This window comes from Somniosus microcephalus, unplaced genomic scaffold (genome assembly GCF_052327205.1).
Source record: "Somniosus microcephalus isolate GS21.2 unplaced genomic scaffold, FLI_Smic_1.0 unresolved_chr1, whole genome shotgun sequence".
Classification (NCBI taxonomy): domain Eukaryota; kingdom Metazoa; phylum Chordata; class Chondrichthyes; order Squaliformes; family Somniosidae; genus Somniosus; species Somniosus microcephalus.
This window is the reverse complement of record NW_028225179.1, coordinates 170276483-170420661: the sequence shown is the minus strand read 5'-3', so window position 1 is coordinate 170420661 and position 144179 is coordinate 170276483. Positions and strand designations below refer to the sequence as shown.

At 52.0% G+C, this 144179-nt stretch overlaps 1 protein-coding gene across 1 annotated transcript; it reads right to left on the bottom strand.

Moving 5' to 3' along the window:
• Positions 1–30283: 30283 nt before the first annotated feature.
• LOC147096555 (NACHT, LRR and PYD domains-containing protein 3-like) lies at positions 30284–128399 on the bottom strand. The gene is made up of 13 exons (XM_085975360.1): positions 128308–128399; positions 122923–123089; positions 79204–79375; positions 79037–79102; positions 42446–44183; positions 36211–36297; positions 35899–36069; positions 35587–35757; positions 35275–35445; positions 34963–35133; positions 34651–34821; positions 34342–34509; positions 30284–34169 (listed from the first exon to the last, which is right to left on the bottom strand). Exons 1-13 carry the CDS (start codon positions 128369–128371, stop codon positions 34082–34084), a joined length of 3405 nt encoding a protein of 1134 aa, XP_085831486.1. The 5' UTR covers positions 128372–128399; the 3' UTR covers positions 30284–34081.
• Positions 128400–144179: the final 15780 nt, after the last annotated feature.

The window sequence follows — 144179 nt, the reverse complement described above, 5'->3', positions numbered from 1 at the left end:
AGGAACAGATATGTAGGCAAATCTCAGAAAAGTGCGAAAATAATAGGGTAATAATAGTGGGGGATTTCAACTTCCCCAATATAAATTGGGATAGTCAGAGTGTGAAAGGCTTAGAGGGTGCAGAATTCTTAAAGTGCATCCAGGAGAGCTTTTTGAGCCAACATGTAGAAAGTCCTACAAGAGAGGGGGCGGTACTGGACCTAATTCTGGGGAATGTAGCCGGGCAAGTGGTGGAAGTGTCAGTAGGAGAGCATTTTGGCGACAGTGACCACAATTCGGTGAGATTTAAGGTGGTCATGGAAAAAGACAAAGACGGCCCGGAAATAAGGGTTCTAAATTGGGGGAAGGCCGATTTTAATATGATAAGGCAGGATCTGGCCAAATTGGACTGGGAGCAGCTACTTATAGGAAAATCCGCATCAAAACAGTGGGAGACTTTCAGAAGGGAAATAGAGAGAGTACAACGCCAACATGTTCCTGTAAAGGTCAAGGGTGGGACCAACAAGCAAAGGGAACCTTGGATGACAAGGGATATACAAAAATGCATTAGAAATAAAAGGGGGGCTTTTGGCAGTTACAAAAGAGTAAAGACGGAAGAAGCCCTAGAGGAGTATAAAAAATGCAGGGGCATACTTAAAAAAGAAATTAGGAGGGCGAGGAGGGGCCATGAAATAGCACTGGCGAGCAAAATAAAGGAAAATCCTAAGATGTTTTATAAGTATATTAAGGGCAAGAGGATAACCAGGGAAAGGGTAGGGCCCATTAGGGACCAAAGTGGCAATCTGTGTGTAGAGCCAGATGATGTAGGCGGGGTTTTAAATGAATTTTTTGCATCTGTGTTCACTATGGAGAAAGACGATGCAGACATAGAAATCGGGGAAGGGGGCTGTGACATACTTGAACATATTAGCATCGAGAGGGAGGAGGTGCTAGCGGTTTTAGCAGGCCAAAAAGTGGATAAATCCCCAGGCCCGGACGAGATGTATCCCAGGCTGCTGTGGGAGGCAAAGGAGGAGATTGCAGGGGCTCTGACACAAATTTTCAGAACCTCTCTGGCCACAGGGGATGTACCAGAGGACTGGAGAACAGCTAACGTAGTACCATTATTCAAGAAGGGTAGCAGGGATAAACCAGGGAATTACAGGCCAGTGAGCCTAACATCTGTGGTAGGGAAATTATTGGAAAAAATTCTGAGGGACAAAATTAGTCTCCACTTGGAGAGGCAAGGATTAATCGGGGATAGTCAGCATGGCTTTGTCAAGGGTAAATCATGTCTGACAAATCTGATTGAATTTTTCGAGGGGGTGATTAGGGGGGTGGATGAGGGAAATGCTGTGGATGTGGTTTACATGGACTTCAGTAAAGCTTTTGACAAAGTCCCGCATAGGAGACTGGTCAAGAAGGTAAGAGCCCATGGGATCCAGGGTGCCTTGGCGCGTTGGATCCTAAACTGGCTGAGTGGCAGGAGGCAGAGGGTGATGGTCGAAGGTTGCTTTTGTGACTGGAAGCCTGTGTCCAGTGGGGTACCTCAGGGATCGGTGCTGGGTCCCTTGTTGTTTGTGATCTACATAAATGATTTGGATGAGAATGTAAAAGGTATGATCAGTAAGTTCGCAGATGACATGAAAATTGGTGGGGTGGTAACTTGTGAGGAGGAAAGCCTCAGGCTACAGGACGATATAAACGGGTTGGTCAGATGGGCGGAAAAGTGGCAAATGGAATTTAACCCTGAAAAGTGCGAGGTGATGCATTTTGGACGGACAAATAAGGCAAGGGAATACACAATGAGTGGTAGGACCCTAGGAAGTACAGAGGGTCAGAGGGACCTTGGTGTACATGTACATAGATCCCTGAAGGCAGCGGAACAGGTAGATAAGGTGGTTAAAAAGGCATATGGGATACTTGCCTTCATTAGCCGAGGCATAGAATATAAGAGCAGGGAGGTTATGATGGAGCTGTACAAAACGCTGGTGAGGCCACAGCTGGAGTACTGTGTGCAGTTCTGGTCGCCTCACTACAGGAAGGATGTGATTGCTTTGGAGAGGGTGCAGAGAAGATTCACCAGGATGTTACCTGGGATGGAGCGCCTCAGCTATGAAGAGAGGCTGGACAGGCTGGGGTTGTTTTCCTTGGAGCAAAGAAGGCTGAGGGGGGACCTGATTGAGGTGTACAAAATGATGAGGGGCATAGATAGGGTAGATAAAGAGGAACTTTTCCCCTTAGTAGGGGGGTCAATAACAAGGGGGGCATAGATTCAGGGTAAGGGGCAGGAGATTTAGAGGGGTTTTGAGGAGGAACTTTTTCACCCAGAGGGTGGTTGAAATGTGAAACTCAATGCCTGAAAGGGTGGTAGAGGCAGGAACCCTCACAACATTCAAGAAGCATTTGGGTGAGCACTTGAAATGCCATTGCATACAAGGCTATGGACCAAATGCTGGAAAATGGGATTAGACTGGACAGGGATGGATGGGCGGCGCAGACACGATGGGCCGAAGGGCCTCTTTCTGTGCTGTAAAACTCTATGACTATGACTCTATGACTGGTCAGGTCGGGGGAGGGGCGGGGACAGTCTCGGCCATCAGGACTGGTCGGGTCGGGGAGGGGGCGGGGGACAGTCTCGGTCATCAGGACTGGTCGGGTCGGGGGAGGGGCGGGGACAGTCTCGGCCATCAGGACTGGTCGGGTCGGGACGGAGGAGGGGCGGGGGACAGTCTCGGCCATCAGGACTGGTCGGGTCGGGGGAGGGGCGGGGACAGTCTCGGCAATCAGGACTGGTCGGGTCGGGGCAGGGACAGTCTCGGACTTCAGGACTGGTCGGGTCGGGGAGGAGTGGGGACAGTGTCGGCCATCAGGACTGGTTGGGTTGGGGCAGGGGAGGGGCGGGGGACAGTCTCAGACTTCAGGACTGGTCAGGTCGGGGGAAGGGCGGGGACAGTCTCGGCCATCAGGACAGGTCAGGTCAGGGGAGGGGCGGGGACAATCTCGGCCATCAGGACTGGTCGGGTCGGGGGAGGGGCGGGGACAGTCTCAGACTTCAGGACTGGTCAGGTCGGGGGGAAGGGCGGGGACATTCTCAGCCATCAGGACTGGTCGGGTCGGGGGAGGGGCGGGGACAATCTCGGCCATCAGGACTGGTCGGGTCGGGGGAGGGGCGGGGACAGTCTCAGACTTCAGGACTGGTCAGGTCGGGGGAGGGGCGGGGACAGTGTCGGCCATCAGGACTGGTCGAGTCGGGTCGGGGGAGGGGCGGGGGACAGTCTCGGCCATCAGGACTGGTCAGGTCGGGGGAGGGGCGGGGACAGTCTCGGCCATCAGGACTGGTCGGGTCAGGGGAGGGGCGGGGACAGTCTCGGCCATCAGGACTGGTCGGGTCGTGGGAGGGGCAGGAACAGTCTCGGCCATCAGGACTGGTCGGGTCGGGGAGGGGCAGGGACAGTCTCGGCCATCAGGACTGGTCGGGTCGGGTCGGGGGAGGGGCGGGGACAGTCTTGGCAATCAGGACTGGTCGGGTCGGGTCGGGGCGGGGACAGTCTCGGCCATCAGGACTGGTCGGGTCGGAGACAGTCTCGGCCATCAGGACTGGTCGGGTCGGGTCGGGGGAGGGGTGGGGACAGTCTCGGCCATCAGGACAAGCCGGGTCGGGGGAGGGGCGTGGCCAGTCTCGGTCATCAGGACTGGTCGGGTCGGGGGAGGGGCGGGGACATTCTCGGCCATCAGGACTGGTCGGGTCGGGTCGGGGGAGGAGCGGGGACAGTCTCAGCCATCACGACTAGTCGGGTCGGGGGAGGGGCGGGGCAGTCTCGGCCATCAGGACTGGTCGGGTCGGGGGAGGGGCGGGGACATTCTCGGCCATCAGGGCTGGTCAGGTCGGGGGAGGGGCGGGACAGTCTCGGCCATCAGGACTGGTCGGGTCGGGGGAGGAGCGGGGACAGTCTCGGCCATCAGGACTGGTCGGGTCGGGGGAGGGGCGGGGACAGTCTCGGCCATCAGGACAGGTCGGGTCGGGGGAGGAGCGGGGACAGCCTCGGCCATCAGGACTGGTCGGGTCGGGGGAGGGGCGGGGACTGTCTCGGCCATCAGGACTGGTTGGATCGGGGGGGCGGGGACAGTTTCGGCCATCAGGACTGGTCGGGTCGGGGAGGGGCGGGGACAGTCTCGGCCATCAGGACTGGTCGGGTCGGGGGAGGGGCGGGGACATTCTCGGCCATCAGGACTGGTCGGGTCGGGGGAGGGGCGGGGGACAGTCTCGGCCATCAGGACTGGTCGGGTCGGGGAGGGTCGGGGACAGTCTCGGCCATCAGGACTGGTCGGGTCGGGGGAGGGGCGGGGACAGTCTCGGCCATCAGGACAGGTCGGGTCGGGGGAGGGGCATGGACAGTCTCGGCCATCAGGGCTGGTCAGGTCGGGGGAGGGGCGGGGACAGTCTCGGCCATCAGGACTTGTCGGGTCGGGGGAGGGGCGGGGACATTCTCGGCCATCAAGACTGGTCGGGTCGGGGGAGGGGCGGGGACAGTCTCGGTCATCAGGACTGGTCGGGTCGGGGCCAGTCTCGGTCATCAGGACTGGTCGGGTCGGGGGAGGGGCGGGGACATTCTCGGCCATCAGGACTGGTCGGGTCGGGTCGGGGACAGTCTCAGCCATCACGACTAGTCGGGTCGGGGGAGGGGCGGGGACAGTCTCGGCCATCAGGACTGGTCAGGTCGGGGGAGGGGCGGGGACATTCTCGGCCATCAGGAACGGTCAGGTCGGGGGGGGGCGGGACAGTCTCGGCCATCAGGACTGGTCGGGGCGGGGACATTCTCGGCCATCAGGACTGGTTAGGTCGGGGGAGGGGCGGGGACATTCTCGGCCATCAGGACTGGTCGGGTCGCGGGAGGGGCGGGGACAGTCTCGGCCATCAGGACTGGTCGGGTCGGGGAGGGGCGGGGACAGTCTCGGCCATCAGGACTGGTCGGGTCGGGGGAGGGGCGGGGACAGTCTCGGCCACCAGGACTGGTCGGGTCGGGGGAGGGGCATGGACAGTCTCGGCCATCAGGACTGGTCAGGTCGGGGGAGGGGCGGGGACAGTCTCGGCCATCAGGACTGGTCAGGTCGGGGGAGGGGCGGGGACATTCTCGGCCATCAGGAATGGTCAGGTCGGGGGGGGGCGGGACAGTCTCGGCCATCAGGACTGGTCGGGTCGGGGGAGGGGCGGGGCAGTCTCGGCCATCAGGACTGGTCGTGTCGGGTGAGGGGCGGGGACAGTCTCGGCCATCAGGACTGGTCGGGTCGGGGGAGGGGCGGGGCAGTCTCGGCCATCAGGACTGGTCGGGTCGGGGCAGTCTCGGCCATCAGGACTGGTCGGGTCGGGGGAGGGGCGGGGACATTCTCGGCCATCAGGACTGGTCGGGTCGGGGGAGGGGCGGGGCAGTCTCGGCCATCAGGACTGGTCAGGTCGGGGGAGGGGCTGGACAGTCTCGGCCATCAGGACTGGTTGGGTCGGGTCGGGGGAGGAGCGGGGACAGTCTCGGCTATCAGGACTGGTCGGGTCGGGGGAGGGGCGGGGACAGTCTCGGCCATCAGGACTGGTCGGGTCGGGGGAGGGGCGGGGACAGTCTCGGTCATCAGGACTGGTCAGGTCGGGGGAGGGGCGGGGACAGTCTCGGCCATCAGGACTGATCGGGTCGGGGGAGGGGCGGGGACTGTCTCGGCCATCAGGACTGGTCGGATCGGGGGGGGCGGGGACAGTTTCGGCCATCAGGACTGGTCGGGTCGGGGGAGGGGCGGGGACATTCTCGGCCATCAGGACTGGTCGGGTCGGGGGAGGGGTGGGGACAGTCTCGGCCATCAGGACTGGTCGGGTCGGGGGAGGGGCGGGGACATTCTCGGCCATCAGGACTGGTCGGGTCGGGGGAGGGGCGGGGACAGTCTCGGCCATCAGGACTGGTCGGGTCGGGGGAGGGGCGGGGACAGTCTCGGCCATCAGGACAGGTCGGGTCGGGGGAGGGGCGTGGACAGTCTCGGCCATCAGGACTGGTCAGGTCGGGGGAGGGGCCTGGACAGTCTCGGCCATCAGGACTGGTCAGGTCGGGGGAGGGGCGGGGACAGTCTCGGCCATCAGGACTTGTCGGGTCGGGGGAGGGGCGGGGACATTTTCGGCCATCAAGACTGGTCGGGTCGGGGGAGGGGCGGGGACAGTCTCGGCCATCAGGACTGGTCGGGTCGGGGCCAGTCTCGGTCATCAAGACTGGTCGGGTCGGGGGAGGGGCGGGGACATTCTCGGCCATCAGGACTGGTCGGGTCGGGTCGGGGGAGGGGTGGGGACAGTCTCCGCCATCACGACTAGTCGGGTCGGGGGAGGGGCGGGGACAGTCTCGGCCATCAGGACTGGTCAGGTCGGGGACATTCTCGGCCATCAGGACTGGTCGGGTCGTGTCGGGTGAGGGGCGGGGACAGTCTCGGCCATCAGGACTGGTCGGGTCGGGGACAGTCTCGGCCATCAGGACTGGTCGGGTCGGGGGGGGGCGGGGACAGTCTCGGCCATCAGGACTGGTCGGGTCGGGGGAGGGGCGGGGACAGTCTCGGCCATCAGGACTGGTCGGGTCGTGTCGGGGGAGGGGCGGGGACAGTCTCGGCCATCAGGACTGGTCGGGTCGGGGCGGGGACAGTCTCGGCCATCAGGACTGGTCGGGTCGGGTCGGGGGAGGGGTGGGGACAGTCTCGGCCATCAGGACAAGCCGGGTCGGGGGAGGGGCGGGGCCAGTCTCGGTCATCAGGACTGGTCGGGTCGGGGGAGGGGCGGGGACATTCTCGGCCATCAGGACTGGTCGGGTCGGGTCGGGGGAGGAGCGGGGACAGTCTCAGCCATCACGACTAGTTGGGTCGGGGGAGGGGCGGGGCAGTCTCGGCCATCAGGATTGGTCGGGTCGGGGGAGGGGCGGGGACATTCTCGGCCATCAGGGCTCGTCAGGTCGGGGGAGGGGCGGGGACAGTCTCGGCCATCAGGACTGATCGGGTCGGGGGAGGGGCGGGGCAGTCTCGGCCATCAGGACTGGTCGGGTCGGGGGAGGGGCGGGGACAGTCTCGGCCATCAGGACTGATCGGGTCGGGGGAGGAGCGGGGACAGTCTCGGCCATCAGGACTGATCGGGTCGGGGGAGGGGCGGGGCAGTCTCGGCCATCAGGACTGGTCGGGTCGGGGGAGGGGCGGGGACAGTCTCGGCCATCAGGACTGATCGGGTCGGGGGAGGGGCGGGGACAGTCTCGGTCATCAGGACTGGTCAGGTCAGGGGAGGGGCGGGGACAGTCTCGGCCATCAGGACTGATCGGGTCGGGGGAGGGGCGGGGACTGTCTCGGCCATCAGGACTGGTTGGATCGGGGGGGGCGGGGACAGTTTCGGCCATCAGGACTGGTCGGGTCGGGGAGGGGCGGGGACAGTCTCGGCCATCAGGACTGGTCGGGTCGGGGGAGGGGCGGGGACATTCTCGGCCATCAGGACTGGTTGGGTCGGGGGAGGGGCGGGGACAGTCTCGGCCATCAGGACTGGTCGGGTCGGGGGAGGGGCGGGGACAGTCTCGGCCATCAGGACTGGTCGGGTCGGGGGAGGGGCGGGGACAGTCTCGGCCATCAGGACAGGTCGGGTCGGGGGAGGGGCATGGACAGTCTCGGCCATCAGGACTGGTCAGGTCGGGGGTGGGGCGGGGACAGTCTCGGCCATCAGGACTGGTCAGGTCGGGGGAGGGGCGGGGACAGTCTCGGCCATCAGGACAGGTCGGGTCGGGGAGGGGCGGGGACAGTCTCGGCCATCAGGACTTGTCGGGTCGGGGGAGGGGCGGGGACATTCTCGGCCATCAAGACTGGTCGGGTCGGGGGAGGGGCGGGGACATTCTCGGCCATCAGGAACGGTCAGGTCGGGGGGGGGCGGGACAGTCTCGGCCATCAGGACTGGTCGGGTCGGGGGAGGAGCGGGGACAGTCTCGGCCATCAGGACTTGTCGGGTCGGGGGAGGGGCGGGGACATTCTCGGCCATCAAGACTGGTCGGGTCGGGGGAGGGGCGGGGACAGTCTCGGCCATCAGGACTGGTCGGGTCGGGGGAGGGGCGGTGCCAGTCTCGGTCATCAGGACTGGTCGGGTCGGGGGAGGGGCGGGGACAGTCTCGGCCATCAGGACTGGTCGGGTCGTGGGAGGGGCGGTGCCAGTCTCGGTCATCAGGACTGGTCGGGTCGGGGGAGGGGCGGGGACATTCTCGGCCATCAAGACTGGTCGGGTCGGGGGAGGGGCGGGGACAGTCTCGGCCATCAGGACTGGTCGGGTCGGGGGAGGGGCGGTGCCAGTCTCGGTCATCAGGACTGGTCGGGTCGGGGGAGGGGCGGGGACATTCTCGGCCATCAGGAACGGTCAGGTCGGGGGGGGCGGGACAGTCTCGGCCATCAGGACTGGTCGAGTCAGGGGAGGGGCGGGGCAGTCTCGGCCATCAGGACTGGTCGGTTCGGGGGAGGGGCGGGGACAGTCTCGGCCATCAGGACTGGTCGGGTCGGGGGAGGGGCGGGGCAGTCTCGGCCATCAGGACTGGTCGGGTCGTGTCGGGTGAGGGGCGGGGACAGTCTCGGCCCTCAGGACTGGTCGGGTCGGGGGAGCGGCGGGGACATTCTCGGCCATCAGGAACGGTCAGGTCGGGGGGGGCGGGACAGTCTCGGCCATCAGGACTGGTCTGGTCGGGGGAGGGGCGGGGACAGTCTCGCCCATCAGGACAGGTCAGGTCGGGGGAGGGGCGGGGACAGTCTCGGCCATCAGGACTGGTCGGGTTGGGGAGGGGCGGGGACAGTCTCGGCCATCAGGACTGGTCGGGTCGGGGGAGGGGCGGGGACAGTCTCGGCCATCAGGACTGGTCAGGTCGGGGGAGGGGCGGGGACAGTCTCGGCCATCAGGACTGGTCGGGTCGGGGGAGGGGCGGGGACAGTCTCGGCCATCAGGACTGGTCAGGTCGGGGGAGGGGCGGGGACAGTCTCGGCCATCAGGACTGGTCGGGTCGGGGGAGGGGCGGGGCAGTCTCGGCCATCAGGACTGGTCGGGTCGGGGGAGGGGTGGGGACAGTCTCGGCCATCAGGACTGGTCGGGTCGGGGGAGGGGCGGTGCCAGTCTCGGTCATCAGGACTTGTCGGGTCGGGGGAGGGGCGGGGACATTCTCGGCCATCAAGACTGGTCGGGTCGGGGGAGGGGCGGGGACAGTCTCGGCCATCAGGACTGGTCGGGTCGGGGGAGCGGCGGTGCCAGTCTCGGTCATCAGGACTGGTAGGGTCGGGGGAGGGGCGGGGACAGTCTCAGCCATCACGACTAGTCGGGTCGGGGGAGGTGCGGGGCAGTCTCGGCCATCAGGACTGGTCGGGTCGGGGGAGGGGCGGGGACAGTCTCGGCCATCTGGACTGGTCAGGTCGGGGGAGGGGCGGGGACATTCTCGGCCATCAGGAACGGTCAGGTCGGGGGGGGCGGGACAGTCTCGGCCATCAGGACTGGTCGGGTCGGGGGAGGGGCGGGGCAGTCTCGGCCATCAGGACTGGTCGGGTCGTGTCGGGTGAGGGGCGGGGACAGTCTCGGCCATCAGGACTGGTCGGGTCGGGGGAGGGGCGGGGACAGTCTCGGCCATCAGGACAGGTCAGGTCAGGTCGGGGGAGGGGCGGGGCAGTCTCGGCCATGAGGACTGGTCGTGTCGGGGGAGGGGCGGGGACAGTCTCGGCCATCAGGACTGGTCGGGTCGGGTCGGGGGAGGGGCGGGGACGGTCTCGGCCATCAGGACTGGTCGGGTTGGGGGAGGGGCGGGGACAGTTTCGGCCATCAGGACTGGTCCGGTCGGGGGAGGGGCGGGGACATTCTCGGCCATCAAGACTGGTCGGGTCGGGGGAGGGGCGGGGCAGTCTCGGCCATCAGGACTGTTCGGGTCGGGGGAGGGGCGGGGACATTCTCGGCCATCAGGGCTGGTCAGGTCGGGGGAGGGGCGGGACAGTCTCGGCCATCAGGACTGGTCGGGTCGGGGGAGGAGCGGGGACAGTCTCGGCCATCAGGACTGGTCGGGTCGGGTGAGGGGCGGGGACAGTCTCGGCCATCAGGACTGATCGGGTCGGGGGAGGAGCGGGGACAGTCTCAGCCATCACGACTAGTCGGGTCGGGGGAGGGGCGGGGCAGTCTCGGCCATCAGGACTGTTCGGGTCGGGGGAGGGGCGGGGACATTCTCGGCCATCAGGACTGGTCGGGTCGGGTGAGGGGCGGGGACAGTCTCAGCCATCACGACTAGTCGGGTCGGGGGAGGGGCGGGACAGTCTCGGCCATCAGGACTGGTCGGGTCGGGGGAGGAGCGGGGACAGTCTCGGCCATCAGGACTGTTCAGGTCGGGGGAGGGGCGGGGACAGTCTCGGCCATCAGGACTGGTCGGGTCGGGTGAGGGGCGGGGACAGTCTCGGCCATCAGGACTGATCGGGTCGGGGGAGGGGCGGGGACAGTCTCGGCCATCAGGACTGGTCGGGTCGGGGGAGGGGCGGGGACTGTCTCGGCCATCAGGACTGGTCGGATCGGGGGGGGCGGGGACAGTTTCGGCCATCAGAACTGGTCGAGTCGGGCAGGGGCGGGGACAGTCTCGGCCATCAGAACTGGTCGGGTCGGGCAGGGGCGGGGACAGTCTCGGCCATCAGGACTGGTCGGGTCGGGGACATTCTCGGCCATCAGGACTGGTCGGGTCGGGGAGGGGCGGGGACAGTCTCGGCCATCAGGACTGGTCGGGTCGGGGGAGGGGCGGGGACAGTCTCGGCCATCAGGACTGGTCGGGTCGGGGACAGTCTCGGCCATCAGGACAGGTCGGGTCGGGGGAGGGGCGTGGACAGTCTCGGCCATCAGGACTGGTCGGGTCGGGGGAGGGGCGGGGACAGTCTCGGCCATCAGGACTGGTCGGGTCGGGGGAGGGGCGGGGCCAGTCTCGGTGATCAAGACTGGTCGGGTCGGGGGAGGGACAGTCTCCGCCATCACGACTAGTCGGGTCGGGGGAGGGGCGGGGACAGTCTCGGCCATCAGAAACGGTCAGGTCGGGGGGGGCGGGACAGTCTCGGCCATCAGGACTGGTCGGGTCGGGGGAGGGGTGGTGCAGTCTCGGCCATCAGGACTGGTCGGGTCGGGTGAGGGGCGGGGACAGTCTCGGCCATCAGAAACGGTCAGGTCGGGGGGGGCGGGACAGTCTCGGCCATCAGGACTGGTCGGGTCGGGGGAGGGGTGGTGCAATCTCGGCCATCAGGACTGGTCGGGTCGGGGGATGGGCGGGGACAGTCTCGGCCATCAGGACTGGTCGGGTCAGGGGAGGGGCGGGGACAGTCTCGGCCATCAGGACTGGTCGGGTCGGGGGAGGGGCGGGGACAGTCTCGGCCATCAGGACTGGTCGGGTCGGGGACAGTCTCGGCCATCAGGACTGATCGGGTCGGGGGAGGGGCGGGGACAGTCTCGGCCATCAGGACTGGTCGTGTCGTGTCGGGGGAGGGGCGGGGACAGTCTCGGCCATCAGGACTGATCGGGTCGGGGGAGGGGCGGGGCCAGTCTCGGCCATCAGGACTGGTCGTGTCGTGTCGGGGGAGGGGCGGGGACAGTCTCGGCCATCAGGACAGGTCGGGTCGGGGGAGGCGCGGGGACTGTCTCGGCCATCAGGACTGGTCGGATCGGGGGAGGGGCGGGGACAGTCTCGGCCATCAGGACTGGTCAGGTCGGGGGAGGGGCATGGACAGTCTCGGCCATCAGGACTGGTCGGGTCGGGGAGGGGCGGGGACATTCTCGGCCATCAGGACCGGTCGGGTCGGGGAGGGGCGGGGACATTCTCGGCCATCAGGACTGGTCGGGTCGGGTCGGGGACAGTCTCAGCCATCACGACTAGTCGGGTCGGGGGAGGGGCGGGGACATTCTCGGCCATCAGGACTGGTCGGGTCGGGGGAGGGGTGGGGACAGTCTCGGCCATCAGGACTGGTCGGGTCGGGGGAGGTGCGGGGACATTCTCGGCCATCAGGACTGGTCGGGTCGGGGGAGGGGCGGTGACAGTCTCGGCCATCAGGACTGGTCGGGTCGGGGACAGTCTCGGCCATCAGGACAGGTCGGGTCGGGGGAGGGGCGTGCACAGTCTCGGCCATCAGGACTGGTCAGGTCGGGGGAGGGGCATGGACAGTCTCGGCCATCAGGACTGGTCAGGTCGGTGGAGGGGCGGGGACAGTCTCGGCCATCAGGACTTGTCGGGTCAGGGGAGGGGCGGGGACATTTTCGGCCATCAAGACTGGTCGGGTCGGGGGAGGGGCGGGGACAGTCTCGGCCATCAGGACTGGTCGGGTCGGGTCGGGGGAGGGGTGGGGACAGTCTCCGCCATCACGACTAGTCGGGTCGGGGGAGGGGCGGGGACAGTCTCGGCCATCAGGACTGGTCAGGTCGGGGACATTCTCGGCCATCAGGACTGGTCGGGTCGTGTCGGGTGAGGGGCGGGGACAGTCTCGGCCATCAGGACTGGTCGGGTCGGGGGAGGGTCGGGGACAGTCTCGGCCATCAGGACTGGTCGGGTCGGGGGGGGGCGGGGACAGTCTCGGCCATCAGGACTGGTCGGGTCGGGGGAGGGGCGGGGACAGTCTCGGCCATCAGGACTGGTCGGGTCGTGTCGGGGGAGGGGCGGGGACAGTCTCGGCCATCAGGACTGGTCGGGTCGGGGCGGGGACAGTCTCGGCCATCAGGACTGGTCGGGTCGGGTCGGGGGAGGGGTGGGGACAGTCTCGGCCATCAGGACAAGCCGGGTCGGGGGAGGGGCGGGGCCAGTCTCGGTCATCAGGACTGGTCGGGTCGGGGGAGGGGCGGGGACATTCTCGGCCATCAGGACTGGTCGGGTCGGGTCGGGGGAGGAGCGGGGACAGTCTCAGCCATCACGACTAGTCGGGTCGGGGGAGGGGCGGGGCAGTCTCGGCCATCAGGACTGGTCGGGTCGGGGGAGGGGCGGGGACATTCTCGGCCATCAGGGCTCGTCAGGTCGGGGGAGGGGCGGGGACAGTCTCGGCCATCAGGACTGATCGGGTCGGGGGAGGGGCGGGGCAGTCTCGGCCATCAGGACTGGTCGGGTCGGGGGAGGGGCGGGGACAGTCTCGGCCATCAGGACTGATCGGGTCGGGGGAGGAGCGGGGACAGTCTCGGTCATCAGGACTGGTCAGGTCAGGGGAGGGGCGGGGACAGTCTCGGCCATCAGGACTGATCGGGTCGGGGGAGGGGCGGGGACTGTCTCGGCCATCAGGACTGGTTGGATCGGGGGGGGCGGGGACAGTTTCGGCCATCAGGACTGGTCGGGTCGGGGAGGGGCGGGGACAGTCTCGGCCATCAGGACTGGTCGGGTCGGGGGAGGGGCGGGGACATTCTCGGCCATCAGGACTGGTTGGGTCGGGGGAGGGGCGGGGACAGTCTCGGCCATCAGGACTGGTCGGGTCGGGGGAGGGGCGGGGACAGTCTCGGCCATCAGGACTGGTCGGGTCGGGGGAGGGGCGGGGACAGTCTCGGCCATCAGGACAGGTCGGGGGAGGGGCATGGACAGTCTCGGCCATCAGGACTGGTCAGGTCGGGGGAGGGGCGGGGACAGTCTCGGCCATCAGGACTGGTCAGGTCGGGGGAGGGGCGGGGACAGTCTTGGCCATCAGGACAGGTCGGGTCGGGGAGGGGCGGGGACAGTCTCGGCCATCAGGACTTGTCGGGTCGGGGGAGGGGCGGGGACATTCTCGGCCATCAAGACTGGTCGGGTCGGGGGAGGGGCGGGGACATTCTCGGCCATCAGGAACGGTCAGGTCGGGGGGGGCGGGACAGTCTCGGCCATCAGGACTGGTCGGGTCGGGGGAGGAGCGGGGACAGTCTCGGCCATCAGGACTTGTCGGGTCGGGGGAGGGGCGGGGACATTCTCGGCCATCAAGACTAGTCGGGTCGGGGGAGGGGCGGGGACAGTCTCGGCCATCAGGACTGGTCGGGTCGGGGGAGGGGCGGTGCCAGTCTCGGTCATCAGGACTGGTCGGGTCGGGGGAGGGGCGGGGACAGTCTCGGCCATCAGGACTGGTCGGGTCGGGGGAGGGGCGGTGCCAGTCTCGGTCATCAGGACTGGTCGGGTCGGGGGAGGGGCGGGGACATTCTCGGCCATCAAGACTGGTCGGGTCGGGGGAGGGGCGGGGACAGTCTCGGCCATCAGGACTGGTCGGGTCAGGGGAGGGGCGGGGCAGTCTCGGCCATCAGGACTGGTCGGTTCGGGGGAGGGGTGGGGACAGTCTCGGCCATCAGGACTGGTCGGGTCGGGGGAGGGGCGGGGCAGTCTCGGCCATCAGGACTGGTCGGGTCGTGTCGGGTGAGGGGCGGGGACAGTCTCGGCCCTCAGGACTGGTCGGGTCGGGGGAGCGGCGGGGACATTCTCGGCCATCAGGAACGGTCAGGTCGGGGGGGGCGGGACAGTCTCGGCCATCAGGACTGGTCGGGTCGGGGGAGGGGCGGGGACAGTCTCGCCCATCAGGACTGGTCGGGTCGGGGAGGGTCGGGGACAGTCTCGGCCATCAGGACTGGTCGGGTCGGGGAGGGGCGGGGACAGTCTCGGCCATCAGGACAGGTCAGGTCGGGGGAGGGGCGGGGACAGTCTCGGCCATCAGGACTGGTCGGGTCGGGGAGGGGCGGGGACAGTCTCGGCCATCAGGACTGGTCGGGTCGGGGGAGGGGCGGGGACAGTCTCGGCCATCAGGACTGGTCAGGTCGGGGGAGGGGCGGGGACAGTCTCGGCCATCAGGACTGGTCGGGTCGGGGGAGGGGCGGGGACAGTCTCGGCCATCAGGACTGGTCAGGTCGGGGGAGGGGCGGGGACAGTCTTGGCCATCAGGACTGGTCGGGTCGGGGGAGGGTCGGGGACAGTCTCGGCCATCAGGACTGGTCGGGTCGGGGAGGGGCGGGGACAGTCTCGGCCATCAGGACTGGTCGGGTCGGGGGAGGGCCGGGGCAGTCTCGGCCATCAGGACTGGTCAGGTCGGGGGAGGGGCGGGGACAGTCTCGGCCATCAGGACTGGTCGGGTCGGGGGAGGGGCGGGGCAGTCTCGGCCATCAGGACTGGTCGGGTCGGGGGAGGGGCGGGGACAGTCTCGGCCATCAGGACTGGTCGGGTCGGGGGAGGGGCGGTGCCAGTCTCGGTCATCAGGACTTGTCGGGTCGGGGGAGGGGCAGGGACATTCTCGGCCATCAAGACTGGTCGGGTCGGGGGAGGGGCGGGGACAGTCTCGGCCATCAGGACTGGTCGGGTCGGGGGAGCGGCGGTGCCAGTCTCGGTCATCAGGACTGGTCGGGTCGGGGGAGGGGCGGGGACAGTCTCAGCCATAACGATATGTCGGGTCGGGGGAGGTGCGGGGCAGTCTCGGCCATCAGGACTGGTCGGGTCGGGGGAGGGGCGGGGACAGTCTCGGCCATCTGGACTGGTCGGGTCGGGGGAGGGGCGGGGACATTCTCGGCCATCAAGTCTGGTCGGGTCGGGGGAGGGGCGGGGACAGTCTCGGCCATCAGGACAGGTCGGGTCGGGGGAGGGGCGGGGACATTCTCTGCCATCAGGAACGGTCAGGTCGGGGGGGGCGGGACAGTCTCGGCCATCAGGACTGGTCGGGTCGGGGGAGGGGCGGGGCAGTCTCGGCCATCAGGACTGGTCGGGTCGTGTCGGGTGAGGGGCGGGGACAGTCTCGGCCATCAGGACTGGTCGGGTCGGGGGAGGGGCGGGGACAGTCTCGGCCATCAGGACAGGTCAGGTCAGGTCGGGGGAGGGGCGGGGCAGTCTCGGCCATCAGGACTGGTCGGGTCGGGGGAGGGGCGGGGACTGTCTTGGCCATCAGGACAGGTCGGGTCGGGGACAGTCTCGGCCATGAGGACTGGTCATGTCGGGGGAGGGGCGGGGACAGTCTCGGCCATCAGGACTGGTCGGGTCGGATCGGGGGAGGGGCGGGGACGGTCTCGGCCATCAGGACTGGTCGGGTTGGGGGAGGGGCGGGGACAGTTTCGGCCATCAGGACTGGTCCGGTCGGGGGAGTGGCGGGGACATTCTCGGCCATCAAGTCTGGTCGGGTCGGGGGAGGGGCGGGGACAGTCTCGGCCATCAGGACTGGTCGGGTCGGGTCGGGTCGGGGGAGGAGCGGGGACAGTCTCAGCCATCACGACCAGTCGGGTCGGGGGAGGGGCGGGGCAGTCTCGGCCATCAGGACTGTTCGGGTCGGGGGAGGGGCGGGGACATTCTCGGCCATCAGGGCTGGTCAGGTCGGGGGAGGGGCGGGACAGTCTCGGCCATCAGGACTGGTCGGTTCGGGGGAGGAGCGGGGACAGTCTCGGCCATCAGGACTGGTCGGGTCGGGTGAGGGGCGGGGACAGTCTCGGCCATCAGGACTGATCGGGTCGGGGGAGGGGCGGGGACAGTCTCGGCCATCAGGACAGTTCGGGTCGGGGGAGGAGCGGGGACAGTCTCAGCCATCACGACTAGTCGGGTCGGGGGAGGGGCGGGGCAGTCTCGGCCATCAGGACTGTTCGGGTCGGGGGAGGGGCGGGGACATTCTCGGCCATCAGGACTGGTCGGGTCGGGTGAGGGGCGGGGACAGTCTCAGCCATCACGACTAGTCGGGTCGGGGGAGGGGCGGGGCAGTCTCGGCCATCAGGAATGTTCAGGTCGGGGGAGGGGCGGGACAGTCTCGGCCATCAGGACTGGTCGGGTCGGGGGAGGAGCGGGGACAGTCTCGGCCATCAGGACTGTTCAGGTCGGGGGAGGGGCGGGACAGTCTCGGCCATCAGGACTGGTCGGGTCGGGTGAGGGGCGGGGACAGTCTCGGCCATCAGGACTGATCGGGTCGGGGGAGGGGCGGGGACAGTCTCGGCCATCAGGACTGGTCGGGTCGGGGGAGGGGCGGGGACTGTCTCGGCCATCAGGACTGGTCGGGTCGGGCAGGGGCGGGGACAGTCTCGGCCATCAGGACTGGTCGGGTCGGGGACATTCTCGGCCATCAGGACTGGTCGGGTCGGGGAGGGGCGGGGACAGTCTCGGCCATCAGGACTGGTCGGGTCGGGGGAGGGGCGGGGACAGTTTCGGCCATCAGAACTGGTCGGGTCGGGCAGGGGCGGGGACAGTCTCGGCCATCAGGACTGGTCGGGTCGGGGACATTCTCGGCCATCAGGACTGGTCGGGTCGGGGAGGGGCGGGGACAGTCTCGGCCATCAGGACTGGTCGGGTCGGGGGAGGGGCGGGGACAGTCTCGGCCATCAGGACTGGTCGGGTCGGGGACAGTCTCGGCCATCAGGACAGGTCGGGTCGGGGGAGGGGCGTGGACAGTCTCAGCCATCAGGACTGGTCGGGTCGGGGGAGGGGCGGGGCCAGTCTCGGTGATCAGGACTGGTCGGGTCGGGGGAGGGACAGTCTCCGCCATCACGACTAGTCGGGTCGGGGGAGGGGCGGGGACAGTCTCGGCCATCAGGAACGGTCAGGTCGGGGGGGGGCGGGACAGTCTCGGCCATCAGGACTGGTCGGGTCGGGGGAGGGGTGGTGCAGTCTCGGCCATCAGGACTGGTCGGGTCGGGTGAGGGGCGGGGACAGTCTCGGCCATCAGGACTGGTCGGGTCAGGGGAGGGGCGGGGACAGTCTCGGCCATCAGGACTGGTCGGGTCGGGGGAGGGGCGGGGACAGTCTCGGCCATCAGGACTGGTCGGGTCGGGGGAGGGGCGGGGACAGTCTCGGCCATCAGGACTGGTCGGGTCGGGGGAGGGGCGGGGACAGTCTCGGCCATCAGGACTGATCGGGTCGGGGGAGGGGCGGGGACAGTCTCGGCCATCAGGACTGGTCGTGTCGTGTCGGGGGAGGGGCGGGGACAGTCTCGGCCATCAGGACTGATCGGGTCGGGGGAGGGGCGGGGACAGTCTCGGCCATCAGGACTGGTCGTGTCGTGTCGGGGGAGGGGCGGGGACAGTCTCGGCCATCAGGACAGGTCGGGTCGGGGGAGGCGTGGGGACTGTCTCGGCCATCAGGACTGGTCGGATCGGGGGAGGGGCGGGGCAGTCTCGGCCATCAGGACTGGTCAGGTCGGGGGAGGGGCATGGACAGTCTCGGCCATCAGGACTGGTCGGGTCGGGGAGGGGCGGGGACATTCTCGGCCATCAGGACCGGTCGGGTCGGGGAGGGGCGGGGACATTCTCAGCCATCAGGACTGGTCGGGTCGGGTCGGGGACAGTCTCAGCCATCACGACTAGTCGGGTCGGGGGAGGGGCGGGGACAGTCTCGGCCATCAGGACTGGTCAGGTCGGGGGAGGGGCGGGGCAGTCTCGGCCATCAGGACTGGTCGGGTCGGGGGAGGGGCGGGGCAGTCTCGGCCATCAGGACTGGTCGGGTCGTGTCGGGTGAGGGGCGGGGACAGTCTCGGCCATCAGGACTGGTCGGGTCGGGGGAGGGGCGGGGACAGTCTCGGCCATCAGGACAGGTCAGGTCAGGTCGGGGGAGGGGCGGGGCAGTCTCGGCCATCAGGACTGGTCGGGTCGGGGGAGGGGCGGGGCAGTCTCGGCCATCAGGACTGGTCGGGTCGTGTCGGGTGAGGGGCGGGGACAGTCTCGGCCATCAGGACTGGTCGGGTCGGGGACAGTCTCGGCCATCAGGACTGGTCGGGTCGGGGGAGGGGCGGGGACAATCTCGGCCATCAGGACTGGTCGGGTCGGGTCGGGTCGGGGACAGTCTCGGCCATCAGGACAGGTCGGGTCGGGGGAGGGGCGGGGACAGTCTCGGCCATCAGGACTGCTCGGGTCCGGGGAGGGGCGGGGACAGTCTCGGCCATCAGGACTGGTCGGGTCGGGGGAGGGGTGGGGACAGTCTCGGACATCAGGACTGGTCGGGTCGGGTCGGGGGAGGGGTGGGGACAGTCTCGGACATCAGGACTGGTTGGGTCGGGGGAGGGGCGGGGACAGTCTCGGACATCAGGACTGGTTGGGTCGGGGGAGGGGCCGGGACAGTCTCGGCCATCAGGACTGGTCGGGTCGGGACTGGTTGGGTCGGGTTGGGGGAGGGGTGGGGACAGTCTCGGACATCAGGACTGGTTGGGTCGGGTCGGGGGAGGGTCGGGGACAGTCTCGGCCATCAGGACTGGTTGGGTCAGGTCTGGTCGGGTCGGGGACAGTCTCGGACATCAGGACTGGTTGGGTCGGGCCGGGGCGGGGCGGGGACAGTCTCGGCCATCAGGACTGGTTGGGTCAGGTCTGGTCGGGTCGGGGACAGTCTCGCCATCAGGACTGGTTGGGTCGGGTCGGGGGAGGGTCGGGGACAGTCTCGGCCATCAGGACTGGTCGGGTCGTGGACAGTCTCGCCATCAGGACTGGTTGGGTTGGGTCGGGTCGGGTTGGGCCGGGGGAGGGGCGGGGACAGTCTCGGACATCAGGACTGGTCGGGTCAGGTCGGGTCGGGTTGGGCCGGGGGAGGGGCCGGGACAGTCTCGGCCATCAGGACTGGTCGGGACGGGTCATGTTGGGCCGGGACGGCCGCGAGCAGGGCCGGAGCTGGAGGAGCGGAGTGGGGACAGTCTCTAATAATAATTTTGAATACCATGCTCTCAAATTCTCCCAACAGTTTGGGGATAGTTTAGTCAGTGTCTGGTGAAATGAGATTAACCTCGCCTCGGGACTAATAGGTACTTTGACGCCATTGGTTCAATGACAGTCACCTTATGCTGATTTCTGATTGGTTGTGGCCGGGCAGTTATTTTCAATCCGCTTCAGCAAATGAGGCTCCTGTTGCATCACATTACTGTTGGGAGATTTCACTTTTATCATGGGGAGATTTTTGCTGTGAGTTTGGTCCCAGTGTTGTTGCAATTCAATCGAAATTAAATTCTTTTTTAATAGATTAAGTAAATATACTTGGTTCCCAAGAATGATTCGTTTTTCTCCCATGTAATTGAAGGTTACTTGAAATAACTTATAATTCAACAGAAACGATTTTTTTGTTTTAATTAATTCATAAATTAATTGCAGAAACAACATATAAGCACAAAGGAACATGTTTCCCTTTTTCCTACCCAGTTTTGCCTTGTAGGAATGTTCGGATTCCTAACTAAAGGACTGAGGTCGAGTCAGTCTATCAAAGAAACGATGTTTAATACTATTCAACAGTGTTTAATATGCAAGTGCAGGAGAACTTAGGTTACAGGTCTGTACAGTTCGATGGCTCCACGAGGACTGATTGGGGCAGCTTCCAAGGTCACGTTTTCCCGCCGGAGGATCACGTGATCAACGTGATGACGTCATCGCATTTGGTCTCGCTCTTAAAGGGACCGCGCTATGTACATGCAACAATATAAACAAAGATACAAATTCAGCCTGTAGCTAACAAATTGTTAAAGGGAATTATGTACAGTTGATCAAAGTCCCTTAGTGGCTCTGCCACATGCACCCCCCCAGAATTATCTTTAACAGAAAAAGTCAATCGACTAGGAGGTCTGACAAGCCTGTCGGAGCGACTTCTATATTCCTGGAGTGGAAGCTGTTGGACGGTGGGCGGGCTGGCGGGTGGAAGCATTTAGTTTATCGCGGCTGCTGCAGGCGGTCGACCACGTCGTGGCGGCTGTGCGGTCTCGACAGGACGGCCGAGGTCCGGGTGTGCCGGCTTGAGACGGTCAATGGAAACGTGGTCAGGTTTACCACCGATGTCAACGGAGAAACTTTTGTCACCTGCCTCCAGTACAAACGAAAAGGGCCTGTATAAGGGGCCTTGAGCGGATCCCGATGGGCATCATGTCGGATGAACACAAATTCGGCGTTCTTTAGCTCTGCTGGGACGTGTGAGGTTGGGAGGCCATGATGCGATGTTGGGATTGGCGCAAAAGACTTGGCTGTTTCGCGGTGGCTGCTGAGTTGGTCGGATGCAGACCATGGCGCTGTTGGAATCGGAAGGAAGTCTCCTGGTACGCGGAGTGGCTGACTGTACACGAGCTCAGCAGAAGACGATTGAAGATCTTCTTTGGGTGCCGTGCGAAGACCCAACATGACCCACGGAAGCTTATCTACCCATCCGGCGCCTTGGAGGCTGGCCCTCAGCGATGCTTTTAGCGACCTGTGAAAACGTTCGCACAAGCCGTTCACCTGTGGATGGTAGGCCATGGTGCGGTGTAGCTTGGTGCCGAGACCCTGGGCCACAGCGTTCCAAAGCTCCACAGAACTGTCTGAAGAAATGTCCGCCGGAATGCCCAAACGGGCGACGTTAGCAGAAGTGGTAGATGACAAAGGAACCGCCTCTGGCCATCTAGTAGTGCGGCCTACTATGGTGAGGAGGTGTGTGAACCCGTGATGGTGGAAGCGGCCCAACGAGGTCCACGTTTACATGGTCAAACCGACACTCTGGTACTGTAAAAGTGGCCAATGGAGCCTTGACATGAGGCTGTACCTTAGATTTTTGGCAGACAATGCAGGTGTTAGCCCAGTCGCAGATATCCTTATGCATACATTTCCAGACAAATTTAGACATTAATTTTTGGGAGGCCTTCATTCCAGGATGTGAAAGCCCGTGTATGGCATCAAAAACTTTGCCGTGCCAGGCAACCGGAACGATTGGGGGAGGGTCTCCCATGGAGACGTCACAGAGTAGTGTGGTGCCTGCTGCATGGAATTCAACATCAGCCGGTTGGAGGCTGGAGATGTCGCTGCGGTATGCCTGTGTTTCAGGATCGGATACTTGGTCGGCAGCCATGAGGGCATAGTCGATGCCCAGCTGGAGTGCTTGGACGGTCGCGCGAGAGAGGCAATCTGCTACCAAGTTGCCCTTGCCAGCTATGTGTTGGATATCTGTCGTGAATTCTGATATGAATGTTAACTGACGTTGTTGTCGAGCTGACCATGGTTCGGCAGTCTTGGCCATGGCGAAGGTTAGTGGTTTGTGGTCCACAAACGCAGTAAAGGGACGTCCCTCTAACAAGAAGCGGAAATGGCGGATAGCCAGAAAGAGTGCCAGCAACTCCCGGTCAAAAGTGCTGTATTTTCGTTCGTTGCACCGTAGTTGATGGCTGAAAAAAGCCAGTGGTTGCCACGTCCCATTGACCCACTGTTCCTGTACGGCGCCGATGGCGTAGTCGGAAGCGTCGGTGGTAAGTGCGATGGTGGCACCTCGCAGTGGGTGCACCAGCATGGTCGCGTTGGCCAAAGCGGTTTTCGTGTTGCAGAAGGCGTTGTCCATTTCGACTGTCCAGGTTACCGAATCCTTGCCAGACTTGCCTTTGAGGGCCTCGTAGAGGAGCTGCATTAGCCGTGCTGCCTTAGGTACAAAGCGGTGGTAAAAATTTACCATGCTGAGGAATTCCTGCAGGGCCTTGATGGTCTGCGGCCGCGGGAACATCGTGACTGCCTCTACCTTCGTCTGCAACAGAATTGCACCTTCCGAAGTAATGCGGTGGCCCAAGAAATCAATCTGCTGCAGGCCGAACTGCCACTTGGCTGGGTTGATGATCAGGCCGTGTTGGCTGAGGTGTCGAAAGAGGGTGCGTAAATGGCAGATGTGCTCCTCTTTGTTAGGGCTGGCGATAAGGATATCGTCGAGGTAGATGAATATAAATTTAAGGTCCCGCAGTACCGAGTCCATCAGGTACTGGAAAGCCTGTGCAGCATTCTTCAGCCCAAATGGCATCCGTAGAAACTTGAACAGGCCAAAGGGGGTAATGACTGCAGTTTTCTGGACGTCTTGCGGGTGTACGGGGACCTGGTGGTAACCATGGACGAGGTCGACCTTGGAGAATATAGAATTTCCCGCCAAGTGGGCAGAGAAATCTTGAACATGAGGGATCGGGTACCGATCGGGAGTAGTGGCATCATTAAGGCATCGGTAGTCGCCGCATGGCCGCCATCCGCCGCTGGGTTTCGGGACAATGTGGAGAGGTGAAGACCAGGGACTATTCGACTGGCGAATAATCCCTAGCCGCTCCATCGTGGTGAACTCCGCCTTCGCAGCCGCGAGCTTGCCAGGTTCCAGACGCCAAGCCCGTGCGTAGACCGGGAAGCCAGTCGTAGTGATGTGGTGTTCGACACCATGTTTAGTGGCCGAGGAGAAGGTGGGCCTGGTCAGGTCCGGGAATTCGCCTAGCAGGCGAGTGAAATCGTCCGGAGAGGGCAATGTGCAGGACATGGCGGTACTGCGGAAGCAAGGGATGGAGTGGAAAGTGGCCGCATTAATTAACCGTCAGTTCCTTACATCTACCAAGAGGCTGTTGGCACATAAGAAATCCGCACCTTGGCTGTGATGAATTCCCAATGAAACCGTTGCCCGCCGAAGCACACCTGGACCCGCCATTTGCCAAAGATACGAATAGCCCCGCCATTAGCTGCTTCGAGGGAGAGGCCGTGCCTCCCAGCCTGTATATCCAGTGGTGACGCAGGAAGGAAGCTACACTGCGCCCCGGTGTCGCATAAAAACCGCCGACCAGAGAGGTAATCCGTGATAGAGGAGCTTCCCTGAAATTCCCAATCGCCATCGCGGCCGCAGGACATCCCTCAGATTCGGTCCTCCTTTGCCAGGGGTGAAGGAGCCCCACCGCTACCGGCCCTGGGCGGGGTGAAGAAGCCCCACCGCTACCGGCCCCAGGCGGGGTGAAGAAGTCCCACCGCTACCGGCCCCGGGCGGGGTGAAGAAGTCCCACCGCTACCGGCCCCGGGCGGGGTGAAGAAGTCCCACCGCTACCGGCCCCAGGCGGGGTGAAGAAGTCCCACCGCTACTGGCCCCGGGCGGGGTGAAGAAGTCCCACCGCTACCGGCCCCGGGCGGGGTGAAGGAGCCCCACCGCTACCGGCCCCGGGCGGGGTGAAGGAGCCCCACCGCTACCGGCCCCGGGCGGGGTGAAGAAGCCCCACCGCTACCGGCCCTGGGCGGGGTGAAGAAGCCCCACCGCTACCGGCCCCAGGCGGGGTGAAGAAGTCCCACCGCTACCGGCCCTGGACGGGGTGAATAAGTCCCACCGCTACCGGCCCCGGGCGGGGTGAAGAAGTCCCACCGCTACCGGCCCCGGGCGGGGTGAAGAAGTCCCACCGCTGCCGCCCCGGGCGGGGTGAAGTAGTCCCACCGCTACCGGCCCCGGGCGGGGTGAAGAAGCCCCACCGCTACCGGCCCCGGGCGGGGTGAAGGAGCCCCACCGCTACCGGCCCCGGGCGGGGTGAAGGAGCCCCACCGCTACCGGCCCCGGGCGGGGTGAAGGAGCCCCACCGCTACCGGCCCCGGGCGGGGTGAAGGAACCCCACCGCTACCGGCCCCGGGCGGGGTGAAGGAGCCCCACCGCTACCGGCCCCGGGCGGGGTGAAGGAGCCCCACCGCTACCGGCCCCGGGCGGGGTGAAGGAGCCCCACCGCTACCGGCCCCGGGCGGGGTGAAGGCGACCCACCGCTACCGGCCCCGGGCGGGGTGAAGAAGTCCCACCGCTACCGGCCCTGGGCGGGGTGAAGAAGTCCCACCGCTACCGGCCCCGGGCGGGGTGAAGAAGTCCCACCGCTACCGGCCCCGGGCAGGGTGAAGAAGTCCCACCGCTACCGGCCCCGGGCGGGGTGAAGAAGTCCCACCGCTACCGGCCCCGGGCGGGTTGAAGAAGCCCCACCGCTACCGGCCCCGGGCGGGGTGAAGAAGCCCCACCGCTACCGGCCCCGGGCGGGGTGAAGAAGCCCCACCGCTACCGGCCCCGGGCGGGTTGAAGAAGCCCCACCGCTACCGGCCCCGGGCGGGGTGAAGAAGCCCCACCGCTACCGGCCCCGGGCGGGGTGAAGAAGCCCCACCGCTACCGGCCCCGGGCGGGGTGAAGAAGTCCCACCGCTACCGGCCCCGGGTGGGGTGAAGTCCCACCGCTACCGGCCCCGGGTGGGGTGAAGTCCCACTGCTACCGGCCCCTTGCGGGGTGAAGAAGTCCCATGGCTATTAGCCCCTGGCGGGGTGAAGAAGGGTTTGCTGCCCACGTCATCGTCAGGAGCCTGCACATCAGCTGTGATAAAAGTGCAACCTGACGGAGGGCGCAAGTTTAAAGCAGAGCTTGAATTCCTCACGGAGAAGGAACAGGGGTCAGATTCCCAGAGAGCATGCTCACCAACAATAACAATAAAACAATCACCAACATACTGTGGTAAACCACTGTTACCGTTCCCAACCGTTCACTATTGTTACACTGTTGTTATCACTGTTTACACTGTTGTTATCACTACACAAGTTTACCTCTTGCCACGCACGCTGTTATACCTAGGCATACCTCAGCTGAATCCGCCCATGGCTCCACCTGCTTGCCCAGGTATAAAGGTGACCGCTTGGCTAGTATTCTTCCTTGTTGGAACCGATCACCCACGAGGGTGGGCTCTGTTATTTAGCCAATAAAAACCTATAGTTACTACCTTAACTCGTCGCTTTTCATGGACTGAATTGATAGGTATTTCAATTTTATTGGCTAAATTTTGAAATGTATGGACCGGAGCAGCCAAACGACCAGCCAAACGGTCAGCTACAACAGCCCCAGCCAAACGGCCAGCTACAACAGCCCCAGCCAAATGGCCAGCTACAACAGCCCCAGCAGCCGACCTGGCTGCGAGCCCTCCGACCGCCGTACCTGGATCTAAACCCACAGGCAGCGAATTCAGCCCTCGACTTCGAACACTGGCTGAGCTGTTTCGAATCCTACCTGGGAGAATCTGGCGTGCCTCCGGAATCCAAACTAAGAGTTCTGACCGCCCAGGTGAGCCCTAAAGTATTTGCACTCATCCGGGACTTTGCTACATGCGAGGACGCCCTCAACCTGCTAAAAGAGCAGTACCGGAGCCCAGTAAATTCAATGTATGCCAGACATCTCCTAAGATCCCGCTCGCAACAGCCAGGAGAGTCTGTAGATGAATTTTTACGGGCGCTACAAACACTCGGCAGGGACTGTGACTTTAAAGCTGTAACGGCTGCAGAACATACTGAAGGAAATAGCCACGATGCCTTCGTGAAAGGCCTTCGGTCCGACTACTCACGGCAAAGACTGCTCGAATCAAAGGACCTCGACTTGAAAACAGCTGCAGCCCTTGCTTGCTCCTTGGAAGTGGCCCATCGGGACCTCGAGGCATACTCCAGGTACAGTGCTGCGTGACCCTGGGACTCGGGCCCGACTCCGGCCGCTATACCCCTCGCACCACCGCCCCTGGGACCTACTACGGCGTCGGTGTCCCGGAATCGATCGGGACCGCCACCCCCGGGACCTGTTGCGGCAGCGGACCTCCGCGATCGGGCCGCCAGCTGCTTCTTCTGTGGCCAGGCGAGGCATCAAAGGGCGCGCTGCCCTGCAAGGAACGCGACCTGCTCTGGCTGCAAAAAGAAAGGCCACTTCGTAAACGCCTGCAGGGGGAAAGCCACAGACGCCAGCAGTGCCTCATGTGAGTTGTGGGGGCGGCCATCTTTGATCAAGGCCACATGTGAGTCGTGAGGTGGCCATCTTTGATCAAGGCCACAGACGCCAGCAGTGCCTCATGTGAGTTGTGGGGGTGGCCATCTTCTCCGCCATTTTGTCCAACTTCGTGGGGATCCGCTTCATGGGCGCCGCCATTTTGTTCACCGCACTCGGCCGCCGTTTTGTCTCCAGGCCCGACCACCGCCTCACCTGCAGACTACAGCAGCTCACTCAGCCATACACTGGCCTCCGTCACGCTTGACCAAGCTCTCCCGCATCATCTGTCCAAGTCCATGATGGACATCGAAGTAAACGGCCGCGCCACGACCTGCCTGTTCGACAGCGGAAGCACGGAGAGTTTTATTCACCCAGACACGGTGAGCTGCTACTCCCTCACTGTCCGGCCAATGCACCATCGGATCTCGATGGCGGCGAAGTCCCATTCAACAGACATCAGCGGCTACTGTGTGGTGACCCTGTCGGTTAGGGGCACGGAATATAAAAACTTTAAACTTCTCGTCCTGCCCCAGCTCTGCGCTGCCGTCCTACTAGGGCTGGATTTCCAATGCCACCTTCAAAGTGTCACTTTGGCTTACGGTGGACCCCTCCCCCCCACTCACAGTCTGCAACCAGCAAAATTTAAACCGCCCGCCGCGTACCACCTGCGGCCTCTCCACCCTCAAAGTCCCGCCCCCCTCCTTGTTCGCTAACCTCACCTGTGACTGTAAACCCGTCGCTACCAAGAGCAGGCGGTACAGCGCCGGGGACAGAGCTTTTATTAGCTCTGAGGTGCAGCGACTCCTGAAGGAGGGCATCATCGAGGGGAGCACCAGCCCCTGGCGTGCTCAGGTCGTAGTCGTTAAGACCGGCGATAAACACCGCCTGGTCATCGACTACAGCCAAACCATAAACCGGTACACCCAGCTGGACGCATACCCCCTCCCCCGCATATCTGATATGGTCAACCAGATTGCACAGTACCGGGTATTCTCCACCATCGACCTCAAGTCGGCCTATCACCAACTCCCTATCCGCCCTGAGGACCGCCAGTATACCGCCTTCGAGGCGAATGGCCGCCTCTACCACTTCCTTAGGGTTCCCTTCGGCGTCACCAACGGGATTTCGGTCTTCCAAAGGGAGATGGACCGGATGGTCGACCAGAACGCGCTGCAGGCCACGTTCCCTTATCTAGGTAACGTCACCATCTGCGGCCATGGCCAGCAGGACCTTGATGCTAATCTGGAGAAATTCCTCCGTACGGCCCAACGGCTGAACCTCACTTACAATAAGGAGAAATGTGTGTTTAACACCTCGCGCCTTGCCATCCTCGGCTGCGTAGTAGAGAACGGAGTCATCGGCCCCGACCCCGAAAGAATGCGCCCCCTCATGGAGCTTCCCCTCCCCCACTGTCCAAAGGCGCTGAAGAGAACCCTGGGGCTCTTCGCTTACTATGCCCAATGGGTGCCCAATTATGCGGACAAAGCCAGACCCCTCATGAAGTCCACCTCCTTCCCCCTGACAGCAGAAGCAGGCGCAGCCTTCTCCCTCATAAAAGGAGACATTGCGAAGGCCACAATGCACGCAGTGGATGAGTCCATCCCTTTCCAAGTGGAAAGCGATGCATCCGACTTCGCCCTAGCTGCAACCCTTAACCAGGCGGGGAGACCTGTGGCCTTCTTCTCAAGGACCCTCCAGGGCCCTGAGATCCGACACTCTTCTGTCGAGAAGGAGTCCCAGGCGATTGTGGAGGCGGTACGACGCTGGAGGCATTACCTGGCAGGCAAATGATTTACCCTCCTCACCGACCAGCGTTCGGTTGCTTTTATGTTTAATAACAAGCTGAAGGGCAAAATCAAGAACGACAAGATCTTGAGGTGGAGAATTGAGCTCTCCACCTACGATTACGATATCTTGTACCGGCCTGGTAAACTCAACGACCCCCCAGATGCTCTATCACGAAGTACATGCACCAACGCGCAAATTGATAGACTGCAGACCCTCCACAACGACCTCTGCCACCCCAGGGTCACCAGACTTTACCACTTCATTAAGGCCCGCAACCTGCCCTACTCCATCGAGGAGGTCAGGACCATGGCCAGGAACTGCCAAACCTGTGCCGAATGCAAACCACATTTCTATAGGCCGGACAGAGCAAGCCTGATCAAGGCCACCCGCCACTTCGAGCGCTTGAGCATCGATTTTAAGGGGCCCCTCCCGTCCTCTGACCGTAATGTGTACTTCCTCAACATTGTTGATGAGTACTCCCGTTTCCCCTTTGCCATCCCCTGCCCAGACATGACCAGTACCACGGTCATCAAATGCATGAACGACCTCTTCGCCTTGTTCGGGTTCCCGAACTATATACATAGCGACCGGGGCGCATCCTTCATGAGCGAGGAACTTCGCCAGTTCCTACTAGCGAGAGGTATTGCTGCAAGCAGGACCACCAGCTACAACCCCCGGGGGAACAGCCAGGTGGAAAGAGAAAACGCGACAGTTGGAAGGCCGTTCTCTTAGCCCTAAAGTCTAAGGGCCTCCCAACCTCTCGCTGGCAGGAAGTCCTCCCGGCAGCGCTCCACTCCATCCGGTCACTGCTTTGCACTGCCATTAACGCCACCCCCCATGAATGAATGTTTGTTTTCCCCAGGAAGTCGACTACGGGAACCTCGCTACCAACATGGCTGACTTTTCCGGGGCCCGTCCTGCTGCGGAAGCACATGAGGACCCATAAAACGGACCCCCTGGCCGAGAGGGTGGACCTCCTGCACGCCAACCCCCAGTACGCCTATGTGGCATACCCAGACGGGCGGGAGGACACTGTCTCCTTGTGAGACCTCGCACCCTCGGGCACCCCTGAGATACCACCGTTACCCCCCACCACTCCCCCAAATCCAGCTCCTATAAACGGCATGCCGGAACCCCAGGAGCCTTCGTCGACCACGCAGACACCAGCATTAACATCGGATACTGCACCACCGCTGCTGCGCCGATCAGAAAGGCTTACGAGGCCTCCTGAGAGACTGACATACACGAACTGGTAGTACACTTCACCCCGCCGGACTCAATTTTAAACAAGGGGTGAATGTGGTAAACCACTGTTACCGTTCACAACCGTTCACTATTGTTGCACTGTTATCACTGTTTACACTGTTATCACTACACAAGGTTACCTCTTGCCACGCACGCCGTTATACCTAGGCATACCTCAGCTGACTCCGCCCATGGCTCCGCCTGCTTGCCCAGGTATAAAGGTGACCACTTGGCTAGTATTCTTCCTTGTTGGAACCGATCACCCACGAGGGTGGGCTCTGTTATTTAGCCAATAAAAACCTATAGTTACTACCTTAACTCGTCGCTTTTCATGGACTGAATTGATAGGTATATCACATACCATTTGCCTTCTTAACCGCCTGCTGCACCTGCATGCTTAACTTCAGCGACTGGTGCACAAGGACACCCAGGTCTCGTTGCACTTCCCCCTTCTCCCAATCTATTGCCGTTCAGATAATAATCTGCCTTCCTGTTTTTGGCACCAAAGTGGATAACCTCGTGAAGGAATAATTACAGTCCTAGCCCTTTTGGGCTATTCCAGATCAGGCGTATTCCCCAGACGTTCACCCTCAACTTAAGTTAGAGATAGCCGAATTCCATAAGATGCTTAAATGGGTCTAAAGATTCAGGCTATCTCTCCCTAAAGGAAAGGAACGACTAAAGATGTTACCGTCCACCAGATAGTACTTTTAATAAGTTGAACTAGACTGTAACCTTCCGGATATTATGAGGGTCCGGAATACCCCCCAGAATTCTGCACCTCGTTACAAGAGTATACAGAATTTGTGTGTTCGCAAGTCTATACAGAATTACTCAGACAATTCTAAAAATATATAGTTTTATTTAAGAGCCGACATTCAGTTAACATCTGTTGAATCAGTCGCAACATTAACAATTCAAAATACAATTAGCTTACATTTCTCAGAGATCCTTATTCTCAAATCTTTACTTTCGTTACATTTATTTCTCACTTATTTCTAAATCCAGAACATCCACCAAAATCAATCACTTTGATTTACCCGAGACTCAAAGTTAAAAACTTAGAGATGCCTCCGTAGAGTTGAGAAACGTTTTGCCCGTTCAGCATGTTCTTATTTTTATACCCTTTTGGCAGTGGTTTCTTCTTTGATGTTCTCTGCTGATGTCAGCTAATTGTCTTTATTGATACCTCTTTTGAATGCTTTCTATTCTTACTATCAATTCAACTATTGCATGAATAGTTATTTCTCTACTTTTAGGTGTTACAAAAACCATCATAAAAACAATGACAGCAATGGTTTCTGTTTAATGCCATTCTTATCGAAGATTCTTCATTCAATTCTTAATATTGGCTTTACTGGTTCTTAGCAGCCATTTTGACTCTCATTCTCCAAGTTCAATACAAACACAATGCAATTGCTTGGTGTCTCTATTGAAGTCATATCTTCAAAGCCTTCTTTTTGGTATTATATTTATAATATGTAAATCAAAACCACTTTAACTGTGTGTTTACTTGTTTTCTAGCTATCTCAATTGGTTGCATATTTAATCTTATGGTTCCTGTTTTCCAAGTTTAACATAAAACTATTTGACCAGCAGATGTTTCTTTTACTTGATGTCATGTTTTCAAAGGCACGTGCCTCTTTCAATGTTTGTGTTTCTGTTTTACGTGTTAGCTCTTCACACTTTAAACTGGGTCTTTTCATTGTGTTCATGGCAAACCGTCGACCTTTCGGAAGCACCAATGGTTTGCTTCAATCTTTCACTGTTTTAGAATATTTAACTAATTCCCATTTCAAAGCTTGTTTACAACTTTGTTATCAACTGATTCTTTCTCAGAAGCCGGTATTTCTGTTTACAGCCTGTGTCTGCTGAGACAGGTGTCTTTTAAACCCAGTATGTTCTGTAATAATATTAGAAATCTGTTCATGGTATCGTGTATTTCTCTGAATCAAGGCTATTCCTTCACACTCGCATTTATCCACATTTTGCTGCATCTGCCCAATCACCCAACCCAGGATAGTGCTTTATGTGGTCCAGCCAGATCTGGCGATGAATGGCTAAACCAGTTGTCCACAATATACGTTCAAGTCTGCGTCCCTTGGACTTAAGTTGGTGGAGATGAGGGCCGAACCAGGGGGAATGATGGGGTGAGAGAGAGCAATGGTTTTAATAGGGACTAGGGCATCAAAGGTGGAGGTGAGGGTGTGGTTGAGCAGATCGGTAGCTGCAGAAATGTTCAGGTGAATGGAGGGCCAAAGGCTAGGCAGTTGGAATTTTGAAAGTGAATTGGGAGAGAATATTTTCCAGGGGCGGAAACAGAAGGAAGGAGGTTTGGGAAGGAGTGTTTGAGTAGAGAGTGATACAAGGAAGTGACCAGAGATGGCCTTATCTGTGATTGACACGATGGGAGTAGCAAGGACACGCGAGATGGCGAGGTCAAGGGGGTGGTTGTGAATATGGGTAGGGTAGTTTATATGGAGGGAGAGATTAAGGGAGGATGAAACGTTGAAGCACCGACTATCCTTGAGGAAACATGTGTGATTGGCAATTGTGGCAAGTTGTGTCAAAGAGATTGAAGGAGCCGCACCGCTACTGGCCCCGGGCGGGGTGAATTCCCACCGCTACCGGCCCCGGGCGGGGTGAAGAAGCCCCACCGCTACCGGCCCCGGGCGGGGTGAAGAAGTCCCACCGCTACCGGCCCCGGGCGGGGTGAAGAAGTCCCACCGCCACCGGCCCCGGGCGGGGTGAAGGAGCCCCACCGCTACCGGCCCCGGGCGGGGTGAAGGAGCAGTGACATCATCAATTGGAAATGGTCACACAATGGGAGCAGTGACGTCATCACTTGGAATGTTCACACAATGAGAGCACTGAGGTCATCACTTGGAATGGTCACACAATGGGAGCAGTGAGGTCATCACTTGGAATGGTCACACAATGGGAGCAGTGAGGTCATCACTTGGAATGGTCACACAATGGGAGCAGTGAGGTCATCACTTGGAATGGTCACACAATGGGAGCAGTGAGGTCATCACTTGGAATGGTCACACAATGGGAGCAGTGACGTCATCACTTGGAATGTTCACACAATGGGAGCAGTGAGGTCATCACTTGGAATGGTCACGCAATGGGAGCAGTGACGTCATCACTTGGAATGGTCACACAATGGGAGCAGTGAGGTCATCACTTGGAATGTTCACACAATGGGAGCAGTGAGGTCATCACTTGGACTGGTCACACAATGGGAGCAGTGAGGTCATCACTTGGAATGGTCACACAATGGGAGCAGTGAGGTCATCACTTGGAATGGTCACACAATGGGAACAGTGATGTCATCACTTGGAATGGTCACACAATGGGAGCAGTGAGGTCATCACTTGGACTGGTCACACAACGGGAGCAGTGACGTCATCACTTGGAATGGTCACACAATGGGAGCAGTGAGGTCATCACTTGGAATGGTCACACAATGGGAGCAGTGAGGTCATCACTTGGAATGTTCACACAATGGGAACAGTGAGGTCATCACTTGGACTGGTCACACAATGGGAGCAGTGAGGTCATCACTTGGAATGGTCACACAATGGGAGCAGTGAGGTCATCACTTGGAATTGTCACACAATGGGAGCAGTGAGGTCATCACTTGGAATGGTCACACAATGGGAGCAGTGAGGTCATCACTTGGAATTGTCACACAATGGGAGCAGTGACATCATCACTTGGAATGGTCACACAATGGGAGCAGTGAGGTCATCACTTGGAATGGTCACACAATGGGAGCAGTGAGGTCATCACTTGGAATGGTCACACAATGGGAGCAGTGAGGTCATCACTTGGACTGTTCACACAATGGGAGCAGTGAGGTCATCACTTGGAATGGTCACACAATGGGAACAGTGATGTCATCACTTGGAATGGTCACACAATGGGAGCAGTGAGGTCATCACTTGGACTGGTCACACAACGGGAGCAGTGACGTCATCACTTGGAATGGTCACACAATGGGAGCAGTGAGGTCATCACTTGGAATGGTCACACAATGGGAGCAGTGAGGTCATCACTTGGAATGTTCACACAATGGGAACAGTGAGGTCATCACTTGGACTGGTCACACAATGGGAGCAGTGAGGTCATCACTTGGACTGGTCACACAATGGGAGCAGTGAGGTCATCACTTGGAATGGTCACACAATGGGAGCAGTGAGGTCATCACTTGGACTGTTCACACAATGGGAGCAGTGAGGTCATCACTTGGAATGGTCACACAATGGGAGCAGTGAGGCCATCACTTGGAATGGTCACACAATGGGAGCAGTGAGGTCATCACTTGGACTGGTCACACAATGGGAGCAGTGAGGTCATCACTTGGAATGGTCACACAATGGGAGCAGTGAGGTCATCACTTGGAATGGTCACACAATGGGAGCAGTGAGGTCATCACTTGGACTGGTCACACAATGGGAGCAGTGAGGTCATCACTTGGAATGGTCACACAATGGGAGCAGTGAGGTCATCACTTGGAATAGTCACACAATGGGAGCAGTGAGGTCATCACTTGGAATGGTCACACAATGGGAGCAGTGAGGTCATCACTTGGAATGGTCACACAATGGGCGCAGTGATGTCATCAATAGGAATGTTCACACCCACACACTCAGTCCGCGTCTTGTTCCCTGCAGTAACTCCAGCTGTTTTTCTCCGGATGAACTGAACCGATTCCCCCCCAGCCTGAAACAGATTAAAGATTAAACAGGAAATAAACAGATTGAACAACAGTGTAAATAACCGCGAGACTGGGGGTAATATTTCAATAATAATTACAGACAAATATTACCCAGAACAGTGACTGAATCCCATTGATATTTTATTTATTACATTAAACATTAACACAAACACTCACATGATCTGCTCCAGACTCCGGCAGGTCAGTATGAGGCGGCGGAGAGCGGGGACAGATTGGTCTGTGAAGGAGTTTGATCCCAGGTCCAGATCCCTCAGTGAGCGGTTTGTACTGAGAGCGGAGGCGAGATCCTCGGTACAAGAATCTGTGAGACCGACAGACCATAGCCTGGGGATCAGAGAGAGAAATAACAGGAATCAGAGTAAATCCCCAGAGTTTATTAATAACACTATTACTGATGCTAATAATAATGTTCAGTGTCAGACATCCAGTTATTATAAGCACAATCTCACACAGTCTGGTACTTACACCAGTTTCTGTATTTTACAGTCCGGGTTCCTCAGAGCCACAGACAGTCGTTTCACTCCTGAATCTCCCAGATTATTATTACTCAGGTTCAGATCCGTCAGTGAGCGGTTTGTACTGAGAGCGGAGGCGAGATCCTCGGCACAAGAATCTGTGAGACCGACTTCATGCAGCCTGGGGATCAGAGAGAGAAATAACAGGAATCAGAGTCAATCCCCAGAGTTTATTAATAACACTATTACTGATGCTAATAATAATGTCCAGTGTCAGACATCCAGTTATTATAAACACAATCTCACACAGTCTGGTACTTACTGCAGTCTCTGTATTTTACAGTCCGGGTTCCTCAGAGCCACAGACAGTAGTTTCACTCCTGAATCTCCCAGATTATTATTACTCAGGTTCAGATCCGTCAGTGAGCGGTTTGTACTGAGAGCGGAGGCGAGATCCTCGGCACAAGAATCTGTGAGACCGACAGACCATAGCCTGGGGATGAGAGAGAGAAATAACAGGAATTAGAGTAAATCCCCAGAGTTTATTAATAACACTATTACTGATACTAATAATAATGTTCAGTGTCAGACATCCAGTTATTATAAACACAATCTCACACAGTCTGGTACTTACATCAGTCTCTGTATTTTACAGTCCGAGTTCCTCAGAGCCGCAGACAGTAGTTTCACTCCTGAATCTCCCAGTTTATTATCACTCAGGATCAGATCCGTCAGTGAGCGGTTTGTACTGAGAGCGGAGACGAGATCCTCGGCACAAGAATCTGTGAGACCGACAGACCATAGACTGGGGATCAGAGAGAGAAATAACAGGAATTAGAGTAAATCCCCAGAGTTTATTAATAACACTATTACTGATACTAATAATAATGTCCAGTGTCAGACATCCAGTTATTATAAACACAATCTCACACAGTCTGGTACTTACCCCAGTGTCTGTATTTTACAGTCCGGGTTCCTCAGAGCCACAGACAGTAGTTTCACTCCTGAATCTCCCAGATTATTATTACCCAGGTTCAGATCCGTCAGTGAGCGGTTTGTACTGAGAGCGGAGGCGAGATCCTCAGTACAAGAATCTGTGAGACCGACAGACTCCAGCCTGGGGATGAGAGAGAGAAATAACAGGAATCAGAGTAAATCCCCAGTGTTTATTAATAACACTATTACTGATACTGATAATAATGTTCAGTGTCAGACATCCAGTTATTATAAACACAATCTCACACAGTCTGGTACTTACTCCAGTCTCTGTATTTTACAGCCCGGGTTCCTCAGAGCCGCAGACACTAGTTTCACTCCTGAATCTCCCAGTTTATTATCACTCAGGATCAGATCCGTCAGTGAGCGGTTTGTACTGAGAGTGGAGGAGAGATCCTCAGCACAAGAATCTGTGAGACCGACATCACTCAGCCTGGGGATCAGAGAGAGAAATAACAGGAATCAGAGTCAATCAACAGTGTTTATTAATAACACTATTACTAATACTAATAATAATGTTCAGTGTCAGACATCCAGTTATTATGAACACAATCTCACACAGTCTGGTACTTACTGCAGTCTCTGTATTATACAGTCCGGGTTCCTCAGAGCCGCAGACACTAGTTTCATTCCTGAATCTCCCAATTGAATGCCATTCAGCCTAAAAACAAACAGAGAGAGAGAAACAAACTGAGTCAAAGCCCGGATCTGATATACTTTTCTCTCTGGGATATTACAGCAATCACTGAAAGTACTTCAGGAAATTAATCACCCGGTTTTCCCCATCGGCGACGGTCGGGCGGGGTCCGGTGGAGGGTCGGGCGGGGGTCAGTGAAGGGTCGGGCGGGGGTCGGTGGAGGGTCGGGCGGGGTCGGGGGTCGGTGGAGGGTCAGGCGGGGGCCTGGGTTGGGGTCGGTGGAGGGTCGGGCGGGGGCCGGGGGGGGGGTCAGGGTCGGTGGAGAGTTGGTGGCGGGTTGGGTGGGGTCGGTGTCGGGTGCGGCCGGGGTCAGCAGAGGGCCGGGCGAGGGTTGGGCGGGGCCGGGGTCGGGAGAGGGTCGGGGGCCGGAGGCGGCGGTCGGGCGGGGCCGGCGGAGGGGCGGCCGGAGGGTCGGCCGGGGGGGCGGAGGGTCGGGCGGGGCCGGGGGGGGGCGGCGGAGGGTTGGGCCGGGTCGGGTGTGTCCCGGGCCGGGGACGGCCGGGCGGGGCTGGGGTTGGGAGAGGGTCGGGCGGGGCCGGGAGAGGGTCGGGCGAGGGTCGGTAGGGTCGGGGTCGGGAGAGGGTCGGGGCGAGGCCGGGGGTCGGGCGGGGCCGGCGGAGGGGCAGCCGGAGGGTCGGCCGGGGGCGGCGGAGGGTCGGGCGGGGGGGGGGCGGCGGAGGGTCGGGCGGGGCGGCGGAGGGTCGGGCCGGGGTCGGGTCGGGTGTGTCCGGGGCCGGGGACGGCGGAGGGTCGGGCGGGGCCGGGGCCGGGAGAGGGTCGGTAGGGTCGGGCGGGGCCGGGGTCGGGAGAGGGTCGGGCGGGGCCGGGAGAGGGTCGGGGCGAGGCCGGGGGCCGGAGGGTCGGGCGGGGCCGGCGGAGGGTCGGGCCGGGGTCGGGTCGGGTGTGTCCGGGGCCGGGGACGGCGGAGGGGCCGGGGACGACGGAGGGTCGGGCGGGGCCGGGGACGGCGGCGGGTCGGGCGGGGCCGGGCACGGCGGAGGGTCGGGCAGGGCCGGGGGCGGCGGAGGGTCGGGTCGGGTGTATCCGGGGTCGGGGATGGCGGGGGGTCTGGTGTGTCCGGGGTCGGGGGTCGCGGCCTCGCTCTGGGGAATTGGGGGAAGCGGGTTTGATGACCACATTTGATGACACACATTGACTTTGCCCATTGTGCTCTGTGTTCTACAGTATTGAGGTTCTACAAACACTGACATCAGCACAGGGGAGCTCGGCTGCACCCAGGCTCTCCCAGAACTCCCTCTATATGATTATGGAGGGAGCCACAGCCCGCAGGGAGGTTCTCTTCACTTCCAAGGGGCGGAAGAGACCAACACAGCCTGGGTGCACATTGCACAGTGGGGCTCAAGCAGGGATGTCGTCGGGAGGACCAGCCTGCAGTGACACAAACCTTTCAATGATCTCAGTAGATCACAAAACGTTACTGCAAAGCCTCACTTAACCTCATCAGGCTGTGCCTCTCATCACATCCCCATCACTCTGCCTTCCCCACCCTACTCCTGAACATCCTTACTCTCACCAACTTACCCTGCACCTCCACCCATCTCTCTCTATATTATCACATCCCCATCACTCTGCCTTCCCCACCCTACTCCTGAACATCCTTACTCTCACCAACTTACCCTGCACCTCCCCCCATCTCTCTCTATATTATCACATCCCCATCACTCTGCCTTCCCCACCCTACTCCTGAACATCCTTACTCTCACCAACTTACCCTGCACCTCCACCCATCTCTCTCTATATTATCACATCCCCATCACTCTGCCTTCCCCACCCTACTCCTGAACATCCTTACTCTCACCAACTTACCCTGCACCTCCACCCATCTCTCTCTATATTATCACATCCCCATCACTCTGCCTTCCCCACCCTACTCCTGAACATCCTTACTCTCACCAACTTACCCTGCACCTCCACCCATCTCTCTCTATATTATCACATCCCCATCACTCTGCCTTCCCCACCCTACTCCTGAACATCCTTACTCTCACCAACTTACCCTGCACCTCCACCCATCTCTCTCTATATTATCACATCCCCATCACTCTGCCTTCCCCACCCTACTCCTGAACATCCTTACTCTCACCAACTTACCCTGCACCTCCACCCATCTCTCTCTATATTATCACACCCCCATCACTCTGCCTTCCCCACCCTACTCCTGAACATCCTTACTCTCACCAACTTACCCTGCACCTCCACCCATCTCTCTCTATATTATCACATCCCCATCACTCTGCCTTCCCCACCCTACTCCTGAACATCCTTACTCTCACCAACTTACCCTGCACCTCCACCCATCTCTCTCTATATTATCACATCCCCATCACTCTGCCTTCCCCACCCTACTCCTGAACATCCTTACTCTCACCAACTTACCCTGCACCTCCACCCATCTCTCTCTATATTATCACATCCCCATCACTCTGCCTTCCCCACCCTACTCCTGAACATTCTTACTCTCACCAACTTACCCTGCACCTCCCCCCATCTCTCTCTATATTATCACATCCCCATCACTCTGCCTTCCCCACCCTACTCCTGAACATCCTTACTCTCACCAACTTACCCTACACCTCCACCCATCTCTCTCTATATTATCACATCCCCATCACTCTGCCTTCCCCACCCTACTCCTGAACTTCCTTACTCTCATCAACTTACCTTGCACCTCCACCCATCTCTCTCTATATTATCACATCCCCATCACTCTGCCTTCCCCACCCTACTCCTGAACTTCCTTACTCTCATCAACTTACCTTGCACCTCCACCCATTCCTCTCTATCTATATTATCACATCCCCATCTCACAAGCCACCCCTCACACTCACCCTCATCCTAGTCCAATCATACCAACTAACAACACACAAGGATAGGCAACTGTGTGTTTTAGCCAATGTTCATGTGAAGTTTCTGTTAATGTGGTGTCAAACATTGAAATCTTTATTTTCAACACTTTCCGTTCTTCGAAAGATTTGTGTACATGTTTGGAAGTGGCTTAGTGAGTTGCAGTGAATGGTGAGACATAACGGTACCCCCGCAATGCTGATGAGTGTGACAGGAATGGTTTGGGCATTGTAGGGATGCTTTGTGTTGTTGGTGTGGGCTGGTGTTAACCTGGCGCATCATGTGTCATCCAGGGCGAGCAGCACCAAGTGAAGAAATTCTGGCCATGGTGAGGCCATCTCTGGTGACCTGGTCAGCAATGTGGCCGGGTGTTGATGCCCTCTGTGCTGTGCAGCATCAGGAGTTGTGGAGAAGGTTGGTGTTGTTGTTGGTGCTGCTGGTGTGCCTGGTGCTGCTGGTGTTGGGGCTGATCATGGTGAGACTCTGAGGCCAAAGGTGAGACAGTATAAACCAGACCCATGCTGGTGTAATAGATGGCAGGTGAACTTGAGATATCAGAAGCTATCTGTTGACGGTGAGAGAGGTTGTTCCAATGAGGTGACACTGGATAGAGAGTTTGCTCCAAACACTTGCAACCTGCATAAAGCTCAATCTGTCTTCCAAATGCAGTAAGCAACAGCTTCTGAGCTTGGAAAGTGAACAGCTGTGAGATGGGAGCTTTTATAGCACATTTCCAGCTGTCAAGTAATGAAATGATTCCATGGCCTTTCAACTCCCGCCCTGGTTACCTGACGTGATCCCCGAGCAGCGTGGACCACAGGAACATCGGGTCTGATGAAAGGGAGGAACTGAAAGAAATCAGTATTTGTAGGGAAATAGTGTTAGGGAAATTGATGGGATTGAAGGCCGATAAATCCCCAGGGCCTGATAATCTACATCCAAGGGTACTTAAGGAAGTGGCCCTAGAAATAGTAGATGCATTGCTGATCATCTGCCAACATTTGATGGAATCTGGAACAGTACCCATGGATTGGAGGGTAGCTAATGTTACCCCACTGTTCAAAAAAGGTGGTAGAGAGAAAACAGGGAATTACAGACCGGTAAGCCTGACATCGGTAGTGAGGAAAATGCTAGAGTCCATTATAAAAGATGTAATAGCAGAGCACTTGGAAAACAGTGACAGGATCGGACAAAGTCAACATAGATTTACAAAAGGTAAATCGTGCTTGAATAATCTACTGGAATTTTTTGAGGATGTAACTAGTAAAATAGATAAGGGAGAACCAGTGGATGTGGTGTATTTGGACTTTCAGAAGGCTTTCGATAAGGTCCCACATAAGAGATTAGTGTGTAAAGTTAAGGCACATGGGATTGGGGGCCAGGTATTGACTTGGATAGAGAACTGGTTGGCAGATAGAAAGCAAAGAGTTGGAATAAACGGGTCTTTTTCTGAGAGGCAGGCAGTGACTAGTGGGGTACCGCAGGGATCGGTCCTTGGACCCCAGCTATTCACAATATATATTAATGATCTAGACAAGGGAACTAGATGTAATATCTCCAAATTTGCAGATGACACAAAGCTGGGTGGGCGTGTGTGTTGTGAGGAGGATGCCGAGAAACTACAGGATGATTTGGACAGGTTGGGTGATTGGGCAGAAGCATGGCAGATGCAATACAATGTGGATAAATGTGAGGTTATCCACTTTGGTGTCAAAAACAGGAAGGCAGATTATTATCTGAATGGCAACAGATTGGGAGAAGGGGAAGTGCAATGAGACCTGGGTGTCCTTGTGCACCAGTCGCTGAAGGTAAGCATGCAGGTGCAGCAGGCGGTTAAGGCGGCAAATGGTATGTTGGCCTTCGTAGCGAGAGGGTTTGAGTACAGGAACAAGGAGGTCTTGCTGCAGTTGTACAGGGCCTTGGTGAGACCACATCTTGAGTATTGTGTTACAGATGTAACAGATGTTTAAGCAAGTGTCGGGGCCGGGAAAGGTGGGGGGAGCGGAGGACAGAACAAAAGGGAAGGTCTGTGATAGGGTGGAAGACAGGAGAGATTAAATGTGGAGGCTGGTGGGGTGAAAGGTGAAGACAAGGGGAACCTATCGTGGTTCTGGGAGGGAGGGGCAGGGGTGAGAGCAGAAGTGCGGGAAACAGAACAGACACGGTCAAGAGCCGTGTCAACCACGGTAGAGGGGAATCCTCGGTTGAGGGAAAAGGAAGACATGTCGGAAGCACTGGATGGAACGTGGCACCATCAGAAAAACTGGGAGAATGGGCCAGCGTCCTTACAGGAAGTGAGGTGGGAGGAAGTGTATTCCAGGTAGCTGTGGGAGTCAGAGGGCTTATAGTGAATGTTTGTCAATAGCAGCAAGAGAGTTTATTCTGTCCCATTACAAGTTTTAAATGTCCCTGTGCTCCTAGTTTATAGGGGAGGGGAATCTCTCACTTTATTCCCATTATTAAACTGGCTCTACATTTATTTCAGGTGTAACTGGCCCGGCAGTTTTTGGGGAATTTTTGAAGTTCCCTCCCCGAGCGGGGCCTCACACAAGGGGTGGATTATGGGGAATTCCCGGGTTCACTGCCCCCGGTTTACCCAGGAGCCGCCCGCTGTGTGCGAGGCCCCACCGCTGGCCGGTGTGTGTCTGTACTCTGGTTAGATTGGAACCTTTTCACCGGCAGGTTTAAGATCCTGAATATCAATCTTTACTCAATGTTCAGGACTGTGAATAATTGTAAACATTTACAGCTGAAAGAATTCCCGATTCCCCAATATTCCCAATCCAGGAAACTACCCCCTCGACAGGACACACCCTGCACGGTATTGGAGTAAATATCGAACTGTTAGTGATTTAAACTCGGGTTTCTCTCCTGTTTCTAGTTGAAATGGTGGATGTGGAAAATATTTTAAATTAATTTTATCTTTACTGCCAGATTATATTTTATGTTTATTTTCCGCTATCCAGTCTTATTAAATGTGACTTATTGTAATTATCAGACTCTCAGTGACCTGTATCTGCTGATCCGATAAAGACTGTAAAATCTCTACTCGTTCACAAGGATCCATTTTAGATTCTCCAGTCCTTAGGGAATTACTGACCGATCCTCTTATTATTGGTCATATTTGTGTTGAATCCGCTTCTCCCTGGTTTAACGGAACTGTTTGTTTCCCTACATTACGGAGCAACAACACAATCCGTGACTGTTCTACAATTCACCCAACAGTTAGAGACAAATAAACAGTTACCTCAACACCCGGCATTTGTGCAGTACGGGTCCCAGCCGCTGGAATCCTTCACACTGAATGGAGCAGCCTTCTAGATTGAGGGCTTTTATTGAATCACAGAGTCCAATGACGTGAGACAGGACCGCACAGTCAATCGGGGTCAATGTCAATCTACTAAATGTAAGTGTTTCCACAGATCCCACTGTGGCCTGAGCCAGTACTTTATTCTGAGACTCAAACAGGTAGTGGAATATATTCAGGAGGTCCCAGTTACCAGTTTCATACACTGTGTCTCCAATCTGTCCTTCAATCTTCTCCTTCACCCAGTCAATCACTCGGCAGGTGGTTTGATGAAGAAATCGGCCCAGAAACTCCTCCAGGGTCCGAGCTGCCTGTGGGGAGGAGAGACCAGCAACAAAACGGAGAAATATCTCAAATCGCCCATCTTTCTTGCTGTGGGCTTCTCGGAGGAGTTTCAGGATGTCCCCGGGATTTGGAGTCAGGAATTGTGCGAGTGCGGCTACAAACTCTTGGATGGTGAGGTGCGGGAATGTGTACACCACGCTCTGGGCAGATTCATCTCTCTCCAAAAGTTCCATCATGAACCCAGACAGGAACTGGGAAGGTTGTAGATTGTACTTGATCAAATCTCCATTTCTAAACACAATCTTCTTCTCGGAGACTCCTGTGAAGGCCATCGCACCAAGCTTCAGTAACACATCACGGGGGCTTTCAATCTCTCGGCCATGGTTTTTCAGAATGTTGTAAATATAGTAGGAATATAGTTGGGTGATGGTCTTGGGAACTTGCTGCCGATTCCTGTCTCTTTGTGTAAAGAAGGGGCCCAGTGACAGACCGAGGATCAAGCAGTAGGAAGGGTTGTAGCACATTGTGTACAGGATCTCGTTCTCCTCCACGTGTTTGAAAACAGCTGCTGCCACCGTCTGATCTTCAAAAAACTTGTTGAAATATTCCTTCCGTTCTTCACCAACAAATCCCAGGATTTCAGCCCAGATACTGATCTCAGCCTTTTCCAATAAATGTAATGCAGTGGGGCGGCTGGTCACTAGCACTGAACATCCTGGGAGCAGCTTGTGCTGTATTAAACTGTACACAATGTCAGACACTTCACACCAGTCTTCAGGATCTGTGCACATGTGCTGAGGTTCAGTATTTCTCCGATTGTCAGCAAAATCGATCCTGTCCTGGAATTCATCCAAACCATCGAATATAAACAGCAATCCCTCTGGGTTCTTCCAGAGCTCCCGAAGAATATTCCCAAAGTAAGGATACTGATCCAGTATCAGATTCCTCAGGTTTATTCTACAGTTAATAGCGTTCAAATCCCGGAATTTAAAACTGAAAACAAATTGAAAGTGTGGGTATATTTTCCCAGTGGCCCAGTCATGAACAATCTTTTGTACCATTGTTGTTTTTCCAATCCCAGGGACTCCGCTCACTGCTCCTGAACGCCCAGATTTGGATTTTCTCCGTGAAAAACTGCTGTGGAACAATTGATCAGTTCGGATTTTTTCCAGCACTCCCCGGAGGTGTTCCTCTCTCCACTCTTCATGGTCTCGGCCTCTTGCCAGCAGTTCATGTTCTACAAGTGTCCGATCTCGAACAGTAGAAATGACCGTTAGCTCAGCGTATCGATCAACCAGCTGGAAAATCTTAACCTTCTCCTTGATTAGGATCGTGTTCACTCTCAGTGTTTCAGTTTGTACCCGGAGTGTTTCCTTGTGTTTCTGTTGAAGATCTTCAATTAGAACAGACAAAGTGGTCTCAATGTTAGTTGTATTGACATAAAGACAACTTCTCAATAACATTTTATTATTCAGTAAAATGTTGCACGGTTTAATTCACAGCTGCAATAGAGGTGGGTGTTAAAGTTAAAACTCAGTTAATGGAAACCTCGTTTGAAAGTTTCAAATCCTCACTTGATTCTAATATTCACTGAACATGCAGGTTTCAATGATATGACTTTTCCCTCTGATGGTTAATACTTTCCGGCCTGCCCTTTACTATTGACATCACCTCGCGGCTGGAGAAGAACTTGGAGTGGGAGGGGGAGGATCCAGTTGTCGTGGTCCACGTAGGACCCAAAGACAGAGGTATAACTAGGAAAGAGGTTCTGCTGAGGGTGTTTGAGGAGTTATGATCCAAATTAAAAAACAGAACCTCAAAAGGTAATGATCTCTGGATTGGTACCTGAGCCCCGCACAAATTGACATAGGGCCAAACAGAATAGAGGTTTAACTGTGTGGCTCAACGAGTGGTGTGGGAGGAAGGGCTTTCAATTTATGGGGCACTGGCACCAGTACTGGGGAAAGAGGGAGCTGTTCCTTTGGGACGGGCTCCACGGGGCTGGGACCAGTGCCCTGGCGAACCGAATAACTGGGGCAGTAAACAGGGCATTAAACTAAATGAAGGGGTGGGGGGTGGGAGGATTCAGGAAAGAGTAAATTTAAAAGCAGTGAGAGAAATGTCAAGGCTCGAGAGCAGAGTTTTGGGTAAAAATAAGCAGAGTGGGTCAGGATGGGAGAGAGAGACTAACAAAGGTAATAAGGCATCAGTGACTGAGGTGACATCAGGGAAAATAGAAATAAGTCAAAGCTAAAGGCACTATATCTCAATGCGCGAAAGCATTCGCAACAAAATAGATGAATACCGCAGACAGAAATTAACAGGTTTGATCGAATAGCGGTAACGGAGACCTGGTTGCAAAGTGGCCAAGGTTGGGAACTAAATATTTCAGGATACTTAGTTAAGCAAAATGGAAAAGGAGGAGGGGTAGCCCTGATAATAAAAGATGGGATAAAGACAGTAGAGACAAAGGATCTTACCTCTGAAAATCAAGACGTAGAGCCAGTTTGGGTGGAGCTAAGAAACAGCAAGGGGCTGAAAACATTGGTGGGAGTTGTGTATAGGCCCCTAAACAGTAGTTGTAACGTAGGGCAGAGTACAAATCAGGAAATTAGTGGCGAATGTAACATGGATAATACAATAATCATGGGGGACTTTAATCTACATATAGACTGAGCAATCCAAATTTGCAGTAATAGTGTGGAGGACAAATTCACGGAATATATGCAAGTTAGGTTTGTAGATCAGTATGTTGATGAACCAACTAGGGAACAGGTTAGTTTAGATCTAGTATTGTGCAATGAGGAAGGGTTAATTAATAACCTTGTAGTAAAGGGGCCTTTAGGGAAGAGTGACCATAATATGATAGAATTTTATGTTGAGTTTAAAAGTGATTTAGTTAAATCGGAAACTAGGGTCTTAAATCTAAACAAAGCAAACTACGTAGTTATGAGGGCCGAGTTGGCTAAGATAGATTGGGAAACTACATTAAAACCGATGATGGTAGACAAGCAATGGCAAGCATTTAAAGAATTAATACATAATTTACAACAAATCTACATTCTTTTAAGGCACAAAAGCCCCACAGGAAAAGTGTTCCAACCGTGGCTAACAAGAGACGTTAAAGATAGTATTAGATCAAAGGAAGATGCTTATATTGTTGCCAAAAAGAGTAGGCCTGAGGTTTGTGAGTATTTTAGAATTCAGCAAAAGAGGACCAGAAACTGATAATGAAAGGGAAAATAGAATGAGAGTAAACTAGCGAGAGACATAAAAACAGACTGCAAAATCTGTTATAGTTATGTAAAAAGGAAAAGATTTGTGAAAGTAAATGTGGGTCCCTTACAGGCTGAGACAAGAGAAATTATAACGGGGAATAAGGAAATGGCAGAGAAATTAAACAAATACTTTGTGTCTGTCTTCACGGAAGAACAATGCAAAAAAATTCCCGGAAATAGTGCAGAACCAAGGGTCCAGCGAGAATGAGGAACTGAAAGAAATTAGTGTTAGTAAAAAGTACTGGAGAAATTAATGGGACTGAAAGCCGACAAATCCCTTGGACCTGATGGCCTACATCATAGGGTTTTGAAAGAGTTGGCTATAGAGATAGTGGATGCCATTTTCCAAAATTCCCTTGAATCCAGAACGGTCCCCGCGGATTGGAAGGTAGCAAATGTAATCGCATTATTTAAGAAAGGAGGGAGAGAGAAAATGGGGAACTTCAGACCAGTTAGCCTGACATCAGTCGTAGGGAAGATGATAGAATCTATTATTAAGGAAGTGAAAACAGGGCACTTAGAAAATAATAATAGGATTGGGCAGATTCAACTTGGATTTATGAAAGGGAAATCGTGTTTGACGAATCTGTTAGAGATTTTTGAGGTTGTAACTAGCAGAATAGATAAGGGGGAACCAGTAGATGTGGTGTATTTGGATTTTCAGAATGCATTCGATAAGGTGCCACACAAGAGGTTATTGAACAAAATTTGGACTCATGGGATTGGGGGGTAATATACTAGCATGGATTGAGGATTGGTTAATGGACAGAAGAGAGTAGGAATAAACGGGTCACTTTCGGGTTGGCAGGCTGTAACTAGTGGGGTCGCACAGATCAGTGCTCGGGCCTCAGCTATTCACAATCTAATCCAATGATTTGGATGAGGGAACCAAATGTAATATATCGAAGTTTGCTGATGATTCAATTCTGGGTGGGAATATAAGTTGTGAGGAGGTTGCAAGAAGGCTTCAAGGGGATGTCGACAGGCTAAGTGCGTGGGCAAGAACATGGCACATGGAATATTACGTGGAGAAATGTGAATTTGTCCACTTTGGTAGGAAAAATAGAAAACAGAATTTTTTTTAAAATGGTGAGAGATTGGGAAATGTTGGTGTTCAGAGGGACCTGGGTGTCCTTGTACACAAATCACTGAAAGTTAACATGCACGTGCAGCAAGCAATTAAGAAAGCAAATGGTATGTTGGCCTCTATTACAAGAGGATTTGAGTATAAGAGTAAAGACATCTTACTGCAATTATATAGGGCCCTGGTGAGACCACACCTGGAGCATTGTGTACAGTTTTGGTCTCCTTACCAAAGGAAAGATATACTTGCCATAGAGAGAATGCAACAAAGGTTCACCAGACTGGTTCCTGGGATGGGGGGACTGTTCTATGAGGAGAGATTGAGTAGACGAGGCCTATATTCTCTAGAGTTCAGAAGAGTGAGAGGTGATCTCATTGAAACATACACAATTCTTACAGGGCTTGACAGGGTAGATGCAGGGAGGATGTTTCCCCTGGCTGGGGAGTCTAGAACCAGGGGTCACAGTCTCAGAATAAGAGGTCGGCCATTCAGGACTGAGATGAGGAGACATTTGTTCACTCAGAGGGTGGTAAATCTTTGGAATTATCTACCCCAGAGGGCTGTGGAGGCTCAGTCGTTGAGTATTTTTAAGACAGAGATCGATAGATTTTTGAATATTAAGGGAATCAAGGAATATGGGGATAATGCAGGAAACTGGAGATGAGATAGAAGAACAACCATGATCTCACTGAATGGCGGAGCTGGCTCGAAGGGCCAAATGGCCTCCTCCAGCTCTTACTTCTTATGCTTTAATGTTCATTACAAATCCACACATGATCCTGGTTTTAAGACAGTAGACTTCTAGTGGATCAATCATTCACAGTCAGTGGTGCTTACAATCTTCAGAAATGGGAAATAGGACATTGGATATCTGTGGAAGAGGGACAGACTGTGAATGGTCAGAAGCCCACTGTTATTTTATCAGACCGTGGGCACGTTATCTATGATATTGTGTACATTGGGTGATGGACAGACTGTGAATGGTCAGAAGCCCACTGTTATTTTATCAGACCGTGGGCACGTTATCTATGATATTGTGTACATTGGGTGATGGACAGACTGTGAATGGTCAGAAGCCCACTATTATTTTATCAGACCGTGGGCACGTTATCTATGATATTGTGTACATTGGGTGCTGGACAGACTGTGAATGGTCAGAAGCCCACTATTATTTTATCAGACCTTGGGCACGTTATCTATGATATTGTGTACATTGGGTGATGGACAGACTGTGAATGGTCAGAAGCCCACTATTATTTTATCAGACCGTGGGCACGTTATCTATGATATTGTGTACATTGGGTGATGGACAGACTGGGAATGGTAAGAAGCCCACTATTATTTTATCAGACCGTGGGCACGTTATCTATGATATTGTGTACATTGGGTGATGGACAGACTGGGAATGGTCAGAAGTCCACTATTATTTTATCAGACCTTGGGCACGTTATCTATGATATTGTGTACATTGGGTGATGGACAGACTGTGAATGGTCAGAAGCCCACTATTATTTTATCAGACCTTGGGCACGTTATCTATGATATTGTGTACATTGGGTGATGGACAGACTGTGAATGGTCAGAAGCCCACTATTATTTTATCAGACCGTGGGCACGTTATCTATGATATTGTGTACATTGGGTGATGGACAGACTGGGAATGGTAAGAAGCCCACTATTATTTTATCAGACCGTGGGCACGTTATCTATGATATTGTGTACATTGGGTGATGGACAGACTGGGAATGGTCAGAAGCCCACTATTATTTTATCAGACCGTGGGCACGTTATCTATGATATTGTGTACATTGGGTGATGGACAGACTGTGAATGGTCAGAAGCCCACTATTATTTTATCAGACCGTGGGTACGTTATCTATGATATTGTGAACATTGGGTGATGGACAGACTGTGAATGGTCAGAAGCCCACTATTATTTTATCAGAGCTTGGGCACGTTATCTATGATATTGTGTACATTGGGCGATGGACAGACTGTGAATGGTCAGAAGCCCACTATTACTTAATCAGACCGTGGGCACGTTATCTGTGATATTGTGTTCATTGGGCGATGGACAGACTGTGAATGGTCAGAAGCCCACTATTATTTTATCAGACCGTGGGCACGTTATCTATGATATTGTGTACATTGGGTGATGGACAGACTGTGAATGGTCAGAAGCCCACTATTATTTTATCAGACCGTGGGCACGTTATCTATGATATTGTGTACATTGGGTGATGGACAGACTGTGAATGGTCAGAAGCCCACTATTATTTTATCAGACCTTGGGCACATTATCTATGATATTGTGTACATTGGGTGATGGACAGACTGTGAATGGTCAGAAGCCCACTATTAAATTATCAGACCTTGGGCACGTGATCTGTGATATTGTGTACATTGGGTGATGGACAGACTGTGAAAGGTGAGAAGCCTACTATTATTTTATCAGACCGTGGGCACGTTATCTATGATATTGTGTACATGGGGTGATCGGCAGACTGTGAATGGTCAGAAGCCCACAATTATTTTATCAGACCGTGGGCACGTTATCTATGATATTGTGTACATTGGGCGATGGACAGACTGTGAATGGTCAGAAGCCCACTATTATTTTATCAGACCGTGGGCACGTTATCTATGATATTGTGTACATTGGGTGATGGACAGACTGTGAATGGTCAGAAGCCCACTATTATTTTATCAGACCGTGGGCACGTTATCTGTGATATTGTGTACATTGGGTGATGGACAGACTGTGAATGGTCAGAAGCCCACTATTATTTTATCAGACCGGGGGCACGTTATCTATGATATTGTGTGCATTGGGCGATGGACAGACTGTGAATGGTCAGAAGCCCACTATTATTTTATCAGACCGTGGGCACGTTATCTATGATATTGTGTTCATTGGGTGATGGACAGACTGTGAATGGTCAGAAGCCCACTATTATTTTATCAGAACGTGGGCACGTTATCTATGATATTGTGTACATTGGGTGATGGACAGACTGTGAATGGTCAGAAGCCCACTATTATTTTATCAGACCTTGGGCACGTTATCTGTGATATTGTGTGCATTGGGTGATGGACAGACTGTGAAAGGTGAGAAGCCTCCTATTATTTTACCAGACCGTGGGCACGTTATCTATGATATTGTGTACATTGGGTGATGGACAGACTGTGAATGGTCAGAAGCCCACTATTATTTTATCAGACCGTGGGCACGTTATCTATGATATTGTGTACATTGGGTGATGGACAGACTGTGAATGGTCAGAAGCCCACAATTATTTTATCAGACCATGGGCACGTTATCTATGATATTGTGTACATTGGGTAATGGACAGACTGTGAATGGTCAGAAGCCCACTATTATTTTATCAGACCTTGGGCACGTTATCTATGATATTGTGTACATTGGGTGATGGACAGACTGTGAATGGTCAGAAGCCCACTATTATTTTATCAGACCGTGGGCACGTTATCTATGATATTGTGTACATTTGGTGATGGACAGACTGTGAATGGTCAGAAGCCCACTATTACTTAATCAGACCGTGGGCACGTTATCTGTGATATTGTGTACATTGGGTGATGGACAGACTGTGAATGGTCAGAAGCCCACTATTATTTTATCAGACCGTGGGCACGTTATCTATGATATTGTGTACATTGGGTGATGGACAGACTGTGAATGGTCAGAAGCCCACTATTATTTTATCAGACCGTGGGCACGTTATCTATGATATTGTGTGCATTGGGTGATGGACAGACTGTGAATGGTCAGAAGCCCACTATTATTTTATCAGACCTTCGGCACGTTATCTATGATATTGTGTGCATTGGGTGATGGACAGACTGTGAATGGTCAGAAGCCCACTATTATTTTATCAGACCGTGGGCACGTTATCTATGATATTGTGTACATTGGGTGATGGACAGACTGTGAATGGTCAGAAGCCCACTATTATTTTATCAGACCGCGGGCACGTTATCTATGATATTGTGTACATTGGGTGATGGACAGACTGTGAATGGTCAGAAGCCCACTATTATTTTATCAGACCGTGGGCACGTTATCTATGATATTGTGTACATTGGGCGATGGACAGACTGTGAATGGTCAGAAGCCCACTATTATTTTATCAGACCGTGGGCACGTTATCGATGATATTGTGTACATTGGGTGATGGACAGACTGTGAATGGTCAGAAGCCCACTATTATTTTATCAGACCGTGGGCACGTTATCTATGATATTGTGTACATTGGGTGATGGACAGACTGTGAATGGTCAGAAGCCCACTATTATTTTATCAGACCTTGGGCACGTTATCTATGATATTGTGTACATTGGGTGATGGACAGACTGTGAATGGTCAGAAGCCCAGTATTAAATTATCAGACCTTGGGCACGTTATCTGTGATATTGTGTACATTGGGTGATGGACAGACTGTGAAAGGTGAGAAGCCTACTATTATTTTATCAGACCGTGGGCACGTTATCTATGATATTGTGTACATGGGGTGATGGACAGACTGTGAATGGTCAGAAGCCCACAATTATTTTATCAGACCGTGGGCACGTTATCTATGATATTGTGTACATTGGGTGATGGACAGACTGTGAATGGTCAGAAGCCCACTATTATTTTATCAGACCTTGGGCACGTTATCTATGATATTGTGTACATTGGGTGATGGACAGACTGTGAATGGTCAGAAGCCCACTATTAAATTATCAGACCTTGGGCACGTTATCTGTGATATTGTGTACATTGGGTGATGGACAGACTGTGAAAGGTGAGAAGCCTACTATTATTTTATCAGACCGTGGGCACGTTATCTATGATATTGTGTACATGGGGTGATGGACAGACTGTGAATGGTCAGAAGCCCACAATTATTTTATCAGACCGTGGGCACGTTATCTATGATATTGTGTACATTGGGTGATGGACAGACTGTGAATGGTCAGAAGCCCACTATTATTTTATCAGACTGTGGGCACGTTATCTGTGATATTGTGTACATTGGGTGATGGACAGACTGTGAATGGTCAGAAGCCCACTATTATTTTATCAGGCCGTGGGCACGTTATCTATAATATTGTGTACATTGGGTGATGGACAGACTGTGAATGGTCAGAAGCCCACTATTATTTTATCAGACTGTGGGCACGTTATCTATGATATTGTGTACATTGGGTGATGGACAGACTGTGAATGGTCAGAAGCCCACTATTATTTTATCAGACCGTGGGCACGTTATCTATGAGATTGTGTACATTGGGTGATGGACAGACTGTGAATGGTCAGAAGCCCACTATTATTTTATCAGACCGTGGGCATGTTATCTATGATATTGTGTACATTGGGTGATGGACAGACTGTGAATGGTCAGAAGCCCACTATTATTTTATCAGACCTTGGGCACGTTATCTATGATATTGTGTACATTGGGCGATGGACAGACTGTGAATGGTCAGAAGCCCACTATTATTTGATCAGACCGTGGGCACGTTATCTATGATATTGTGTACATTGGGTGATGGACAGACTGTGAATGGTCAGAAGCCCACAATTACTTAATCAGACCGTGGGCACGTTATCTATGATATTGTGTACATGGGGTGATGGACAGACTGTGAATGGTCAGAAGCCCACTATTATTTTATCAGACCGTGGGCACGTTATCTATGATATTGTGTACATTGGGTGCTGGACAGACTGTGAATGGTCAGAAGCCCACGATTACTTAATCAGACCGTGGGCACGTTATCTGCAATATTGTGTACATTGGGTGATGGACAGACTGTGAATGGTCAGAAGCCCACTATTATTTTATCAGACCTTGGGCACGTTATCTATGATATTGTGTACATTGGGTGATGGACAGACTGTGAATGGTCAGAAGCCCACTATTGTTTTATCAGACCTTGGGCACGTTATCTATGATATTGTGTACATTGGGTGATGGACAGACTGGGATTGGTCAGAAGCCCACTATTATTTTATCAGACCATGGGCACGTTATCTATGATATTGTGTACATTGGGTGATGGACAGACTGTGAATGGCCAGAAGCCCACTATTATTTTATCAGACCTTGGGCACGTTATCTATGATATTGTGTACATTGGGTGATGGACAGACTGTGAATGGTCAGAAGCCCACTATTATTTTATCAGACCTTGGGCACGTTAACTATGATATTGTGTACATTGGGTGATGGACAGACTGGGAATGGTCAGAAGCCCACTATTATTTTATCAGACCGTGGGCACGTTATCTATGATATTGTGTACATTGGGCGATGGACAGACTGTGAATGGTCAGAAGCCCACTATTATTTTATCAGACCGCGGGCACGTTATCTATGATATTGTGTTCATGGGGTGATGGACAGACTGTGAATGGTCAGAAGCCCACTATTATTTTATCAGACCGTGGGCACGTTATCTGTGATATTGTGTACATTGGGTGATGGACAGACTGTGAATGGTCAGAAGCCCACTATTATTTTATCAGACCATGGGCACGTTATCTATGATATTGTGTACATTGGGCGATGGACTGTGCAGAAGCCCACTATTATTTTATCAGACGGTGGGCACGTTATCTATGATATTGTGTACATTGGGTGATGGACAGACTGTGATTGGTCAGAAGCCCACTATTACTTAATCAGACCGTGGGCACGTTATCTCTGATATTGTGTACATTGGGTGATGGACAGACTGTGAATGGTCAAAAGCCCACTATTATTTTATCAGACCGTGGCACGTTATCTATGATATTGTGTACATTGGGTGGTGGACAGACTGTGAATGGTCAGAAGCCCACTATTATTTTATCAGACCGTGGGCACGTTATCTGTGATATTGCGTACATTGGGTGATGGACAGACTGTGAATGGTCAGAAGCCCACTATTATTTTATCAGACCTTGGGCACGTTATCTATGATATTGTGTACATTGGCTGATGGACAGACTGGGAATGGTCAGAAGCCCACTATTATTTTATCAGACCGTGGGCACGTTATCTATGATATTGTGCACATTGGGTGATGGACAGACTGGGAATGGTCAGAAGCCCACTATTATTTTATCAGACCGTGGGCACGTTATCTATGATATTGTGTACATTGGGTGATGGACAGACTGGGAATGGTCAGAAGCCCACTATTATTTTATCAGACCGTGGGCACGTTATCTATGATATTGTGTACATTGGGTGATGGACAGACTGTGAATGGTCAGAAGCCCACTATTATTTTATCAGACCGTGGGCACGTTATCTATGATATTGTGTACATTGGGTGATGGACAGACTGTGAATGGTCAGAAGCCCACTATTATTTTATCAGACCGTGGGCACGTTATCTGTGATATTGTGTACATTGGGTGATGGACAGACTGTGAATGGTCAGAAGCCCACTATTATTTTATCAGACCTTGGGCACGTTATCTATGATATTGTGTACATTGGGCGATGGACAGACTGTGCAGAAGCCCACTATTATTTTATCAGACCGTGGGCACGTTATCTATGATATTGTGTACATTGGGTGCTGGACAGACTGTGAATGGTCAGAAGCCCACTATTATTTTATCAGACCTTGGGCACGTTATCTATGATATTGTGTACATTGGGTGATGGACAGACTGTGAATGGTCAGAAGCCCACTATTATTTTATCAGACCGTGGGCACGTTATCTATGATATTGTGTACATTGGGTGATGGACAGACTGTGAATGGTCAGAAGCCCACTATTATTTTATCAGACCTTGGGCACGTTATCTATGATACTGTGTACATTGGGTGATGGACAGACTGTGAATGGTCAGAAGCCCACTATTATTTTATCAGACCGTGGGCACGTTATCTATGATATTGTGTACATTGGGTAATGGAGAGACTGGGAATGGTCAGAAGCCCACTATTATTTTATCAGACTGTGGGCACGTTATCTATGATATTGTGTACATTGGGTGATGGACAGACTGTGAATGGTCAGAAGCCCACTATTATTTTATCAGACCTTGGGCACGTTATCTATGATATTGTGTACATTGGGTGATGGACAGACTGTGAATGGTCAGAAGCCCACTATTATTTTATCAGACCTTGGGCACGTTATCTATGATATTGTGTACATTGGGTGATGGACAGACTGGGAATGGTCAGAAGCCCACTATTAAATTATCAGACCTTGGGCACGTTATCTGTGATATTGTGTGCATTGGGTGATGGAGAGACAGGGAATGGTCAGAAGCCCACTATTATTTTATCAGACCGTGGGCACGTTATCTGTGATATTGTGTACATTGGGTGATGGACAGACTGGGAATGGTCAGAAGCCCACTATTATTTTATCAGACCTTGGGCACGTTATCTGTGATATTGTGTACATTGGGTGATGGACAGACTGGGAATGGTCAGAAGCCCATTATTATTTTATCAGACCGTGGGCACGTTATCTGTGATATTGTGTACATTGGGTGATGGACAGATTGTGAATGGTCAGAAGCCCACTATTATTTTATCAGACCTTGGGCACGTTATCTATGATATTGTGTACATTGGGTGATGGACAGACTGTGAATGGTCAGAAGCCCACTATTATTTTATCAGACCGTGGGCACGTTATCTATGATATTGTGTGCATTGGGTGATGGACAGACTGTGAATGGTCAGAAGCCCACTATTATTTTATCAGACCGTGGGCACGTTATCTGTGATATTGTGTACATTGGGTGATGGACAGACTGTGAATGGTCAGAAGCCCACTATTATTTTATCAGACCGTGGGCACGTTATCTGTGATATTGTGTACATTGGGTGATGGACAGACTGTGAATGGTCAGAAGCCCACTATTATTTTATCAGACCGTGGGCACGTTATCTATGATATTGTGTACATTGGGTGATGGACAGACTGTGAATGGTCAGAAGCCCACCATTATTTTATCAGACCGTGGGCACATTATCGATGATATTGTGTACATTGGGTGATGGACAGACTGTGAATGGTCAGAAGCCCACCATTATTTTATCAGACCTTGGGCACGTTATCGATGATATTGTGTACATTGGGTGATGGACAGGCTGTGAATGGTCAGAAGCCCACTATTATTTTATCAGACCGTGGGCACGTTATCTATGATATTGTATACATTGGGTGATGGACAGACTGTGAATGGTCAGAAGCCCACTATTATTTTATCAGACCGTGGGCACATTATCGATGATATTGTGTACATTGGGTGATGGACAGACTGTGAATGGTCAGAAGCCCACCATTATTTTATCAGACCTTGGGCACGTTATCGATGATATTGTGTACATTGGGTGATGGACAGGCTGTGAATGGTCAGAAGCCCACTATTATTTAACAGACCGTGGGCACGTTATCTGTGATATTGTGTACATTGGGTGATGGACAGACTGTGAATGGTCAGAAGCCCACTATTATTTTATCAGACCTTGGGCACGTTATCTGTGATATTGTGTACCTTGGGTGATGGACAGGCTGTGAATGGTCAGAAGCCCACTATTATTTAACAGACCGTGGGCACGTTCTCGATGATATTGTGTACATTGGGTGATGGACAGACTGGGAAGGGAAGTAAGTTCCAATCGGTGGACTATTTGATCCTTAACTGAGATTCCAACCTCATATCCTCTCCATCACCAAGACCGCCTACTTCCACCTCCATAATATTGGCTGTCTCCGCCCTTGCCTCAGCTCATCTGCTGCTGAAACCCTCACCAATGTCTTCATTACCTCCAGAGTGAACAACTCCAACCCTCTCCTGCTCAGCCTCTCTATTCCAAATTGCTCTTGGTCAGCCTCCCACCTTGCACCCTCCGGAAACTTGGTCATTCAAAACTCTGCTGCCCTGAACCTAACTTGCCCCAAGGCCCGTTCACCCCATTCCTCGCTGACCTACATCAGCCCTGCATCCGGCAATGCCTCGTTTAAAAAAATCATTTTTGCATTCCGATCCCTCCATGACCTCACCCTCCCAATGCCTGTAGCTTCCTCGAGCCCTACAACCCGAGATCTCTGCACTCTTCCAATTTTGGCCCCTTCAGCGTCCCAGATTTTCATCATTCCATCATTGCCAGCCTTTTTTCAGATTCCTCGGCCCTAAGTTCTGGCATTCCCTCTTTAATCCTCTCCCATCCTTAACAGAAATCCACTGTCCTTATATCAGGACTCGTACATGTTATCTGTGGTATTTTGGGCCCTGTGAGAGACAGACTGTGAAAGGACAGGAGGTCATTTGCTGTTGCTTCAGGACTCTGGTTATCTGGTGTATTAACTCCACCTCTAGTCACCTGATCACTGGTGAAGGTTACTGTCATTCTGAAGGTACAGAGGGGAATGAGAAAGATTATTCAAGGTATTAGGAGTTTAGATTGAGGGGGTTAGTTGTGCTTTGTTTGGGCAAGAGACTTCTGTGTTGAAACGTTTTAATGGAATTCATGACATTAGTGCAGGAAACAGGCTCACATTTACAAATTAATTAGTAACCGAGAAAATTGAATGTCAGAAGTAGGAAGGGAACCCAAGGTAGCTTTTTTACCCAAAGGGTAATAGAGCGGGGAACAGTTATCAGGGAAGGACACTAAAGGGGCAGTGTTAGTGGAGTACGGAGAGAAGTAAATGCGATTCTCTGGATACACTGAGAGGAGGGCTAGTTGGGTTCACCTCTATAATAGAGAAACGCTCATTTGGGACAAATGACCATTTGCTGTCCCTAATCATTACATAGGATATACAGCACAGAAACAGGCCATTCGACCCAGCCAGTCCATGCCGGCGTTTATGCTCCATTCGAGCCTCCTCTCGTCTTTCCTCATCTAAATCTATCAGCATAACCCTCGATTCCCTTCTCCCTCGTATGCTTGTCTAGCCTCCCCTTAAATGCATCGATACTATTCGCCTCAACCACTCCCTGTGGTAGCGAGTTCCACATTCTCACCACTCTCTGGGTAAAGAAGTTTTTCTGAATTCCCTGTTGGATTTCTCGGTGACTATCTTATATTGAGGCCTCTAGTTAGGCTCTTCCCCACAAGTGGAAACATTCTCTCTGTATCCACTCTATCAAAATGTTTCATAATTTTAAAGAGATATATTAGGTCACCCCTTAGCCTTCTTTTTATCAAGAGAAAATAGACCCAGCCTGTTCATCCTTTCCTGATATGTAAACCCCCGCATTTCTGGTATCATCCTTGTAAATCTTCTCATAGAGTCAGAGAGTTATACAGCACAGAAAGAGGCCCTTCGGCCCATCGTGTCCACGCCGGCCATCAAGCCCTGTCTATTCTAATCCCATTTTCCAGCACTTGGTCCGTAGCCTTGTATACTATGGCGTTTCAAGTGCTCATCTAAATGCTTCTTGAATGTTGTGAGGGTTCCTGCCTCTACCACCCTTTCAGGCAGTGAGTTCCAGATTCCAACCACCCTCTGGGTGAAAAAGTTTTTCCTCAAATCCCCTCTAAACCTCCTGCCCCTTACCTCTCTGCACCTTCTCCAGTGCCTCTGTATCCTTTTCATAATATGGTGACCAGAATTATAAGTGTGGTCTAACCAAGGTTCGATACAGGTTTAGCAGAACTTCCCTACTTTCCAATTCTATGCCTCTAGAAATAAACCCAATGCTTGGTTTGCTTTTTTTATGGCCTTGCTAACCTGTGTCGCAACTTTTAGTGATTTGTGTATTTGTGCTCCGAGATCCCTTTGTTGCTCTACCCCACCTAGACTCGCACCCTCCAAGTGATAAGTGACCTCCCCATTCTTCCTACCAAAATGTAATACCTCACATTTTTATATGTTGAACTTCATCTGCCAATTATATGCCCATTCTGCAAGTTTATTAATGGCCTCCTGTAACTTGTTGCAGTCCTTCTCAGTATTGACTATCCTCCCCCCACAATTTGGTGACATCTGCAAATTTAGAAATTGTGTTTTTCATTCCTAACTCTAAATCGTTAATGTAAATTGTGAACAGCAGTGGTCCCAGCACTGATCCTGTGGAGCACCACTGCCCCTGTGAATAGCTACCCTTTACTCCTACTCTCTGCTTTCTGTCCTGAAGCCAGCCAGCAATCCATTCTGCTACTTGTCCCCTGACTCTGCATTCCCTGACCTTGTTCATCAGTCTATTATGGGGTTCCTTATCGAAGGCCTTTTGAAATCATATCCTGTTATATTGAGTTTCAGAAATTGTGAACCCAGAATTTGCAGTCAGAATGACGGTGAACTGACAGCATTCGCCAAGATTCCGCCTTTGAGCTGACGGCAACTTCGGGATTTTGGCACATGAGCAGGTGCATGCGAAAATCCTGAAGTTGTGGTCTTGTCAATGACAACTCCGGAACTAGCTGCACTGTGCGCCCCCCACCACCTGCCCCCACAGAGCCCGCAATCAGTGTCAATACCAGATCAGGGAAACTGAAGAGAACTTCAGCTCTTCCACAGTATGTACGCTGTCCAATTCCTCACAAAACGTTAGATAGAAAGGAATTGCTGAAACTGGGGAATTAAAGCGTTATTACTAGTAAACAACTGTTAAGGGTCTGGAAACTAATTTTACTTTTGCGCAGTGTGAAATTTCTCCATTTTAATAGAAATATTTGTTTTAAGAAGATTTTCAAAAGAAATATTTTAATGTTTGCTGATCTTTATATCAGGTTTGGTTTTCCCCCTAGCTTTGTTTTGCTCTCTAACATTTTTAAATGTTATAATTTTAAGGGCTTGTTGACTTCCTTGTTCACTGTGAGAATTCTGACTTTAGATTGGCTGCTTAGACAGACTGTTGAGGTCACAGCAGTTCACAAAAGGGAATCCCCATTAACTTCTCACAGACAGCGAACAAGGAAGTGAACAAGCCGTTAAAATTGTAATAATTAAAAATGTTAGAGAGAGCAAAACAAAGCTTGGGGCTCTCAAGGGGGAAAACCAAACCTGATATAAAGATGGGCAAATATTAAAATATTTATTTTGAAAATAACTGGACCAGCCACATAAATTCTGTGGCAACAAGAGCAGGCCAGAGGCTGGGTATTCTGCAGCGAGTGTCTCACCTCCTGACTCCCCAAAGCCTTTCCACCATCTACAAGGCACAAGTCAGGAGTGTGATGGAATACTCTCCACTTGCCTGGATGAGTGCAGCTCCAACAACACTCAAGAAGCTCGACACCATCCAGGACAAAGCAGCCCGCTTGATCGGCACCCCATCCACCACCTTAAACATTCACTCCCTCCACCACCGGCGCACCATGGCTGCAGTGTGTACCATCTACAAGATGCACTGTAGCAACTCGCCAAGGCTTCTTCGGCAGCACCTCCCAAACCCGCGACCTCTTCCACCTAGAAGGACAAGGGCAGCAGGCGCATGGGAACACCACCACCTGCAAGTTCCCCTCCAAGTCACACACCATCCTGACTTAGAAGTATATCGCCGATCCTTCATCATCCTGTTCCTGGGACTAGGGACAGGGTCACTGGCAAGGCTTGACAGCTAAGCAGAGCCAGGCCTGGTTAGTACCTGGAGGGGTGACCATCAGGGAAGACCAGGTGCAGAAGGTCACGGAAGGAGCCCCGAGGAGGGGAGGTTAGTGAGACGGTCACGGGAGGGGCGGCTGGTGAGCAGGCCTGGGCATTGGGCTGAAGATTGTCAGACAGGAGGAATGGTGGAAATGGAATGGCGGCGCGCACAGACGTAGCGGCTTTGCTTCTCCCAGGACGGTGCTATTTACGTTTAATGTTATTTGTACTGGACTCATGGGAGCTTGCAAGATCCCATTTCGTTGTTCATGTACTTGTGCATTGTACAATGACAATAAAGTTGAATTATTATTATTATTATTGCTGGGTCAAATTCCTGGAACTCCCTCCCAAACAGCACCGTGGGAGTGCTTTCACCAAACGGACTGCAGCGGTTCAAGAAGGCGGTTCACCACCATCTTCTCAAGGGCAACTCGGGATGGGCAATAAATGCAGGCCTTGCCAGCAGCGCCCTTATCCCATAAACTAATTTTTAAAAATTTTGATCTGAATTAAAGTTCGGAAAACCCAACGTTCTCGACAGTGATCGCGAGAATCTTGTGTGACAAGAACTTTGGGGCCGGCCTCCTCCTGAGGACCCCACCATCACAGAAGCCAGTCTTCAGCCTATTCAATTCACTCCAGATATCAAGAAAGCGCACTGGATACAGCAAAGGCTATGGGCCCTGACAACATCCCGGCTGTCGTGCAGAAGACCTGTGCTCCAGAACTAGCCACCCCATCAGTCTACTCTCAATCATCAGCAAAGTGATGGAAGGTCTCATCGACAGTGCTATCAACAGCACTTACTCACCAATAACCTGCTCACCAATGCCCAGTTTGGGTTCTGCCAAGACCACTCGGCTCCCAACCTCATAGCAGCCTTGGTCCAAACATGGACAAAGGAGCTGAATACCAGAGGGGAGGTGAGAATGACTGCCCTTGACATCAAGGCAGCATTTGACCGAGTGTGGCATCAAGGAGCCCTAGTAAAACTGAAGTCAATGCATATCAGGGGGGGGCTGAAACTCTCCACTAGCTGTTCCGCGTTTCGGATCTGGAACTGCGGCTGGAGTCACTGTGGAGCATCCGCGGGGATGAGACCTACGTGGATAGCATGTTTAACGAGGTGATCACACCGCAAGTAGAGTGCATAGGCAGAAAGGGAATGGGTGACCGCCAGGCAGAGTAAAAGAACTAGTAAGGTATTGCAGGAGTCCCCTGGGTCCATCTCACTCTCCAGCAGATTTTCCGTTTTGGATACTGCTGGGGGAGATGGTTTCTCAGGGGAATGCAGCAAGAGCCAAGTCCGTGGCAATATGAGTGGCTCAGCTGCACAGGAGGGGAGGAAAAAGAGTGGGAGAGCAATAGTGATAGAGGATTCTATCGTAAGGGGAACAGATAGACGTTTCTGTGGCCGCAGATGTGACTCCAGGATGGTATGTTGCCTCCCTGGTGCCAGGGTCAAGGATGTCACTGAACGGCTGCAGGGTATTCTGAAGGGGGAGGGTGAACAGGTAGAGGTCGTGGTCCAAATCGGTACCAACGACATAGATAGAAAGAGGGACGAGGTCCTGCAAGCAGAATATAGGGAGCTAGGAAATAGATTAAAAAGCAGGACCTCAAAGGTAGTAATCTCAGGGTTACTCTCAGTGCCACGTGCTAGCGAGAGCAGAAACAGGAGAATAGACCAGATGAATGCGTGGCTGGAGAGATGGTGTAGGAGGGAGGGATTTAAATTCCTGAGGCATTGGGACCGATTCTGGGGAAGGTGGGACCTCTACAAGCAGGACGGATTACACCTCAGCAGAACCGGGACCAATATCCTCGCAGGGGGGTTTGCTGGTGCTGTTGGGAAGGATTTAAACTAGTTTGTCAGGGGGCTGGGAACCTAAGTGTGGGCCCAGAACGGAGAGAAACAAAGCTGGAAGTACAAGTTAGAAAAGTAGTCAGCAAAACTAGTAGGGAGCAGGAGCAAAGGTCAAGGGTAAAGAGGGTCAAAGTGCAGAAAAATATTAAACAGGCAAAGTTGAAGGCACTTTATCTAAATGCACGTAGCATTCGCAACAAGGTGGATGAATTAATGGCACTAATAGAAGTAAATGGGTATGATGTAATTGCCATTACAGAGACATGGTTGCAGGGTAACCAAAGCTGGGAACTGAATGTTCCAGGGTACTCAACATTTAGGAAGGACAGACAAAAAGGAAAAGGAGGTGGTGTAGCACTGTTAATAAGGGATGAGATCGGTACGGTGGAGATTAAAGATCTTGGCTCGGCAGATCGTGATGTAGAACTGGATTCAGATTGGGTGGAGCTAAGAAACAGCAAAGGGCGGAAAATATTGGTGGGAGTTGTGTGCAGGCCACCAAACAGTACTGGTAATGTAGGGCACAGTATCAATCAAGGGCAATACTGTAATCATAGGGGACTTTAATCTACATATTGACTGGGCAAATCAAATTACCACTAATGGTGTGGAGGACGAATTCTTGGAATGCATGCGAGATGGTTTCCTGGATCAGTGTGTGGAGGAACCAACCAGGGAACAGGCTATTCTGGATCTGATACTGTGTAATGAGAAAGGGCTGATCAATAATCTTGTGGTAAAGGGGTCTTTAGGGACAAGTGACCTTAATATGGGTAGAACTTAAAAACAAAAAGGTGGCAAGCGCTTTACTGGGAGTGTACTATAGGCCTTCAAACAGTCAGCAGGAGATAGAGGAACAGATATGTAGGCAAATCTCAGAGAAGTGTAGAAATAATAGTGTAATAATAGGGGATTTCAACTTCCCCATTATTAACTGGGATGGTCAGAGTGTGAAAGGCTTAGAGGGTGCAGAATTCTTAAAGTGCATCCAGGAGAGCTTTTTGAGCCAGCATGTAGAAAGTCCTACAAGAGAGGGGGTGGTACTGGACCTAATTCTGGGGAATGTAGCCGAGCAAGTGGTAGAAGTGTCAGTAGGAGAGCATTTTGGTGACAGTGACCATAATTCGGTGAGATTTAAAGGTAGTCGTGAAACAGGACAAAGACAGATGGAAATAAAGGTTCCAAATTGGGGGAAGGCTGATTTTAATATGATAAGGCAGGATCTGGCCAAAGTGGACTGGGATCAGCTACTTATAGGAAAATCCACATCAGAGCAGTGGGAGTTTCTCAGAAAGGAAATAGAGAGAATACAACGCCAACATGTTCCCGTAAAGGTCAAGGGTGGGACCAACAAGCCCAGGGAATCCTGGATGTCAAGGGATATACAAGAATGGATTAGGAAAAAAAGGGAGGCTTTTGGCAGATCCAAAGGACTAAAAACAGTGGAAGCCCTAGAGGAGTATAGAAAGTGCAGCAGGGTATTTAAAAAATTAAGAGAGCGAAGAGGGGGCATGAAAAAACACCGGCAGGCAAAATAAAAGGAAAATACCAAAGGTGTTTTATAAGTATATTAAGGGCAAGAGGAAAGAGTAGGGCCCTTTAGGAACCAAAGTGGCAATCTGTGTGTAGAGCCGAAAGATGTAGGTGAGGTTTTAAATTAATATTTTGCATCTGTGTTCACTATGGAGAAGGACGATGTAGGCATAGAAATCAGGACTGTGATATACTTGAACAAATTAGTATTGAGAGGGAGGAGGTACTAGCGGTTTTAGCGGGCTTAAAAGTGGATAAATCCCCAGGCCAGACGAGATGTATCCCAGGCTGCTGTGTGAGGCAAGGGAGGAGATTGCAGGGACTCTGACAAATTTTCAGAACCTCTCTGGCCACAGGGGAGGTGCCAGAGAACTGGAGGACAGCTAACATAGTACCATTATTCAAGAAGGGTATTAGGGATAAACCAGGGAATTACAGGCCAGTGAGCCTAACATCAGTGGTAGGGAAATTATTGGAAAAAATTCTGAGGGACAGAATTAGTCTCCACTTGGAGAGGCAAGGATTAATCAAGGATAGTCAGCATGGCTTTGTCAGGGGAGATTATGTCTGACCAATTTGATTGAATTTTCCGAGGGGGTGACTAGGTGTGTGGATGAGGGTAGTGCAGTTGATGTAGTCTACATGGACTTCAGTAAGGCTTTTGACAAAGTCCTGCATGGGAGACTGGTCAAGAAGGTAAGAGCCCATGGAATACAGGGCAATTTGGCACATTGGATCCAAAATTGGCTTAGTGGCAGGAGGCAGAGGGTGATGGTTGAAGGTTGTTTTTGTGACTGGAAGCCTGTGTCCAGTGGTGTACTGCAGGGATTGGTGCTGGGTCCTTTGCTGTTTGTAGTGTACATTAATGATTTAGATATGAATGTAGGAGGTATGATCAGTAAGTTCGCAGATGACACGAAAATTGGTGGAGTGGTAAATAGCGAGGAGGGAAGCCTCAGGCTACAGGACGATATAGATGGGTTGGTGAGATGGGCAGAACAATGGCAAATGGAATTTAACCCTGAAAAGTGTGAGGTGATGCATTTTGGGAGGACCAACAAGGCAAGGGAATAAACAATGAATGGTAGGACCCTAGGAAGGACAGAGGATCAGAGGGATCGTGGTGTGCATGTACATAGATCCCTGAAGGCAGCAGGACAGCTAGATAGGGTGGTTAAAAAGGCATATGGGATACTTATATTCTATGCCTCGGCTAATGAAGGCAAGAGCAGGGAGGTTATGATGGAGCTGCTGCTGTACAAAACGCTAGTTAGGCCACAGCTGGAATACTGTGTGCAGTTCTGGTTGCCACACTATAGGAAGGATGTAATTGCATTGGAGAGGGTGCAGAGGAGATTCACCAGGGTGTTACCTGGGCTGGAGCGCTTCAGCTATGAAGAGAGACTGGACAGGCTGGGGTTGTTTTCCTTAGAGCAGAGAAGGCTGAGGGGGGACCTGATTGAGGTGTACAAAATTATGAGGGGCATTGATATGGGGTTACGGGGTTACGGGGATAGGGCTTGGGTGGGATGGCTGTCGGTGTAGGGACCGGGTGCTAGGGTTTGGATGATCAGCCATGATCTCGTTGAATGGCGGAGCAGGCTCGAAGGGCCGAATGGCCTACTCCTGCTCCTAGTTTCTATGATAGGGTAGATAGAAAGGAACTTTTCCCCTTAGTAGAGGGGTCAATAACCAGGGGGCATAGTTTAAAAGGTAAGGGGCAGGAGGTTTAGAGAGAATTTGAGGAAAAACTTTTTCACCCAAAGGGTGGTTGGAATCTGGGACTCACTGCCTGAAAGGGTGGTAGCAGCAGGAACCCTCACAACATTCAAGAAGCACTTAGATGAGGACTTGAAACGCCATAGCTTACAAGGCTACGGACCAAGTGCTGGAAAATGGGATTAGAATAGACGGGGCTTGATGGCCGGCGCGGACACGATGGGCCGAAGGGCCTCTTTCTGTGCTGTATTACTCGATGACTCTAATATGATTGAATTTTACATTAAGTTTGAGAGTGATGTAGTCCAATCTGAAACTAAGGTCTTCAATCTAAACAGAGGAAACTACAAGGGTATGAGGGACAGGTTGGCCATGGTAGATTGGGAGACTACACTAAAAGGTATGAAGGTGGACATACAATGGCTAACATTCAAGGAAATGCTGCATAATTTGCAACAAATATATATTCCTCTAGGGCATAAAAACCCAAAAGGAAAACTGATCCAACCATGGCTAACAAAAGAAATTAAAGCTAGTATTAAATCAAAGGAGGAAGCTTATAAAGTTGCCAGGAAAAGCGGTCAGCCTGAGGATTGGGATCCTTTTAGAAATCAGCAAAGGGGGACCAAGAAATTGATAAAGGGAAAAATGGAATATGAGCACAAACTAGCAAAAAATATAAAAACGGATTGTAAAAGCTTCTATAGGTATATGAAAAGGAAAAGACTGGCGAAGGTAAATGTAGGTCCTTTACATTCAGAGACGGGAGAATTTATAATGGGGAATGAGGAAATGGCAGAGAAATTAAATAAATACTTCGTTTCTGTCTTCACGGAGGAGGACACAAAAAACCTCCCAGAAATACGAGAAAACCAAGGGTGTGGCGAGAATGAGGAACTTAAAAAAATTAGTAAAAAACAGTACTAGCAAAATTAATGGGACTAAAAGTCAATAAATCTCAAGGACCGGATGACCTACATCATAGGGTTTTGAAAGAGGTGACCATTGGGATAGTGGACGCATTGGTTGTCATCTTTGAGGATGTAACTAGTGGAGTAGACAAAGGGGAACCGGTAGATGTGGTGTATTTGGGTTTTCAGAAGGCCTTCGATAAGGTCCCACACAAGAGGTTGGTGAACAAAATTAGGGCACATGGAATTGGGGTACTATACTAGCATGGATTGAGAATTGGTTGACAGGAAACAAAGAGTAGGGATAAACGTGTCTTTTTCAGGATGGCAGGCTGTGACTAGTGGGGTACCGCAAGGATCGGTGCTTGGGCCCCAGCTATACACAATCTAGATCAATGATTTGGATGAGGGGACTAAATGTAACATTTCCAAATTTGCTGATGATACAAAGCTAGGTGACAGTGTCCGTTGTGAAGAGGCTTCAAGGGGATCGCGACAGGCTCAATGAGTGGGCGAGAACATGGCAGATGGGATATATTGTGGATAAATGTGAAGTTATCCACTTTGGTAGAAAAAACAGAAAGGCAGAGTATTTCCTAAATGGTGAAAGATTGGGGAATCAGATGCTCAAAGGGACCTGGGTGTCCTTGTTTATGAGTCACTGAAAGTGAGTGCAGGTGCAGCAAGCCATTAGGAAGGCAAATGGTATGCTGGCCTTCATTACAAGAGAATGTGAGTACAGGAGTAAAGAAGTCTTACTCCAATTATATAGGGCCTTGGTGAGACCACACCTGGAGTACTGTGTATAATGTTGGTCTCCTTACCTAAGGAAGGATATACTTGCCATAGAGGGAGTGCAACGAAGGTTCACGAGATTGATTCCTGGGATGGCGGGACTGTCGTATGAGAAGAGATTGAGTAAACTAGACCTGTATTCTCTTGAATTCAGAAGAATGAGAGGGGATCTCATTGAAGCATACAAAATTATTACAGGGCTTGATAGGGTGGATGCTGGGAGAATGTTTCCCTTGGCTGGGGTGTCTAGAACCAGGGGCCACAGCCTCAGGATAAAGGGTAGGACCTTCAGGACTGATGAGAAGAAATTTCTTCACACAGAGGGTGGTGAATCTTTGGAATTCTCTACCCCAGAGGGCTGTGGAGGCTCAGTCATTGGGTATATTCAAAACAGAAGTCGATAGATTTCTGACTAGTAAGGGCATCAAGGGATATGGCGATAGGGCCGGTGAATGGAGTTGAGGCAGAAGATCAGCCATGATCTCATTAAATGGCGGAACAGGCTTGAAGGGCCGAATGGCCTACTCCTGTTCCTATTTCTTTTGTTCTTATGCCTAGCACAAAGGAAGATGGTTGTGGTGATTGAAGGTCAATCATCACAGCCCCAGGACATAGATACATAGAAGATAGGAGCAGGAGTAGGCCATTCGGCCCTTCGAGCCTGCTCCGACATTCAATGAGATCATGGCTGATCATCCAAATTCAGTACCCGGTCCCTGCCTTCTCCCCATATCCCTTGATCCCTTTAGCCTTAAGAAATATATCCAACTCTTTCTTGAATATACTTAATGAACTGGCCTCCACCGCCCTCTGTGGCAGAGAATTCCACAGGTTCACCACTCTCTGGGTGAAGAAATTCCTCATCTCAGTCCTAAATGGCTTACCCCTTATCCTTAGACTGTGACCCCTGGTTCTGGACTCCCGGCCATCAGAAACATCCTTCCTGTATCTAGTCTGTCCAGGCCTGACAGAATTTTATAAGTTTCGATGAGATCCCCTCTCAATCTTCTAAACTCCAGTGAGTATAAGCCCAATCGACACAATCTCTCCTCATACGTCATTCCTGCCATCCCAGGTATCAGCCTGGTGAATCTTCGCTGCACTCCTTCCATGGCAAGAACGTCCTTCCTCAGGTAAGGCGACCAAAACTGCACACAATACTCAAGGTGTGGTCTCACCAAGGCCCTGTACAACTGCAGCAAGACATCCTTGTTCTTGTACTCGAACCCTCTTGCTACGAAGGCCAACATACCATTTGCCTTCTTAACCGCCTGCTGCACCTGCATGCTTACCTTCAGCGACTGGTGTACAAGAACACCCAGGTCTCTTTGTACTTCCCCTTCTCCCAATCTATTATCATTCAAATAATAATCTGCCTTCCTGTTTTTGCCACCAAAGTGGATAACCTCACATTTATCCACATTATAGTGCATTTGCCATGTTTCTGCCCAATCACCCAACCTGTCCAAATCGTGCTGGAGTTTCACGACATCCTCCTCACAGCATACCCTCCCCCCCAGCTTTGTGTTGTCTGCAAATTTGGAGATATTACATCCAATTCCCTCGTCCAGATCATTAATATATATTGTGACAGCTGGGGTCCTAGGACCGATCCTTGCGGTACCCCACTAATCACTGCCTGCCACTCGGAAAACAACCCGTTTATTCCAACTCTTTGCTTTCTGTCCGCCAACCAGTTCTCTATCCAAGTCAATACCTTGCACCCAATCCCATGTGCCTTAATTTTGCACGCTAATCTCTTATGCAGGACCTTATCGAAAGCCTTCTGAAAGTCCAAATACACCACATCCACTGGTTCTCCCTTATCTATTATACCAGTTGCATCCTCAAAAAATTCCAGTAGATTAGTCAAGCATGATTTACCTTTTGTAAATCCATGTTGACTTTGTCCGATCCAGTCACTGCTTTCCAAGTGCTCTGCTATTACATCTTTTATAATCGACTCTAGCATTTTCCCCACTACCGATGTCAAGCTTACCAGTTTATAATTCCCCGCCTTTTCTCTACCACCTTTTTTGAATAGTGGGGTAACATTAGCTACCCGCCAATGCATGGGTACCGTTCCAGAGTCTATCGAGTTCTGGAAGATGACCAGCAATGCATCTACTATTTCTAGGGCCACTTCCTTAAGTACCCTGGGATGTAGATTATCAGGCCCTGGGGTTTTATTGGCCTTCAGTCCCATCAATTTTCCCAACGCCATTTCCCTACAAATACTGATTTCTTTCAGTTCCACCCTTTCATCAGACCCTATGTTCCCCGACATCTCTGGGAGGTTATTTGTGTCCTCCTTTGTGAAGACAGAACCAAAATATGTATTTAGTTGGTCTGCCATTTCTTTGTTCCCCATTATAAATTCCCCCGATTCTGACTGCAAGGGACCTACGCTTGACTTCACCAATCTTTTTCTCTTCACATATCTATAAAAGCTTTTAAAGTCAGTTTTTATGTTCTCTGCAAGCTTACTCTCATATTCTATTTTCCCTTTCTTAATTAATCCCTTTGTCCTCCTTTGTTGAATCCTAAACTGCTCCCAATCCTCAGGATTATTGCTTTTTCTGGCCAATTTATATGCCCTCTCCTTGGACCTTATGCTATCCCTAATTTCCCTTGTTAGCCACGGTTGGGTCACATTTTTTGTTTTATTTTTATGCCAAACTGGGATGAACAAATTCTGTAGTTCATCCATTCGGTCTTTGAATGTTTGCCATTGCCTATCCACCGTCAAACCTTTGAGTGCCATTCCCCAATCTATCCTACCCAACTCGCTCCTCAGACCATCATAGTTTCCTTTATTTAAATTGAGGACCTTAGTCTCCGAGTCAACTACTTCATTCTCCATCTTAATGAAGAATTCGATCATATTATGATCGCTCCGACCCAAGGGGCCTCTTACAACAAGATTGCTAATTAATCCTTTCTCGTTACATAATACCCAGTCTAAGATGGCCTGATCTCTGGTTGGTTCCTCGACATATTGGTCCAGGAAACCATCCCATAAACACTCCAGGAATTCCTCCTCCACAGTATTGTTACTCATTTGGTTGGCCCAATCTATATGTAGATTAAAGTCACCCATGATGACTGCTGTGCCCTTATTGCACGCTTCTTTAATTTCTCTTTTAATGCCATCCCCAACCTCCGCCTTACTGTTTGGAGGTCTATAAACCACTCCCACGAACGTTTTTTTCCCCTCAGTATTTCTCAATTCTACCCATACAGATTCCACCTCATCAGAGCTAATATCCTTCATTACAATTGTGTTAATCCCTTCTTTAACCAGTAATGCTAGCCCACCTCCCTTTCCTTTTTGCCTATCTTTCCTGAATATCGAATACCCCTGGATGTTGAGTTCCCAGTCCTGGCCTTCCTTGAGCCACGTTTCCGTAATCCCAACCAAATCATATTTGTTTACTTCTATTTGCGCAGCCAATTCATCCACCTTATTACAAATGCTCCTCGCATTAAGACACAAAGCCTTCAGGCTTGTTTTTTTAACGCTCTTAGACCTATTAATTTATTATTTACTGTGGCCATGTTTGATTTAAACCGTTGATTTCTCTGACTGCCACTTGTGTTTTTCTCCTTCCTATCTTTTGCTTTTATCCTTGTTTCCCTTTCCTCTGTCTCCCTGCTCAGGTTCCCAACCCCCTGCCATTTTAGTTTAAACCCTCCCCGACAGCACTAGCAAACACTCCCCCTAGGACATTGGTTCCAGCCCTGCCCAGGTGCAAACCATCCGGTTTGAACTGGTCCCACCTCCCCCAGAACCGGTTCCAATGTCCCAGGAACTTGAATCCCTCCCCCTGGCACCATTCCTCTAGCCACGTATTCATCTGAAGTATCCTTCTATTTCTACTCTGACTAACACGTGGCACTGGTAGCAATCCTGAGATTACTACCTTTGAGGTCCTGTTTTTTAATTTATCTCCTAACTCCCTATACTCCGCTTTTAGGACCTCATCCCGCTTTTTACCTATATCGTTGGTGCCTATATGCACCACGACAACTGGCTGTTCACCCTCCCCTTTCAAGATGTTCTGGAGTCGCTCGGAGACATCCCTGACCCTTGCACCAGGGAGGCAACACACCATCCTGGAGTCTCGTTTGCGGCCACAGAAACGCCTATCTATTCCCCTTACAATTGAATCCCCTATTACTATAGCTCTACCCCTCTTTTTCCTCCCATTCTGGGAGGACATCGCTGCAGGAGTTCCTCAGGGCAGTGTCCTAGGCCCAACCATCTTCAGCGGCTTCATCAATGACCTTCCCTCCAACATAATGTCAGAAATGGGGGTATTCGCTTCTGACTGCACAGTGTTCAGCGCCACTCAACTCCTCAGATAATGAAGCAGTCCATGCCCGCATGCAGCAAGTCCTGGACGACGTTCAGGCTTGGGCTGATAAGTGGCAGGTAACATTTGCACCACACAACTGCGAGGCAATGATTATCTCCAACAAGCGGGAGTCTAACCACCGCCACTTGACATTCAACGGCATGGTAGAGAAAAAGCGGGGAATTATAGACCGGTAAGCCTGACATCGGTAGTGGGGAAAATGCTAGAGTCCATTATAAAAGATGTAATAGCAGAGCACTTGGAAAGCAGTGACAGGATCGGACAAAGTCAACATGGATTTACAAAAGGTAAATCATGCTTGACTAAGCTACTGGAATTTTTTTGAGGATGTAACTGGTAAAATAGATAAGGGAGAATCAGTGGGTGTGGTGTATTTGGACTTTCAGAAGGCTTTCGATAAGGTCCCGCATAAGAGATTTGCGTGCAAAATTAAGGCACATGGGATTGGGTGCAAGGTATTGACTTGGATAGAGAACTGGTTGGCGGACAGAAAGCAAAGAGTTGGAATAAACGGGTTGTTTTCCGAGTGGCAGGCAGTGACTAGTGGGGTACCGCAGGGATCGGTCCTAGGACCCCAGCTGTTCACAATATATATCAATGGTCTGGACGAGGGAATTGGATGTAATACAGGTAGACTATCCTTTATCCGAAAACCATTTAGGACTGAAATGAGGAGGAATTTCTTCACCCAGAGAGTGCTGAACCTGTGGAATTCTCTGCCACAGAGGGCGGTGGAGGCCAATTCATTAAATATATTCAAGAAGGAGTTGGATATATTTCTTAAGGCTAAAGGGATCAAGGGATATGGGGAGAAGGCAGGGACAGGGTACTGAATTTGGATGATCAGCCATGATCTCATTGAATGGTGGAGCAGGCTCGAAGGGCCGAATGGCCTACTCCTGCTCCTATCTTCTATGTTTCTAAGTTTCTATTACCATCACCGAATCCACCACCATCAATCAGGAACTTAACTGGACAAGCCACATAAATACTGGGGCAACAAGAGCAGGTCAGAGGCTAGGTATTCTGCAGTGAGTGTCTCTGCTCCTGACTCCCCAAAGCCTTTCCACCACTTACAAGTCAGGATTGTGATGGAATACTCTGCACTTGACTGGATGAGTACAGCTCCAACAACACTCAAGAAGCTCGATACGACAAGGCAGCCCCCTTGATTGGCACCCCATCCACCACATTAAACATTCACTCCCTCCACCACCGGCGTACCATGGCTGCAGTGTGTACCATCTACAAGATGCACTGCAGCAACTCGCTAAGGCTTCTTCGGCAGCACCTCCCAAACCCGTGACCTCATCCACCTAGAAGGACAAAGGCAGCAGGAGCATGGGAACACCACCACCTCCAAGTTCCCTCCAAGTCACACACCATCCTGACTTGGGAAGTATATCGCCGATCCTTCATCGTCGCTGGGTCAAAATCCTGCTACTCCATTTCTAACAGCACTGTGGGAGTACCTTCACCACACGGACTGCAGCGGTTCAAGAAGGGGGCTCACCGCCACCTTCTCAAGGGTAATTAGGGATGGGCAATACATGCAGGCCTTGCCAGCAACACCCACATTCCATAAACAAATTTTTAAAAAGCAAAGCTATTAAAATATATTTTTAAATGATTTAAACATTCCCTTACATTTAAAATTAGTTTGGGTTATTTTTGGCCCCTTTAAAAATGTTTACATTTATTTTTCAAAATGTTTAATTAAATTGTATTTTAATTAATTCTTGAACATGAGATGGTTTTTTTATTTCAATGTTGTGAAAAATGTTATTTTTTTAAGCGGAATCCTATTGTGGATTTGGCGATTCCGTATATAAATGAATCCCCGTGAGCATCTTAGGAATCCCCTTTGTGACTAGTTGAACTGTCCCACGTGATCCCAGGGGTGCCAGTGAACCGCATGCCCCCTGGGATACTGGGGCCATTACGCAGGCCTACACATGCAGGCCCATGACTGGAAGAGTCTCAAGCTCTGGTAGCACCAGGTAGGTGCCTAGTTTTCTTCTGGTTCTAAGGATTTTGTCTGCGGCAAGCCTCCAACCACAACTTCCAGGCCAATATTTATTTAATCCATTACGCTGTTAAAAGCAGATCCTAGGCCTGCTTTTACCAGCCATAAGAGTTTTGTGGGTATTCGCTGGGCAACTAGCCCAACTCTATGCCAACAAATGTCCATTTCTAACAGATGGGTACGATCTGTCGAGCAAAATATTGCCAGATTGCAAGTTCAGGGTTTTCCTGCATGCAGATAACTGGGCCATTGTCTTTACCTCACATTCCTCCAAGGATTAATGTTCTATTGTGTGAACAGCTGTAAATGTTCGGTGCATAGAATTTCCCAGTGTATCAGGATCCTGCCAGGTGTGTATGGGGTTCCGCAGTGTATCAGGATCCTGCCAGGTGTGTATGGGGTTTCACAGTGTATCAGGATCCTGTCAGGTGTGTATGGGGTTTCACAGTGTATCAGGATCCTGCCAGGTGTGTATGGGGTTTCACAGTGTATCAGGATCCTGCCAGGTGTGTATGGGGTTTCACAGTGTATCAGGATCCTGCCAGGTGTGTCTGGGGTTTCACAGTGTATCAAGATCCTGCCAGGTGTGTATGGGGTTTCACAGTGTATCAGGATCCTGCCAGGTGTGTCTGGGGTTTCACAGTGTATCAGGATCCTGCCAGGTGTGTATGGGGTTTCACAGTGTATCAGGATCCTGCCAGGTGTGTATGGGGTTTCACAGTGTATCAGGATCCTGCCAGGTGTGTATGGGGTTTCACAGTGTATCAGGATTCTGCCAGGTGTGTATGGGGTTTCACAGTGTATCAGGATCCTGCCAGGTGTGTATGGGGTTTCCCAGTGTATCAGGATCCTGCCAGGTGTGTGTGGGGTTTCACAGTGTATCAGGATCCTGCCAGGTGTGTATGGGGTTTCAGTGTATCAGGATCCTGCCAGGTGTGTCTGGGGTTTCACAGTGTATCAGGATCCTGCCAGGTGTGTATGGGGTTTCACAGTGTATCAGGATCCTGCCAGGTGTGTATGGGGTTTCACAGTGTATCAGGATCCTGCCAGGTGTGTATGGGGTTTCACAGTGTATCAGGATCCTGCCAGGTGTGTATGGGGTTTCACAGTGTATCAGGATCCTGCCAGGTGTGTATGGGGTTTCACAGTGTATCAGGATCCTGCCAGGTGTGTATGGGGTTTCACAGTGTATCAGGATCCTGCCAGGTGTGTATGGGGTTTCACAGTGTATCAGGATCCTGCCAGGTGTGTATGGGGTTTCACAGTGTATCAGGATCCTGCCAGGTGTGTATGGGGTTTCACAGTGTATCAGGATCCTGCCAGGTGTGTATGGGGTTTCACAGTGTATCAGGATCCTGCCAGGTGTGTATGGGGTTTCACAGTGTATCAGGATCCTGCCAGGTGTGTATGGGGTTTCACAGTGTATCAGGATCCTGCCAGGTGTGTATGGGGTTTCACAGTGTATCAGGATCCTGCCAGGTGTGTATGGGGTTTCACAGTGTATCAGGATCCTGCCAGGTGTGTATGGGGTTTCACAGTGTATCAGGATCCTGCCAGGTGTGTATGGGGTTTCACAGTGTATCAGGATCCTGCCAGGTGTGTATGGGGTTTCACAGTGTATCAGGATCCTGCCAGGTGTGTATGGGGTTTCACAGTGTATCAGGATCCTGCCAGGTGTGTATGGGGTTTCACAGTGTATCAGGATCCTGCCAGGTGTGTATGGGGTTTCACGGTGTATCAGGATCCTGCCAGGTGTGTATGGGGTTTCACAGTGTATCAGGATCCTGCCAGGTGTGTATGGGGTTTCACAGTGTATCAGGATCCTGCCAGGTGTGTATGGGGTTTCACAGTGTATCAGGATCCTGCCAGGTGTGTATGGGGTTTCACAGTGTATCAGGATCCTGCCAGGTGTGTATGGGGTTTCACAGTGTATCGGGATCCTGCCAGGTGTGTATGGGGTTTCACAGTGTATCAGGATCCTGCCAGGTGTGTGTGGGGTTTCACAGTGTATCAGGATCCTGCCAGGTGTGTATGGGGTTTCAGTGTATCAGGATCCTGCCAGGTGTGTATGGGGTTTCACAGTGTATCAGGATCCTGCCAGGTGTGTATGGGGTTTCACAGTGTATCAGGATCCTGCCAGGTGTGTATGGGGTTTCACAGTGTATCAGGATCCTGCCAGGTGTGTATGGGGTTTCACAGTGTATCGGGATCCTGCCAGGTGTGTATGGGGTTTCACAGTGTATCAGGATCCTGCCAGGTGTGTATGGGGTTTCACAGTGTATCAGGATCCTGCCAGGTGTGTATGGGGTTTCACAGTGTATCGGGATCCTGCCAGGTGTGTATGGGGTTTCACAGTGTATCAGGATCCTGCCAGGTGTGTATGGAGTTTCACAGTGTATCAGGATCCTGCCAGGTGTGTATGGAGTTTCACAGTGTATCAGGATCCTGCCAGGTGTGTATGGGGTTTCACAGTGTATCAGGATCCTGCCAGGTGTGTATGGGGTTTCACAGTGTATCGGGATCCTGCCAGGTGTGTATGGGGTTTCACAGTGTATCAGGATCCTGCCAGGTGTGTATGGGGTTTCACAGTGTATCAGGATCCTGCCAGGTGTGTCTGGGGTTTCACAGTGTATCAGGATCCTGCCAGGTGTGTATGGGGTTTCACAGTGTATCAGGATCCTGCCAGGTGTGTATGGGGTTTCACAGTGTATCAGGATCCTGCCAGGTGTGTATGGGGTTTCACAGTGTATCAGGATCCTGCCAGGTGTGTATGGGGTTTCACAGTGTATCAGGATCCTGCCAGGTGTGTATGGGGTTTCACAGTGTATCAGGATCCTGCCAGGTGTGTCTGGGGTTTCACAGTGTATCAAGATCCTGCCAGGTGTGTATGGGGTTTCACAGTGTATCAGGATCCTGCCAGGTGTGTCTGGGGTTTCACAGTGTATCAGGATCCTGCCAGGTGTGTATGGGGTTTCACAGTGTATCAGGATCCTGCCAGGTGTGTATGGGGTTTCACAGTGTATCAGGATCCTGCCAGGTGTGTATGGGGTTTCACAGTGTATCAGGATTCTGCCAGGTGTGTATGGGGTTTCACAGTGTATCAGGATCCTGCCAGGTGTGTATGGGGTTTCCCAGTGTATCAGGATCCTGCCAGGTGTGTGTGGGGTTTCACAGTGTATCAGGATCCTGCCAGGTGTGTATGGGGTTTCAGTGTATCAGGATCCTGCCAGGTGTGTCTGGGGTTTCACAGTGTATCAGGATCCTGCCAGGTGTGTATGGGGTTTCACAGTGTATCAGGATCCTGCCAGGTGTGTATGGGGTTTCACAGTGTATCAGGATCCTGCCAGGTGTGTATGGGGTTTCACAGTGTATCAGGATCCTGCCAGGTGTGTATGGGGTTTCACAGTGTATCAGGATCCTGCCAGGTGTGTATGGGGTTTCACAGTGTATCAGGATCCTGCCAGGTGTGTATGGGGTTTCACAGTGTATCAGGATCCTGCCAGGTGTGTATGGGGTTTCACAGTGTATCAGGATCCTGCCAGGTGTGTATGGGGTTTCACAGTGTATCAGGATCCTGCCAGGTGTGTATGGGGTTTCACAGTGTATCAGGATCCTGCCAGGTGTGTATGGGGTTTCACAGTGTATCAGGATCCTGCCAGGTGTGTATGGGGTTTCACAGTGTATCAGGATCCTGCCAGGTGTGTATGGGGTTTCACAGTGTATCAGGATCCTGCCAGGTGTGTATGGGGTTTCACAGTGTATCAGGATCCTGCCAGGTGTGTATGGGGTTTCACAGTGTATCAGGATCCTGCCAGGTGTGTATGGGGTTTCACAGTGTATCAGGATCCTGCCAGGTGTGTATGGGGTTTCACAGTGTATCAGGATCCTGCCAGGTGTGTATGGGGTTTCACAGTGTATCAGGATCCTGCCAGGTGTGTATGGGGTTTCACAGTGTATCAGGATCCTGCCAGGTGTGTATGGGGTTTCACAGTGTATCAGGATCCTGCCAGGTGTGTATGGGGTTTCACGGTGTATCAGGATCCTGCCAGGTGTGTATGGGGTTTCACAGTGTATCAGGATCCTGCCAGGTGTGTATGGGGTTTCACAGTGTATCAGGATCCTGCCAGGTGTGTATGGGGTTTCACAGTGTATCAGGATCCTGCCAGGTGTGTATGGGGTTTCACAGTGTATCAGGATCCTGCCAGGTGTGTATGGGGTTTCACAGTGTATCGGGATCCTGCCAGGTGTGTATGGGGTTTCACAGTGTATCAGGATCCTGCCAGGTGTGTGTGGGGTTTCACAGTGTATCAGGATCCTGCCAGGTGTGTATGGGGTTTCAGTGTATCAGGATCCTGCCAGGTGTGTATGGGGTTTCACAGTGTATCAGGATCCTGCCAGGTGTGTATGGGGTTTCACAGTGTATCAGGATCCTGCCAGGTGTGTATGGGGTTTCACAGTGTATCAGGATCCTGCCAGGTGTGTATGGGGTTTCACAGTGTATCGGGATCCTGCCAGGTGTGTATGGGGTTTCACAGTGTATCAGGATCCTGCCAGGTGTGTATGGGGTTTCACAGTGTATCAGGATCCTGCCAGGTGTGTGTGGGGTTTCACAGTGTATCAGGATCCTGCCAGGTGTGTATGGGGTTTCACAGTGTATCAGGATCCTGCCAGGTGTGTATGGGGTTTCACAGTGTATCAGGATCCTGCCAGGTGTGTATGGGGTTTCACAGTGTATCAGGATCCTGCCAGGTGTGTATGGGGTTTCACAGTGTATCAGGATCCTGCCAGGTGTGTATGGGGTTTCACAGTGTATCAGGATCCTGCCAGGTGTAGGCAATGTGCAGTTGGATTAACTGTAGCATACAAAACGTGCAAATTTACCAACAATTCAAAAATTGGCACTTTTTGTAAATTGAATCAAGGCAGAACGTTTGTGGATTAATCACGAAACCAAACAATGTTCAATCCTTAGTCTTTGAACTTCTCATTCACAGTTTCTGACAACATTTAAACAATCGGCTCCAGACAAATATTTGGATTCTCAAGTGAAATAAATGGTTTGAAATCTCCATTTCATCACTTACCTCTCAGGTGACTGGGTACTTCGGATAAACCTCGTGCGATGTTCATGTAATCAAATGGTTCAGAACTTGTTTAAATCAATTAGCGTTCATGAAATCAGATCTGTGTAATATTATAGTAAAATCCTGTTTGAATCTGAATTTGAATTCAGCGTGTGATTTTACCGTACCAAGTTCCTGTATTTCTTTCAGTATTTTGTCCAGCTTTGGTACCCCATGGCGCATTTTCACAAAGGAGTCCCACATCACCCTTCGGGCCCGAGAGCCTTTCTCCATCACCAGATTTAGGAGAAGTTTGGAACTGTCCGCCCGGTTTCCCTTCTCCACGAGCTCAGTGACTTTCTGTAAAGAACAATAATGAATATATTGAGGAGCTGAATGAAATATAAACACTGAGAATGAGAGGAAAGGGTCTGCTCAGTGATGGGATCTCCCAGTTGTTGAGCACAGGAAGCAGTCACTGTGTCGGGTTCTGATCCATTCTGAACATGGGCTGAATATTCTGTAAACATCTTGATTCAGTCTTTAACGGCAAAGAAATTTGTGAATTATAGTTCTCGGAGAGTGAGGAATCACTGAGAATCTGCAGCAGTTTTAATGTGATTATTTGTCTCTGTCCTTCAGGACATCAGATTACTGACTGACAATACGATAGACTCACAGTTTTTCCTGCTGCCACAGTTTGTGATTTCCTGGGAAATAAAAAAGCAGCGAGTCAGAACTCTAGTGGCAGGGAAGGAACGAATCTGAAGTGAGAAACAGCTAGAAAACTGCCTGAGAAATTACACTGACTAATCGAAACAATCACTGTTGATGTGTAGGTCTGGAGAATCGACCAATAAATATAATGATGAAAAATCTAATCGCTTTCCCCCCTGGTAATTGAAATGTCTGACACCTGTTATTTTACACACCCGCTGCCGGTATGAAAACTCGGTAACCGGGAACCGATATCCAGCAATGGGGTTGGTGTAATCAGGACTTTCATCATCAAAACTTACATTGATACAACACCTTTAATACAGAAAAGAAAGCGTCGAAAGGCACTTCACAGAGGTGCAATCAGACAATGGACAGAGATGATGAGATGTCGAGAATGATAGCTTGTTGGTTATGTTACTGGACGAGTAATCCAGAGATAACGGTTCAAATATCATCGTGGACGTTTCATGAATTTGAATTCAAATTCAAATCTGAAACATTTTGAAATAAAAAGCTGGTATTAATAAAGATTGTCATAAAACCCAATGCCCTTTATGCCTGGTCTAAGTGACTCCAGTCCTTCACCAATGTGATGGCCTCTGAAATGGCCTAGTAAACCTCTACAAAGAAAAATACGGAATTGGATTCGGACACGACGAAGGAACACCCAGCACAGTCAACCCTGCAAAGCCATCCAGGCCATTCTGGAGGGGGAGGGTGAACAGCCAGTTGTCGTGGTGCATATAGGTACCATCAATATAGGTAAAAAAAAGGATGAGGTCCTAAAAGCTGAATATAGGGAGTTAGGAGGTTAATTAAAAAATAGGACCTCAAAAGTTAGTTATCTCAGGAATGCTACCAGTGCCACGTGCTAGTCAGAGTAGAAATAAAAGTGTATTTTAGATGAATACATGGCTAGAGCAATGGTGCAAGGGGGAGGGATTCAAATTCCTGGGACATTGGAACCGGTTCTGGGGGAGGTGGGACCAGTACAAACTGGACGGTTTGCACCTCGGTGGGACCGGAACCGATGTCCTGCAGGGAGTGTTTGCTACTGCTGTTGGGGAGGGTTTAAGCTAAAATAACAGGGGATTGGGAACCTGTGCAAGGAGACAGAGGAAAGGGAAGCAAGGATAGAAACAAAAGACAGGAAGGAGAAAAGCAAAAGCGGAAAGCAGAGATATCAAGCGTGTTAATCAAACAGGGCCACAGTAAATAAGAATTCTAAAAGGACTAAGAGTGTTAAAAAATCAAGCCTGAAGGCATGGTGTCTTAATGCAAGGAGCATTCGTAATAGGGTGGATGAATTAGCTGCGCAAATAGATGTAAACAGATATGATATAATTGGGATTATGGAGACATGGCTCCAAGGTGACCAAGACTGGGAATTCAACATCGAGGGGTATTTAATATTCAGGAAGGACAGGAAAAAAGGAAAAGGAGGTGGGGTAGCATTGCTGGTTAAAGAGGGGATTAACACAATAGTAAGGAAGGATATTAGCTCGGATGATGTGGAATCTGTATGGGCAGAGCTGAGAAATACCATGGGACAGAAAACGTCAGTGGGAGTTGTATACAGGCCCCCAAACAGTAATGCTGAGGTTCGGGATGGCATTAAAAAGGAAATTAGAGATGCGTTCAATAAGGGCACAGTAGATATCATGGGTGACTTTCATCTACATATAGATTGGGCTAACCAAACTAGTAACAGTACTGTGGAGGAGGAATTCCTAGTGTGTATAAGGGATGGTTTCCTGGACCAATATGTCAAGGAACCAACTAGAGATCAGACCATCTTAGACTGGGTATTATGTAATGAGAAAGGATTAATTCGCAATTTCGTTGTGCAAGGCCCCTTGGGGAGGAGCGATCATAATATGATAACATTTTTCATTAAAATGGACAGTGACGTAGTTGACTCAGAGACTAGTGTCCTGAATATAAATAAAGGAAACTACGATAGTATGAGGCACGATTTGGCTAGGATGGATTGGGGAACGTTACTTAAAGGGCTGATGGTGCAGAGACAATGGCAAACATTTAAAGATCGCATGCGTGAACTACAGAATTTGTTCATCCTTGTTTGGCATAAAAATAAAACAAATAAGGTGACTCAACCGTGGCAAACAAGGGAAATTAAGGATAGCATAAGATCCAAGGAGAGGACATATAATTTCGCCAGAAAAAGTAGCAAACCTGAGGATTGGGAGCAGTTTAGGATTCAGCAAAGGAGGACAAAGGGATTAATTAAGAGGGGGGAAATTGAATGAGAGTAAGCTTTCAGGGAACATAAAAACTGATTGTAAAAGTTTCTATAAATATGTGAAGAGAAAAAGATTGTCGAAGCCATGCGTAGGTCCCTTGCAGTCAGAATCAGGGGAATGTATAATGGGGAACAAAGAAATGGCTGACCAATTAAATACATACTTTGGTGCTGTTTTCACAAAGCAGGACACAAATAACCTCACAGAGATGTCTCCCAGGGGAACATAGGGTCTAATGAGAGGGAGAAACTGAATGCAATCAGTATTTGTAGGGAAATTGACGGGATTGAAGGCCGATAAATCCCCAGGGCCTGATAATCTACATCCTAGTGTAGTTAAGGAAGTGGCCCTAGAAATAGTAGATTCATTGCTGGTCATCTTCCAAAATTCTATAGACTCTGGAGCAGTACCCATGGATTGGAGGATAGCTAATGCAACCCCACTATTTAAGAAGGGTGGCAGAGAGAAAACGGGGAATTAGAGGCCGGTAAGTCTGACATCGGTTGTGGGGAAAATGCTAGAGTCCATTATAAAAGATGTAATAGCAGCACACTTGGAAAACAGTGGCAGGATCAGACAAAGTCAACATGGATTTACAAAAGGTAAATCATGCTTGGCTAATCTACTGGAATTTTTTGAGGATGTAACTGGTAGAATAGATAAGGGAAACCAGTGGATGTGGTGTATTTGGACTTTCAGAAGGCTTTCGATAAGGTCCTGCATAAGAAACTAGCATGTAAAGTTAAAGCACATGGGATTGGGGGCAAGGTACTTACTTGGACAGAGAACTGGTTGGCAGACAGGAAGCAAAGAGCTGGAATAAACAGATCTTTTTATATATATATGTATGGTATATATATATTATATATGATCTAGACAAGGGAACTAGATGTAATATCTCCAAGTTTGCAGACGACACAAAGCTGGGTGGGCATGTGTGCTGTGAGGAGGATGCAGAGAAACTCCAGGATGATTTGGACAGGTTGGGTGATTATACTGCATTTGCCATGCATCTGCCCAATGTGTATAAATGCTGTTAGCTCCATCGTTATTTCCACCACAAAATCTGGCCTATTACATAAATATAAAACTACCACTATTCATCCCCCAGTCACTCACTCTGTGAAGAAAATGTTGCAGAAACCAAACCATTACAGTGAGCGGACAGAAAATGCCCGACTGAGTAATCTCAATTTCCTCATGTTCCCCCCCTGGGGAGTGACGTCCCACACCAAGAGCACAGGGGCTGGTAATTACAGACTGAGAAATCTCAATTTCCCCATGTTCCCCCTGGGGAGTGACGTCCCACACCAGGAGCACAGGGGCAGGTAATTACAGGCTGAGAAATCTCAATTTCCTCATGCTCCCCCCTGGGGAGTGACGTCCCACACCAAGAGCACAGGGGCAGGTAATTACAGACTGAGAAATCTCAATTTCCTCATGTTCCCCCTGGGGAGTGACGTCCCTCACCAAGAGCACAGGGGCAGGTAATTACAGACTGAGAAATCTCAATTTCCTCATGTTCCCCCCTGGGGAGTGACGTCCCACACCAAGAGCACAGGGGCAGGTAATTACAGACTGAGAAATCTCAAATTCCTCATGTTCCCCCTGAGGAGTGACGTCCCACACCAAGAGCACAGGGGCAGGTAATTACAGACTGAGAAATCTCAATTTCCTCATGTTCCCCCCTGGGGAGTGACGTCCCACACCAAGAGCACAGGGGCAGGTAATTACAGACTGAGAAATCTCAATTTCCTCATGTTCCCCCCTGGGGAGTGACGTCCCACACCAAGAGCACAGGGGCAGGTAATTACAGACTGAGAAATCTCAATTTCCTCATGTTCACCCTGGGGAGTGACGTCCCACACCAAGAGCACAGGGGCAGGTAATTACAGACTGAGAAATCTCAATTTCCTCATGTTCACCCTGGGGAGTGACGTCCCACACCAAGAGCACAGGGGCAGGTAATTACAGACTGAGTAATCTCAATTTCCTCATGTTCCCCCCTGGGGAGTGACGTCCCACACCAAGAGCACAGGGGCAGGTAATTACAGACTGAGAAATCTCAATTTCCTCATGTTCCCCCTGGGGAGTGACGTCCCACACCAAGAGCACAGGGGCAGGTAATTACAGACTGAGTAATCTCAATTTCCTCATGTTCCCCCTGGGGAGTGACGTCCCACACCAAGAGCACAGGGGCAGGTAATTACACACTGAGAAATCTCAATTTCCTCATGTTCCCCCCTGGGGAGTGATGGCCCACACCAAGAGCACAGGGGCAGGTAATTACACACTGAGAAATCTCAATTTCCCCATGTTCCCCCCTGGGGAGTGACGTCCCACACCAAGAGCACAGGGGCAGGTAATTACAGACTGAGTAATCTCAATTTCCTCATGTTCCCCCCTGGGGAGTGACGTCCCACACCGAGAGCACAGGGGCAGGTAATTACAGACTGAGAAATCTCAATTTCCTCATGTTCCCCCTGGGGAGTGACGTCCCACACCGAGAGCACAGGGGCAGGTAATTACAGACTGAGAAATCTCAATTTCCTCATGTTCCCCCTGGGGAGTGACGTCCCACACCAAGATCACAGGGGCAGGTAATTACAGACTGAGAAATCTCAATTTCCTCATGTTCCCCCTGGGGAGTGACGTCCCACACCGAGAGCACAGGGGCAGGTAATTACAGACTGAGAAATCTCAATTTCCTCATGTTACCCCCTGGGGAGTGACGTCCCACACCAAGAGCACAGGGGCAGGTAATTACAGACTGAGTAATCTCAATTTCCTCATGTTCCCCCTGGGGAGTGACGTCCCACACCAAGAGCACGGGGCAGGTAATTACAGACTGAGTAATCTCAATTTCCTCATGTTCCCCCTGGGGAGTGACGTCCCACACCAAGAGCACAGGGGCAGGTAATTACAGACTGAGAAATCTCAATTTCTCATGTTCCCCCCTGGGGAGTGACGTCCCACACCAAGAGCACAGGGCCAGGTAATTACAGACTGAGTAATCTCAATTTCCTCATGTTCCCCCTGGGGAGTGACGTCCCACACCAAGAGCACAGGGGCAGGTAATTACAGACTGAGTAATCTCAATTTCCTCATGTTCCCCCTGGGGAGTGACGTCCCACACCAAGAGTACAGGGGCAGGTAATTACAGACTGAGAAATCTCAATTTCCTCATGTTCCCCCTGGGGAGTGACGTCCCACACCGAGAGCACAGGGGCAGGTAATTACAGACTGAGAAATCTCAATTTCCTCATGTTCCCCCTGGGGAGTGACGTCCCACAGCAAGAGCACAGGGGCAGGTAATTACAGACTGAGAAATCTCAATTTCCTCACGTTCCCCCTCGGGAGTGACGTCCCACACCAAGAGCACAGGGGCAGGTAATTACAGACTGAGAAATCTCAATTTCCTCATGTTCACCCTGGGGAGTGACGTCCCACACCAAGAGCACAGGGGCAGGTAATTACAGACTGAAAAATCTCAATTTCCCCATGTTCCCCCTGGGGAGTGACGTCCCACACCAAGAGCACAGGGGCAGGTAATTACAGACTGAGTAATCTCAATTTCCTCATGTTCCCCCTGGGGAGTGACGTCCCACACCAAGAGCACAGGGGCAGGTAATTACACACTGAGAAATCTCAATTTCCTCATGTTCCCCCCTGGGGAGTGATGGCCCACACCAAGAGCACAGGGGCAGGTAATTACACACTGAGAAATCTCAATTTCCCCATGTTCCCCCCCTGGGGAGTGACGTCCCACACCAAGAGCACAGGGGCAGGTAATTACAGACTGAGTAATCTCAATTTCCTCATGTTCCCCCCTGGGGAGTGACGTCCCACACCGAGAGCACAGGGGCAGGTAATTACAGACTGAGAAATCTCAATTTCCTCATGTTCCCCCTGGGGAGTGACGTCCCACACCGAGAGCACAGGGGCAGGTAATTACAGACTGAGAAATCTCAATTTCCTCATGTTCCCCCTGGGGAGTGACGTCCCACACCAAGATCACAGGGGCAGGTAATTACAGACTGAGAAATCTCAATTTCCTCATGTTCCCCCTGGGGAGTGACGTCCCACACCGAGAGCACAGGGGCAGGTAATTACAGACTGAGAAATCTCAATTTCCTCATGTTACCCCCTGGGGAGTGACGTCCCACACCAAGAGCACAGGGGCAGGTAATTACAGACTGAGTAATCTCAATTTCCTCATGTTCCCCCTGGGGAGTGACGTCCCACACCAAGAGCACGGGGCAGGTAATTACAGACTGAGTAATCTCAATTTCCTCATGTTCCCCCTGGGGAGTGATGTCCCACACGAAGAGCACAGGGGCAGGTAATTACAGACTGAGAAATCTCAATTTCTCATGTTCCCCCCTGGGGAGTGACGTCCCACACCAAGAGCACAGGGCCAGGTAATTACAGACTGAGTAATCTCAATTTCCTCATGTTCCCCCTGGGGAGTGACGTCCCACACCAAGAGCACAGGGGCAGGTAATTACAGACTGAGTAATCTCAATTTCCTCATGTTCCCCCTGGGGAGTGACGTCCCACACCAAGAGCACAGGGGCAGGTAATTACAGACTGAGTAATCTCAATTTCCTCATGTTCCCCCTGGGGAGTGACGTCCCACACCAAGAGCACAGGGGCAGGTAATTACAGACTGAGAAATCTCAATTTCTCATGTTCCCCCCTGGGGAGTGACGTCCCACACCAAGAGCACAGGGCCAGGTAATTACAGACTGAGTAATCTCAATTTCCTCATGTTCCCCCCCTGGGGAGTGACGTCCCACACCAAGAGCACAGGGGCAGGTAATTGCAGACTGAGAAATCTCAATTTCCTCATGTTCCCCCTGGGGAGTGACGTCCCACACCAAGAGCACAGGGGCAGGTAATTACAGACTGAGAAATCTCAATTTCTCATGTTCCCCCCTGGGGAGTGACGTCCCACACCAAGAGCACAGGGCCAGGTAATTACAGACTGAGAAATCTCAATTTCCTCATGTTCCCCCTGGGGAGTGACGTCCCACAGCAAGAGCACAGGGGCAGGAAATTACAGACTGAGAAATCTCAATTTCCTCATGTTCACCCTGGGGAGTGACGTCCCACACCAAGAGCACAGGGGCAGGTAATTACAGACTGAGAAATCTCAATTTCCTCATGTTCACCCTGGGGAGTGACGTCCCACACCAAGAGCACAGGGGCAGGTAATTACAGACTGAGAAATCTCAATTTCCTCATGTTCCCCCTGGGGAGTGACGTCCCACACCAAGAGCACAGGGGCAGGTAATTACAGACTGAGTAATCTCAATTTCCTCATGTTCCCCCTGGGGAGTGACGTCCCACACCGAGAGCACAGGGGCAGGTAATTACAGACTGAGAAATCTCAATTTCCTCATGTTCCCCCTGGGGAGTGACATCCCACACCAAGAGCACAGGGGCAGGTAATTACAGACTGAGTAATCTCAATTTCCTCATGTTCCCCCTGGGGAGTGACGTCCCACACCAAGAGCACAGGGGCAGGTAATTACAGACTGAGAAATCTCAATTTCCTCATGTTCCCCCTGGGAGTGAGGTCCCACACCAAGAGCACAGGGGCAGGTAATTACAGACTGAGAAATCTCAATTTCCCCATGTTCCCCCTGGGGAGTGACGTCCCACACCAAGAGCACAGGGGCTGGTAATTACAGACTGAGAAATCGCAATTCCCTCATGTTCCCCCCCCGGGGAGTGACGTCCCACACCAAGAGCACAGGGGCAGGTAATTACAGACTGAGAAATCTCAATTTCCTCATGTTCCCCCCTGGAGAGTGACGTCCCACACCAAGAGCACAGGGGCAGGTAATTACAGACTGAGTAATCTCAATTTCCTCATGTTCCCCCCTGGGGAGTGATGTCCCACACCAAGAGCACAGGGGCTGGTAATTACAGACTGAGAAATCGCAATTCCCTCATGTCCCCCCCCCGGGGAGTGACGTCCCACACCAAGAGCACAGGGGCAGGTAATTACAGACTGAGAAATCTCAATTTCCTCATGTTCCCCCTGGGGAGTGACGTCCCACACCAAGATCACAGGGGCAGGTAATTACAGACTGAGAAATCTCAATTTCCTCATGTTCCCCCTGGGGAGTGACGTCCCACACCGAGAGCACAGGGGCAGGTAATTACAGACTGAGAAATCTCAATTTCCTCATGTTACCCCCTGGGGAGTGACGTCCCACACCAAGAGCACAGGGGCAGGTAATTACAGACTGAGTAATCTCAATTTCCTCATGTTCCCCCTGGGGAGTGACGTCCCACACCAAGAGCACGGGGCAGGTAATTACAGACTGAGTAATCTCAATTTCCTCATGTTCCCCCTGGGGAGTGACGTCCCACACCAAGAGCACAGGGGCAGGTAATTACAGACTGAGAAATCTCAATTTCTCATGTTCCCCCCTGGGGAGTGACGTCCCACACCAAGAGCACAGGGCCAGGTAATTACAGACTGAGTAATCTCAATTTCCTCATGTTCCCCCTGGGGAGTGACGTCCCACACCAAGAGCACAGGGGCAGGTAATTACAGACTGAGTAATCTCAATTTCCTCATGTTCCCCCTGGGGAGTGACGTCCCACACCAAGAGCACAGGGCCAGGTAATTACAGACTGAGAAATCTCAATTTCCTCATGTTCCCCCTGGGGAGTGACGTCCCACAGCAAGAGCACAGGGGCAGGTAATTACAGACTGAGTAATCTCAATTTCCTCATGTTCCCCCTGGGGAGTGACGTCCCACACCAAGAGTACAGGGGCAGGTAATTACAGACTGAGAAATCTCAATTTCCTCATGTTCCCCCTGGGGAGTGACGTCCCACACCGAGAGCACAGGGGCAGGTAATTACAGACTGAGAAATCTCAATTTCCTCATGTTCCCCCTGGGGAGTGACGTCCCACAGCAAGAGCACAGGGGCAGGTAATTACAGACTGAGAAATCTCAATTTCCTCACGTTCCCCCTCGGGAGTGACGTCCCACACCAAGAGCACAGGGGCAGGTAATTACAGACTGAGAAATCTCAATTTCCTCATGTTCACCCTGGGGAGTGACGTCCCACACCAAGAGCACAGGGGCAGGTAATTACAGACTGAGAAATCTCAATTTCCCCATGTTCCCCCTGGGGAGTGACGTCCCACACCAAGAGCACAGGGGCAGGTAATTACAGACTGAGAAATCTCAATTTCTCATGTTCCCCCCTGGGGAGTGACGTCCCACACCAAGAGCACAGGGCCAGGTAATTACAGACTGAGTAATCTCAATTTCCTCATGTTCCCCCTGGGGAGTGACGTCCCACACCAAGAGCACAGGGGCAGGTAATTACAGACTGAGTAATCTCAATTTCCTCATGTTCCCCCTGGGGAGTGACGTCCCACACCAAGAGCACAGGGGCAGGTAATTACAGACTGAGTAATCTCAATTTCCTCATGTTCCCCCTGGGGAGTGACGTCCCACACCAAGAGCACAGGGGCAGGTAATTACAGACTGAGAAATCTCAATTTCTCATGTTCCCCCCTGGGGAGTGACGTCCCACACCAAGAGCACAGGGCCAGGTAATTACAGACTGAGTAATCTCAATTTCCTCATGTTCCCCCCCTGGGGAGTGACGTCCCACACCAAGAGCACAGGGGCAGGTAATTGCAGACTGAGAAATCTCAATTTCCTCATGTTCCCCCTGGGGAGTGACGTCCCACACCAAGAGCACAGGGGCAGGTAATTACAGACTGAGAAATCTCAATTTCTCATGTTCCCCCCTGGGGAGTGACGTCCCACACCAAGAGCACAGGGCCAGGTAATTACAGACTGAGAAATCTCAATTTCCTCATGTTCCCCCTGGGGAGTGACGTCCCACAGCAAGAGCACAGGGGCAGGTAATTACAGACTGAGTAATCTCAATTTCCTCATGTTCCCCCTGGGGAGTGACGTCCCACACCAAGAGTACAGGGGCAGGTAATTACAGACTGAGAAATCTCAATTTCCTCATGTTCCCCCTGGGGAGTGACGTCCCACACCGAGAGCACAGGGGCAGGTAATTACAGACTGAGAAATCTCAATTTCCTCATGTTCCCCCTGGGGAGTGACGTCCCACAGCAAGAGCACAGGGGCAGGTAATTACAGACTGAGAAATCTCAATTTCCTCACGTTCCCCCTCGGGAGTGACGTCCCACACCAAGAGCACAGGGGCAGGTAATTACAGACTGAGAAATCTCAATTTCCTCATGTTCACCCTGGGGAGTGACGTCCCACACCAAGAGCACAGGGGCAGGTAATTACAGACTGAGAAATCTCAATTTCCTCATGTTCCCCCTGGGGAGTGACGTCCCACACCAAGAGCACAGGGGCAGGTAATTACAGACTGAGTAATCTCAATTTCCTCATGTTCCCCCTGGGGAGTGACGTCCCACACCGAGAGCACAGGGGCAGGTAATTACAGACTGAGAAATCTCAATTTCCTCATGTTCCCCCTGGGGAGTGACATCCCACACCAAGAGCACAGGGGCAGGTAATTACAGACTGAGTAATCTCAATTTCCTCATGTTCCCCCTGGGGAGTGACGTCCCACACCAAGAGCACAGGGGCAGGTAATTACAGACTGAGAAATCTCAATTTCCTCATGTTCCCCCTGGGCGTGAGGTCCCACACCAAGAGCACAGGGGCAGGTAATTACAGACTGAGAAATCTCAATTTCCCCATGTTCCCCCTGGGGAGTGACGTCCCACACCAAGAGCACAGGGGCTGGTAATTACAGACTGAGAAATCGCAATTCCCTCATGTTCCCCCCCCGGGGAGTGACGTCCCACACCAAGAGCACAGGGGCAGGTAATTACAGACTGAGAAATCTCAATTTCCTCATGTTCCCCCCTGGGGAGTGACGTCCCACACCAAGAGCACAGGGGCAGGTAATTACAGACTGAGTAATCTCAATTTCCTCATGTTCCCCCCTGGGGAGTGATGTCCCACACCAAGAGCACAGGGGCAGGTAATTACAGACTGAGAAATCTCAATTTCCCCATGTTCCCCCTGGGGAGTGACGTCCCACACCAAGAGCACAGGGGCTGGTAATTACAGACTGAGTAATCTCAATTTCCTCATGTTCCCCCTGGGGAGTGACGTCCCACACCAGGAGCACAGGGGCAGGTAATTACAGACTGAGAAATCTCAATTTCCTCATGTTCCCCCTGGGGAGTGACGTCCCACACCAAGAGCACAGGGGCAGGTAATTACAGACTGAGAAATCTCAATTTCCTCATGTTCACCCTGGGGAGTGACGTCCCACAGCAAGAGCACAGGGGCAGGTAATTACAGACTGAGTAATCTCAATTTCCTCATGTTCCCCCTGGGGAGTGACATCCCACACCGAGAGCACAGGGGCAGGTAATTACAGGCTGAGTAATCTCAGTTTCCTCATGTTCCCCCTGGGGAGTGATGTCCCACACCAAGAGCACAGGGGCAGGTAATTACAGACTGAGAAATCTCAATTTCCTCATGTTCCCCCTGGGGAGTGATGTCCCACACCAAGAGCACAGGGGCAGGTAATTACAGACTGAGTAATCTCAATTTCCTCATGTTCCCCCTGGGGAGTGACGTCCCACACCAGGAGCACAGGGGCAGGTAATTACAGACTGAGTAATCTCAATTTCCTCATGTTCCCCCTGGGGAGTGACGTCCCACACCAAGAGCACAGGGGCAGGTAATTACAGACTGAGAAATCTCAATTTCCTCATGTTCCCCCTGGGAAGTGACGTCCCACACCAAGAGCACAGGGGCAGGTAATTACAGACTGAGAAATCTCAATTTCCTCATGTTCCCCCTGGGGAGTGACGTCCCACACCAAGAGCACAGGGCAGGTAATTACAGACTGAGAAATCTCAATTTCCTCATGTTCCCCCTGGGGAGTGACGTCCCACACCAAGAGCACAGGGGCAGGTAATTACAGACTGAGAAATCTCAATTTCCTCATGTTCCCCCTGGGGAGTGACGTCCCACACCAGGAGCACAGGGGCAGGTAATTACAGACTGAGTAATCTCAATTTCCTCATGTTCCCCCCTGGGGAGTGACGTCCCACACCAAGAGCACAGGGGCAGGTAATTACAGGCTGAGTAATCGCAATTTCCTCATGTTCCCCCCTGGGGAGTGACGTCCCACACCAAGAGCACAGGGGCAGGTAATTACAGGCTGAGTAATCTCAATTTCCTCATGTTCCCCCCTGGGGAGTGACATCCCACACCGAGAGCACAGGGGCAGGTAATTACAGACTGAGAAATCTCAATTTCCTCATGTTCACCCTGGGGAGTGACGTCCCACACCAAGAGCACAGGGGCAGGTAATTACAGACTGAGAAATCTCAATTTCCCCATGTTCCCCCTGGGGAGTGACGTCCCACACCAAGAGCACAGGGGCAGGTAATTACAGACTGAGAAATCTCAATTTCTCATGTTCCCCCCTGGGGAGTGACGTCCCACACCAAGAGCACAGGGCCAGGTAATTACAGACTGAGTAATCTCAATTTCCTCATGTTCCCCCTGGGGAGTGACGTCCCACACCAAGAGCACAGGGGCAGGTAATTACAGACTGAGTAATCTCAATTTCCTCATGTTCCCCCTGGGGAGTGACGTCCCACACCAAGAGCACAGGGGCAGGTAATTACAGACTGAGTAATCTCAATTTCCTCATGTTCCCCTTGGGGAGTGACGTCCCACACCAAGAGCACAGGGGCAGGTAATTACAGACTGAGAAATCTCAATTTCTCATGTTCCCCCCTGGGGAGTGACGTCCCACACCAAGAGCACAGGGCCAGGTAATTACAGACTGAGTAATCTCAATTTCCTCATGTTCCCCCCCTGGGGAGTGACGTCCCACACCAAGAGCACAGGGGCAGGTAATTGCAGACTGAGAAATCTCAATTTCCTCATGTTCCCCCTGGGGAGTGACGTCCCACACCAAGAGCACAGGGGCAGGTAATTACAGACTGAGAAATCTCAATTTCTCATGTTCCCCCCTGGGGAGTGACGTACCACACCAAGAGCACAGGGCCTGGTAATTACAGACTGAGAAATCTCAATTTCCTCATGTTCCCCCTGGGGAGTGACGTCCCACAGCAAGAGCACAGGGGCAGGTAATTACAGACTGAGAAATCTCAATTTCCTCATGTTCCCCCTGGGGAGTGACGTCCCACACCGAGAGCACAGGGGCAGGTAATTACAGACTGAGAAATCTCAATTTCCTCATGTTCCCCCTGGGGAGTGACGTCCCACAGCAAGAGCACAGGGGCAGGTAATTACAGACTGAGAAATCTCAATTTCCTCACGTTCCCCCTCGGGAGTGACGTCCCACACCAAGAGCACAGGGGCAGGTAATTACAGACTGAGAAATCTCAATTTCCTCATGTTCACCCTGGGGAGTGACGTCCCACACCAAGAGCACAGGGGCAGGTAATTACAGACTGAGAAATCTCAATTTCCTCATGTTCCCCCTGGGGAGTGACGTCCCACACCAAGAGCACAGGGGCAGATAATTACAGACTGAGTAATCTCAATTTCCTCATGTTCCCCCTGGGAGTGACGTCCCACACCGAGAGCACAGGGGCAGGTAATTACAGACTGAGAAATCTCAATTTCCTCATGTTCCCCCTGGGGAGTGACATCCCACACCAAGAGCACAGGGGCAGGTAATTACAGACTGAGTAATCTCAATTTCCTCATGTTCCCCCTGGGGAGTGACGTCCCACACCAAGAGCACAGGGGCAGGTAATTACAGACTGAGAAATCTCAATTTCCTCATGTTCCCCCTGGGAGTGAGGTCCCACACCAAGAGCACAGGGGCAGGTAATTACAGACTGAGAAATCTCAATTTCCCATGTTCCCCCTGGGGAGTGACGTCCCACACCAAGAGCACAGGGGCTGGTAATTACAGACTGAGAAATCGCAATTCCCTCATGTTCCCCCCCCGGGGAGTGACGTCCCACACCAAGAGCACAGGGGCAGGTAATTACAGACTGAGAAATCTCAATTTCCTCATGTTCCCCCCCTGGGGAGTGACGTCCCACACCAAGAGCACAGGGGCAGGTAATTACAGACTGAGTAATCTCAATTTCCTCATGTTCCCCCCTGGGGAGTGATGTCCCACACCAAGAGCACAGGGGCAGGTAATTACAGACTGAGAAATCTCAATTTCCCCATGTTCCCCCTGGGGAGTGACGTCCCACACCAAGAGCACAGGGGCTGGTAATTACAGACTGAGTAATCTCAATTTCCTCATGTTCCCCCTGGGGAGTGACGTCCCACACCAGGAGCACAGGGGCAGGTAATTACAGACTGAGAAATCTCAATTTCCTCATGTTCCCCCTGGGGAGTGACGTCCCACACCAAGAGCACAGGGGCAGGTAATTACAGACTGAGAAATCTCAATTTCCTCATGTTCACCCTGGGGAGTGACGTCCCACAGCAAGAGCACAGGGGCAGGTAATTACAGACTGAGTAATCTCAATTTCCTCATGTTCCCCCCTGGGGAGTGACATCCCACACCGAGAGCACAGGGGCAGGTAATTACAGGCTGAGTAATCTCAATTTCCTCATGTTCCCCCTGGGGAGTGATGTCCCACACCAAGAGCACAGGGGCAGGTAATTACAGACTGAGAAATCTCAATTTCCTCATGTTCCCCCTGGGGAGTGATGTCCCACACCAAGAGCACAGGGGCAGGTAATTACAGACTGAGTAATCTCAATTTCCTCATGTTCCCCCTGGGGAGTGACGTCCCACACAAGAGCACAGGGGCAGGGAATTACAGACTGAGAAATCTCAATTGCCTCATGTTCCCCCTGGGGAATGACGTCCCACACCAGGAGCACAGGGGCAGGTAATTACAGACTGAGTAATCTCAATTTCCTCATGTTCCCCCTGGGGAGTGACGTCCCACACCAAGAGCACAGGGGCAGGTAATTACAGACTGAGAAATCTCAATTTCCTCATGTTCCCCCTGGGAAGTGACGTCCCACACCAAGAGCACAGGGGCAGGTAATTACAGACTGAGAAATCTCAATTTCCTCATGTTCCCCCTGGGGAGTGACGTCCCACACCAAGAGCACAGGGCAGGTAATTACAGACTGAGAAATCTCAATTTCCTCATGTTCCCCCTGGGGAGTGACGTCCCACACCAAGAGCTCAGGGGCAGGTAATTACAGACTGAGAAATCTCAATTTCCTCATGTTCCCCCTGGGGAGTGACATCCCACACCAGGAGCACAGGGGCAGGTAATTACAGACTGAGTAATCTCAATTTCCTCATGTTCCCCCCTGGGGAGTGACGTCCCACACCAAGAGCACAGGGGCAGGTAATTACAGGCTGAGTAATCGCAATTTCCTCATGTTCCCCCCTGGGCAGTGACGTCCCACACCAAGAGCACAGGGGCAGGTAATTACAGGCTGAGTAATCTCAATTTCCTCATGTTCCCCCCTGGGGAGTGACATCCCACACCGAGAGCACAGGGGCAGGTAATTACAGACTGAGAAATCTCAATTTCCTCATGTTCACCCTGGGGAGTGACGTCCCACACCAAGAGCACAGGGGCAGGTAATTACAGACTGAGAAATCTCAATTTCCCATGTTCCCCCTGGGGAGTGACGTCCCACACCAAGAGCACAGGGCCAGGTAATTACAGACTGAGTAATCTCAATTTCCTCATGTTCCCCCTGGGGAGTGACGTCCCACACCAAGAGCACAGGGGCAGGTAATTACAGAGAGAGTAATCTCAATTTCCTCATGTTCCCCCTGGGGAGTGACGTCCCACACCAAGAGCACAGGGGCAGGTAATTACAGACTGAGTAATCTCAATTTCCTCATGTTCCCCCTGGGGAGTGACGTCCCACACCAAGAGCACAGGGGCAGGTAATTACAGACTGAGAAATCTCAATTTCTCATGTTCCCCCCTGGGGAGTGACGTCCCACACCAAGAGCACAGGGCCAGGTAATTACAGACTGAGTAATCTCATTTCCTCATGTTCCCCCCCTGGGGAGTGACGTCCCACACCAAGAGCACAGGGGCAGGTAATTGCAGACTGAGAAATCTCAATTTCCTCATGTTCCCCCTGGGGAGTGACGTCCCACACCAAGAGCACAGGGGCAGGTAATTACAGACTGAGAAATCTCAATTTCTCATGTTCCCCCCTGGGGAGTGACGTACCACACCAAGAGCACAGGGCCTGGTAATTACAGACTGAGAAATCTCAATTTCCTCATGTTCCCCCTGGGGAGTGACGTCCCACAGCAAGAGCACAGGGGCAGGTAATTACAGACTGAGTAATCTCAATTTCCTCATGTTCCCCCTGGGGAGTGACGTCCCACACCAAGAGTACAGGGGCAGGTAATTACAGACTGAGAAATCTCAATATCCTCATGTTCCCCCTGGGGAGTGACGTCCCACACCAAGAGCACAGGGGCAGGTAATTACAGACTGAGAAATCTCAATTTCCTCATGTTCACCCTGGGAGTGACGTCCCACAGCAAGAGCACAGGGGCAGGTAATTACAGACTGAGTAATCTCAATTTCCTCATGTTCCCCCTGGGGAGTGACATCCCACACCGAGAGCACAGGGGCAGGTAATTACAGGCTGAGTAATCTCAATTTCCTCATGTTCCCCCTGGGGAGTGATGTCCCACACCAAGAGCACAGGGGCAGGTAATTACAGACTGAGAAATCTCAATTTCCTCATGTTCCCCCTGGGGAGTGATGTCCCACACCAAGAGCACAGGGGCAGGTAATTACAGACTGAGTAATCTCAATTTCCTCATGTTCCCCCTGGGGAGTGACGTCCCACACCAAGAGCACAGGGGCAGGGAATTACAGACTGAGAAATCTCAATTTCCTCATGTTCCCCCTGGGGAGTGACGTCCCACACCAGGAGCACAGGGGCAGGTAATTACAGACTGAGTAATCTCAATTTCCTCATGTTCCCCCTGGGGAGTGACGTCCCACACCAAGAGCACAGGGGCAGGTAATTACAGACTGAGAAATCTCAATTTCCTCATGTTCCCCCTGGGAAGTGACGTCCCACACCAAGAGCACAGGGGCAGGTAATTACAGACTGAGAAATCTCAATTTCCTCATGTTCCCCCTGGGGAGTGACGTCCCACACCAAGAGCACAGGGCAGGTAATTACAGACTGAGAAATCTCAATTTCCTCATGTTCCCCCTGGGGAGTGACGTCCCACACCAAGAGCACAGGGGCAGGTAATTACAGACTGAGAAATCTCAATTTCCTCATGTTCCCCCTGGGGAGTGACGTCCCACACCAGGAGCACAGGGGCAGGTAATTACAGACTGAGTAATCTCAATTTCCTCATGTTCCCCCCTGGGGAGTGACGTCCCACACCAAGAGCACAGGGGCAGGTAATTACAGGCTGAGTAATCGCAATTTCCTCATGTTCCCCCCTGGGCAGTGACGTCCCACACCAAGAGCACAGGGGCAGGTAATTACAGGCTGAGTAATCTCAATTTCCTCATGTTCCCCCCTGGGGAGTGACATCCCACACCGAGAGCACAGGGGCAGGTAATTACAGACTGAGAAATCTCAATTTCCTCATGTTCACCCTGGGGAGTGACGTCCCACACCAAGAGCACAGGGGCAGGTAATTACAGACTGAGAAATCTCAATTTCCCCATGTTCCCCCTGGGGAGTGACGTCCCACACCAAGAGCACAGGGGCAGGAAATTACAGACTGAGAAATCTCAATTTCTCATGTTCCCCCCTGGGGAGTGACGTCCCACACCAAGAGCACAGGGCCAGGTAATTACAGACTGAGTAATCTCAATTTCCTCATGTTCCCCCTGGGGAGTGACGTCCCACACCAAGAGCACAGGGGCAGGTAATTACAGACTGAGTAATCTCAATTTCCTCATGTTCCCCCTGGGGAGTGACGTCCCACACCAAGAGCACAGGGGCAGGTAATTACAGACTGAGTGATCTCAATTTCCTCATGTTCCCCCTGGGGAGTGACGTCCCACACCAAGAGCACAGGGGCAGGTAATTACAGACTGAGAAATCTCAATTTCTCATGTTCCCCCCTGGGGAGTGACGTCCCACACCAAGAGCACAGGGCCAGGTAATTACAGACTGAGTAATCTCAATTTCCTCATGTTCCCCCCCTGGGGAGTGACGTCCCACACCAAGAGCACAGGGGCAGGTAATTGCAGACTGAGAAATCTCAATTTCCTCATGTTCCCCCTGGGGAGTGACGTCCCACACCAAGAGCACAGGGGCAGGTAATTACAGACTGAGAAATCTCAATTTCTCATGTTCCCCCCTGGGGAGTGACGTACCACACCAAGAGCACAGGGCCTGGTAATTACAGACTGAGAAATCTCAATTTCCTCATGTTCCCCCTGGGGAGTGACGTCCCACAGCAAGAGCACAGGGGCAGGTAATTACAGACTGAGTAATCTCAATTTCCTCATGTTCCCCCTGGGGAGTGACGTCCCACACCAAGAGTACAGGGGCAGGTAATTACAGACTGAGAAATCTCAATTTCCTCATGTTCCCCCTGGGGAGTGACGTCCCACACCGAGAGCACAGGGGCAGGTAATTACAGACTGAGAAATCTCAATTTCCTCATGTTCCCCCTGGGGAGTGACGTCCCACAGCAAGAGCACAGGGGCAGGTAATTACAGACTGAGAAATCTCAATTTCCTCACGTTCCCCCTCGGGAGTGACGTCCCACACCAAGAGCACAGGGGCAGGTAATTACAGACTGAGAAATCTCAATTTCCTCATGTTCACCCTGGGGAGTGACGTCCCACACCAAGAGCACAGGGGCAGGTAATTACAGACTGAGAAATCTCAATTTCCTCATGGTTCCCCCTGGGGAGTGACGTCCCACACCAAGAGCACAGGGGCAGGTAATTACAGACTGAGTAATCTCAATTTCCTCATGTTCCCCCTGGGAGTGACGTCCCACACCGAGAGCACAGGGGCAGGTAATTACAGACTGAGAAATCTCAATTTCCTCATGTTCCCCCTGGGAAGTGACATCCCACACCAAGAGCACAGGGGCAGGTAATTACAGACTGAGTAATCTCAATTTCCTCATGTTCCCCCTGGGGAGTGAGGTCCCACACCAAGAGCACAGGGGCAGGTAATTACAGACTGAGAAATCTCAATTTCCCCATGTTCCCCCTGGGGAGTGACGTCCCACACCAAGAGCACAGGGGCTGGTAATTACAGACTGAGAAATCGCAATTCCCTCATGTTCCCCCCCCGGGGAGTGACGTCCCACACCAAGAGCACAGGGGCAGGTAATTACAGACTGAGAAATCTCAATTTCCTCATGTTCCCCCCTGGGGAGTGACGTCCCACACCAAGAGCACAGGGGCAGGTAATTACAGACTGAGTAATCTCAATTTCCTCATGTTCCCCCCTGGGGAGTGATGTCCCACACCAAGAGCACAGGGGCAGGTAATTACAGACTGAGAAATCTCAATTTCCCCATGTTCCCCCTGGGAGTGACGTCCCACACCAAGAGCACAGGGGCTGGTAATTACAGACTGAGTAATCTCAATTTCCTCATGTTCCCCCTGGGGAGTGACGTCCCACACCAGGAGCACAGGGGCAGGTAATTACAGACTGAGAAATCTCAATTTCCTCATGTTCCCCCTGGGGAGTGACGTCCCACACCAAGAGCACAGGGGCAGGTAATTACAGACTGAGAAATCTCAATTTCCTCATGTTCACCCTGGGGAGTGACGTCCCACAGCAAGAGCACAGGGGCAGGTAATTACAGACTGAGTAATCTCAATTTCCTCATGTTCCCCCTGGGGAGTGACATCCCACACCGAGAGCACAGGGGCAGGTAATTACAGGCTGAGTAATCTCAATTTCCTCATGTTCCCCCTGGGGAGTGATGTCCCACACCAAGAGCACAGGGGCAGGTAATTACAGACTGAGAAATCTCAATTTCCTCATGTTCCCCCTGGGGAGTGATGTCCCACACCAAGAGCACAGGGGCAGGTAATTACAGACTGAGTAATCTCAATTTCCTCATGTTCCCCCTGGGGAGTGACGTCCCACACCAAGAGCACAGGGGCAGGGAATTACAGACTGAGAAATCTCAATTTCCTCATGTTCCCCCTGGGGAGTGACGTCCCACACCAGGAGCACAGGGGCAGGTAATTACAGACTGAGTAATCTCAATTTCCTCATGTTCCCCCTGGGGAGTGACGTCCCACACCAAGAGCACAGGGGCAGGTAATTACAGACTGAGAAATCTCAATTTCCTCATGTTCCCCCTGGGAAGTGACGTCCCACACCAAGAGCACAGGGGCAGGTAATTACAGACTGAGAAATCTCAATTTCCTCATGTTCCCCCTGGGGAGTGACGTCCCACACCAAGAGCACAGGGCAGGTAATTACAGACTGAGAAATCTCAATTTCCTCATGTTCCCCCTGGGGAGTGACGTCCCACACCAAGAGCACAGGGGCAGGTAATTACAGACTGAGAAATCTCAATTTCCTCATGTTCCCCCTGGGGAGTGACGTCCCACACCAGGAGCACAGGGGCAGGTAATTACAGACTGAGTAATCTCAATTTCCTCATGTTCCCCCCTGGGGAGTGACGTCCCACACCAAGAGCACAGGGGCAGGTAATTACAGGCTGAGTAATCGCAATTTCCTCATGTTCCCCCCTGGGGAGTGACGTCCCACACCAAGAGCACAGGGGCAGGTAATTACAGGCTGAGTAATCTCAATTTCCTCATGTTCCCCCCTGGGGAGTGACATCCCACACCGAGAGCACAGGGGCAGGTAATTACAGACTGAGAAATCTCAATTTCCTCATGTTCACCCTGGGGAGTGACGTCCCACACCAAGAGCACAGGGGCAGGTAATTACAGACTGAGAAATCTCAATTTCCCCATGTTCCCCCTGGGGAGTGACGTCCCACACCAAGAGCACAGGGGCAGGTAATTACAGACTGAGAAATCTCAATTTCTCATGTTCCCCCCTGGGGAGTGACGTCCCACACCAAGAGCACAGGGCCAGGTAATTACAGACTGAGTAATCTCAATTTCCTCATGTTCCCCCTGGGGAGTGACGTCCCACACCAAGAGTACAGGGGCAGGTAATTACAGACTGAGAAATCTCAATTTCCTCATGTTCCCCCTGGGGAGTGACGTCCCACACCGAGAGCACAGGGGCAGGTAATTACAGACTGAGAAATCTCAATTTCCTCATGTTCCCCCTGGGGAGTGACGTCCCACAGCAAGAGCACAGGGGCAGGTAATTACAGACTGAGAAATCTCAATTTCCTCACGTTCCCCCCTGGGGAGTGACGTCCCACACCAAGAGCACAGGGCCAGGTAATTACAGACTGAGTAATCTCAATTTCCTCATGTTCCCCCTGGGGAGTGACGTCCCACACCAAGAGCACAGGGGCAGGTAATTACAGACTGAGTAATCTCAATTTCCTCATGTTCCCCCTGGGGAGTGACGTCCCACACCAAGAGCACAGGGGCAGGTAATTACAGACTGAGTAATCTCAATTTCCTCATGTTCCCCCTGGGGAGTGACGTCCCACACCAAGAGCACAGGGGCAGGTAATTACAGACTGAGAAATCTCAATTTCTCATGTTCCCCCCTGGGGAGTGACGTCCCACACCAAGAGCACAGGGCCAGGTAATTACAGACTGAGTAATCTCAATTTCCTCATGTTCCCCCCCTGGGGAGTGACGTCCCACACCAAGAGCACAGGGGCAGGTAATTGCAGACTGAGAAATCTCAATTTCCTCATGTTCCCCCTGGGGAGTGACGTCCCACACCAAGAGCACAGGGGCAGGTAATTACAGACTGAGAAATCTCAATTTCTCATGTTCCCCCCTGGGGAGTGACGTACCACACCAAGAGCACAGGGCCTGGTAATTACAGACTGAGAAATCTCAATTTCCTCATGTTCCCCCTGGGGAGTGACGTCCCACAGCAAGAGCACAGGGGCAGGTAATTACAGACTGAGTAATCTCAATTTCCTCATGTTCCCCCTGGGGAGTGACGTCCCACACCAAGAGTACAGGGGCAGGTAATTACAGACTGAGAAATCTCAATTTCCTCATGTTCCCCCTGGGGAGTGACGTCCCACACCGAGAGCACAGGGGCAGGTAATTACAGACTGAGAAATCTCAATTTCCTCATGTTCCCCCTGGGGAGTGACGTCCCACAGCAAGAGCACAGGGGCAGGTAATTACAGACTGAGAAATCTCAATTTCCTCACGTTCCCCCTCGGGAGTGACGTCCCACACCAAGAGCACAGGGGCAGGTAATTACAGACTGAGAAATCTCAATTTCCTCATGTTCACCCTGGGGAGTGACGTCCCACACCAAGAGCACAGGGGCAGGTAATTACAGACTGAGAAATCTCAATTTCCTCATGTTCCCCCTGGGGAGTGACGTCCCACACCAAGAGCACAGGGGCAGGTAATTACAGACTGAGTAATCTCAATTTCCTCATGTTCCCCCTGGGGAGTGACGTCCCACACCAGGAGCACAGGGGCAGGTAATTACAGACTGAGAAATCTCAATTTCCTCATGTTCCCCCTGGGGAGTGACGTCCCACACCAAGAGCACAGGGGCAGGTAATTACAGACTGAGAAATCTCAATTTCCTCATGTTCACCCTGGGGAGTGACGTCCCACAGCAAGAGCACAGGGGCAGGTAATTACAGACTGAGTAATCTCAATTTCCTCATGTTCCCCCTGGGGAGTGACATCCCACACCGAGAGCACAGGGGCAGGTAATTACAGGCTGAGTAATCTCAATTTCCTCATGTTCCCCCTGGGGAGTGATGTCCCACACCAAGAGCACAGGGGCAGGTAATTACAGACTGAGAAATCTCAATTTCCTCATGTTCCCCCTGGGGAGTGATGTCCCACACCAAGAGCACAGGGGCAGGTAATTACAGACTGAGTAATCTCAATTTCCTCATGTTCCCCCTGGGGAGTGACGTCCCACACCAAGAGCACAGGGGCAGGGAATTACAGACTGAGAAATCTCAATTTCCTCATGTTCCCCCTGGGGAGTGACGTCCCACACCAGGAGCACAGGGGCAGGTAATTACAGACTGAGTAATCTCAATTTCCTCATGTTCCCCCTGGGGAGTGACGTCCCACACCAAGAGCACAGGGGCAGGTAATTACAGACTGAGAAATCTCAATTTCCTCATGTTCCCCCTGGGAAGTGACGTCCCACACCAAGAGCACAGGGGCAGGTAATTACAGACTGAGAAATCTCAATTTCCTCATGTTCCCCCTGGGGAGTGACGTCCCACACCAAGAGCACAGGGCAGGTAATTACAGACTGAGAAATCTCAATTTCCTCATGTTCCCCCTGGGGAGTGACGTCCCACACCAAGAGCACAGGGGCAGGTAATTACAGACTGAGAAATCTCAATTTCCTCATGTTCCCCCTGGGGAGTGACGTCCCACACCAGGAGCACAGGGGCAGGTAATTACAGACTGAGTAATCTCAATTTCCTCATGTTCCCCCCTGGGGAGTGACGTCCCACACCAAGAGCACAGGGGCAGGTAATTACAGGCTGAGTAATCGCAATTTCCTCATGTTCCCCCCTGGGGAGTGACGTCCCACACCAAGAGCACAGGGGCAGGTAATTACAGGCTGAGTAATCTCAATTTCCTCATGTTCCCCCCTGGGGAGTGACATCCCACACCGAGAGCACAGGGGCTGGTAATTACAGACTGAGTAATCTCAATTTCCCCATGTTCCCCCTGGGGAGTGACTTCCCACACCAAGTGCACAGGGGCAGGTAATTACAGACGGAGAAATCTCAATTTCCTCATGTTCCCCCTGGGGAGTGACGTCCCACACCAGGAGCACAGGGGCAGGTAATTACAGACTGAGAAATCTCAATTTCCTCATGTTCCCCCTGGGGAGTGACGTCCCACACCAAGAGCACAGGGGCAGGTAATTACAGACTGAGAAATCTCAATTTCCTCATGTTCCCCCTGGGGAGTGACGTCCCACACCAAGAGCACAGGGGCAGGTAATTACAGACTGAGAAATCTCAATTTCCTCATGTTCCCCCTGGGGAGTGACGTCCCACACCAAGAGCACAGGGGCAGGTAATTACAGACTGAGAAATCTCAATTTCCTCATGTTCCCCCTGGGGAGTGACATCCCACACCAAGAGCACAGGGGCAGGTAATTACAGACTGAGAAATCTCAATTTCCTCATGTTCCCCCTGGGGAGTGACGTCCCACACCAAGAGCACAGGGGCAGGTAATTACAGACTGAGAAATCTCAATTTCCTCATGTTCCCCCCTGGGGAGTGACGTCCCACACCAAGAGCACAGGGGCAGGTAATTACAGACTGAGAAATCTCAATTTCCTCATGTTCCTCCTGGGGAGTGACGTCCCACACCAAGAGCACAGGGGCAGGTAATTACAGACTGAGAAATCTCAATTTCCTCATGTTCCCCCTGGGGAGTGACGTCCCACACCAAGAGCACAGGGGCAGGTAATTACAGACTGAGTAATCTCAATTTCCTCATGTTCCCCCTGGGGAGTGACGTCCCACACCGAGAGCACAGGGGCAGGTAATTACAGACTGAGAAATCTCAATTTCCTCATGTTCCCCCTGGGGAGTGACATCCCACACCAAGAGCACAGGGGCAGGTAATTACAGACTGAGAAATCTCAATTTCCTCATGTTCCCCCTGGGGAGTGACGTCCCACACCAGGAGCACAGGGGCAGGTAATTACAGACTGAGAAATCTCAATTTCCTCATGTTCCCCCTGGGGAGTGACGTCCCACACCAAGAGCACAGGGGCAGGTAATTACAGACTGAGAAATCTCAATTTCCTCATGTTCACCCTGGGGAGTGACGTCCCACAGCAAGAGCACAGGGGCAGGTAATTACAGACTGAGTAATCTCAATTTCCTCATGTTCCCCCTGGGGAGTGACATCCCACACCGAGAGCACAGGGGCAGGTAATTACAGGCTGAGTAATCTCAATTTCCTCATGTTGCCCCTGGGGAGTGATGTCCCACACCAAGAGCACAGGGGCAGGTAATTACAGACTGAGAAATCTCAATTTCCTCATGTTCCCCCTGGGGAGTGACGTCCCACACCAAGAGCACAGGGGCAGGGAATTACAGACTGAGAAATCTCAATTTCCTCATGTTCCCCCTGGGGAGTGACGTCCCACACCAGGAGCACAGGGGCAGGTAATTACAGACTGAGTAATCTCAATTTCCTCATGTTCCCCCTGGGGAGTGACGTCCCACACCAAGAGCACAGGGGCAGGTAATTACAGACTGAGAAATCTCAATTTCCTCATGTTCCCCCTGGGAAGTGACGTCCCACACCAAGAGCACAGGGGCAGGTAATTACAGACTGAGAAATCTCAATTTCCTCATGTTCCCCCTGGGGAGTGACGTCCCACACCAAGAGCACAGGGCAGGTAATTACAGACTGAGAAATCTCAATTTCCTCATGTTCCCCCTGGGGAGTGACGTCCCACACCAAGAGCACAGGGGCAGGTAATTACAGACTGAGAAATCTCAATTTCCTCATGTTCCCCCTGGGGAGTGACGTCCCACACCAGGAGCACAGGGGCAGGTAATTACAGACTGAGTAATCTCAATTTCCTCATGTTCCCCCCTGGGGAGTGACGTCCCACACCAAGAGCACAGGGGCAGGTAATTACAGGCTGAGTAATCGCAATTTCCTCATGTTCCCCCCTGGGGAGTGACGTCCCACACCAAGAGCACAGGGGCAGGTAATTACAGGCTGAGTAATCTCAATTTCCTCATGTTCCCCCCTGGGGAGTGACATCCCACACCGAGAGCACAGGGGCTGGTAATTACAGACTGAGTAATCTCAATTTCCCCATGTTCCCCCTGGGGAGTGACTTCCCACACCAAGTGCACAGGGGCAGGTAATTACAGACTGAGTAATCTCAATTTCCTCATGTTCCCCCTGGGGAGTGACGTCCCACACCGAGAGCACAGGGGCAGGTAATTACAGACTGAGTAATCTCAATTTCCTCATGTTCCCCCCTGGGGAGTGATGTCCCACACCAAGAGCACAGGGGCAGGTAATTACAGACTGAGTAATCTCAATTTCCTCATGTTCCCCCTGGGGAGTGACGTCCCACACCAAGAGCACAGGGGCAGGTAATTACAGACTGAGTAATCTCAATTTCCTCATGTTCCCCCTGGGGAGTGACGTCCCACACCGAGAGCACAGGGGCAGGTAATTACAGACTGAGTAATCTCAATTTCCTCATGTTCCCCCTGGGGAGTGACGTCCCACACCAAGAGCACAGGGGCAGGTAATTACAGACAGAGAAATCTCAATTTCCTCATGTTCCCCCCTGGGGAGTGACGTACCACACCAAGAGCACAGGGGCAGGTAATTACAGACTGAGAAATCTCAATTTCCTCATGTTCCCCCCTGGGGAGTGACGTCCCGCACCAAGAGCACAGGGGCTGGTAATTACAGACTGAGAAATCTCAATTTCCTCATGTTCCTCCCTGGGGAGTGATGTCCCACACCAAGAGCACAGGGGCAGGTAATTACAGACTGAGAAATCTCAATTTCCTCATGTTCCCCCCTGGGGAGTGACGTCCCACACCAAGAGCACAGGGGCAGGTAATTACAGACTGAGTAATCTCAATTTCCTCATGTTCCCCCTTGGGGAGTGACGTCCCACACCGAGAGCACAGGGGCAGGTAATTACAGACTGAGAAATCTCAATTTCCTCATGTTCCCCCCTGGGGAGTGACGTCCCACACCAAGAGCACAGGGGCAGGTAATTACAGACTGAGAAATCACAATTTCCTCATGTTCCCCCTGGGGAGTGACGTCCCACACCAAGAGCACAGGGGCAGGTAATTACAGACTGAGTAATCTCAATTTCCTCATGTTCCCCCCTGGGGAGTGACGTCCCACACCAAGAGCACAGGGGCAGGTAATTACAGACTGAGTAATCTCAATTTCCTCATGTTCCCCCCTGGGGAGTGACGTCCCACACCAAGAGCACAGGGGCAGGTAATTACAGACTGAGTAATCTCAATTTCCTCATGTTCCCCCTGGGGAGTGACGTCCCACACCAAGAGCACAGGGGCAGGTAATTACAGACTGAGAAATCTCAATTTCCTCATGTTCCCCCTGGGGAGTGACGTCCCACACCAGGAGCACAGGGGCAGGTAATTACAGACTGAGTAATCTCAATTTCCTCATGTTCCCCCTGGGGAGTGACGTCCCACACCAAGAGCACAGGGGCAGGTAATTACAGACGGAGAAATCTCAATTTCCTCATGTTCCCCCTGGGGAGTGACGTCCCACACCAGGAGCACAGGGGCAGGTAATTACAGACTGAGAAATCTCAATTTCCTCATGTTCCCCCTGGGGAGTGACGTCCCACACCAAGAGCACAGGGGCAGGTAATTACAGACTGAGAAATCTCAATTTCCTCATGTTCCCCCTGGGGAGTGACGTCCCACACCAAGAGCACAGGGGCAGGTAATTACAGACTGAGAAATCTCAATTTCCTCATGTTCCCCCTGGGGAGTGACGTCCCACACCAAGTGCACAGGGGCAGGTAATTACAGACGGAGAAATCTCAATTTCCTCATGTTCCCCCTGGGGAGTGACGTCCCACACCAGGAGCACAGGGGCAGGTAATTACAGACTGAGAAATCTCAATTTCCTCATGTTCCCCCTGGGGAGTGACGTCCCACACCAAGAGCACAGGGGCAGGTAATTACAGACTGAGAAATCTCAATTTCCTCATGTTCCCCCTGGGGAGTGACGTCCCACACCAAGAGCACAGGGGCAGGTAATTACAGACTGAGAAATCTCAATTTCCTCATGTTCCCCCTGGGGAGTGACGTCCCACACCAAGAGCACAGGGGCAGGTAATTACAGACTGAGAAATCTCAATTTCCTCATGTTCCCCCTGGGGAGTGACATCCCACACCAAGAGCACAGGGGCAGGTAATTACAGACTGAGAAATCTCAATTTCCTCATGTTCCCCCTGGGGAGTGACGTCCCACACCAAGAGCACAGGGGCAGGTAATTACAGACTGAGAAATCTCAATTTCCTCATGTTCCCCCCTGGGGAGTGACGTCCCACACCAAGAGCACAGGGGCAGGTAATTACAGACTGAGAAATCTCAATTTCCTCATGTTCCTCCTGGGGAGTGACGTCCCACACCAAGAGCACAGGGGCAGGTAATTACAGACTGAGAAATCTCAATTTCCTCATGTTCCCCCTGGGGAGTGACGTCCCACACCAAGAGCACAGGGGCAGGTAATTACAGACTGAGTAATCTCAATTTCCTCATGTTCACCCTGGGGAGTGACGTCCCACACCGAGAGCACAGGGGCAGGTAATTACAGACTGAGAAATCTCAATTTCCTCATGTTCCCCCTGGGGAGTGACATCCCACACCAAGAGCACAGGGGCAGGTAATTACAGACTGAGAAATCTCAATTTCCTCATGTTCCCCCTGGGGAGTGACGTCCCACACCAGGAGCAGGTAATTACAGACTGAGAAATCTCAATTTCCTCATGTTCCCCCTGGGGAGTGACGTCCCACACCAAGAGCACAGGGGCAGGTAATTACAGACTGAGAAATCTCAATTTCCTCATGTTCACCCTGGGGAGTGACGTCCCACAGCAAGAGCACAGGGGCAGGTAATTACAGACTGAGTAATCTCAATTTCCTCATGTTCCCCCTGGGGAGTGACATCCCACACCGAGAGCACAGGGGCAGGTAATTACAGGCTGAGTAATCTCAATTTCCTCATGTTGCCCCTGGGGAGTGATGTCCCACACCAAGAGCACAGGGGCAGGTAATTACAGACTGAGAAATCTCAATTTCCTCATGTTCCCCCTGGGGAGTGATGTCCCACACCAAGAGCACAGGGGCAGGTAATTACAGACTGAGTAATCTCAATTTCCTCATGTTCCCCCTGGGGAGTGACGTCCCACACCAAGAGCACAGGGGCAGGGAATTACAGACTGAGAAATCTCAATTTCCTCATGTTCCCCCTGGGGAGTGACGTCCCACACCAGGAGCACAGGGGCAGGTAATTACAGACTGAGTAATCTCAATTTCCTCATGTTCCCCCTGGGGAGTGACGTCCCACACCAAGAGCACAGGGGCAGGTAATTACAGACTGAGAAATCTCAATTTCCTCATGTTCCCCCTGGGAAGTGACGTCCCACACCAAGAGCACAGGGGCAGGTAATTACAGACTGAGAAATCTCAATTTCCTCATGTTCCCCCTGGGGAGTGACGTCCCACACCAAGAGCACAGGGCAGGTAATTACAGACTGAGAAATCTCAATTTCCTCATGTTCCCCCTGGGGAGTGACGTCCCACACCAAGAGCACAGGGGCAGGTAATTACAGACTGAGAAATCTCAATTTCCTCATGTTCCCCCTGGGGAGTGACGTCCCACACCAGGAGCACAGGGGCAGGTAATTACAGACTGAGTAATCTCAATTTCCTCATGTTCCCCCCTGGGGAGTGACGTCCCACACCAAGAGCACAGGGGCAGGTAATTACAGGCTGAGTAATCGCAATTTCCTCATGTTCCCCCCTGGGGAGTGACGTCCCACACCAAGAGCACAGGGGCAGGTAATTACAGGCTGAGTAATCTCAATTTCCTCATGTTCCCCCCTGGGGAGTGACATCCCACACCGAGAGCACAGGGGCTGGTAATTACAGACTGAGTAATCTCAATTTCCCCATGTTCCCCCTGGGGAGTGACTTCCCACACCAAGTGCACAGGGGCAGGTAATTACAGACTGAGTAATCTCAATTTCCTCATGTTCCCCCTGGGGAGTGACGTCCCACACCGAGAGCACAGGGGCAGGTAATTACAGACTGAGTAATCTCAATTTCCTCATGTTCCCCCCTGGGGAGTGATGTCCCACACCAAGAGCACAGGGGCAGGTAATTACAGACTGAGTAATCTCAATTTCCTCATGTTCCCCCTGGGGAGTGACGTCCCACACCAAGAGCACAGGGGCAGGTAATTACAGACTGAGTAATCTCAATTTCCTCATGTTCCCCCTGGGGAGTGACGTCCCACACCGAGAGCACAGGGGCAGGTAATTACAGACTGAGTAATCTCAATTTCCTCATGTTCCCCCTGGGGAGTGACGTCCCACACCAAGAGCACAGGGGCAGGTAATTACAGACAGAGAAATCTCAATTTCCTCATGTTCCCCCCTGGGGAGTGACGTTCCACACCAAGAGCACAGGGGCAGGTAATTACAGACTGAGAAATCTCAATTTCCTCATGTTCCCCCCTGGGGAGTGACGTCCCGCACCAAGAGCACAGGGGCTGGTAATTACAGACTGAGAAATCTCAATTTCCTCATGTTCCTCCCTGGGGAGTGATGTCCCACACCAAGAGCACAGGGGCAGGTAATTACAGACTGAGAAATCTCAATTTCCTCATGTTCCCCCCTGGGGAGTGACGTCCCACACCAAGAGCACAGGGGCAGGTAATTACAGACTGAGTAATCTCAATTTCCTCATGTTCCCCCTTGGGGAGTGACGTCCCACACCGAGAGCACAGGGGCAGGTAATTACAGACTGAGAAATCTCAATTTCCTCATGTTCCCCCCTGGGGAGTGACGTCCCACACCAAGAGCACAGGGGCAGGTAATTACAGACTGAGAAATCACAATTTCCTCATGTTCCCCCTGGGGAGTGACGTCCCACACCAAGAGCACAGGGGCAGGTAATTACAGACTGAGTAATCTCAATTTCCTCATGTTCCCCCCTGGGGAGTGACGTCCCACACCAAGAGCACAGGGGCAGGTAATTACAGACTGAGTAATCTCAATTTCCTCATGTTCCCCCCTGGGGAGTGACGTCCCACACCAAGAGCACAGGGGCAGGTAATTACAGACTGAGTAATCTCAATTTCCTCATGTTCCCCCTGGGGAGTGACGTCCCACACCAAGAGCACAGGGGCAGGTAATTACAGACTGAGAAATCTCAATTTCCTCATGTTCCCCCTGGGGAGTGACGTCCCACACCAGGAGCACAGGGGCAGGTAATTACAGACTGAGTAATCTCAATTTCCTCATGTTCCCCCTGGGGAGTGACGTCCCACACCAAGAGCACAGGGGCAGGTAATTACAGACGGAGAAATCTCAATTTCCTCATGTTCCCCCTGGGGAGTGACGTCCCACACCAGGAGCACAGGGGCAGGTAATTACAGACTGAGAAATCTCAATTTCCTCATGTTCCCCCTGGGGAGTGACGTCCCACACCAAGAGCACAGGGGCAGGTAATTACAGACTGAGAAATCTCAATTTCCTCATGTTCCCCCTGGGGAGTGACGTCCCACACCAAGAGCACAGGGGCAGGTAATTACAGACTGAGAAATCTCAATTTCCTCATGTTCCCCCTGGGGAGTGACGTCCCACACCAAGAGCACAGGGGCAGGTAATTACAGACTGAGAAATCTCAATTTCCTCATGTTCCCCCTGGGGAGTGACATCCCACACCAAGAGCACAGGGGCAGGTAATTACAGACTGAGAAATCTCAATTTCCTCATGTTCCCCCTGGGGAGTGACGTCCCACACCAAGAGCACAGGGGCAGGTAATTACAGACTGAGAAATCTCAATTTCCTCATGTTCCCCCCTGGGGAGTGACGTCCCACACCAAGAGCACAGGGGCAGGTAATTACAGACTGAGAAATCTCAATTTCCTCATGTTCCTCCTGGGGAGTGACGTCCCACACCAAGAGCACAGGGGCAGGTAATTACAGACTGAGAAATCTCAATTTCCTCATGTTCCCCCTGGGGAGTGACGTCCCACACCAAGAGCACAGGGGCAGGTAATTACAGACTGAGTAATCTCAATTTCCTCATGTTCCCCCTGGGGAGTGACGTCCCACACCGAGAGCACAGGGGCAGGTAATTACAGACTGAGAAATCTCAATTTCCTCATGTTCCCCCTGGGGAGTGACATCCCACACCAAGAGCACAGGGGCAGGTAATTACAGACTGAGTAATCTCAATTTCCTCATGTTCCCCCTGGGGAGTGACGTCCCACACCAAGAGCACAGGGGCAGGTAATTACAGACTGAGAAATCTCAATTTCCTCATGTTCCCCCTGGGGAGTGACGTCCCACACCAGGAGCACAGGGGCAGGTAATTACAGACTGAGAAATCTCAATTTCCTCATGTTCCCCCTGGGAGTGAGGTCCCACACCAAGAGCACAGGGGCAGGTAATTACAGACTGAGAAATCTCAATTTCCCCATGTTCCCCCTGGGGAGTGACGTCCCACACCAAGAGCACAGGGGCTGGTAATTACAGACTGAGAAATCTCAATTTCCTCATGTTCCCCCCCCTGGGGAGTGACGTCCCACACCAAGAGCACAGGGGCAGGTAATTACAGACTGAGAAATCTCAATTTCCTCATGTTCCCCCCTGGGGAGTGCTGTCCCACACCAAGAGCACAGGGGCAGGTAATTACAGACTGAGTAATCTCAATTTCCTCATGTTCCCCCCTGGGGAGTGATGTCCCACACCAAGAGCACAGGGGCAGGTAATTACAGACTGAGAAATCTCAATTTCCCCATGTTCCCCCTGGGGAGTGACGTCCCACACCAAGAGCACAGGGGCTGGTAATTACAGACTGAGTAATCTCAATTTCCTCATGTTCCCCCTGGGGAGTGACGTCCCACACCAGGAGCACAGGGGCAGGTAATTACAGACTGAGAAATCTCAATTTCCTCATGTTCCCCCTGGGGAGTGACGTCCCACACCAAGAGCACAGGGGCAGGTAATTACAGACTGAGAAATCTCAATTTCCTCATGTTCACCCTGGGGAGTGACGTCCCACAGCAAGAGCACAGGGGCAGGTAATTACAGACTGAGTAATCTCAATTTCCTCATGTTCCCCCTGGGGAGTGATGTCCCACACCAAGAGCACAGGGGCAGGTAATTACAGACTGAGAAATCTCAATTTCCTCATGTTCCCCCTGGGGAGTGATGTCCCACACCAAGAGCACAGGGGCAGGTAATTACAGACTGAATAATCTCAATTTCCTCATGTTCCCCCTGGGGAGTGACGTCCCACACCAAGAGCACAGGGGCAGGTAATTACAGACTGAGAAATCTCAATTTCCTCATGTTCCCCCTGGGGAGTGACGTCCCACACCAGGAGCACAGGGGCAGGTAATTACAGACTGAGTAATCTCAATTTCCTCATGTTCCCCCTGGGGAGTGACGTCCCACACCAAGAGCACAGGGGCAGGTAATTACAGACTGAGAAATCTCAATTTCCTCATGTTCCCCCTGGGAAGTGACGTCCCACACCAAGAGCACAGGGGCAGGTAATTACAGACTGAGAAATCTCAATTTCCTCATGTTCCCCCTGGGGAGTGACGTCCCACACCAAGAGCACAGGGCAGGTAATTACAGACTGAGAAATCTCAATTTCCTCATGTTCCCCCTGGGGAGTGACGTCCCACACCAAGAGCACAGGGGCAGGTAATTACAGACTGAGAAATCTCAATTTCCTCATGTTCCCCCTGGGGAGTGACGTCCCACACCAGGAGCACAGGGGCAGGTAATTACAGACTGAGTAATCTCAATTTCCTCATGTTCCCCCCTGGGGAGTGACGTCCCACACCAAGAGCACAGGGGCAGGTAATTACAGGCTGAGTAATCGCAATTTCCTCATGTTCCCCCCTGGGGAGTGACGTCCCACACCAAGAGCACAGGGGCAGGTAATTACAGGCTGAGTAATCTCAATTTCCTCATGTTCCCCCCTGGGGAGTGACATCCCACACCGAGAGCACAGGGGCTGGTAATTACAGACTGAGTAATCTCAATTTCCCCATGTTCCCCCTGGGGAGTGACTTCCCACACCAAGTGCACAGGGGCAGGTAATTACAGACTGAGTAATCTCAATTTCCTCATGTTCCCCCTGGGGAGTGACGTCCCACACCGAGAGCACAGGGGCAGGTAATTACAGACTGAGTAATCTCAATTTCCTCATGTTCCCCCCTGGGGAGTGATGTCCCACACCAAGAGCACAGGGGCAGGTAATTACAGACTGAGTAATCTCAATTTCCTCATGTTCCCCCTGGGGAGTGACGTCCCACACCAAGTGCACAGGGGCAGGTAATTACAGACTGAGTAATCTCAATTTCCTCATGTTCCCCCTGGGGAGTGACGTCCCACACCAAGAGCACAGGGGCAGGTAATTACAGACTGAGAAATCTCAATTTCCCCATGTTCCCCCTGGGGAGTGACGTCCCACACCAAGAGCACAGGGGCAGGTAATTACAGACTGAGAAATCTCAATTTCCCCATGTTCCCCCTGGGGAGTGACGTCCCACACCAAGAGCACAGGGGCAGGTAATTACAGACTGAGTAATCTCAATTTCCTCATGTTCCCCCTGGGGAGTGACGTCCCACACCGAGAGCACAGGGGCAGTGATACGCTTATCAATTACTTCATAAAAGGTGATGAGTCGAAGAAGAGATGATGAGTCGAAAGAAGAGATGAATAAGGCTTTTATTAGCTAAGAAGAGACCATGCTTCTTCGTGAGTGACTGAACAAGTCTGAACGAAACCCACACAGTGGTGGGTGGAGTCAGCTGAGGCATGCCTCCATACACAGCGCCACCCAGAGGTGGCAATATACAATACAGTGGTTTACCACATTCACCCCTTGTTTAATGTGAAGTCCGGCGGGGTGAAGGGTACTACAAGTTAAGTCTATCAGGAGGCCTTGTCTGACGTCCTGATCGTCGTGGTGGCGGCGGTGGTGTTACAGCATCCGACGTCGGGTCTGGTGTCTGAGTGGTTGGCGAAGATTCCTGGGGCTTTGGCATGCCGTCTGCAAGGGTTGGGTTGGGAGGGGTGGTGGGGGATAACAGTGGTAAGGGGGATAACGGTGGTAAGGGGGATAACGGTGGTAATTCAGGGGTACCCGAGGGTGCGAGATCTCGTATGGAGACCGTGTCCTCCCGCCCGTCTGGGTATGTCACCCAGGCATACTGGGGGTTGGCGTGTAGGAGGTGCACCCGCTCGACCAGGGGGTCCGTTTTATGCGTCCTCACGTGCCTCCGCAGTAGGACGGGCCCAGGAGAAGTCAACCATGCCGGTAGCGAGGTTCCCGATGTAGACTTCCGGGGGAAAACGAACATTTTCTCATGAGGGGTCGCATTAGTGGCAGTACAAAGCAGTGACCGAATGGAGTGGAGCGCTGCAGGGAGGACCTCCTGCCAGCGGGAGGTCGGAAGGCCCTTAGATTTTAGTGCTAAGAGGACTGCCTTCCAAACCGTCGCGTTCTCCCTTTCCACCTGGCCGTTCCCCCGGGGGTTGTAACTGGTGGTCCTGCTCGTGGCGATACCTCTTGTTAGCAGGTTCGTCGCTCATGAACGATGAGCCCCTGTCGCTATGTATATAGCTGGGGAACCCGAACAGAGCGAAGATGTCATTCAGACACTTGATGACCGTGGTACTGGTCATGTCTGGGCAAGGGATGGCAAAGGGGAAACGGGAGTACTCATCAACTATGTTGAGGAAGTACACATTGCGGTCAGCGGAGGGGAGGGGCCCTTTAAAATCGACGCTCAGGCGTTCGAAGGGGCGGGTGGCCTTGATCAGGCTTGCTCTGTCCGGCCTATAGAAGTGCGGTTTGCACTCGGCGCAGATTTGGCAGCTCTTGGTCATGGTCCTGACCTCCTCGATGGAGTAGGGCAGGTTACGGGATTTGATAAAATGGAAAAACCTGGTGACCCCCGGGTGGCAGAGGTCATTGTGGAGGGACTGCAGCCTATCACTCTGCGCGTTGGCGCATGTACCACGTGATAGGGCATCTGGGGGCTCATTGAGTTTCCCTGGCCGATACAAGATATCATAATTGTAGGTGGAGAGTTCGATTCTCCACCTCAAGATCTTGTCGTTCTTGATTTTACCCCTCTGCTTATTATTAAACATAAAAGCTACTGAACGCTGGTCAGTGAGCAGGGTAAATCGTTTCCCGGCCAGGTAATGCCTCCAGTGACGCACCGCTTCTACAATAGCCTGGGCCTCCTTTTCGACGGAGGAGTGTCTCGTCTCGGGGCCCTGGAGGGTCCTTGAGAAAAAGGCCACGGGTCTGCCCGCCTGGTTAAGGGTCGCGGCTAGGGCGAAGTCGGAGGCATCGCTCTCCACTTGGAAGGGGATGGACTCATCCACCGCGTGCATTGCGGCCTTCGCGATATCGTTCTTGATAAGAGTGAAGGCTGCACACGCCTCTGGTGTCAGGGGGAAGGAGGTGGCTTTGATGAGGGGCCTGGCTTTGTCTGCATAGAGGGGCACCCACTGGGCGTAGTAGGAGAAAAACCCCAGGCATCTCTTCAGTGCTTTTTGGCAGTGGGGAAGGGGTAGCTCCATTAGGGGGCGCATTCTGTCGGGGTCGGGCCCGATGACTCCGTTCTCCACCACGCAGCCGAGGATGGCCAGGCGCTTGGTGTGAAACATACATTTTTCCTTATTGTACGTTAGGTTCAGCCGTTGGGCCGTACGGAGGAAATTTGCTAGATTAACGTCGTGGTCCTGCTGGTCGTGGCCGCAGATGGTGACGTTATCCAAATAGGGGAAGGTTGCCCGCAGCGCGTTCTGGTCAACCATTCGGTCCATCTCCCTTTGGAAGACCGAAACCCCGTTGGTGACGCCGAAGGGGACCCTAAGGAAGTGGTAGAGGCGGCCGTTTGCCTCGAAGGCAGTATACTGGCGGTCCTCATGGCGGATGGGCAGCTGGTGGTACGCTGACTTAAGGTCGATGGTGGAGAATACTTTGTATTGCGCAATCTGATTGACCATATCAGATATGCGAGGGAGGGGGTACGCGTCCAGCTGGGTGTACCGGTTTATGGTTTGGCTGTAGTCGATTACCATGCGGCGTTTTGCAGTGGTTTTAACGACTACAACCTGGGCTCGCCAGGGGCTAGTGCTACCTTCGATAATGCCCTCCTTCAAGAGCCGCTCCACCTCAGAGCTGATAAAAGCTCTGTCCCCGGCACTGTACCGCCTGCTTTTGGTAGCGATGGGTTTACAGTCGCGGGTGAGGTTAGCGAACAGGGGAGGGGGGGGGACTTTTAATGTGGAAAGGCTGCAGGTGGTTTGCAGCGGGCGATTTAAAAGTTGTTGGTTGCAGACTGTGAGTGGGGGGAGGGGTCCACCGTATGCTAGTGTGACACTCTTAAGGTGGCACTGAAAATCCAACCCTAGCAGGACGGCAGCGCAAAGACGGGGCAGGACTAGCAGTTTAAATTTTTTATATTCAGTGCCCCCTACTGACAGGGTCACCACACAGTAGCCGCTGATGTCCATTGACTGGGACTTGGACGCCATAGAAATGCAATGGTGCGTTGGCAGAATCGTGAGGGAGTGGCTACGTACCGTGTCGGGGTGGACGAAACTCTCTGTGCTCCCGCTGTCGATCAGGCAACTGGTGGCGCGGCCGTTTACCGCGATATCCATCATGGAGCTGGATAGATGGTGAGGGAGGGCTTGATCCAGCGTCACGGAGGCCAGTATGTGGCTTAGTGAGTCACTATAGTCATCCGCCGAGACGGTGGTCGGTTCCGGTGACGAAATGGCGGTTGAGTGCGTTGGATACGATGGCGGCGGATGCCATGCGGCCGGGGGTACACAAAATGGCGGATAAGATGGCTGCTCCCACGGCCCGCACGCTGCGCTGCTGGCTGGCTTCCCCTTGCAGGCGTTAGCGTAATGGCCTTTCTTCCCGCAGCCCGAGCAGGTAGCTGTCTTAGCTGGGCAGTGCGCTCTGGGATGTTTTAACTGGCCACAGAAATAGCATTTTTGGGCCTGGTTACTGGGCATCGAAGCAGTTCTTACCGGAGGCTGCTGTCTCAGTTGGGTCGCTGCAGCGGTTGGTGCCGGGGGCGGCGGTCCCGTGTCCCATGGTTTCGATTGCCATGTCTCGGCGCCGTTACGGGGGTATGCCTCGAGGTTTCGGTGGGCCTCCTCTAACGAGAGCGCAAGGGCAATGGCCGTCTTCAGGTCGGGTTCCTTGCTTTCTAGCAGTCTCTGCCGGGTGTGGTCTGACTGGAGGCCCCTGACGAAGGCATCACAGGCGAGTCCCTGCGCGTGCTCCACAGCCGTTACCGCTTTACAATCGCAGTCTCTGCAGAGTGCCAGTAGCGCCCGTGCAAATGCCCCTACCGATTCTCCCGGTTGCTGCCTGCGGGATCCCAAGAGGTGTCGGGCGTAAATTGTGTTCACTGGGCGCGTATATTGCCCTTTTAGTAGCTCGAGGGCCGCCACGTACGTATTAGAGTCCCGGATTAGCATATATACTTGATGGCTCACCTGGGCGGTCAAAATTTTCAGTTTGTGATCCTCCTCTGTAACCTGTGAGATTGCGAGGAAGGATTCAAAGCAGCTCAGCCAGTGTTCAAACTTGGCTGATGCACCCACATCTTGAGGGTCGAGGTCCAGGCGTGGTGGTCTGAGGGCTCTCAGCAATGTCTGCTGTATCCGTTGCTGTTGTTGCTCCTCAGGTGTCGCCATTTAACTTTTAGCTAATAAAATTGATACGCTTATCAATTACTTCATAAAAGGTGATGAGTCGAAGAAGAGATGATGAGTCGAAAGAAGAGATGAATAAGGCTTTTATTAGCTAAGAAGAGACCATGCTTCTTCGTGAGTGACTGAACAAGTCTGAACGAAACCCACACAGTGGTGGGTGGAGTCAGCTGAGGCATGCCTCCATACACAGCGCCACCCAGAGGTGGCAATATACAATACAGTGGTTTACCACAGGCAGGTAATTACAGACTGAGTAATCTCAATTTCCTCATGTTCCCCCTGGGGAGTGACGTCCCACACCAAGAGCACAGGGGCAGGTAATTACAGACTGAGAAATCTCAATTTCCTCATGTTCCCCCCTGGGGAGTGACGTTCCACACCAAGAGCACAGGGGCAGGTAATTACAGACTGAGAAATCTCAATTTCCTCATGTTCCCCCCTGGGGAGTGACGTCCCACACCAAGAGCACAGGGGCTGGTAATTACAGACTGAGAAATCTCAATTTCCTCATGTTCCTCCCTGGGGAGTGACGTCCCACACCAAGAGCACAGGGGCAGGTAATTACAGACTGAGAAATCTCAATTTCCTCATGTTCCCCCCTGGGGAGTGACGTCCCACACCAAGAGCACAGGGGCAGGTAATTACAGACTGAGTAATCTCAATTTCCTCATGTTCCCCCTTGGGGAGTGACGTCCCACACCGAGAGCACAGGGGCAGGTAATTACAGACTGAGAAATCTCAATTTCCTCATGTTCCCCCCTGGGGAGTGACGTCCCACACCAAGAGCACAGGGGCAGGTAATTACAGACTGAGAAATCACAATTTCCTCATGTTCCCCCTGGGGAGTGACGTCCCACACCAAGAGCACAGGGGCAGGTAATTACAGACTGAGTAATCTCAATTTCCTCATGTTCCCCCCTGGGGAGTGACGTCCCACACCAAGAGCACAGGGGCAGGTAATTACAGACTGAGTAATCTCAATTTCCTCATGTTCCCCCCTGGGGAGTGACGTCCCACACCAAGAGCACAGGGGCAGGTAATTACAGACTGAGTAATCTCAATTTCCTCATGTTCCCCCTGGGGAGTGACGTCCCACACCAAGAGCACAGGGGCAGGTAATTACAGACTGAGAAATCTCAATTTCCTCATGTTCCCCCTGGGGAGTGACGTCCCACACCAGGAGCACAGGGGCAGGTAATTACAGACTGAGTAATCTCAATTTCCTCATGTTCCCCCTGGGGAGTGACGTCCCACACCAAGAGCACAGGGGCAGGTAATTACAGACTGAGAAATCTCAATTTCCTCATGTTCCCCCTGGGGAGTGACGTCCCACACCAGGAGCACAGGGGCAGGTAATTACAGACTGAGAAATCTCAATTTCCTCATGTTCCCCCTGGGGAGTGACGTCCCACACCAAGAGCACAGGGGCAGGTAATTACAGACTGAGAAATCTCAATTTCCTCATGTTCCCCCTGGGGAGTGACGTCCCACACCAAGAGCACAGGGGCTGGTAATTACAGACTGAGTAATCTCAATTTCCTCATGTTCCCCCTGGGGAGTGACGTCCCACACCAAGAGCACAGGGGCAGGTAATTACAGACTGAGAAATCTCAATTTCCTCATGTTCCCCCTGGGGAGTGACGTCCCACACCAAGAGCACAGGGGCAGGTAATTACAGACTGAGAAATCTCAATTTCCTCATGTTCCCCCTGGGGAGTGACGTCCCACACCAAGAGCACAGGGGCAGGTAATTACAGACTGAGAAATCTCAATTTCCTCATGTTCCCCCCTGGGGAGTGACGTCCCACACCAAGAGCACAGGGGCAGGTATTTACAGACTGAGAAATCTCAATTTCCTCATGTTCCTCCTGGGGAGTGACGTCCCACACCAAGAGCACAGGGGCAGGTAATTACAGACTGAGAAATCTCAATTTCCTCATGTTCCCCCTGGGGAGTGACGTCCCACACCAAGAGCACAGGGGCTGGTAATTACAGACTGAGAAATCTCAATCTCATGTGCCTCCTGGGGAGTGACGTCCCACACCAAGAGCACAGGGGCATGTAATTACAGACTGAGTAATCTCAATCTCATGTGCCCCCTGGGGAGTGACGTCCCACACCAAGAGCACAGAGGCAGGTAATTTCCCCAGTTGTGTACAAATTTGAACACTCCATTTATAGGATGTAAAAGCAATGGAAAAACTGGCGTGCAATTGCACTAGGATGTTACCAGGGATGTGGAGTTACTGTTAGAGAGTGCGATTTGAGAACGTTGGGCTCATTCCACTAGAGGTGAGCAGATTAAGTGAGGAGTTGCTGCAAGTCTTCAGATTCTGAAGAGTAATTGATTCAATAAATCGTTACTGATCTGATTGCCCAGAGAGCACATATTTAGGCTAATTTGAAGAATTCGGGGTGAAGGTTGATAGTGAATTACACACGAGGTGGTTACAATGCAGAATTCAAGCTAGGGTAGAAGCAAGTGGACATTTATTTGCTAAAATCTATTTCTATTGCTGCGTGGATAGAAAGGAATGCTGGAGTATGGGGTGTGTACAGAAGATTGCACCTGGACTAATTGGGACAATAACCATAATGAGTCAATAGGAGTTTGGAATTTGACAAGGTGGGATATTAACAGTAATGGGTAATGAGCAGGAGGTTGGGATTAGACTAGGTGGGATAATAACGGTAATGGGTGTTGAGTAGGAGGTTGGGATTAGACTAGGTGGGATATTAACGGTAATGGGTAGTGAGCAGGAGGTTGGGATTAGACTAGGTGGGATATTAACGGTAATGGGTAGTGAGCAGGAGGTTGGGATTAGACTGGGTGGAATATTAACGGTAATGGGTATTGAGACAGAGATTGTGATTAGACTAGGTGGGATATTAACAGTAATATGTAGTGAACAGAAAGTTGGGAGTAGACTAGGTGGGAATTTTACGGTAATGGATAGCGAGCAGGAGGTTCCGATCACTCTAGCTGGGATATTAATGGTAACGGGTAGTGAGGAGGAGGCTGGGATTAGATTGTTGGGATATTAACAGTAATGGGCAGTGAGCAGGAGGTTGGGATTAGACTAGGTGGGATATTAACGGTAATGGGCAGTGAGCAGGAGGATGGGATTAGACTAGGTGGGATATTAAAGGTAATGGGTAGTGAGCAGGAGGTTGGGATTAGACTAGGAGGGTTATTAACAGTAATGGGCAGTGAGCAGGAGGTTGGGATTAGACTAGGTGGGATATTAACAGTAATGGGCAGTGAGCAGGAGGTTGGGATTAGACTAGGAGGGTTATTAACAGTAATGGGCAGTGAGCAGGAGGTTGGGATTAGACTAGGGGGGATATTAACAGTAATGGGCAGTGAGCAGGAGGTTGGGATTAGACTAGGTGGGATATTAACAGTAATGGGCAGTGAGCAGGAGGTTGGGATTAGACTCGGTCAGATATTAACAGTAATGGGTAGTGAGCAGGAGGTTGGGATTAGACCAGGTGGGATATTAACGGTAATGGGTAGTGAGCTGGAGGTTGGGATGAGTGTAAATTTCCTAGATTATCTACTGGGAAAGTTGGTAGCAGGTCGACCGTCCATTATACCCTGCCCGATTATCATTTCCATTTAGTTCTATTCCATTACAGGTAACCGACAGAACATTACAGGCTGTTTGCTGGAATTTCCTGAAGTGCTGTCCCGGGGAGTGACGCTCCACGACAGGTTCTACCGCCAGTATTGAGTCTCTGCCGAAGTTTGAATTGACTCCCGGTGACGCGGGGGAGGAAAAACCTGCACAGCGTCGGGTTTTCAATCCTCATTTTTTGGGGGTTAGTTTTCCTGTTCCTGTCTCATACATTTTAACCATTTTACCATTTTGTTTTTGTTCTTGAAAAGCCTCTCATTTACTGCACAGATGATTTTTGTCTTCTCTCGGTTCCTTAATTTACTTTATGTAGTTTCCAAGTCAGTAAACTCTTGACGTTCCCTGTAATTCCTGTCTGTTACCTCCCGTCTCTCCTTTTCCCAGGCCCACTAAAACTGTTCCCTTTCTTTTCAGTCCACAATGAGTTATACCCGAACCGTTCCCCTGTCCTTTGTACAGATACTGACGGATCCACTGGGTATTTTCACCTCTTCATATCATTGTTTCAGATTCACAATATTTTCAGTTTATCTATTTAGTTCCTATTTGACCTGTTTCTCTTCGGTAACATTCTGTGATTCTAAGATCTGATATCCTGTCAGTTCTGTGATGTTTGGATAATCCAGACTCATTCTGTGTCCCTCCCACTTACCCGATGTTCTTGTCCACTGAAATGCCTCTCGTATGTTAACAACGAGCTGACTCCGTCCACCCCTCTTTCAATCGCCTGTTCCAGTCTGTCCCGGTAGAATTTCGTGAACCGGAACAGCTGGTAATCGTCACACTTTGTCAAGAACTCAGTGATTGTAGAGTTCGGATCTGTGAACACAAATGGAGAAAACTAAACATATTATCCACTTTCTACCCAGGCGGCTACATGTCATCGTATACCAAACGGCTGCAGCTTCCTGTGAGCCACATTATCAAACACCTTCCTGTGAGCCACATTATCAAACACCTTCCGGTGAGCCACATTATCAAACACCTTCTGGTGAGCCACATTATCAAACACCTTCTGGTGAGCCACATTATCAAACACCTTCCGGTGAGCCACATTATCAAACACCTTCCTGTGAGCCACATTATCAAACACCTTCTGGTGAGCCACATTATCAAACACCTTCTGGTGAGCCACATTATCAAACACCTTCTGGTGAGCCACATTATCAAACACCTTCCTGTGAGCCACATTATCAAACACCTTCTGGTGAGCCACATTATCAAACACCTTCTGGTGAGCCACATTATCAAACACCTTCTGGTGAGCCACATTATCAAACACCTTCTGGTGAGCCACATTATCAAACACCTTCTGGTGAGCCACATTATCAAACACCTTCTGGTGAGCCACATTATCAAACACCTTCTGGTGAGCCACATTATCAAACACCTTCTGGTGAGCCACATTATCAAACACCTTCTGGTGAGCCACATTATCAAACACCTTCTGGTGAGCCACATTATCAAACACCTTCTGGTGAGCCACATTATCAAACACCTTCTGGTGAGCCACATTATCAAACACCTTCCTGTGAGCCACATTATCAAACACCTTCTGGTGAGCCACATTATCAAACACCTTCCTGTGAGCCACATTATCAAACACCTTCTGGTGAGCCACATTATCAAACACCTTCCTGTGAGCCACATTATCAAACACCTTCTGGTGAGCCACATTATCAAACACCTTCCTGTGAGCCACATTATCAAACACCTTCTGGTGAGCCACATTATCAAACACCTTCTGGTGAGCCACATTATCAAACACCTTCTGGTGAGCCACATTATCAAACACCTTCTGGTGAGCCACATTATCAAACACCTTCCTGTGAGCCACATTATCAAACACCTTCTGGTGAGCCACATTATCAAACACCTTCCTGTGAGCCACATTATCAAACACCTTCTGGTGAGCCACATTATCAAACACCTTCCTGTGAGCCACATTATCAAACACCTTCTGGTGAGCCACATTATCAAACACCTTCTGGTGAGCCACATTATCAAACACCTTCTGGTGAGCCACATTATCAAACACCTTCTGGTGAGCCACATTATCAAACACCTTCCTGTGAGCCACATTATCAAACACCTTCTGGTGAGCCACATTATCAAACACCTTCCTGTGAGCCACATTATCAAACACCTTCTGGTGAGCCACATTATCAAACACCTTCCTGTGAGCCACATTATCAAACACCTTCCTGTGAGCCACATTATCAAACACCTTCTGGTGAGCCACATTATCAAACACCTTCCGGTGAGCCACATTATCAAACACCTTCCTGTGAGCCACATTATCAAACACCTTCCGGTGAGCCACATTATCAAACACCTTCTGGTGAGCCACATTATCAAACACCTTCTGGTGAGCCACATTATCAAACACCTTCTGGTGAGCCACATTATCAAACACCTTCCGGTGAGCCACATTATCAAACACCTTCTGGTGAGCCACATTATCAAACACCTTCTGATAACCCACATACACCACATGTACAACATTCCATCAACCTGTATAGTCACGGCTCAACAAAACTGCATCTTAATGTGTTGGGAGATTGGGCACATGACTGGCAAATGATGCTTAGCTTGGATAAGTGCCGTGTTATGCCTGTGGGCAGTGCAAGTGCTCAACATTCATACACTCTTCATGGCATTAAATAAGGGGAGAAAGGAAGATCCGGGTATTCTAGTGGATACATCTCTAAAGGTACAGGAGCAATGTCGTGAAGTGATAGCTAGAACAAAGGGGGTATTGGGGCATTCATAGGACAGTAGGGTATAAGACGACCTATTCTGTCCTAGTACAAGACCTTGGTAAAGGCCTCACTTGGAATACTGTGTCCAGTTATGGTCCCCACATAAGGTGGGTGATATTGAGGCTTTGAACCTGTTGCAGAGGAGGGACATTAGACTAATTCCCAGTATAAAGCAACTTAGTTATCAAGATAGGCTAAGAATTTGTACTCTACACTTTAGAGAAGCAAAGACTAAGCGGTGATCTGATTGAGGTTTATAAGATGATGAAGCAAATCGATTGTGTTCCATTTGACAGTTTGTTCCAATGACATAGCTTGCGGAGGGTCAGGGGTCACAATTTTAAGTTGCGCAAGGCCAGATTTAAGTTAGATGTCAGGAGGTGGTTCTTTTCCCAGAGAATAGTCGACCTCTGGGACAGGATCCCTTCTCTGGCGGTGGACACTGACTCGGTGAATTCCTTCAGGCGAGAGCTGGACCTGTTCCTGTTTGGTGCGGACATCACCTCTTACAACAGGAAGGCACTTCCGGGAATTCAGTGCAAGATTGCTCTGCTGGGCTAGTTTCAATCGCCTAGGTGGGTCGGAGAGGAATTTACCCTATTTTAATCCCCCAAATTGACCTGTGTTTTTACCTGGTTTTTTTCACCTCACCCATGGTTTGGTTTGGGATAGCTACAACAAAGTATGACAAAGTATCGCAATTGCCTGGGAAAGTCTGGATGGACCAAAGGGTCTTCGCCTGTCCGTCATTGTTCGTAAAATTGTCAAATACGACTTTTCTACAGCTGATCAGTTCCAGCCTCCCCTCATCATCCTCCTTCTCGCTAAATGCTCACTAATTCGACCTGGATTAACAGATTTGAGGAGTTTCTACGCAATGGTCTCTGGTTACCAGGTTAATTCACTCTCCACATTAGAACAGAAACATCACTTGGGCTTCTTCAGTCCACCTGTATATTTTTTTAATTTAGCGTGGGTTGAAATGCTGTGGTCAGTCCCTCCTATCTCCTCTCTGACTTCCTCTAACAGTCTGATATTAAGCCTAGGTTGAAATGCTGTGGTCAGTTCCTCCTATCTCCTCTCTGACTTCCTCTAACAGTCTGGGGTGCAATATCTGAGCCCAGTGACTTCTCCACCTCGGCTATTTTACCCAGATCCAAATCCTTCTCCACAGTGATCTCTAACTGTGGGCCCACATCCTCCTCTAGTACATCAAAACTTCACTTCAACCATCATTTTTAGAAAGTTAAGGAAATATTTTGTATCTCCCAAAAACATCCTCCACAACTAATTTACCCAGCCACCCCTCTATCTCACCTCCACTGCTCGCTGACCTGTAAACCCCAGAGAATTGTGCTATCTCTCTTCCTATTGCTGAACTGTGTACATATGGATTCCATCTTAGCATTGCTCCCTGGAACACCCTTACCTTCTAAACCTCTCCGCCTCTCTCTCTCGCTCTCCTCCTTTCAGACGTTCCTTAAACTTTACCTGTCCTAATATCTCCTTATGTGACTTGGTGTCAAATTCTGATTGGTAACACTCCTCTGAAGCACCGTGAGACGTTTTTCAACGTTAAAGGCGCTATATAAACACCAGTTTGTTCTTGTTGTTGTTGCGTTGTCATAGAATGCTTTATTGATACTGGCGTCCACAATTTTGTTGCTCTTCCCTCAAAATGTTATCACCAGGAACATCTCCCTCTGAGTCCTGTGAAAACCAAGGCCCTGTCTTATAGATACTAGATCACATCTCTCATGTTTCTGAATGTTTGGAATGATTTGTACACTCACACACAACTCAATACTCGCTCCAACACTTGGAATGTTGACTTGTCCCTATTTCTTCTTTTTATAAACACAACTTTATCTCTCACTACTTCAAATCCTCTTTCCTTTTTCTTGCCAATAACTTTTCACTATTTCTTAAATCTTCTGTTTCAGCTCCCACATTTTTATTAATTCCGCTCTCTAGTCTGAGATCCCAATATTTCCCAATCTCCAGTCACATCCCGATACCCTCCCACTGCTCCAATCACCTTTTCTGTAAAACCATTATTGTTGGTCGGTACAAATCACAGCCGTCGCTTCCCTTCCAACTGAACTCACTCTAGTGCCCCAAGAACATGAACACTTCCCTCCTGCTCCAGCCCTCAGCCACAAATTGACCAGCCTCCTATTTCCCTGCTTAAGCAGCCCAGTGCAAAACAATCCGGAATTCAACAGCTTGAGGCCTGGTTTCTTAGTTTAGTGCCTCAGTCTCAATAGTCCCTCTATAATCGTATTTCTATCCGTGTTACTGGCTCTGACCGTGGCTATTGTCTGCTCTCCTTTCCTGCCTACAGGTGGTCCCACCGGTCAAGGATGTTCTTCCCTCGGCATCAGGGAGGTAACTAACCTGCAGCCCTGAGCAGGTCCTGAATGAAGAGGTTGTTTATTCCCCCGACTATATATGCTGCCACCAGTACCGCTCTCCTATTCCTGTGCCCCACCTGCCTCTCACTCTCGCCCCGCTGGGTGGCCTCCTGCTCTCTGGTGCCACACTGTTTGCTCAAGAATACGATCCTGAGTCACTGTCTCTCTCCACCTTACAATCCCCAATACCAATGTAAGAAATCACACAACACCAGGTTATAGTCCAACAGCTTTATTTGAAATCACAAGCTTTCGGAGCGCTGCTCCTTCTTCAGGTGAAGTGGAGAAATGCATAAAGACACAGCGTCTTTATGCATTTCTCCACTTCACCTGAAGAAGGAGCAGCGCTCCGAAAGCTTGTGATTTCAAATAAAGCTGTTGGACTATAACCTGGTGTTGTGTGATTTCTTACATTTGTCCACCCCAGTCCAACTCCGGCATCTCCACACCATGGTCCCCAATACCAGGTATCTATTGGACAGTTCCAGTATTCAGGGGCTCCCTCCACCTGTGACTGTGATCCTCTGAGTCACTGTCTCTATCCACCTTACAGTCCCCAATACCAGGTATCTATTGGACAGTTCCAGTATTCACGGGCTCCCTCCACCTGTGACTGTGATCCTCTGAGTCACTGTCTCTCTCCACCTTACAGTCCCCAATACCAGGTATCTAATGGACAGTTCCAGTACTCAGGGGCTTCCTCCACCTGTGACAGTGGTGTCCCTCTAGATGGTCACTCACTACCCTCTATTTACTCAGTCTCTGCCCTGTTCCCTCAACCTGTGAGAGCTGCAGGTTCATGCACTAGATCTGGACCTTTTGTCAGGACAGAAATTGTATTTTAGAGTTTTGTGAGCCTACCTGTGTCCATTCTCATTCTTGTTGAAGATGTTGGATCTTCTCCCCTGTCTGGACCTTCAGCCATGGTGGTGACAGGCGTTCCCAGGTTCTGATGCTCTGTAACAAATATTATATTAATGTAGCCTTTGAGGGAAATATTAAAATGAGAAGGAGAACGTTGCCTTGTTAAACATGATATCAAGTCCCTCCTCCACCATCAGTACAGCAGCTGGTAGCTCTGGGATCTCAGAAAACACCATGAATATACAACTGGTGGATTTGACTGCTGTTTTACAATCATAATTCTCCATTTGTGTGTCAGCCCGCGCACGTGCGGCCATTGAAACTATCAATCAGCAGCCTTTCCTTTCCCCACTGTGGAAATGTAAAAGCGATTCAGTTAATTCAGTACCAGTTTGAGACTTGGTAAATTTCAGTACGTTGCTGTTTCACTAACGCTGCCACTAGTCCAATAAACACACAAAAGCAACAGGGGGGCAGGGAGAATGTGTGAGAAATGATTAGTGGTAACATTATAGGGAACACTAGCGCCTTTTATAAACATAGAAAGTGTGAAAAAATAGTCCAATGAAAGGTGGGGCCGATTAAGGACCAAAAAGGCAATCATCTTGTGGAAGCAGGGGACATGACTGAGGTACTAAATTAACACTTTGCATCCGTATTCACTAAAGGAGGATGCTGCCAATCGTACAGTAAAGGAGGAGGTGGTAGAGAAATTGGACAGGATATAAATCGATTAGGACGATGTACTAAAACGGTCGACAGGGCTCAAAGTAGAAATGCCACCCGCTCTGCCACAATCTTCCAATCCTTGGATATGGGAAAGGTGCCAGAGGACTGGAGGGCTGCAAACGTTACTTCCCTGTTCAAAAAAGGAGTGTGACGAACTAAATAACTACAGGTGACGCAGCTTAACATCGGTGTTGAGGAAACTCCTCGGGACAACATTTCTGAAACAAAATTAACTGTCACTTGGAAGAACATGGGTTAATTAGTGACAGACAACATGGATTTTTTTGTAAAGGCAAATCAAACCTGGCTGACTTGAATGAGCTAATGGATGACATTAAATGGCATACCATCACTGAATCCCCCACTATCAACATCCTGGGGGTTACCATTGATCAGAAACTGAACTGGACCAGCCATATAAATACTGTGGCTACAAGAGCAGGCCAGAGGCTGGGAATTCTGCGGCGAGTGTCTCACCTCCTGACTCCCCAAAGCCTTTCCACCATCTACAAGGCACAAGTCAGGAGTGTGATGGAATACTCTCCACTTGCCTGGATGAGTGCAGCTCCAACAACACTCAAGAAGCTCGACACCATTCAGGATAAAGCAGCCCGCTTGATTGGCACTCCATCCACCACCTTCAACATTCACTACCTCCACCACCGGCGCACTGTGGCTGCCGTGTGTACCATCTACAAGATGCACTGCAGCAACTCGCCAAAGCTCCTTCAACAGCACCTTCCAAACCCGCGACCTCTACCACTTAGAACAAGGGCAGCAGACGCATGGGAACATCACCACCTACAAGTTCCCCTCCAAGCCAGACACCATCCTGACTTGGGCCTGTATCGCCGTTCCTTCACTGTCGCTGGGCCAAAATCCTGGAACTCCCTCCCTAACAGCATTGTGGGTGTACCTACACCATATGGACTGCAGCAGTTCAAGAAGGTGGCTCACTACCATCTTCTCAAGGGCAATTAGGGATGGGCACTAAATGCAGGCCTAGCCAGCCAGCGACACCCACATCCCATCAATGAATTAAAAAAAAAATAGGAGGGGGTTGATGAAGGTAGTGCAGTTGATGTTCTGTTTCTGGACTTTCAGAAGGCCTTTGATAAAGTACCTCATAATAGACTGGTGAACAAAATTGGAGCCAATGATATTAAAGGAGCAGTGGCAGCGTGGATACTAAATTGGTGAAGGGACAGAAAACAGACAGTAGTTGTGAACGGATATTGTTCACACTGGAGGGAAGTTTACAGTGTCCCCAGGGGGCGGGATTAGGACCACTGCTCTTTGATTTATTTCAGTGACATGGACTTAGGTATACAGGGCATAAGTTAAAAGTTTGTCGATGACACGAATCTCGGAAAAGTCGTAAACCGTGAGGAGGACAGCAGAAGACTTCAGGAGGAAATAGAGACACTGGTGAAATGGGCAGACACATGGCCGGTGAAATTTAATGCAGAGAAGTGTGAAATGCTGCATTTTGGAAGGAAGAATGAGGCGATGCAATTTAAACCAACTGGTACAATTGAAAGGGGTTGCAGGAACAGTAAAACTTGGGGGTATAGATACAGAAATCTTTGACGGTGGCAGGATAGGATGATCAGGCTTTTAGAAACGTATATGGGAGCATTGGCTTTATAAATAGAGGCACAGGAACATCGGAACAGGAGTAGGCCACTCATTCGTTCCAGCTTGTTCCTCCATTCAATTCAATCATGACTGAGCTGTATCTTAACTCCATCTCCCCGCCTTGGTTCCATATCCCTAAATACCATTGGCTAACACAAACCTATCAATCACAGTTTGTCATTTTCAATTGACCGAACCTCAACAGCTTCTTGAGGGCCAGTGTTCCAGATTTCCACTACACTGTGTCTGAAGAAATGCTTTGTAACATCACCCCTGAACGGCCTCGCTCTGCGGTTAAGGTTATGCCCCCTTTTTCTGGACTGGACCACCATAGGACATAGTTTAACTCTTTCTGCCCTAGCAATTCATTTTATCATCTTAAACACCTCAATTAGATCACCCCAAAACTTTGTATAATCAAGGGAATAAAAACTTTGTCTGTGCAATCTACCCTCATAATTTAAATCTTTTAGCCCCGGGATCATTCTGGTGAATCTGAGCTGCACCACCTCCAAAGCCAAGATATTGTTGCCGAGGTGCGGTTCTCTAAATGGGTCTAACCAGAGCTCTGTACAGCTGGAACAGAACTTCTACCCCTTTGTATTCCAGCCCGCGAGATGAATCCCAACATTCCATTAGAGTTTTACTTATTTTTCGTACCTATCAACTAGCTTCTAGTGATTTCTGGACTTGGACCCAGAGTTCTCTCTGCTCATCCACAGTTGCTAACGTCTAACCATTTAGAAAATTCTCTGTTTTATCCTTTTTAGCTCCAACGTGAATGACCTCATTTTCTCCTGAAGTGAGGGGAGTGCGACAAACTCGCTCAATCCATTCGAGGAGGATGGGTTCTCCGGCGTTCTGAATGTTATTTAAGATTGGTGTCGCGAGTCTAACGCCATGGGACGTATATGTGGATACGGTGTCAAGATGTAATTAGAGTGGGAGGAGGCTCCCGTGGAGTATAAACACAGCATAGACCACTAGAGCCGAATGGACTGTTTCTCTGCTGCAGTTTCGATGTAACTCTAATCTGCCCTGAACAGTCACAAACTACAATCTCTGTGACTGTGACCATGGTGTGTAACACGGCCTTGTCCATCATTCATCTTCCAACAGCATTCAATATAGTTTCATCTGGCATCCTTTTCCATGTCATGGCCTTCATTGTCCATCCAATAAAACTTTTTTAAAATTTGCTTAAGGCATCTGGCGTCGCTGGCACGGCCAGCATTTATTGCCCATCCCTAGTTGTCCTTGAGAAGGTGGTGGTGAGCCGCCTTCTTGAACTGCTGCAGTCCGTGTGGTGAAGGTACACCCACAGTGCTGTCAGGGAGGGAGTTCCAGGATTTTGACCCAGCGACGATGAAGGATCGGCGATATACTTCTAAGTCAGGATGGTGTGTGACTTGGAGGGGAACTTGGAGGTGGTGGTGTTCCCATGCGCCTGCTGCCTTTGTCCTGCTAGGTGGAAGAGGTCGTGGGTTTGGGAGGTGCTGCCGAAGAAGCCTTGGCGAGTTGCTGCAGTGCATCTTGTAGATGGTACACACTGCAGCCACGGTACGTCGGTGGTGGAGGGAGTGAATGTTTAAGGTGGTGGATGGGGTGCCAATCAATAGGCTGCTTTGTCCTGGATGGTGTCGAGCTTCTTGAGTGTTGTTGGAGCTGCACTCATCCAGGCAATTGGAGAGTATTCCATCATACTCCTGACTTGTGCCTTGTAAATGGTGGAAAGGCTTTGGGGCGTGATATACCTATCAATTCATCCAATGAAAAGCGACGAGTTAAGATAGTAACTATAGGTTTTTATTGGCTAAATAACAGAACCCACCCTCGTGGGTGATCGGATCCAACAAGGAGGAATACCGCTGCTCACGATGCGGTCTCCTCTACATTGGGGAGACCAAACGCAGATTGGGTGACCGCTTTGCGGAACACCTCCGTTCAGTCCGTAAGGGTGACCCCGAGCTTCCGGTCGCCTGTCATTTCAATTCACCGCTCCATTCCCACTCGGACCTCACCGTCCTTGGCCTCTTGTACTGTTCCACGGAAGCTCAACGTAAACTCGAGGAACAGCACCTCATCTTCCGATTAGGCAGTCTGCAGCCTTCCGGTCTCAATATCGAGTTCAACAATTTCAGATCATAACCTCGGCCCCTATTTCATTTTCACTTATATTTTTCCACTCCTTTCCTTTCCCCCCCCCCCCTTTCCTTTTGTTTCTCTCTCACACCTGGCAGCTATCTTTTGCCCTGCCAGTACACTTTACACCTAATCACAGCCTATTACCATCTCGTCTAGCTTCTAATCTCTTTTACTTCTTTTGGTTCTTTAATTCTTTTGTCCGATCGCAGCCCTGCCTTCGATCTAGTTCCTTTTCTCTCCAGTTTTGAAGAAGGGTCAAACCCGAAACGTCAACTCAAATTTCTCTCCACGGATGTTGCCTGACTTGCTGAGTTTTTCCAGCATTTTCTGTTGTTATTAAGGAGGAATACCAGCCAGTCGACCACCTTTATACCTGGGCAAGTAGGCGGAGTCAGCAGTGGTCAGCCCAGGTATAACAGCGTGGCAAGAGGCGACCTCGTGTAGTGATACAACAGTGTAAACAGTGATAACCATAGTGTAACGATATAAACAGTGGTGTGGAGATGCCGGAGTTGGACTGGGGTGGACAAATGTAAGAAGTCACACGACACCAGGTTATATTCCAACAGCTTTATTTGAAATCACAAGCTTTCACAGCGCTGCTCCTTCTTCAGGTGAAGTGGAGAAATGCATAAAGACACAGCTTATATAGTCAGAGAATCATGTCAGATGTTTACAGGTAACCTTTCCATAGCGTTGGTTGGAGATCCTGTGCAGCGAAGAAGTCTTGCTCGAACTTGTGCATGAAGATGTTTGCGTATTGGGGTGCGAATTTGGTCCCCATGGCTGTTCCGTGTGTTTGGGTAAAGAACTGGTTGTCGAAGGTGAAGACATTGTGGTCAAGGATGAAGCGGATGAGTTGTAGGATGGCGTCTGGAGATATAAACAGTGATAACCATAGTGTAACGATAGTGAACGATAAAAGTGGTTTACCACATTCACCCCTTGTTTAGATTGGAGTCCGGCGGGGTGAAGTGTACTACCAGTTCGGGTATGTCAGTCTGTCCGGAGGCCTCGTAAGCCTTTCCGATCGTCGCAGCAGCGGCGGCGGTGATGCAGTATCTGATGTTAATGCTGGTGTCTGCGTGGTCGGTGAAGGCTCGTGGGGTTCCGGCATGCCGTCTACCTGGGCTGGATTTGGGGGGGGTGGTGGGGGGTAACGGTGGTGTCTCAGGGATGCCTGAGGGTGCGAGGTCTCGTAAGGAGACTGTGTCCTCCCGCCCGTCTGGGTATGCCACATAGGCGTACTGGGGGTTGGCGTGCAGGAGGTCCACCCTCTCGACCAGGGGGTCCATTTTATGGGCCCTCACGTGCTTTCGCAGCAAGACGGGCCCCGGAGAAGTCAGCCAAGTTGGTAGCGTGGTTCCCGTAGTCGACTTCCTGGGGAAAACAAACATTCGTTCATGGGGGGGGGGGGGTGGCGTTAATGGCAGTGCAAAGCAGTGACCGGATGGAATGCAGCGCTGCCGGGAGGACTTCCTGCCAGCGAGAGGTTGGGAGGCCCTTAGACTTTAAGGCTAAGGGAACGGCCTTCCAGACAGTCGCGTTCTCTCTTTCCACCTGGCCGTTCCCTCGGGGGTTGTAGCTGGTGGTCCTGCTTGCAGCAATACCTCTCGCTAGTAGGAACTGGCGAAGTTCCTCGCTCATGAAGGAGGAGCCCCGGTCGCTATGTATATAGTTCGGGAACCCGAACAAGGCGAAGAGGTCGTTCAGGCATTTGATGACCGTGGTACTGGTCATGTCTGGGCAGGGGAAGGCGAAGGGGAAACGGGAGTACTCATCAATAATGTTGAGGAAGTACACATTACGGTCAGAGGACGGGAGGGGCCCCTTAAAATCGATGCTCAAGCGCTCGAAAGGGCGGGTGGCCTTGATCAGGCTCGCTCTGTCCGGCCTAAAGAAATGCGGGTTGCATTCGGCACAGGTTTGGCAGTTCCTGGTCATGGTCCTGACCTCCTCGATGGAGTAGGGCAGGTTGCGGGCCTTAATGAAGTGGTAAAGTCTGGTGACTCCGGGGTGGCAGAGGTCGTTGTGGAGGGTCTGCAGTCTATCAATTTGCACGTTGGCGCATGTACTTCGTGATAGAGCAGCTGGGGGTTCGTTCAGTTTACCAGGCCGGTACAAGATATCATAAATCATAGGTGGAGAGCTCGATTCTCCACCTCAAGATCTTGTCGTTCTTGATTTTGCCCCTCAGCTTGTTATTAAACATAAAGGCGACCTCGAACGCTGGTCGGTGAGGAGGGTAAATCGTTTGCCTGCCAGGTAATGCCTCCAGCGTCGTACAGCCTCCATGATCGCCTGGGCCTCCTTCTCGACCGAAGAGTGTCGGATCTCAGGGCCCCTGGAGGGTCCTTGAGAAGAAGGCCACCGGTCTCCCCTCCTGGTTAAGGGTTGCGGCTAGGGAGAAGTCGGATGCATCGCTCTCCACTTGGAAAGGGATAGACTCATCCACTGCGTGCATTGTGGCCTTAGCAATGTCTCCCTTAATGAGGGAGAAGGCTGCGCACGCTTCTGCCATCAGGGGAAGGAGGTGAACTTCATGAGGGGTCTGGCTTTGTCCGCATAATTGGGCACCCATTGGGCATAGTAGGCAAAGAGCCCCAGGGTTCTCTTCAGCGCCTTTGGACAGTGGGGGAGGGGGAAGCTCCATGAGGGGGCGCATTCTTTCGGGGTCGGGGCCGATGACTCCGTTCTCTACTACGCAGCCGAGGATGGCAAGGCGCGAGGTGTTAAACACACATTTCTCCTTATTGTGTGTGAGGTTCAGCCGTTGGGCCGTACGAAGGAATCTCTCCAGATTAACATCATGGTCCTGCTGGGTCGCGGCCGCAGATGGTGATGTTATCTAGATAGGGGAATGTGGCGTGCAGCCTGTTCTGGTCAACCATCCGGTCCATCTCCCTTTGGAAGACCGAAACCCCGTTGGTGACGCCAAGGGAACCCTAAGGAAGTGGTAGAGGCGGCCATTCGCCTCGAAGGCGGTATACTGGCGGTCCTCAGGGCGGATAGGGAGTTGGTGGTAGGCCGACTTAAGGTCGATGGTAGAGAATACTCGGTACTGTGCGATCTGATTGACCATATCAGATATGCGGGGAAGGGGGTAGGCGTCCAGCTGGGTGTACCGGTTTATGGTTTGGCTGTAGTCGATGACTAGGCGGTTTTTATCGCCGGTCTTAACGACTACGACCTGGGCACGCCAGGGGCTGGTGCTCCCCTCGATGATGCCCTCCTTCAGGAGACGCTGCACCTCAGAGCTAATAAAAGCTCTGTCCCCGGCGCTGTACCGCCTGCTTTTGGTAGCGACGGGTTTACAGTCACGGGTGAGGTTGGCGAACAGGGAGGGGGGCGGAACCCTGAGGGTGGATAGGCCGCAGGTGGTACGCGGTGGGCGGTTTAAAGGCTGCTGGCTGTCGACTGAGTGGGGGGGGGGGGGGGAGGGGTCCACCGTAAGCCAAAGTGACACTTTGAAGGTGGGATTGGAAATCCAGCCCTAGTAGGACGGCAGCGCAGAGTTGGGGTAGGACGAGAAGTTTAAAATTTTTATACTCCGTGCCCCTAACCGACAGGGTCACAACACAGTAGCCGCTGATGTCTGTAGAGTGGGACCTCGACGCCATCGAGATCCGGTTGCGCGTTGGCCGGACAGTGAGGGAGTAGTGGCTCACCGTGTCTGGATGGATGAAACTCTCCGTGCTTCCGCTGTCGAACAGGCAGGTCGTGGCGTGGCTGTTTACTTTGATGTCCATCATGGACTTGGACAGGTGATGCGGGCGAGCTTGGTCAAGTGTGACGGAGTCTAGTGCATGGCTGAGCGAGCTGCTGTAGTCTGCGGGTGAGGCGGTGGTCGGGTCTGGAGACAGGGTGGCGGTCGAGTGTGGTGAACAAAATGGCGGCGCCCACGACGTTGAATAAAATGGCGGAGAAGATGGCTGCCCCCACAACTCACATGAGGCACTGCCGGTGTCGGTGGCCTTGATCAAAGATGGCCGCCCCCACGACTCACGAGGGGATACTGGCATCTGTGGCCTTGATGAAAGATGGGCGCCCCCACAACTCGCATGAGGCACTGCTGGCGTCTGTGGCTTTCCCCCTGCAGGCCTTCGCGAAGTGGCCTTTCTTGTGGCAGTCGGCGCAGGTCGCGTTTCTTGCAGGGCAGCGCGCCCTCGGGTGTTTCGCCTGGCCACAGAAAAAGCAGCCGGCGGCCCGATCGCGGGGCTCCGATGTCGCAGCCGGTACCGGGGGTGGCGGTCCCGATCGGGTCCGGGACGCCGAGGTAGGTCCCAGAGGCGGCGGTGCGAGGGGTATTGCGGTCGGGGTCGGGCCCGAGTCCCAGGGTCGCGCAGCACAGTACCTGGAGTACGCCTCGAGGTCCCGATGGGCCACTTCCAGAGAGTGAGCGAGGGCTGCAGCTGTGTTCAGGTCAAGGTCCTTTGATTCGAGCAGTCTTTGCCGTGAGTAGTCGGACCGAAGGCCTTTCACGAAGGCATCGCGGATATTCCCTTCAGTATTTTCTGCAGCCGTTACAGCTTTAAAGTCACAGGGCTAGATTTTCAGTATAGACAGTTTTGGGGCGCTAAGCTTAGCGCCCGCCCGAAGTTATTGCCCGCCCCAAAGTAGCGCCCCGTTGCTGGAAATTCAGTGGCTTCGCCCTAAGAGGTTGGTGGAGCGCTAAAAGAGGCGTTCCACTAGTATCTTTAGGCGCTAAGCCGGCGGTGGAGAGCGCAACACCCGAGCTCGGGCGCAGCGCACGGCAGACACTCTGGTGCCAGTGAGCTCTTAAAGGGGAAGGGTGCATGTATTTTTTTCAAATGCAAAGTCTGGGGGGAAAGAGGAGGAGGAGGAGGAGGAGGAGGAGGAGGAGGAGGAGGAGGAGGAGGAGGAGGAGGAGGAGGAGGAGGAGGAGGAATAATAATAATTGGTGCCCGGAAACATAAACAGACCGTTCACAACAGCACACTGCTTACTTCCACACAACACATGCAGAGTGCCTTTTGTACGAGTGCCCTTTAATTTGCGCTCCCCAGAGTGTGTTGCGTTCCATTTTACAAACGCTCTGGACGCCATCCGCACAATGGGGCGGTCCGACTGAAGTTTGGATTCGGGGCGGCCAAAGGGCGTTGCACGAGGATGTGACGTCATTTTCTGCGCGCGCATCCGGGCGGCCGCTAAACTTTGCGCCGGCGCTAACGGGCAACTTAATTTGGGGCGGGGCGCAAACTGCGCTGCGCCCAGGCGCTACACGCATAGCGCCCGAAAATCACTTCTCTTAAGGCGCTAACTGCTGGCGCAAGCAACTCAAAATCTAGCCCATGGTCCCTGCCGAGTGTTTGTAGCGCCCGTAAAAATTCATCTACAGACTCTCCTGGCTGTTGCGAGCGGGATCTTAGGAGATGTCTGGCATACATAGAATTTATCGGGCTCTGGTACTGCTCTTTCAGCAGGTTGATGGCGTCCTCGTATGTAGTGCGGTCTTGGATGAATGCAAATACTTTCGGGCTCACTTGGGCGGTCAGAACTCTTAGTTTGGATTCCAGAGGCACGCCGGATTCTCCCAGGTAGGATTCGAAACAGCTCAGCCAGTGTTTGAAGTCGAGGGCTGAGTTTGCTGCCTGTGGGTTTAGATCCAGGTACGGCGGTCGGAGGGCTCGCAGCCAGGCCGGCTGCTGTGGCTGTTGTAGCTGGACGTCTGACTGGTCGTTTGGCTGCTCCGTTGAAGACATTTCAAAATTTAGCCAATAAAATTGATATACCTATCAATTCATCCAATGAAAAGCGACGAGTTAAGATAGTAACTATAGGTTTTTATTGGCTAAATAACAGAGCCCACCCTCGTGGGTGATCGGATCCAACAAGGAGGAATACCAGCCAGTCGACCACCTTTATACCTGGGCAAGTAGGCGGAGTCAGCAGTGGTCAGCCCAGGTATAACAGCGTGGCAAGAGGCGACCTCGTGTAGTGATACAACAGTGTAAACAGTGATAACCATAGTGTAACGATATAAACAGTGATAACCATAGTGTAATGATAGTGAACGATAAAAGTGGTTTACCACGGAGTCAGGTGGTGAGACACGCGCCGCAGAATTCCCAGCCTCTGACCTGCTCTTGTTGCCATAGTATTTATGTAGCTGGTCCAGTTAAGTTTCTGGTCAATTGTAACCCCCAGGATGTTGGTGGTGGGGGATTTGGTGATGAAAATGCCATTGAATTTAAAGAGGCGGTGGTTAGAGTCTCACTTTTTGGAGATAGACATTGCCTGGCACGTCTGTGGTGCGAACATTACCTGCCACTTATCAGCCCAAGCCTGAATGTCGGCCAGGTCTTGCTGCATGCGGGCATGGGCTGCTTCATTATCTGAGGAGTTGTGAATGGCGCTGAACACTGTGCAGTCATCAGCGAACATCCCCATTTCTGACCTTATGTTGGAGGGAAGGACTTTGATGAAGCAGCTGAAGATGGTTAGACCTAGGATACTGCCCTGAGGAACTCCTGCCTCGGTATCCTGGGGTTCCAATGATTGACCTTCAACCACCACAACCATCTTTCTTTGTGCTAGTTATGACTCCAGCCAGTGGAGTGTTCCCCCCGATTCCCATTGACTTCAGTTTTACTAGGGCTCCTTGATGCCACAGTTGGTCAAATGCTGCCTTGATGTCAAGGGCATTCACTCTCACCTCACCTCTGGAATTCAGCTCCTTTGTCCATGTTTGGACCAAGGCTGTAATGAGGTCGGAAGCCGAGTGGTCCTGGTGGAAACCAAACTGGGCATCATTGAGCAGTTTATTGGTGAGTAAGTGCCGCTTGATAGCACTGTCGACGACACCTTCCATCACTTTGCTGATCATTGAGTGCAGACTGATGGAGCGGTAATTGGCCAGGTTGGATTTGTCCTGCTTTCTGTGGACAAGACATACCTGGGCAGTTTTCCACATTGTCGGATAGATGCCAGTGTTGTAGCTGTACTGGAACAGCTTGGCTAGAGGAGTGACAATTCTGGAGCACAAGTCTTCAGCACGATAGCTGGGATGTTGTCGGGGCCCATAGTCTTTCCTGTATCCAGTGCAGTCAGCCATTTCTTGATACCATGTGCAAACAGTATGTTTAAATCTGAGACACTGATTGGGACGGGGAGGGAACAGAATTCCTGGCAGGAGCCAAAGACCATGGGCTAGATTTTCAGTATAGACAGTTTTGGGGCGCTAACCTTAGCGCCCGCCCCAAAGTAGCGCCCCTTTGCCGGAAATTCAGTGGCTTCGCCCTAAGAGGTTGGTGGAGCGCTAAAAGAGGCGTTCCACTACTATCTTTAGGCGCTAAGCCGGCAGTGCAGAGCGCAGCGCCCGAGTTCGGGCGCAGCGCACAGCAGACACTCTGGTGCCAGTGAGCTCTTAAAGGGGAAGGGTGCATGTGTTTTTTTTCAAAGGTAGAGTCTGGGGAATGATGATGATGAGGAAGAGGAAGAGGAAGAGGAAGAGGAAGAGGAAGAGGAAGAGGAAGAGGAGGAGGAGTCCGGAAACATAAATACGCCATTCAGAACAACACACACTGCATCCTTCCACACAACACATGCAGACTGCCGTTTATAGTGCAGGAGGAGTGCCCTTTAATTTGCGCTCCCCAGGGTGTGTTGCGTTCCATTTTACAAACGCTCTGGACGCCAGCCGTACAATGGGGTGGTCCGACTGAAGTTTGGATTCGGGGCGGCCAAAGGGCGTTGCACGAGGATGTGACGTCATTTTCTGCGTGCGCATCCGGCCGGCCGCTAAACTTTGCGCCGGCGCTAACAGGCAACTTAATTTGGGGCGGGGCGCAAACTGCGCTGCGCCCGGGCGCTACACGCATAGCGCCCGAAAATCACTTCTCTTAAGGCGCTAACTGCTGGCGCAAGCAACTGAAAATCTAGCCCCATGTCTTTGGTCTTCCCAATGTTTAATTGGAGGAATGTGTAGCTCATCACAGATGGATGTTGGACAAGCAGCGTGAGAAAGCAGAGTCAGTGGAGGGTTCAAGAGAGCTGGTGGAGATGTGGAGCAGAGTGTTGTCAGGGTACATGTGAAAGCTGACCACTTGTCTTCGGGTGTCTCCAAGGGGTAGCACGTAGATGAGAAATAGGAGGGGGCGAGGATAGATCCATGGGGGACTCCAGAGGGAACAGTGCGGGAGCGGGAAGAGAAGCCATTGATGGAGATTCTCTGGCTACGACTGCATGGGTAAAAGTGGAACCAAGTGAGGACAGACCCACTGAGCTGGACAACGGGGGTGAGGCGTTGGAGGATGTCGTGCTCGACCGTGTCAAAGACGGCAGAGGTCGAGAAGAATGAGGAGGGATAGTTTACCACGGTCACTGTCTCAGAATGTGTCGATTGGGACTTTGGTTACTGCCATTTCAGTGCTGTGACAGGAGCAGAAACCCGATTGGAGAGATTCAAACATGAGGCTGTGAAAAAGATGGGCAGAAATTCGGGAGGCGGCAAAACATTGAGGAAAGGGAGGCTGGAGATGGAGATGCACCTGCCTGACTCTTCACCCACGTGTCAAACGGGACCAGTCTCTGATCAAACCCTCCTCTGTGAAATACACAAACCTTATTTGTGATTCAATGTTTTAGAAACAGTTAAACTCATTTCACTTTTACAGAATATTCCACACGCTCTGGCTGGGTGACTGGAATTTCCCAGTTCCACCAGAGGAGTTTGCTTGTTGCAGGCTACAAAATTAGAGCAAAGCTTCTGATGTTCTCTTCATACCAAACTGTCTCAGAAAATGCAGCATCGTCACCTCCTGTTTTACATCGAATTAACAGCAGAGAAACAAGCTATTCAGCCCAAGTGTTCTGTGGCACTATATGGTCCACACGAGCCTGCTGCCAGCGCTCTTCATCTACCCCCATCAGCATAACCCGAGATTCCTTTCCCCCTCATGCATTTATAATGGGGAACAAAGAAATGGCAGACCAATTAAATACATACTTTGGTTCTGTCTTCACAAAGGAGGACACATTGAAACGTATAAAATTCTAACAGGACTAGACAGACTAGATGCAGAAAGGATGTTTCCGATGGCGGGGGAGTCCAGAACCAGGGGTCACAGTCTAAGGATAAGGGGTAAGCCATTTAGGACTGAGATGAGGAGGAATTTCTTCACCCAGAGAGTGGTGAACCTGTGGAATTCTCCACCACAGAAGGCAGTAGAGGCCAATTCATTAAATATATACAAGAAGGAGTTGGATATATTTCTTAAGGCTAAAGGGATCAAGTGATATGGGGAGAAAGCAGGGACAGGGTACTGAATTTGGATGATCAGCCATGATCTCATTGAATGGCGGAGCAGGCTCGAGGCGCCGAATGGCCTACTCCTGCTCCTATCTTCTATGTTTCTATCAAACACCTCATTCAGTGCATAATTTACTTGGTGAGGCTCAGCAACATGGAACTTACCTTCTGACTGATCCTGTACAGTTCAAGTGATGTTGTTCCTCCGTCCCCCCACGGGCACAGCGCCCCCTCCCCCACACTGGCTCAGCCCCCCGCCACCTCACTGGCCCAGATACCCGCCCCCTCCAGCCCAGCACTCCACACCCCCCCCCACACTGGCCCAGGCCTCCGCCCCACACACCCACTGGCCCAGCCCCCACCACCTCACTGGCCCAGGCCCCCGCCACATCACTGGCCTAGAAACCCGCCCCCTCCCCCAGACCCACTGGCCCAGCCCCCCGCCACTACACTGGCCCAGCCCCCCGCCCCCTCACTGGCCCAGATACCCGCCCCCTCACTTGCCCAGATACCCGCCCCCGCACTCCACACCTCCCCACACTGGCCCAGGCCTCCGCCCCCCACACCCACTGGCCCAGCTCCCCACCACCTCACTGGCCCAGATACCCGCCACCTCACTGGCCCAGGCCCCTGCCGCCCCTGCACCCCACAACCCCCCCACACTGGCCCAGCACTCCGCCCCCCACACCCACTGGCCCAGCCCCCTGCCACCTCACTGGCCCAGCTCCACGCCACCTCACTGGCCCAGCCCCCCGCCCCTTCACTGGCCCAGATACCCGCCACCTCACTGGCCCAGGCCCCTGCACCCCACAGCCCCCCACTCTGGCCAGGCCTCCGCCCCCCCACACCCACTGGCCCAGCCGCCCACCACCTCAATGGCCCAGCCCCCCGCCATGACACTGGCCCAGATACCCGCCCCCTCACTGGCCCCCACACCCACTGGCCCAGCCCTAAGCCACTACACTGGCCCAGCCCCCCGCCCCCTCACTGGCCCAGATACCCACCCCCTCACTGGCCCAGATACCTGCCCCCTCACTGGCCCCGTACTCCACACCACCCCACGCTGGCCCAGGCCTCCGCCTCCCACACCCACTGGCCCAGCCCCCCACCACCTCACTGGCCCAGATACCCGCCCCCTCCGCCCCCACACCCACTGGCCCAGCCCCCCGCCACTACACTGGCCCAGCCCCTCACTGGCCCAGATACCCGCCCCCTCACTGGCCCAGATACCCGCCACCTCATTGGCCCAGGCCCCTGCACTCCGCACCCCCCCACACTGGCCCAGCACTCCGCCCCCCACACCCACTGGCCCGGCCCAGCCTCCCACCCTAACTAAAGAAGTTAGGGACAGCATTAGATTGAAAGAAGCAGCTTATAATGTTGCAAAGAATAATAGTAAACCTGAGGATTGGGAAAGATTCAAAAACCAGCAAAGGTTGATCAAAAAATTGCTACGGGAAAAAATAGAATGAGAAAACTAGCAAGAAATATGAAAGCAGATTGTAAGAGCCTCTACAAGTATGTAAAAAGGAAGAGAGTAGTAAAAGTAAACATGGGTCTCTTAGAGGCTGAGACAGGAGAAATGATTATGGGGAATAAGGAAATGGCAGAAACGTTAAACAAATATTTTGTATCTGTCTTCACAGTAGAAGACACAAAAGCATATCAAAAATGGTAGGAAACCAAGGGTCTAATGAGGGTGAGGAACTTAACGTAATTAATATAAGTAGAGAAAAAGTATTAGAGAAACTAATGGGACTAAAAGTCAACAAATCCCCTGGACCTGACAGCCTGCATCCTAGGGTTGTAAAAGAGGTGGCTGAAGAGATAGTGGATGCTTTGGTTTTGATTTTCCAAAATTCCCTAGATTCTAGAACGGTCCCAGCAGATTGGAAGGTCGCAAATGTAACACCACCATTCAAGAAAGGAGGGAGAGAAAAAACAGGGAACTACAGGCCGGTTAGCCTGACATCAGTCATTCGGAAAATGCTGGAATCCACTGTTAAGGAAGTTATATCAGGGCACTTAGAAAAATCATAACATGATTAAGCAGAGTCAACATGGTTTTTATGAAAGGGAAATCGTG

Excerpts from the sequence above, each read along its gene's own strand:
- LOC147096555 (XM_085975360.1), bottom strand. The coding sequence starts at position 128,371 with ATGGCTGAAGGTCCAGACAGGGGAGAAGATCCAACATCTTCAACAAGA. Across the intron at positions 44,184-79,036 it reads AGTACCCAGTCACCTGAGAG|ATCTTCAACAGAAACACAAG; the intron begins GTAAGTGATGAA and ends TTCTAATTGAAG. Across the intron at positions 34,822-34,962 it reads TGTAAAATACAGAGACTGCA|GCTGCATGAAGTCGGTCTCA; the intron begins GTAAGTACCAGA and ends TCTGATCCCCAG.